We start from the raw sequence: 108,239 nt of genomic DNA, 5'->3' as shown, positions 1-108,239 counted from the left end.
CCTGAGGAACTGCCATATATTTTCCGTAGAACCTTTGTAGTTCTAAGTCACCAAGACTTGGGGTTGTTTGCTCCCTCAGGATAACCTAGCCTGTCCCTGCTGATACCGCCCCTCACCCCAGATGATTTAGGATCAACTCACTCCCTTCAGGGGGGCTCATCCTGAAGAGGCCCTCGGCCAGGATGGACCTGGCGCCCCGAGCTTGTCCCTGTTGCGCGGCGGCCTCCACTTGGCCGCCCCACCTGGCGGGGGTGGAGGGCGGGGTGGGAGTTGGGGCGCGGAAGGGCCGGCGCTGCTGTCCCCAGCCCCAGTGCTGAGGCAGGCAGAGTGCAGTGGGCTCTGGTGGAGGTCGGGAGAACTGTAGGGCATCGGCCGCCGGGGTCTCCTCGGGCTGAGGGGAGGCACTTGACACCGGTCAGGGGAGAGGAGGGGCCGCTGTCCCTGCGGCCAGTGCTGGACACGGGGACCCAGCGCGGAGGCAGCGCCAGGTAGCAGAGCGCCCCGCGGGGGAAGGGCCGCAGAGGCTGGGAAGTGGGACCGTGGGCGCTAGGACCAGCCGCGCACACAGGCCGCTCCCTCCACGACGCCCCGGGGCCCCCGGGTCTGCGCTGCCTCCTGGGCCGGCTCCGAAGCGCCAGAGCCCGGGCCGGCGCGGCCGCGGGGGACGAGTAGCAGGGGAAGGCCTGGGCCCGCGGGCGGCCGGAGGGAGGGAAGGAGGAAGGCGGAGAGAAGGGGTGGGAAGGGGGGGGGACCCGGCAGAGGAGGCGGAGAGAGAGAGAGCGAGACAGCCAGAGGAGGGAGGGAGGGAGTGAGCGAGGCAGGCAGGCGGGCTGGGAAGGAGAGAGGGCGCGCGGGCGGCGGCGGCGTCGAGACCAGAGGACCATCCGGGACGCGGCGCCGCGGCACCAGGGCGCGCAGACGGGCCGGCCCGACCCCACCGGCCACACGGTAATGAGCGCCGCTCCTGGCGGCCTGGGCGGCCGGCCCGGAGGTGGGCGAGGAGGAGGTAGGGCCGGGCGGGGGGCACGGCGGCGGGCAGTGCCCGGCTCGGGGCAGGCTCCCGAACCCCTGCAACTCGGCGCCGGGAGCCTGCGGGGCCAGGGCTGCGGGAGGGGTCGGCGGGCTGGGCTGGCCGGAGTGGCGCGGGGCATTTGTGGGTTTGTTTATGTCCCATCGGGCTCCGCAGGCGCCCCCTCCCGTCCCGCCCGCTCCGGGCTCGGAGCCCCCTCCCCGCCCCCGCCCCGCTCCGGGCTCAAGTTCAAGTCTATACAATGCGGCGCCCCTCCGCTGCTGGCCTCAGCCGCGGTGCCCGGCTCGGCGCTGCCGCAGGGGCTCCGGACTCGCCACCCCCGCCTTCCGGCCCTGCCTCCACCCCGAGCCCCGCCTGGGGCCTGCGGGCGGAGAGCTGGAGGGCGCAGACCCGGACCCCGAATAATCGGCTCCCGCCGCGGCCCGCAGGGAGCGGAGGAAGGGGCGCGGGCCCAGCTCAGGCTCCGCGGCGGCGACAGAAAATGGCAGCCTGGCACGACCCGGCCCCCCGCCCCTCCCCCCGGCTCCCGGCCCTCCATGGCCAGGCGGACACGGGAGGCCCCGGGGGGCGGTCCGAGGGGTGATCGGCGGGCCGGGCCGGGGAACACTGCGCAGCGATCCTCCTTCGGCCACCTGTGGCTGGGGGTGCGGGTGCCAGTGGATCTGGGAGGGGCGGCGAGGGCGGGGAGAGTGCCACTTGGGGGGCACACCTCCCCGCGGACGGCCGGGGGTGGGGTGGACTTCGTGCCTGGCTCCTCCCTGCCCGCGCCGTGGGCAGTGGGAGCCGGGGCGGTGGCGCCGCAGTGTAGGGGCGAGGCGGGGGCGGGCGAGTATCCCGTCCGCGGCCGCGGGGCCGGAAAACGCAGGGGTGGGAGTAGCGGGGCAGAACGGGAGCCGCGCGGGTGAGGGCGTCGGGGGTCGCCCAGGCAGCAGAAACACCCCCTCCGCAACACTCAACACGCACGCGGACACACACGCACACGCACCCCCGCTGGGCCGGTGCAGACGTGTCCTTGAAAGATTTCCATCTGCACAGTGAAGGACGAGGCCTGGCGGAGGCTGCAGATTAGGGTCAACTAGCCCGAGTCCCCGCGTCTCCGGAGTCCTGGAGCTTCGGCGCCGCAGGCGGCCCTGGTCCGTGTCCCGCCCTCACCCCAGCTCCCCTCCCCCAGGCCGCCCTGCCCTCCCTCCCCCTCCGAGCGGACAGAGCTGGCGTGGGTCCAGGGCCCGCCCCCGGCCTCCCCCAGCCCCCCGTCGCTGGGGCCCGCCGCCCTCCGGCAGCCAAACTTCGTTTAGCTTTCCCGGAGCCTCCCTTCTTGGGAGAACCCACTCCCTCCCCACCCAACCTCTGTTTTCCCCCCTTTCTCGTCATCCCCTCGGTCCTTCCGCCTGCTCTCTCCACGGCAAAGCCAGTTGAGTAGGTGTTGGCGCCGCGGGAGGGGAGCAGGGGCTCATCAGTTCTCGGGGGCTCCCTTCCCAGCTGGCGAGGGGCGCCCCCTGCGGCTGCACCTTGACCCAAGATGGCGCCCTGCACCCAGCGGGGCGGCCGGGGCCTGCGGCAGGCCGCGGGGGAGGCTCAGGGCCCGGGCGCCGCACGGCGCGCCCCCTCCCAGACCAGCAGTGACAGGAGCCTGCGCGGGAAGCGCCCTCCGCCCTGTGACCCGGCGTGCCCCTCTCCGCTGTGCCCAGAGACGGCCACCAGCATCCCTGGGGGACTGTTCGGTCTTCGTGTTTCACCCTGGGCCGCCCGCGGCTGAACCGGCCTCCTGGGCTGCGGCTGCGAAGGGATACTGGGATCAGGTGCTGGGCCGCTGGGCCTCCTCCCTCCCGGGCAGATGTGACAGCTGCAGCCAGGGAAGCTTTTCTCCTTAAGCGTTGCTGGAGTGTGAGGGCTGGTCTATGGGATTTGGGGAGCCCAGCTGTCAGGCGGACCCTCTTTGGGTTGTCTGTCCCCTCTGTTGGCAGAGGCCATCTCCTGGCGGTTTGCGGGAGCTGCCTGGGCTTGGAAGCTTTGGTCGTCAGAGTTCCCGCTAGGTTTCTGGGGCAAGGTGGTCCCCCTCTGCCTCCCAGGCACACCGAGCCCCCGTTGAGCCGTTTGACAAGCAACTCTGCAAGTGTGAGTCTGTGTGCGTGTGTGCGCATGTGCCGCACCCAGTCAGGGTCTCCAGGCGAACTTGCACAGCGGGCCTGGCGCCTGCCGGCCTCCCTTCCTGGCCCCACTAATTTGGGCCCTGGCTCCCTCCCTGGTCTCTTGTCCAGCTCCTGGGTCACTGTCTTCAGCCACTCGTGAAAGGCAGAGTTGCAGGCTCTGGCTGACTGAGGCTGTCCTCGCTCTCCTTCCCAGGCATGTGGGCCTGCAATAGGCGGCCAGCCTCAGAAGAGGTGAATTCCTTCTGGACTCAAGAACTGAGTCCACAGTGCTGGGACTGCTCCCCAAGCACCGGAGCACCGTGGCCATCAGTCAGCGTGTCTGTGGACAGGATTCCTCCGTGGGGTGGGGGTTGGACTGGAGCTTGAAGGTCCATTCCAACTTTTAAATTCTGTGCCTCTGATTCTCCTGGTGGCATTTCAGACCCAGGAGTGGGGGCAGAGTGGTCTCTTTTTCCACCATGTAGCAGTAATCGGGAAAGGCTCCCAAGGAACGGAGGTCTGCGGGAGAGCAGCTCCCCTCCTTGAGTGGGTGGACCTTTGAAGGCAGAGGTGGCCTGAGGCCTGGAGACCCTGCAGGAGACAGGCTTGTCGTGTGTGACTCCACAGAGGGTGTAAAAGTACAGCTTCCGGTGAAGCCTTCACACGTGTGTGTTCTTCTGTAGGTTTAAATGTAATTCTGTGTGTGTGCATAATTTCTGAGGTTTCTTCCCAAATCCAGGTAAGCACTTGAGTGCCTTACGGATATTTTACTATCTCGGTCCCACATCAGTGCAGTTGGTCTTCTGTAAAAGCCTACAAGGAAGACAGGACAAGCTTGAAAATACTTGCCCAGGGCGACCTGGCGGGGAGGAAGGGGGCCAGGCCTGCCCTCTGGCGAACCTCGACTGTCTCTCGCTCAGCTCTCCTGGGCTGCTGCTCTGCTTGGTTTCCTCTCCTTCCAGTTTGTAGTTTCCATGGGACAGGGGCCTTGCCCGGCTGCCTCTGGGGCCCCCCCCACTAGACGTTTCAGGGGCCCACCATGGTCATCTGCTGAATGGTGGGGAAGCTTGCTGCACACCTGTGTTTTCAGTCCCTGTCCTCTCTCCAAGTGGCAGAGGGTTTGGTGGCCCTGCTCCCTTCCCCTTGCTGCTGCTCTGCCTTCCCCAAATAGCCACCACCTCCTTTTCTGCCAGATCCTTAGGCTCAGGCTTCCCCCAAAGACCCCAGGTCTTCCCCAACAAGAGCCCAGGCTCCCCAAAGGCTCTTTTTTTGGGGGGGGGAACCAAATAGAAAGGGGACTCTGAGAACCAGTCCTGCTGGTTCTCTAATGGGGGTAAAAAAAACAGACCCAGGCTCTCTGCATCCTTGAGCCTGAAATGTTATCATTAGAATCCAAGCCTTAGACTTTAGGGCTGAAAGAGAATACTAAGCCCTGAGAATACTTAGGGTGGGGTGGAGGGCTGTTTGCGTGGGGCCAGGCCTCTTTTCCTTCGGGGGCAGGAGTACTGGCCTGAGCCCGAGGCCACACGGCCAGCTGTGTGCCTGTCACATGCTCCTCTGCCTCTGCACTTCCTGATGCCTTCTGCTTGTGTCGGCTTGGGTTCCTCAGCGTGGTGGCCATGTCCCCTTTCCCCAACCCATGCCCCACTAATAGTAAGCGTGTCTCCAGCCTCTAGCTTGGGAACAGGCAACAGCCAGGGCCATCCCTTGGCCTGTGGGCGGCTGTTTACTTCCATTTTGGTATCTAATAGACAGTGGGGCCTGTCGGGAGCCTGCGTGCCCTGTGAGGCTGGGCATCTCCATGAGCCTGTGGCTTTGCTGCTGCTCCCAAGCGGGATTTTAACAGTAAACGAAAGGGTCCAGATCCCTCTCCGCTCGAACCTTGAGGGCTTGTTTTCAGTCATTTCTCTCTTTGACTGCGATTTTACTGGAAAAACTGTAAAAGCTGAGATCCATGTGGAGTCAGGGATGCGTGTGTGTCCAAGCTGCCTCCGTGTGGGCAGGACAGGGTGTGGTGCAGGTGCACCTCTGCGCGCACGTCTGTGCACACCTGTGTGTGCACGGTGTGCAGCTGCATGGGGACGGATCCAGCTTGCTTACCCATAAGCCTGTTTCAGGGCAGCTGAAGTGGGAGCCATGGAGTCAGAAGGAGCTGCATTCTGACACTAACTTCCCAGCTGCGGGATCCAGGGCCCCCGACTTCATCCCTCAGTTTCCTCACCTGTAACGGGGCAGTCAGCCGGGCTGTACTCAGAGGTCACTGTGAGGACCAAACAAGGTCATGTGCTGAGTGCAAGCGCTCAGTGTTAGCTGGGCTGTGATTGTTTCTGGCGTTTGGGCGGCTTACATGGATCGGCACTGCAGGAAGTGCCCGGAGAAGTCTAGTCCACCTTCCTGCCTGTTTTGCAAAACCTCGGACTGATGACGAAAGTGCTGCTTCTGATTGAAAAATCTCCGGAGGGCCAGGCTCCTCGGCGCCACTTAGCAGTCTGTTCCAGAGCTGAACTAGTCGCGTCGTCAGCTGGTCGTCTTGGTAGTCACCTTAAGTCCCTCACGCGGCAGTGTCAGCTCCTGTCCCAGGTGCAGTGTATTCACTTCCAGAGACTTACTGAGCATTTCCCGTGGGCAAGGCCATGTGCTGGACTTTTAGGGAAAACAGAGTGAGTTGAGGGTGTGCCCAGCCAAGGTCGCAGGACAGGGAGACAGAAAGTGCACGAAGGCCAGGTCACAACCAGCTGAGAGGCTCTGGGAGGGTGTCTTGGAGGAGATGGCATGTGAGACAGGCTTCAAAGCACAGAGGCAGGGCCTCCAGGCGGAGAGGAGGAAGCCCTGCCATTGGGGATGAGACAGGGAGCTGCTGAGTGGCAGAGCCAGGCCTCTGGTGTGCTGGGGGCCAGGCTGGGACCCGTACCGATTTGGGGAGAGCCGGCTGCTGCGCTCTGTGACTCCTGCATGGCCCAGGGAGAGTCACTCTGAACTGATCTGCTTGTGGTGGCTTTGGGGGGTAAGATGGGGACGAGAGAGAGGGAGGAAAGGGAGAGGGGAAGGGGCTGACGGAGCTCAGGTGGTGTAGGATCCTGACGGTTCTTTTATCGTCTGTAGACCAGAGATTAGGAACTCAGGCTTGGAGCGAAACAGAGCAGGGTTTAAGTTACACCAACCCCAGGGGTGTGTGGCAGTCCAGGGGAACACCGGACAGGGTCAGGTCTGTGTGCCAGTGATGGTGTTCATGGTGTGGATGGGGAGGGGCCTTACCTGGTCTCCCCGAGGTCTGTGTCTCCCTTTCTATCCCCTCCCTCAAGCCCAGGGTCCTCTGCAGGAGGCTGTGAATAGGGGTGCAGAACCTGGCTCTCCCCTACTTTTCTCTTTCCTCCATACACAGCAGAACCAAGCCCCCGGTTCAGCAGGGATGTGCCCCCGCCGGGCACATAGCTTCCGAGTGTGGCTGCAGGTGCCTGGCCACCCGGAATGAGGACAGTCAGTGGTCAGGGCCCGCCAGCCCACATCTCCCTTGCTGATCACATCACAGGGCTGTCTGGAGGACAGCGACGGGGGAGGAGGTGTGGGGCCTGGGGCCCTCCTAGGCTCATCCCAGTGGGGAGTGGAATTTTCCTGACTGTAACTGAGCATCGCCTGCTCCCATCCTGTTGTGGTCCCCTCTGACCCCTAAGGCTTCCCAGCCTTATTTACATCTATAACCAGGTTCCTATTTTCTCTTCTGCGGTCCTGGCCCTGCTCATTGTCATCCCTATTGATCTTGCCTTTCTGTTTGTGTTTCAAATGTCAAGGTCATTTTCAATTCTGAGCCAGTTGTTTGCTGCCCTGTCTGGGTGCTCAGAGGGGACAGAGGACCATCTCAAACAGCTGGTAACTGGAGGGCTGGAACTGGGGTGTCCTGACCCCTAGTCTGGTGCTCTTCCCACGTGTCATGTGTAGGTGGATCTGGGGGGCGGTGCGGGTGTTCTAGACCTGATAGACCAGCCAGAATCCAGGGTTCCAGTGGTCCTTATGTGGAAGGGTTTAAAGATGCTTATCGGGGACATTATGGGATGCTGGGGTCAGGTCTGAGGGCTGGATGTGGGCGGAGTCACAGTGGATCCGAATGCCCAGGCTGGGAAGCCGGGGAACCTGGGAACGAACTTCCCCTCACAGGGGCCTCCAGTGACTCAGGGTGGAGCAGGCCAGGATGCCCCGGCCAGTGCAGGGGATGGGGCCCTCCAGTGTCCCTGTGAGCAGAACCTGCTGGGAAGGGGCCTCCTGAAGGAATGATTCTGTATGATTAGTATTATAGATTCTGAAAGGATTAATAAAGCTACGAGTAGAGGGAGATCTGTTTGGATTCCCCAAAGCCTTTGAAATGGGGTAGTAAGCATGTCTGACGTGTGGAAGTCCACGATATGAGATTGGGTTACCGCTCCCCCCCCCAAAAAAAAGCTGTGTAATCTCATTTTTGTAAAATTTCTTTAAAGTATATCCACTCATAGGCCGTACCTGCAGAGAAAAAGCCGTCTGGAAGGGGACACAGCAAACCCACCCACAAAGACCGCCGTTTTACGTTATGTGATTTATGCACTTTGTAACCTTTGAACAAATGTAAATGCCCATGTGTTACTTTGTTAATAACAAAAATAAAACCACACTTTTTAAAGCTTCTGAGTAAGAACTTGAAAACATATTGAGTTACAATTAGGGCTGGAATGTCGGACTGTTTTCGTGATAGAGGAAAAGCGGGTTGGAGACAGACAGCAAAGGGCAGGGCTGCTCAGGGGCTCGCCTTCGTGGGAAGGCTGCGGGGGCCTCCGGCGAGGGCTGGGCTTGGGGGGACTGGGTGACAGTGGCTGCACCCAGCTACCCACCAGGGGCCAGTGGACCGAGGTAGCTTCGTAGGGTGGTGACTTGAAACTCTCAGTTCCGACCCAGAATGGGAAACGAACCATTGAGGGTCTTCCCCAAAGGCCCCCATCTGTGGTTCCCTGGGAACTGGAGGTATGACCAGGGCCTGGCCGGGTGTGACTCGTAGTAGGGTGCTGCGCGGAGGACCAAGGTGGGCTTTAGGAGGCCCTGCCAGGGAGTGGAAGTGGTGCCTGGGGACCTCGGTCTGGCATGTGGGCTCAAGCTGTGCCCAACTCTGTGCTCTGGAGGCCATGAGCAGGAAGCAGTGACCCAGGTGATAGAGTGGAGAGGTGAGGAGGGGCAGATAGTCATTCCTCTGCTGTTGCTTGGCAACAGCGTCCACCTCCCCTGCCCCAGCCCCAGCCCCAACCCATGGGTACTCTCTTGGAGCTGGCTTTCCCCTCTGAGGCTGCCCCTGTTGCATATGAGGTGAGCAAGGCCAGAGACGTGTACTTCCTTGGCCCTGCCCTGCCCTGGAAGAAAGCAGCAAGAGAAGTGAAAGAGCAGTAACGTGGAAGCGAGCCCGAGCTCGGAGTGGGCTCCCCGTGGGCCTCTTCTCTACCCCTGGCTGGTACGGGGCAGCCTTTCAGGGCAACGGAGACCCTGGGGGCAGGCAGGCCTCAATTAATGTCTCAGCCCCACTACTACAAAGTGACTTTGAGAACTAAACGTCTTTGAGCTTCAGGTTTTCCATCAGAGATAAGAAGAATATCCACATCTTACCTGAATCAAATGAAATATGTTATGAAAACAGCCAGCGCTGCCCCGACCGGTGTGGCTCAGTGGGTGGAACGTCATCCCACGAACCAAAAGGTCGCCCGTTTGATGCCCATTCAGGGCACATGCCTGGGTTTCAGGCCAGGCCCCTGGTTGGGGGAGAGCAAGAGGCAAATGATGGATGTATCTCTCCCTCTTTCTCCCTCCCTTTCCCTCTCTCAACAAATAAATAAATAAATAAAATCTTTATTAAAAAAAGAAGACCCTCAGCATTTTGCCTGGCACATAGTAGGTATGCAGGAGGTATAAGTTCCCTTTCTTTAAGGGGGGTCTTGACAGGGCTGCTGAGGGTGGTGTTGGGACTGTGCGTGACGACTCCCAGAAAGGCCCCGGTGCACTCTAAGACCCCACAAATGTTGCTTGTCATTTTTCTCATTCCTGAAGGGTCTTGGGGCCCCTCTTCCGGCCCCTGTGAAGCCAGGATTTGGCTGGTGGATCCCTGAGGTCCCCAGCTCCCGCCATGTGATCTCTGGGTCTCTTCATTGGTCCCTTTAGAGCCTGTGCTCACTGGGGACTGAGCAGGTCATGCAAGCCCTGAGCCCTCTCCCTTCCTGCCCTCTGGCCTCTTTGGGCCGAGAGCCAGCAGTGGCCTGTCCTCTGGGTTCTGGGCCTGCTGGCAGGGCTGGCTCTGCCCCCTGGCCTAGAGGCATGGGAGGGTCCGGAGTACAGCCAGGCCTGGCAGCTGGTGCCCAGCACTGGTTCCTAATGGTTTTATTACCAGCAACAATGTGGCGCTTGTTGCCACCCTCTCACAGACCGGTGGTTCCCGGCCCCGCTGGTGGCAGCCGAGGGCCTGCCCAAGACTGGAGGCCCCGCTGGGAAGCGCAGTGGGGCCGGGCCGCTGTCCGTGCCTTTCCTTCTGGCAACACCCTCCACACAGCCTGGACTCTGAGAACTGGGGTTCGGCCTGGGGAGAGGCCAGGGCCCCGAGCTGCTAGGCCTGGCAGCTCTCAAGTTTTCTCTTCGGAGGTCCCTTGCTTCGGATCTGCAAATAAGGTTCATCTATTTATTTATTGAAGACCTACTATGTGCCAGGCACCGGCTACAGAGATGAAGGGGACTAGCTGGTCCCCATCCAGGAGCCCACAGCAGAGACGAGAGTCTGGGGAGGGCGACAATTATATCCTAGGCTGGGGGGGCAGCTCCGGCAGCATGTGCCTGGGGCGTTGCAGGGGCTCAGAGAAGGGCCATCTCATCCCAGGGGAGGGAATATCAGGAAAGGCTCTTGAAAGGCTTGAGCTGAGCCTCGAAGGGTGGGGAGCAGTTGGCCAGGTGGTCTAGGGCATTTTCCAACCTGATGTGGCCGGAGGCGGAAGGGTGGGTGTTAGGCTGGGGGCCTGGGCCAGAGCGGGGCCGTGGAAGGCTGGGATGTTATCCATTGGTAGGTGACGGACTTGGAGTAACATGCCCATATTTGTATCTGAGAAGGGTCATCCTGGGGCATCAAGGACGAGAAATTGGACAGGTGAGGGTGGGGGCAGGGAGCTGAGACAGAAGGCTAGTGCAGAAATCCAAGGAGTGGCGGGTGGGCATGGAGCCGGGTGCTTTTCAAGGCATTTAGGAAGCAGAGCTGGTAGGAACGGGTGGAGGGGTGAGGGAAGCCAGGGGGGCCTCTTTGGCTTCTGGCTCAGCCAGCTGTGTGGGTGGAGATGCTATCTACCCATGGTGAGGGTCCGGGTCTGGGGGAGTCTCCAGAAACCTGGGAGTGCTTCACGTGGGAGGCAGGAGTGCAGAGGGCCCTTAGCATTTGCCCAGCTGGACCCAGGGGTGGGCCAGGCTGGACAGATGGAGAGAGCCTGTGCCACCAAGCCTGGAGGTGGGGGCCCCGGAAGGGCAGGGTCCAGCGTGAGGGATTAGAAAGGTGGGCACGTTTTGTTCCGTAACTGGTAGCACCCCCTGGAGAATTCTGAGGAGGGAAGTGACTTACGCAGGTGTTCGTACCACGTGCATTGGGGATGCTGACATGTAGGGCCCTGAGCTGGGACTCAGGAGCCCCCCAAATGACAGGCCGCAAGGCCTAGACTCCCAGCCACACAACCCCAACTGGGGGTGTGACCCGTCACCCTGTGAGAACGGTGCGGGAGTGGCCAAATTGAAACCCACCCTCCACTGAGAGACAGGTCTGCTGAGGTAGGGAGCCATAAGCTGAGGGCCAAAGTTTGGGTAAGCAAACAAGAGAAATAAAACTGCTTCTCTAAAAGCGAAATGAGTTGTTCGAATGTCACAGGAAGGACAGTTTTTGGAGAATTTTTAGAAAAATACTCTGAGCCAGGTCAGTATTACTGAGGCAAGAGGCTGCATTGCACATCAGCCAGGCCCCCTCCACCTGTGTGCTTGGGCAGATCTCGGGACTAACCTCTCTTAGCCTCGGTTTTGCCATCTGCAAAGTGGAGATAACCTCACAGGCTCGTGTGTGTTTGTTAGCTTGCTCCAGGCACTGCTCCCTGCACCGAACCTTGGCACTTGATGTCACTCACGTGAAGAATCCTCTTGCAGTTGGCCTCCCAGGTGTCTGAGGATTCCAGCTCAGCCGGGAGTGGTCCCTGCCTGGCACCTAGGAGGCGCATACGCGCACGCCCCTCGCTGCCCTCTCGCACTCGCCGAGTGGCTTCTTACTCACTGCCTCCTGGGAGGCCTGGCCCACTGTGCCCACAGTCAGTGAGATTCTCGTTCCTGGGAAGGTCCGTTTGTCGCGTCCCACAGAGTCTCTTGCCCGTGAAACCTGGATAATGCCTGTGTGTTTGAAGAGCATCTGCTGAGATAAATGGGAATTGGAGAGGTTTTCTTTTTTAAATAAAGGGAAGGGGCGGTCTGTGCAGACCTGCCATCCATGGCTGTGTGGAGAGCCGAAGGGAGAGGGAGGAAGGGGCTCTGAATCCTCCAGGGCCTGGGTGGACCACAGTGGGGACCTTGCCCGGTAGCTGGCCCAGCGTGCTGAGGAAAAAGGGTGCAGGGCCCTAGAATGGTCTGGGAAATGGGCTTGGGGTGACCTCGGCCTGGCAGGTGCGGCCAGCTTCCTCTGTGAGTGGGGCACACGTGGCTGAATGTTGGACCCTGCGAGGTGCAGGCACGCCCCGCCCCTGGGGGGGATCTTTGAAGTTTCTCTGCCTTCCGGAGGAGGCTGGCGGAGGAGGCTGGCGGGGTGGGGCGGAGGGGGAAGGTGGCTTTTCAGTGGGGCCCCTGTGGCGGTGCTGTTGGCAAGAAGGCTAGGGCCACAGTCAGGCTGTCTCTGGTCGGGTGTGGGCTGGGAAGGGGACCACTGGCCATTTGAGTGTGGACTCCAACATCCCTCTGGTTTGCAGACCTGCACACCCGCCCCTGTCGCAGGGCCAGCCCCCCTGGGGCTCTTCTTCCTCCCCGACCCCTTCCACAGATGGTTTGGTGTTGGTTGGGGCCCAGGGTAAAAAGAAAGCCAACCAGAGGCCAGTGGGTAATTCTGATAGCAACAGGCTCTTCCTGCATTCGTGGGGAGGGGCTGAGCTCCATCGGCAGCTCCCAGGTCCTGGAGACCCTTTGGGGAACCTCTTAGTTCTGGCCTGGGAGCTGGCCGGCTGGGTGTCATTTGGTCAGGGAAGAGGGTGAAAAAGCGCAGGTGGGGGACACATGTGCGTGGTTGGTGTGGGAGAGAGTGGTCATAGTTGAGCCAGGGCCTCAGCTTCTAAGGGCCTGGAGGGATGGGAGGCCAGCCGCCTCCCTTGCTTCCTGTGGTCACTGGCACTCTGACCTAGGACTCTCCTGACCCCTCCCTTCTGGGGCACCTGGGGACTGGTGGGGCCTGCACACCCCACAGCAGGTGTATATCCTGGCCTAGGAAAGGTGATGCGAGAGCCTAGGAGCTCCGCTGAGGGTCCTTCCACCGGCCCAGTGCCGGGGGCTCCGCCAAGCGGCCCCTAGAATAGGGGCTGTGGCTGTCACTCTGGGCACCGCAGCACTGTGCTGGGGGTGTTGCAGCTGCCTGCGGGTGGCTGCACACAGTCCTCTCTGCCTCAGGGTCCCCGGGAAAGGGGTAGGGCAGGAGGGGAAGAAGCACTGAGCTTTGGGGGGCCATCAAGGTGCAAGATATGCGCTCTGCCCTCATCTGTGTGGGGAAATGGGCACATCTATGTACAAATGAAAAGCCAATGGCCACCCAGCAGAAATGGGCTAAAGACCCTGGGTGTGTGGTTGAGGCAAAGCAATGGAGGGGGTGGGGTGTTGCTGAGGGATGGGGGGAAGGGGGCGGGTAAACACGCAGGGGGAGAGAATGGTGTGAGGTGGACACAAGTGTGGGAATGAGGGATGTGAGCTGGGGTGCAGGGATCCGCCGGGAGAGAGGCGGGCCGCTGGGTCTGAGCCCCCGCCGAGGCCGCCAGCGTGGGACCAGACTGGAATTTAGGCTTTACCATGTTTGAAAATCATTGGCATCATAGGCTGCTTTCCTTTTTAAAAAAAAAACAACAGCTCATTGAAGTATAATTCACAAACCATGAAATTTACCCATTTAAAGCATGCGCTTTGATGGTCTTCAGTCCCTTCGTGGAGCTGTGTAACTAGTGCTGCAGTCAGTCTTAGCACATTTTCATCATGTATCATAGGTTCTGACTGAGGAAGCCGAGTGTGAGGAATCTTTGCCGAGAGGCTGGGATGCAGGCAGAGACACCGGAGGCGGGGAGACCCGTTATCGAGTCACTGCCAAGGCCTAGACCTGTGGTGTGAAGGGCCTGGAGGGAATGGGGGGAGTAGAAGCCGGAGGACCAGGTGTCCAGTGGAGTGTGGGGACTGGGAGGAAGGCGGGACCCTAGTTCTCTCTGGGGTTTGGGGCTTGGGCAGTGGAGGGGAGGGTGGTGCCAGAGGACACATGAGACATCTGGGTCTGGAAGAGCAGGACTTTAGGGGACAACAAGTCACCCGGATGGTGGCGTCCAGAAAATGAAGGTGGAGGTGTTGCAGAAGGAGTCTGCTTTAATTTAAGTCCATCTACCTCAGCCGAGTAGGGCTTAGAGTGCAGCTGAAGGCAGAGCGTGGCCCGTGCGTGGGGGGTCATAGGCTGCCCATGGGGCAGCTGGAGGGGTGAGATGCGGCCAGCCTGAGAGGCAGAGCAGAGGAGCCCGAGAGGTGGGTGAGAACTGAGGGTGTGAAGCCAAGTGCAGTTGAGGACGGGACAGAGAGGCAGAGACTCCGCTTGCTCGTGAACTTCCAGAAGCAGGGGTCTCTTTTTACCCCACTGCCCAGCCAGGCAATGGTGCTCAACGAATGAGTGAGTGCTTGGAGCAGCTAGCGATTGGCTGGCGAGGATGCTGAATTGAGCTCAAGGACCCAGAGGATGGATGGAGGCAGTTGGAAGCTGTGGGTGACTGTGTTGGTCAGAGCCCATTCAGGAGGCAGAAACCACACAGCGATTTGGACAGGAAACGTCTAATAAGAAGGCTTATTGACTGTACCAGGTGATTGGTGTAAGGAGAGACTGGCTAGTAAAAAGGTAAAAGAACTGCAGAAAATGTAGAAATGGCACGTATGAGACCGCCCCCAGGGTGGCCGTGGAGGGCCCAGGGAAGAGGCCCCGGGGATGAGATCCTGACCTTAGTGGAGAGGGCGTGGTCGTGGCAGGGAGGTTGCTGTGGTGCCATGCTGGTAGAACTTGCTGGAAACCTGTCCCCTGGAGCCCACTAGAAATCCACCCTTGTGGGGCCCAAGAAAAGTTGTTCATGAGGACGTATTTTGCTGGAGCTCACTGATGCTAAACTACCCGAGCGGAGTGTGGGCGACTCGGCTGGCTGCTGCCGATGTCATACACTGCCGGAGCCTGGCGCTGGAGGAGCGCCCTCACTGCAGGGGCCGGGCGCTGGGGAGCCGCGTGCTGCAGGGTGCTGGGGGAGCTGTGACCGGGTGGGAGAGGCAGGATCTGGCCCCTGGAGAGGCTGTACACAGGGATGGACCCCTCGGAGAGAGCACGCTGGGTCTAGGGAAAAGAGACATCCTTCAGTGCCTCCGTAGCGCCCCCTAGGGCCAGTGTCCCATGCCAGCGGGCGAAGGAGGAATCTGGAAAGGGCCTCTCTCAGTGTTCGCAGAGCGAGCGGTGAGAGGTGGTGATGAACTTACCGGCACTCTCTCCTGCTCTGGCTACCCAGCTTCCACTGCGGCCTTTCACACACATTGGAGCCCCCCTGTAACAACAAAATAGCCCTACGTCTACCTATCAAAACACCCTTCTTACTGAAGGACACTTTACCTTACTCTCCCCAGGTGAGGGGTCACTCTATGCCAGTCACTGTCTGCACGACTGACTTCTCATGTTCAGTCACAGTCCCATCAAATACTCTGTTACCTAAAGACTCAGGGATAGAGTTACCTTCCGATAGTGGGTATATAAAATAGTGGGAAGAAGGAGGAAAAAGAAAAGAGGTACCGGGCACAAATAACCATTCCCATCTACGTCAGGTAAGCAGAAAACAACGCATCACTTCTCCTTTTAATTTGCTCAAGGCCACACTTGGCATCGGCTTCCTTCGTCCATCACCTGCCCTGTATTTTCTCTGTGCTCAGCTGGGACCTGGACAGGTCAGACAGGAGTGACCCAAACCTTCGTTCTCGAAGGATCTGAACCCCTCAGTTGTCCTCTCCCCACCCTGGCCTGCTTTTTTCGGCTTCTGTAGTTTTCCACTGACCCTTACTTTGGGGCACAGAGGCTCTAAGAGGGACAGGAGAGAGTCCCAGGGTCCCAGATAGTCTTCCTCGCCTCTAGTGTGTGTGCCAGGGCTCCAGCTTCTCCTTGGGAGCCAGGGTTGGTTGCTCCAGCCAGTGGAGTGACCTCTTTTCATGTCTGTTGAGTCAGTGGCCAAAGGGGTCCAGAAAAGCCAGGTGGGTGACTTATCTTCTAGAAGAGCCAGTATGGTGTCCTCTCTGGGGATCACAACATTCAGTGTCCCTAGAGGGTTCAGAGATGGACGGTGGGATGGGGAGGTGGGGACCAGATGCAGGGGCCAAGGGCGCATAAAGCGGCTCTGTAGCTGGAGGGTGTGGACTCTGTTTAGAGAACATTGGGGAAGCAGAGAAACACGTGGGTGTGGGCCATGGGCCACCTCCAGGGGAGGAGAGGATCAGACCCATGCCCGCGGTGGCCCCAGACCGCCAGCCCATCAGGGTCCCGCTGGCTGACTCTTGCGTGGGCTTTCAGCTGGGCCGCCCCGTGCCCCTGACCCACCTGACGCCACAGCACACACCACGGGGCCTCTCCTGACCCGCCGCCCCCGGACACGCGTGCTCCCTTATGGAAGTCTCCACCGGCTCATGTCGGCTCTCAAGAACAACTTCCACTTCTTACCAGCGTCTATTTTGGGTATAAACCTTTTTTCCCCCTCTCTGCTTTTGGGGCTGTGTCATGGTAACCATTAGTAAGAGCAGAGGAGTCTGATTCAACTCATCTCTGCCCCCGTGGCCACCGCCACCCTTGTGGTGGCGGGTTTGGTGTGATCACAGATCCTCACGTTGGCGGCACCTTGGCCTCTCAGGGGTGGGGAGGGGGAGCCACCAGTCATCTGGCTGTGCCTCCAGACCCAGGCAGATGGGCTTCGAAGTGGGGTACAGAATGGCAGGATTGGTGGCCCGTCACCAGTGGCCTACGGTGTTCTATGGGCAGCCGGCGGTTTGGGTGGGAGGGACATTTCTGAAAGTCAGAGTATGGTATGACGAGGGGCCCCTCCCTGGGGCTGGGAGAGAATGAGCTGTCGGAACGTGGTCCTCGGACCTCTTCCTCCTCCTTGCGCAGCTCCGGTCTTGTGACGGGGAGGCTGTGGCAGGTAGTCATCTCTGTCTGGGAGGCCCTCGTGTCTGCCGCCCCCGGCTTACCAGGCCTGGAGCTTGTCACCATGCTGGCAGATGACTGGGTGACGTGGGCACAAGACACTCCTCTGCCTTCTGTCACCCACAGGACTCAGGCGTACGTCCTCCCCAGCTCAAATAGGAAAGTCGTGAGGCTGTTACCTGTGGGCTGGCGTCACACCAGGGTCACAGGCAGGAGATCTGGGGTCTGTGCTTAGCACACTTACCTGTGACTGAGTGCCACCAAACGCGTAAAGACTCCAGAGTTGGATGCACCTGGATCCGCCACCCTGCCCTGGACTCCACTGGGGCCACCTTGGAGAGGTAATAAACCTCCTTAAGCCTCAGTTTCTCTTAAGAGATAATAATAGAACCTACTTCATACACTTTGCAGGATGGTTATGGGAATAATATAGGACAATGTACACCCCCAGCACAATGCCTGGCGCATAGTAGGTGCTCAGTAAGTAGCTGAATAAATAAAGGAATGAATGATTCCCACCTTGGCCGGGGCACTGATTATGAGGTTGAGTGCCCATCACCATCCCTGCTCCTGCCCCCAGGGCAGACAGACCTAACCAGGAGAGGGAAACTAACTGGACATTTTTCTCTGGCCAATCCGTGCCCAAAGGTAACGGGGCTGCAACAGTCACATGCTGACTGTAAGAGATCACCACGGAGTGGAAGACTGAACTTCGGGGTGGGGCAGACCTGGTTTTGTATCTGATTCTACCACGTCCTGACGGGACGCCCTTACACAGCTTCATCAACCTCTCTATACCTCGGTTTTCTCAACCGGAAAATGGGGGTAAAAGCAGTGCTCACTTCAGAGGGTGGGAGCAAGGGGTGAGGGCCACGGAGATGTTGAACTTGTAAAGCTCTGTTCACAGGACCCAGCATGCCATAGGAGCGCGATAAGCCCGTACTCCGCCGGAGCAATGCGCCCTCGGCACTCCAGGGATTTCAAGAAAGAAGAGAAAGCTGTGGGCTGGATGAGTCAGGAGCGACTAATTGTTAAAATTTATGGAGTATGTTTGTGTGTGTGTGTGTGTGTGTGTGTGTGTGTGTGCGTGGCTCTCTTGTAAGCATTTTTAATGCCTATCATTTTAATTCTCACAACAGCCCTGGGCAGTGGCTACTATTATTCTCCCCGTTTTACAGCTGAGAAAACTGAGGCACAGTTTTGCCTCAGGTCACACAGATGATAAGTAATCACTACCTGGCAGCCAGGACGGGAACCCGGGCAGTGGGCCTCCTGGGAAGGTCGGGCAGGAGGTTGAGATCAGCCCGTGAGTCAGGACTGTCAGCCGCAAGGCACAGAGTCACTCACATTCAGGGCGGGTGACAGATGCCTCCCCTCCAGGTACAGCTAGATCCGGGGACCCAGACAATGACTTGAGTGTTCCATGCCTCTATCTCTATCCCTTTGTTCTCAGGCGAGCAGCCAGCAGCTCCTGATTCACATCCTACCATATTAGCATCTTTCCATGGCACCAAAATCATCCTGGGAGGCCTCTGATTGGCTCTGCTTGGTCACGTGCTCACTCTGCCGAAGGTGAGGGGTTGGGTTAGCACAAACCACCAACACGCCCCTGGGAAGGAGGGGAAGGTCATTACAAACACTCAAGCAAAGTCCACTGTGAGAAAAGTAGACCAGGTAGAGGGAAGAGGGAGCTGCTACAGAGATGGTCAGTATTTTTCAGCAATTCAGGTAGAGGCCTTGAGATGGAGGGGGAGGCGCCCTTATGGTGAGAACATTAGGACTGCCTCTGGTGGAGCAAGGATTCAGGTTTGTGGGCACTTACGGTTTTGTTTCTGGGGGAAGGTAGTTCTCTGCAGGCTCCTGCTGAGGCCAGGCCGTGGGGTGACAGTCTGGTCGCTGCTGGTTGGGTTATACTCGGAGGTGAGATCGAGGCGACCAGCTCGGGGGCGCTAATGGGCCTGAGGTCGGTGAGGAAGGTAGGAATGGCAGGAGGGACAGTGCAGTGTTGAGGCTGGGAGCTGACACGGCAGGGGCCGAGCAGAGGGTGGCATCGCGGGCCTTTGGTCTAAGGAGGGCTCATGAGCGAACCAGGGTGGTGGCTGGAGCCGTGGGCAGCAATGGCGGGCCCAGGTACAGTTTGGGGGGGATGTGCGTGGGGGGAGCGCCGCATGGCGCCTGACAGGGCTGGGTGGAAATGACGTCTTGCAAGAATGAAACGTTCTGTGAGGGGCGTGTGTTGGGGCAGAGGGGGAGGTACCGCTTTATAGCTGGTGACGGAACTCTGTGTGGGTGTGAGGAGCTGATAATGGTTGTTCTGTGGGATGTGATGGTTTCATAGAGCAAGAGGTGGCGGCGGGGCCGCACTGGCAGAGGGGGCGGAGGCCACGCCCAAACGCGGTCGCCGTGGGGTGCGGGCGCTCCTGCCCATCCCCATCCTCTCCTTTTAAGTGTTGTTTTTTTTTTTTATTTCCTCACAGTAGTACATGCATATAACTTCAGAAGTCGAATAATACTAACACCTCTTCACCAAATGCGGGTGTTCCTGGCCCGCTCCCACCCCCGTCCCCTTCTCAGAGGCAGCCACTTTTGGCCATTTCTTCTAGCAGTTGTACACTTAATATCTGAGTAATATGCATATTTTTGACTCCCCTGTTTTAGACATTTTTCATTGCTTTCTTACTTAGTGAAGAAGAATTTAGTTCTCGCCCTGACTGGTGTGGCTCAGTTGGTTGGGCATTGTCCTGCAAAGCGAAAGGTTGCTGGTTTGATTCCCAGTCAGGGCACGTGCAACTGATCGATGTTTCTCTCCCTCTCTTTCTCCTTCCCTTCCCCTCTCTCTACAAATAAATAAATAAATAATCCAAAAAATAGTTTAGACATACATTAATATATAAGTATGCACATAGTAGGCAGGAGAATGTCACCCCCTCCCCCCACCGAAAGGGCCACATCCTAATTCCCTGGGCCTGTGGCTCTGTTACCTTTTATGGCAAACGAGACTGCAGATGTGATAAGGTGAAGGGTCTTGAGATGGGAGATTATCCTGGGTTATCTGGGCGGGACCCAAGTAATCACCCGGGTCCTTGGAAGGGAAAGCAGGGCAGGGGGGTCAGAGAAAGAGATGGGAGGGCGGCGGGGGCAGAGGAGTGCCCCCGGGGGGGAGACTGGCCATTCCTGGCTGTGACAGTGGAAGGCGGCCGTGAGCCAAGGAATGTGCACAGCCTCTAGAAGTTGAAAGAGTCAAGAAAATGGATTTTCCCTCGAGCCTCCAGAGAAGAATGCAGCCCTGCTGATACCTTGATTTTAGCCCGGTGAGGAGAACCATTTTGGACTTCTGAGTTCCAGAACTGCAACACAACAAATTTGGGTTGTTTTCAGCCATTCATTCTGTGCTCATTTGTAACAGCAGCAAATAGGAAGTTATTAAGTAGTATCATTCACATACATACATAAATATGTGTGTGTACATGTGTGACATCAACATGCACAGCCATTATTTGCATTAAATCAGCTGGTGTAGCTGAGTCTCCTAGTGTTCTACCACGGTTCACTTTCTTCTTGTTTCCCCTGAAATTAATGATTAGCCTGCTTTTTGACCTGCCTTATTTTCTTTCTTTTTTTTTTTAATTAAAAAAAGTAAAAATTTACTTATTTTCAGAGAGATGGGGAGGAAAGGTTAGGTTCCCTCTTGCAGGGACCCTGACCGGGGATCCAACCAGCGATGCTTTGCTTTGTAGAACCTCGCTCAACCCACTGAGCCACAGCAGTTAGGGGTATTTCCTGGGAACCTTTTGCTAATTTCGACTATACCTCTAGTAACAAACTACACCTGGTAGTAACTTTATTATTGCTTTCCACAAGGGCAGTCAAGTATTATGTTTCGGTTCCACTTTTGGTTGTCCATTCTCTTGCTCTCCGAGACTCTGCCACTTCCTGCCGTGGTCAGCCCTCGCCTCCCCTCACCTTCCTCCTCGCTGGAGTGTTTTCTGGATCGCGTGTCTTCCTCTTGCTCGGTTTACTGGTCCCTTTGGAGCACGACATCCAGTACAGACACCCGTCGACACGCAGGCTTGAGTTCAGTTCCTGAGTTCAGGTGGCCTAGAGCAAACAGCGGGTGACACCGGTGGTTTTGTCATGTCGAAAAGGTGGCTCCAGGGGAGACAGCCCTGCATCTGCCCGACTCTGGAGTCACCCAGCTGAGCTCTGAACAGTGGCCTTCCATGGCTTCCTCCGGCCTCTTCCTCCCTTCTCTGTTCTCCTGTGTCTTAGAGGACGACTTTCCATGCTTCCTGAGAAAGGAGTGTCTGAAAATATCTTTATTCTACGCTCACACTTAAGTGATAATTAGGCTGGGTAAAGAGTTCTAATTAGAGAATTATTTTAAGAATTTCAAGCGTATCAGTCCTTTGTTTTCTTGCTTTTAATATTAATGTTGAGCAGTCTGAAGCCATTCTGATTCCTGAACCTTTATAGGTCATTTTCTTCTCCCTTTCTGGAAATGCACAGGATCTCCTCTGTGTCCCAGTGATCCGAAATGGCACGGTGATGTGCCGTGGTGTGGGTCTGTTTTCATCCATCGTGCGGGACATTCAGGGGCCTTTCAATCAGGCGACTTGTACCTGTCAGTCTTGGGAAAATCTCTCAAGTTACCTCATCGGTAAATCCTCCCCCCGACCTTTTCTTTCTTTTGTAACTCCTCCACTTTTCAGATGTAGAAACCTCTGGGCCGATTTTCTAATTCTCTTTTCCATCCTCTCCTGTTTTCTACTTTTCTTTTTAACATTCCCCTTCCGTCGAGTTTTATATTTCTGCTAGCACAGTGTTTTCTTTCTGAGTCCTTCTATGTTCCTGGAATGTTCTGTTTTAACGGCATCACATTCTTTTTTTCGTGCATGGAGCCATCGTCCCTGTGCAGCGAGCGTGTTTCCTCCAAGTTGCGTTTGGTTTGTTTGGGTTTTGGTTTATTTGCTCCGGTCTCTGTCTTCCCAGTGAGAGGCTCCCCCGCGCTGTCTCCTTGGTTGTCTTTTCAAGGTTGAGAACAGGGGACTCGTGGACTTTCTGATCCACTGGTTGGGCTAAACAAGGCCATCAGACACCGTTTGGGTTCTGGGGTCAGTATCTGCACCCTAGGCCTTCCGAAAAGAAGGTTAGGGCTCAGCTGCCAGTGTTCCAGGACCCCAGTGGGGAGGTAGCCGGTAGGACACAGCGTCACACTTCCAACAACCTGCATCTCCTTGGTTTTGGAATATTACCTTCGCTCTCAACGGGCGAGGCTGCCCTTCACGCAGAAGCCCTCTGCTTTCTTCTCTCCCGGGAACAGCCCTCAGACTTCTGGGCCAGGTGGACCGAGGGGGCTTGCTTCTTTGATTCCATCCTCCTTGTTTTCATACACACATCCTCTTCACCCCCGCTCCTGGGAGGCCCCTGCTGCTATTATGTCAAATGTCTCTTAAGGACTTTGTTATAAGTCCATTTTCATGCACCGTCTGAAATTGGGAGTCCGCTTCCTAGACCCCAAAATTTCACTGGTGGTGTCTCCCCTCTCTCTTCAGCCCCCTCTGACTCAACATCTGACTTGAAAAAATCTTCCCACTCAGTTGGATTTAGAAGGTAGCGAGCTTTGGTGTGGATATTCAAAATCCTAATTCTTTTTCCGCAGAGTTTTGTCATTGCAGTAGTGATGGCGACCATGTCAGTGGTGATACCAAGACATTTTCAGGATGGGCTTCCTTAAAAAAATTCTTAAGTGGTTGTTGTAAACACTTTTCGTGGCCACTGTGGACATTAGAAGTTCACAGAAGGACACAAATGCTGCCTTTCACGGAGGCAGGGGCTGGGCAAGGATTTTCCTTTGATGGTGGTGGTCGTGGTGCAGCCTGTGGCGTGGGTGTGGAGGGGGCCCTAGTGCCAGGGTCGTGCTTGGCAGAGGACTGTCATGGCGGACACACGCCGCTGTGTTGGGTCTGTGGACCAGGAGCAGGTCACTCCCCTTGGCAGGGGTACCCGAGAGAGAAAGGGAAGCTTCTCGGGCCAGGCGGGAAGCACTTGGCCCCCTCACCGCGGCCCCCGGAGCTGTGCCCATGCGCGGCCTGCCCTGCCGGGTGCTGGATGGTTTCGGATGATGCCGGGCAATGATGAGGGACACTTACTGACAGGTCCATCCCAGTGAGTAACACCGGGGAACCTCGAGGGGGACCCAGGTCAGCGGCATGTGCTGTGAGGACAGTGTGCAGCTCAGACGTCCGTGGGCATCTGGAGGAAGGGGAGGAAAGAGCGTTTCCTTTCCTTTCCGGGGCGTCGGGGTCAAGGCCTCACCATGTTCTGCTTTCCTGCTGCTTCCTTCCTCTTCCCACCAGCAGCCAGAGGTTCACTGAAAGTGTTTTTTTCTCGCTGAAGCCCTCTGGATGTGCCTAGGCCGTAAGGCAGCATTATTTGCCCCTTTCTTTGCGCCTGGGGCTCCTTGCATTCCATCCTGGGGCTCCTGGGGTTGCCTTTTGCCCTTGGGACCTCCAGCAGCTGGGTGGGGCTGAGGCAGAGGACATCTTGTAGATCACCTAGTCCAACTCTCCAGCTTTCTGGACAAGGGAAGAGGGCCAGAGAAACCCGAGCTGGGACTAGAACCCACGTCTGGGACGGCGGCTTCAAGATCCTGTCTCACCAGACTCTGCCTTTTAGCTTCCAAATCCTTTTGAAGATTTCGTTGTGAGGGTGACTGGGGATATTTGTGTTGATGAATGGAGTGGGTTCAGGGGGAACGCCTGACAGAGTCCTTGCGGAGTTCTGGTCCGGGCCAGCTCCCTAGGGGGCTCTCAGGAGTTGTCTCCGTGGGGAGGTGCAGGCTGAGGGGTGGAGCTTCCTAGCGACCCCCACAGAGCTTAAGAGGGATGTGGATTCAAGGCTCTGCTTTGACACTGAACATGGACAAGTTCTAACCTTTCTTTTTAAAATCCATACCTGAGGATATGTTTATTGGTTTTAGAGGAAGGGGGTGAGAGAAACAGTGGTGTGAGAGAGATATCGATCGATCGGTTGTCTCCCATTTGTGCCCTGACTACGGATCAAACCCATAACCTAGGTATGAGCCCTGATCAGGAATCGAACCTGCAACCTTTTGGGGTACGGATGATGCTCCAACCGACTGAGCCGCCCGACCAGGGCAAGTCCTCACCTTTTTGGGCCTAGATTCAACCGTCAACTAGGAATAGTAATGATCCTGGTAGCTGCCCGGAGGGAGACTGCCTGTCACGTGCTTAGCACGCGCCTGACACCTGGAGCCGCTCTCACCCCCGCCATCCACTCCCTCTCGTGCTGGAGGAGCAGATGCCCGTGGGGCGCAGCGCCCTGCCCAGCCTGGAGTGTCCATTCACCCCGGGGTTCCCTGGGGGGACCAGGGCTCACCTGTCGGGGGGGGGGCAGCACTTGCAGTCTGTCTAGGTCTGACATGCAGGGCCCCTTCTGTCCCGGCCTGAAGGAGCCTCCCAGACCCTCCCCAGCTTCAGCTTCCCCCTCCTCACCCTGGGCGGAGCCAGGGCCGGGGCACCCACCTCCCAGCCAGGCACCCATCCCCGGCACGGTGCTGCGCCCCTGGGAGACCCAAGCCTGTGCTTTCTCCACTTCCTGGTTTTCCAGGGAGCCTAGCAGGAGGGGGATGGGAGGAGAAGCCCTAGAAGGAGGGGGAGCCCAGGGAAGCAGAACAGGAACTCAGAGGGGAAGGGTGTGGGTGGGCCCAGATCCAGGCTGCCTCCCACTTTCCTTCTCCTGCCAGTCCCCTCCCTGGCCCTGGCTGGCGCTCTGGAGGCAGGGGCTCGGCCCACATCTCCTGGGGGGGCGGGGAGCGGAGCTCTGTCTCTTGTGTGTGTGTGAAGGGAGTTGACGCCGCAGCACCCCATGCCCCAGCTGGGGCCCTCGGCTTTGTTATTTCACTGGCTGGAGGCCCACACCTGAGGCCGGGGGCAGGAAAATCCCCTACAATTCAGTTGTGTGTGTTCAGAGGGCCCCCCTTAAGCCCACCAGTTTCTGAGGCAAATGGGGTGGCGGAGAAAGGGAACTCGCACCCTCCCCTGCGTGGCTGTGGCCTTGGTCTCTCCCCACCACGGTGACCTTGCCCCATAGCACTACCAGCCTAGGCCTTCAGCCTGGCCGTGTTCAGCCTCAGCTTTCTCTGGGCCCAAGCGCCGGTCCTAACGTGCAGTCACATTCGCTTCAGTACATCCTGTGACTACCGCTCACTTCCGCCACGTGGGGTAGAAGCAGTGTGGGGGTGGCACAAGCGGAGGACAGATTGGAAGGAAAATGTAGCTGGGCTGGGGACCTCTGGGATTTCCCAGGGGGTGGTTGGGGTGGGAGGGGTGCGGGAAGCTTTCAAAGGAAAGAACAGACCTGGCTCCCACTGGCAGCGTGGCAGCGTGGCAGCGTGGACTGTTGCCGCCTCAGAGGCAGGTGGCCCTGAAGGAAACCAGGCGGTGCTGTGCCTCCGTCCCCTCCACTCTCTGGCGGCCTGGGCTGGCCTGAGCTGCCGGTGAGCCCACCGGGGGAAGAGCGGTTCGGGCAGGGGGAGGACCAGGCCTTGAAGGCCAGCAGGGCTCTGGGGCTGAGGGCCTGGCCTTGAGGCGGAGTTGGGGGTCAGGCGGGGCCTGGGTTGGGGGTTTGCTGCCCTGCTTACCCCTCTTCTCTCCCCCAACAGGTGGAGCCACCAGAACCCCACACCCAGAGGCAGCCTGAGGCAGAGTTTCACCGGACTTTTTCACTCAGCACCAGGATCTATGTCTGACTTTTAACTGCTTACAAAAGCTACAATAATTCCTTCCCCCAAGCCAAGCGGCCCCCGAGCCCGGTGCAATCCCAGCCTGCCTCCCACCGCCCAGCTGCCCGCGATGCCCTCCAGCGGCCCCGGGGACACCAGCAGCTCCGCCCTGGAGCGGGAGGAGGACCGAAAGGTGAGCTGCTGGCTCTGCCGAAGACCTTCTAGCCAGAGCCCAGGTTGGGGGAGGGTCCGTCCCCGAGTCGCTGCGGCAGCTTGGATGCGCTGAGCGCTGGACCATGCAGCTCAGCTTTCACGCAGGCGCAGGGAGGACTGACAGCCCTGTTTTGGCGATGAGGAAACAGGCTTGGAGGGAGAGGTCAGATTCTGGTGGCAGAGGGGCAGTTTGTGCCGGTGGTCAGGTTCCAGGTCCTGAGCGCCCCTCCCCTGCCCTGCCGTCCCCGTGGTGTTTGAGCAGAGGTTCAAGTCCTAGGTCTGTGTGGCTGTCAGATCAGCCTTGCAGGGTCCCCAGACATGGCTTCCTTTTGGGTTGGCCTTTTACTAGCTGTGTTCTCAGGTGAGACTCTTACTTTACCTGTTTCCCCAGGGTGTCCCCTAGCTTCTGGAAGGCCAAAGACAAGTTCAGGGGGACTTGGGAGGCGTGAGGCCGCGTTAGGGTTCCCTGCCTGGCATGGGCACAGGGCTGCAGTGTGCCAGCTGCTCAGGGTGACATCAGTCATCGCAGAGATGGTGACTTCCTATCCCTCACCCCCTCCCCACGCTCTGAGCAAGTGTCACTTCTGCCTATGGAGCTAGTGACTTCCTCGTTTTCAGAGCTCTGTGAGGGGTGACCTCATCACCATTCTGTCTGGGTGGGCCTCGGTCGGGTAGCGGGAGTCACAGCAAGCCGGCGGGAGTCCCTGCTGGGTCCCGACAGGCTGTGTCCACCTACAGGCAAAGCCCCCCATCAGTGGAAGAGTAAACTCCGCCATCTCCCTCCTGGGGAAGCTGTGCCAGCCACGGTCCTTCCCAGGGTGTCTTATCTGTCGTGCCCTGGTCCCCGCAGTTCCCTCCTCCTGCTCCTCTTTCCCTGAGGGGCAGTGGTTCTTGATGACATCAGGGAATAGCAGGGCATCTTCGTGGGGCACAGTTTGTCTTGCTGGAATCAGGGTGGACACCTGCTACCAGATGTGGGGCCCTGAGCGCTCTGAGGGAGTCAGCTCTGCTGGCTCTCCGTCAGGGGCAGCCTTGAGACCTGCTCCCTGTTCACCTCCTTCCTGGGCTTGCCCTTTTTTAGAGCGAGTTTCGGTTTTCTGGGTGGTTTCCATTTATTTAGTCCTTTCGGGACGACGCTTGTAACAAGTGGGGCAAGGACAAATGGCCCTAGTTGACAGATGAGGAAGCTGACCCAGCTACTTAGTGGTGGGTCCAGATGGGAGCCTGATCTGTGGGGAAGACAGAGCCCCGCCTGTGTGGGTCCTGGAAGGGACACACACACACACACACACACACACACACACACACTCGCACGCGCACACACACACATATTCACAGGAGCGTGAAATCCAGACACCTGCCTTCCCAGCCTGGAAACCTACTGCGGGCCTTGGAAGGGTTCCTACCCACCAAGCTGGGGGGAAAATGCATGGTGCAGCCGGCAGGACTTCTAGGGGATACACACATGTCATTTCCATCTTTTCAACCCCACAGAAAAAGAAGAGGTGGTCAAGGTTACCCCACGGGACTTCTGGGCTAGTCCCACCCCGGCTCGGGCAATGGCAGACCCAGCCCCCGCCGCCGCAGGGTCGGGGCCATCTGTGGCCACCTGTGCTCCTGTGTGGCAGCTGTGGCTGTGGATAATTCCCTGCCTTCCTTGAACCTGGCTTTGCTCCTCTGTTGGATTAGGTGACCCTGACCCTCCTCCCTTGGTCCGATGTTCTGGCTGGTACTGACACAGCTTTGTGACGATATACTTGCAGTGGGTGTTCAGCTGGCCCCCACAGGTGGGGAAGGAGGGGACAGAGAAGCCAAATTCCTCCTGGGACTGGCCTGTGCTGCCCTGGGCAGCGGAGCCCTGGCCTCTCCCGTGGAGCACAGCAGATGGGCGCCGCGTTACGTCAGTTCAGAATAGAGAAGGAGCGCTGGATGAAGAGTCAGCAGTCCCACGTCCCAGACACTTACTGGCGATGTGACTTCGGGCTGTCGGGGCTCGAGTTTGCTCAGCTGTGTAATGGGGATAGTAACTCTAGCTGCGCCTGTTCTGCAGGGTGGTTGTGGAAGTCAGATGAGGTCATGGGCATAGAAGTGCCCTGCAGACAGCAAAGTCTGGTCCAATTATGAGGGATTACGATTGCTATTATTATCCAGCCATAGTAACTGCGCAGGCTCCAGCGGCAACAAACACACACCGGGCCCAGATCCTGGTGCAGATAGAACGAGCTGGTAGACAGGGGCTGGGGCACGCCCACGGCACGCATGCCGGATCACCTGGCACACGTCCCTGGCACCTCTGGGCTGGCTCCCGAAGCTCCGGGGAGTCGCCCTGGGAGGGTGGGTGAGGACACTGACAGCTGCCACAGCAGCCTGTGAGAGCCGGGCAGGGCTGCCTTGTTGCCGAGGAGGGGGAAGATGGGCTGGGGCTGGAGCTCAAGGAGCCTGGCAGAGTCGCCAGGGGTGCCTGGCACAAAGCAACTGCTTGGGAGCCAGAGGGAAGGGGTGTGGCCACCCACTGGCCCCACGTGCCCTTCCAGCCGCCCTCTGGGCCCCGCCTCTGTTCACCTTTCACTCCAGTACTTCCTGGAGCTGCCGGGCCTTTGTCTCTGCTGTTTCCTCTGCCTGCTGTGCCCTTTCCCTAACTTTCTCTCCTCGCCTCCCATCAAAGCCCGTGCTTCGGGCTGCCTTGAATTACCCATTTGTTGTGGACCAGTGGTCCCCAGGATGCCATTCCTGTCCATTCACCCATAGGTGGACACCTAGGCTGCTTCTTGGCTACTGTACGTAATGCTGCAGTGAACCTCAGGGTGCACGAGGGGATAACATTAAGTGAAATAAGTCAGAAAGGAAAAGACAGAACCATATGATTTCACTCAGATGTGGATTCTTTTAAAAAAAAAATACTGAACTGACAAAGCAAAACAAAAACAAACTCCGAGAACAGATTGCTGGTTTCCAGAGGGTAGAGCGGTTGGGGGGTGGGTGGGTGAAAGGGGGAAGGGCAATAATCGTGTGGTGATGAGCACTAGCTAGACTTTTTGGGATGTATACAGATGTAGAACTATAATGTCATACGTACACTTGAAACTTATGTAATCATTTTTTAAAGATTTTATTTACTTTTGGAGAGGGGAAGGGAGGGAGAAAGAGAAGGAGAGAAACATCAGTGTGTGGTTGTTTCTTGCATGTTCCCCACTGGGGACCTGGCCCACAACCCAGGCATGTGCCCCGACCGGGAATCGAGCTGGTGACCCTTCGGTGCACAGGCCGGTGCTCAATCCACTGAGGCACGCCAGCCAGGGCTGATGTAATCGTTTAAGAAATGTGATGCCTAGACCTGCAGCACCAGGAAAGGTTAGAAATGCAAGTGTTTGGCCCTGGCCCAGACCTGCAACCCAGACACTGTGGGGACAGGCCACCCCGGCACCTGGGGAAGCACTGGTGTGGGTAATACCCAGCCCCACAGCTGCCCCTGGAGGGCAGGGCCCCAGGGCCCGACTAGCACAGAGTAGGTGCTCAGGAAATGTTTTGTGGCTAAGATGGAAAAGAAAGCAAGAGGGGACAAGACCCCTTCACAAGACAGCAGTCCCGAGCCCAGGCTGAGGCAGGCAGGGCACAGGGCTGTGGGTGACGGGCTGAGGTGGCCGTGCTGTGGCGGGGCCCTGGGGTCACCCTGGCAGCTGCCCAGCATCCCTTCTCCCTGTGGTCCCCCAACCACAGTGCGGCTTCCTGGGGAAGCCAGGAGGGGCAGGCTTTGGGGGTCTGAGCTCCTGTGCTCTGGCCGCAGTGGGTCGGCTGGGTAAATGTGGGTCACAGCAGAGGGAAGGGGAGCTGGTCCTATGGGAGATGGGAGGCAGGGAGGCCAGGAGTCTTGGTCCTGGCTTGGAGGGGATTGCGGAGGCAGGGTGCCGGGCCCTGTGTGGCAGGGAAAGGGGGGGGCAGAAGGAACAGGAAAGGGGACCAAGAGCATTCCAAGCCTCGGGGCTGGAAGGACCTCCTCAGATACACGAATATGAATCAGTGACCGGCCAGGAGTCCAGGCCCCTGGCCGGGTCCCATTCGAGCTGCTTCCCAATTTCTTTCAGCCTCAGAAACGTAACAGCCAAGATGCGTTTAGTGCTGATTACCTGCCAGGTGCTCTCTTAAACTCTGTATTTGCATTCTTATTTCATTCTTACAATTTGCTCTATAAAGTAGGTTCTATCATCTTCATTACTTAGTCTTGTTAAAAGACTAAACCGTTGCTCCGAGAGGTAGGTCACTTGCCCAAGGTCACAGAGCTAGTAAGTGGCGGTGCTGGGATTGGAACCCAGGCAGCCTGTGCTGTTGGCTTCTCTGCTCTTCAGGCTCCCTTCCGCCTGAAGGAGGGCAGGGCGATGGTGTTGCCCAGCTGTGATGCTTCACAGGCCCACCCACGTTTCTTCTGCTGCAGGTTCAAGTACATTCGCTTAGACTGAAAGTCAGGGCGGTCAGAGAATGCTTTTCTCTGTGTGACAGTGCTCTGCCCGGGGGGTAGACGTTGGGGGCCCTTCATCTCCAGCAGAAACTCACACACACAGGCTAGTGTGCGTGACTGTGGGCTTACGTGTATGTGTGCACATAGCTTCTTCCCCGTTCCTTCCTCCCTCCCTTCCTGCCTCTCTGTACACGTTGCTTCTCTTCCTCCCAACCCCTCTCTTTTTTCCTTCCAGCTCAGGTACCTTTCCAGGTACCTAGCCCATAACAGGGCTTCACATGTCTGTTGTACAAACTGAATCAGCATTGCTGGAGGACCTAGTCAAGGAAAGAGCATAGGAAGATACTTGCCCGCTGGGTGATGGAAACTGCAGAGAGTAGGAGCCTGTCTGTGCCGAGGGAGCACAGCCAGGGTGCGTGCGTGTGCACAGGCTCAAGCAGGGCCAGCGCTGTGGCCAGGGCTCCTCCCTCCTCACCTAAGCCCAACCCAGAGGCCCCGGAGTGTTGATTCCCCTTGGGCACCGACCACTTCCTGTGCCCTGGAAGGGAAGCGCAGGGCATCTTCGGGTGGGATCGCCCCAGTTCCACTCTCAGTTGTTCCCGCAGACCCCCAGGCCTGCTGCCCGCCCCGGGCTCCCTCTGCATTTATTGTACTCAGATGCCCACACACCCCACTTAAGCCAGGCTCTTTGCTTTGTAATAGTCACTGTAGGGGTCGTTTAAATAGCATTCCTCTTAGTACATTTAAACAGTTGCAGAAAAGGCAGCTTTACTTTTACCTCTTCGGGAACAGCTAATAATACTCGCACATCCATTTTTAGCTCCGGGAGGTCAATGAGATGCTTGGGCACGTAGAGCAGATGTGTGATATCAACAATGCCCCTCCCCCCGCTAACCGGGCCCCACATGTTAGGCTCTCTAACGTTCTCTGAGTTAGCTATTGTTACATGTCTGGGTTAGCTAACCTTGCCATCAATAGTCTTGAGTGAAAGTCAGTTGGACTCTGGAGACAGACCTGTGTTTGAACTTGGACTCTCTGTGTGACTCAGCCTGTGACCTCTGAGCAGGGAAAGGGGGGGCTTACAAGAGATGATGTGTGAGTGCTTAACACAGGGACCTAGCACGTATTAAGTTAGTCTTGTAACTTACTTTGGATATCTGTCTGCCTACCTGCCTGCCTGCATGCATATTTGTGGTCACAGTCTACTGTTTCAATACAACCCCAAGGATGGCCAGGGCCTGGGAGAAGAATGCAGAAAATGCAGATGGGAGTATGAATGGTGTGGGTTTATTTTGTTTTAATTTTTTAAAGATTTCATTTATTTGTTTTTAGAGAGAGGGGAAGGGAGGGAGAAAGAGAGGAAAAGACACATCAATGCGAGAGAGCAACGTTGATTGGTTGTTGCCTCTCATATGCACCCCAGCTGGGGACTGAATGGGAAACCCAGGCATGTGCCCTCACCAGGAATGGAACCAGCGACCTTTTGCTTTGTGTGACAACACCCAACCAACTGAGCCACCAGTCAGGGCTAAATGGTGTGGGTTTAAAGTCTGCCGAGAACCCAGCACATGGAAGAAAGGTTATTTCTCTCTGGGTCCTTTGGGCACAGCCAAGCCTGAGGTTCCTTTTCTCTTCATCCATTGAACAGAAGCAAAACTGAGGCAAGTGTCAGGAGACCTAACCCTTGATGGCCCAGGAAGTGGCTACCTTCAGGGGCCCTCCTGCCCATCCCTGCCAAGAAGTAGGTCACAGGGGGCCAGGGGCCGGGAAAGCTGAACTCAGCTCTGCCGACGGGAAGAGGGCAGGCAGGGAAGTGAGCAGCAGTGGGTGTCCCGGACGATTGGGAAAAGGGGGGATGCCCTCCTTTCCTGGCACCTGCACTGGGCACAGGGCCTGGTCCTGCCCTGCAGCTGCCTCTGTGGAGAGCCACAAGGCAATTAGGGACGTTGCTTATAATCCTCCCACTTGGCGTTTGCACGGTGTGGAAAGGCCTATGAAGGAATTTCTTTTGCCCAGCATCAACTCACGTGATCCTCACAGTAATTTAGGCGGGGCCTGCTGTCATCACCCCATTTTACAGATGAGGAGTCGGGGCTGGAAGAGGTTGGGAGACTTGGCGAAGGCCACGTGGCTGTGAAGTGGTTTTGCCTGGATCCTTCACCTCCATAAAGCACGTGCCTAGCGGGGCGGAGAGGAGCTGGTGGGCTGTGCAGAGCCCGGGTGGGCTGCCGAAGGAGTAAACCTGAGTGTGTGGGCTGGGTGTGCACAGAGGTGGCTGCTGGCAGGGAGTGGGCACGCTCCACTCTGACGCTCAGCGCCATGCCGGGTGCTTCTTTGCTTACACGTTGCCCTTCCTCTAAATTGAGTTCCCCACTTGCTTGTCTTTATATGCAGTATGCAGTAGGCACACAATAACTGTTTTCGAGCACATCCATGGTCCTGGCCTCATGGTGGCCCCGGAACCACAGAGGTGAGCACTCAGGACTGCAGTCTGCTGGGCGTGTGCTCCCTGGGTTCTCCCGCCCAAGGCAGTGGGGTCCCAGCATGGCACACAGGCTGTGGCGGGGGGGGGGGGGCCTGGGGAAACCGACAGGTATGACTGTTTTTGGCCACTTAGCATTTATGAAGCACCTGCTGTGTGCAGGACTGGGTACTTGGAAGGGAAAACAGGATGCGGCTGCTGCCCTCCGGGGACCTGGTGTTTTGGGAGGGATGGGTGATTTTCACCAATGATAATTATGAGGCCCACCTGGCCGTCAATGACTATTTGTTGACTCTTGTTGAATAATTGAAATAAAGGGCTGATGAACTTTGGAGGTGACTGGGATCAGAAAAAGCAAGGCTTTGGAGGGCTGTGTGGCAGTGTGGGCATCTACAGTGATTCCAGAGCCACTGTGTGTGATGTGGCGGTTCACACCATCACCCTCTGTCTCTCCCTTACCCGTCCATCCACACACGTTGCTGCTCACCCATCGCGGCCCGACCTCGGCAGGCCGGGCCTACGAGCGTGAGTGTGTGCGTGCGCGCGCACGCACGTGCTCGTGCATAGTGTGCTGTGCCTGGGGGGAGGAGGGAGGGGCGGGGGAGGGGTCCCCTGACTGTAGCTCTGTGGACAGGGTCGTCAGATGCCCAGAACGGGGCTCTGCTGGCCGGGGAAGCCAATTCATGTCACTGAGTTTCACAATCACGGATGGGCCCTGGGAGGCCAGCCAGCCAGCTGGCAAAGGCTGGACGTGCTTCTTGTCCCAGGGGGCCGGGGCAAGTGGCTGGCTAGATCCGGCAGGTTCATCCCCTCCGCTCAAGCACCGACTTGAGACATCTGCTCAGCGGATGCTGGGTCGGTAGCATCCGGTGCATGTTCCGCAGGGAGCACGTACGTCTGGCCGGCGATGTCTGGGCAGGGCCTCGTTGGATGCCTCTCTCGGAGAGAGGGGTACGGTGTCCAGCGAGGTGTGAGGCCCCTGGGACAGCTGTGTGTGGACTGGGTGTAGAAATGCAATGTGCGCCTTTACCTTGGTTTGCCTGCATGTTTATGGTTTCACTGGTGCGTGTGCACACTTGTGCACACTTGTCAGTAGCACACTGCACAGTAGGGTACAGTGGTATGTTGCAGTGCAAAGACCTAAGGGCTGGGCATCAAAATATTTGAATTTTGATTCGAAAGGGCCTGGCTTCCTGGCTCTCTGATCTCAGCAGGTTAGATAACCTCTCTGAGCTTCATATTTCCCGCCCGTCTAATGGAAAGGAAAAAAAGAAAGACTACCAGCTCCACTTTCTGTGTAAGAATAAAAACGAAATGATGTATGTGAAAATGCCTTGTTAATTACCGCGTACTGTAAAAATGTGAGAGATTATTATCATCACAGCCCAGCGCATCAGAATGAGCAGTTGTGTGTGGCTTAAAATAATCCACCCAGTGAGCTGAGTCAAAATGTAGGTCAAAGCGTAGCCTCAGAAGTTGAGAGGGGCTGATGGTAGCTACCTAATCCAACAGGCCACCAAATGTGAAGGTGCCTCGAAAGCTGTGAAGAGTTACATAAATGTAAAGTGACATGATTACGCTGGAGCCTAGAAAGTGCATCTCAGTCTCCCTGTTTCCTGATTTGGAGTCATACCACCCAGAGCGGCCCCAGAGCCTCATGCGTGGCTGTACTTGGGTAGATTTGTGGATTTGTATGTGCACCTCTCTGTGTGCATGGACTCATTTATTGAGCACCTACTGTGTGACAGTCACACATCAAGTATTTTCGAGTGCCTTCCCTGTTTCAGGTGCATGGGTCTAGGCTCTGGGGCTGCCAAGGTGAAGAAGACACAGTCCCTTACCTCAAGGGGCTAATGGCCTGGCCAGGACAGTAGCTGGCAATGGGAGTGCTGGTCAGTGGGCGCTACAGGAGAAGGACCCATGAACTTGTTCAGGGTGGGGGAGAGGAGGAGGCAATCCGGGGAAAGGGAATCCAGGAAGTTAGCTGGAAAGTTAAGGGTTTACTGGTCCACCTGAGAGAGAGGAAGCTGGGACAGCAGGAAGGAAAGGTCTGTGCCAAGGTGCTGGGGAGGAAAGCAGCCCGCTTTTGCACCTGATGCGGTCTGTGTGCCAACAGGTGGGAGGAAGGCAGTGGAGAGAGGAGTCCACGGCTGCCAGACCCCCTGAGGGGGCCTTCCTTCACACAGGCGAAGGAGCTTGAGTCTGGCTTGATCCTGCAGGCTCTGGAGAGCCCCTCAGCACGAGCTTATGCTCTGTGGGGTGACATAATCAGCTTTGCATTTGGGGAAAATCATGGAGCCCCAGTGCGCCTGAGTATCTCACTGCAGCAGCACCAGCCAGATGTTGGGGCGTGCCTGTGGCAGTGAGTGACAGCTGCTCACGGGGGGCCGTGAGCTGGGGTGCGAGTGGGGGCTGGAGGCGGGGGAGGTGGGAGGGATGCGCTCTTTCTGAATAGCTCTGGTCAGGGTGTGCTGTGGGAGCAGAGGAGGATAGCAATTCTTGAGTATCACATGTCAACTTCCCATATATTACCTTATTTAATTTAACATCTCTGTGAGGTGGCTATTATTAATATTATTTTATTGATTGATTTTAGAGAGAGAGGGGAGAGGAGAGAGAGAGACATCAGTTTGTTATTTCACCTGTTTGCGCATTCATGGGTTGATTCTTCTATGTGGTCTGACCTGGGATCAAACCCCCAACCTCGGTGCATCAGGGTGATACTCCGACCAACTAAGCTACCCAAGCCAGGGCTGCGGTAGATATTCGTATCCCAGTTTTGTCAGTGAGGAGTGCAAGACCCAGAGAGGTTAAATATTCTTGAGGTTATTTGTGAGTAAAGAGTAGAACACAAAGTCCAGCCTGCCTCTGCCCTCCCGTAGCCCACCCGAGTAGAAGTTCAGGCCCCTCCTGCCACTTCCCAGTGGAAGGATTGACTAATTAGTTCCCTTACTTGACAGATGAGGAAACCAACCTGGGCTCAGATCTGTTCCTGCTAAATTTCATACTGTTTTCCAGCTGCTCCAAGTCACTGTGGATCAGATTCTTCCCTTTCAGAGTATTAGCAACGCTTCCTAATTCAGTGCTACTTGCAGATTTGATAAGCATATTTTAAATTCCTTTGCTCAGCCTATCAGCAAAGATATTGAATGAAACGGGTCCCGTGACAGATGGGAGACTGAGCCCCTTGCTGTGGCTCCGAGCCACCTGCTCCCCCTTCTCAGTGTGTTGCCCCCAACTGTTTGTGTGAACACAGTTGGCCCGGATTGGAAGGGGCTTTCTCCCTTGTTGCCCTGTGGCTTGTGACTACATCGAGGAAGAACGATATGCTGGCCAAGAACAGCATGCTTTTCACAAAGCCGTGCTTCAGGGTCTGACTGGGTGCAAGTCCTAACGTAGGCTCTCGTGGAGACTTGGTTTCCTCCAGCACAACCCAGGGGTGCCCAAGGCTCGAATGCTGGGCTGGGTGTGAACGCCGTGCCCCGCAATAGGCTCAGTACACGGCAGCCTGCCTCAGGGATCCCTGTCTGCACTCTCGGCAGGTCAGGACCTGGGCGTCAGGGCATTGCACCCCTTTCTCCTGGGGCGTGTTGCACTGAATTGAATTCAACAGGGGAAACGAACGTGCTGAGCACGTGTGACGTAAGGTGAGGGACACCGCAGCGAAGCTGCTGGTGGCACAGGGGTTGCCCGTGCGGGGCACCCAAAGGCCTTCTCCACCTGCTGACCCCGATGTGTAAGTGCCTTTGTTTTGGAGTGATTTCTGTGTGGTATTCGTGGTTCACTTTTTGCTGATCAGAGGCTTTCACATCTCTGGTGAGTTCAGAATAAAAGTGAGAAAATCAACCCTGGCTGGTGTGGCTCAGTGGACTGAGTGCCAGTCTGTGAATCGAAAGGCCGCCTGTTCAATTCCCTGTCAAGGCACATGCCTGGGTTGTGGGCCAGGTCCCCAGTTGGGGGCGAGCAAGAGGCAACCTCTCGATGTTTCTCTCACACATCGGTGTGTGTGTCTCTCTCTCTTTCTCCATCCCTTCTCCTCTCTCTGAAAATAAATAATTAAAAAATATTTTTTTAAAGGTAAGAAAATGAAGCCTCTGTAAGTTGTTAAACAGTGTCAGGAGGAGGTTTGCTCAGCCTCTTGACTGGCCAGGCCGATCCTGGCCCACTTTGGCACCCCACCTCATCTGCTGCCCTGTGCCGGCCAGTCCCAGGGGCCTGGTCACTAGGAATGGCCAGAGGCTCTGTCGGGTCTGGCCTAGTGCTCTCTGGGCAGGTACAGAGGTGGGCCTCTGGGAGGATATAAGCCCTCTCACCCGGGGGGCAGGACCTGCTAAGTGCTGGGCCTGGTGTAGGCTCTGGGGGTCTAGTAGTACACAGAACAGACGAGGGCAAACCATTCGTTCATCTGCCCTCTTAAACCTCTGTGAAGCAGGTGGGATGGAAACCCATTTCATGGGTGAGGAAACTGAGGCTCGGAGAGAATGGTGCAGTAACTACCAAACAGGCAAGGTGGGCTCTGTGCACCTCGGTTTGCTGTAGGCCCTGTGCCTTCCGTGACTTCCCATTGCCTCTGTTTGCTCTGTAAGCGCTGAGTTACCCGGACAGAAGGATCAAGACCGTGCCCACTCGGCAGCGGTGGAATCGGACCAAGAACCACCTGAGCTTGCATTGACTATGGTTATGTAGATCCAATTGAAAACTGTGCAGATATTCAGTTGTGTTGATGATATTTCCTCTGAGATCCAAGCAGTCTTTTCTTCAGTTGGAGGTATCTGTCTATGGGGTCTCGGAAGACGGCTCGGACCATCAGAGCCAGCCTGCCTTGGGCATGTGCCCTTGGGCCACCCTCAGCCCCAGCCCCCTAGAGCTCTCAAGGACACCCAGAGCTCACGCCTCAGCCCGGTGCCCTCCCTTCTCCACCCACAGACAAGTACCAGGCCCCCTGGCTTCTCTTTCAGACCATTCTCGGCTGGCCTCCTTACATTGTCTCTTCAGTCCCTCTGCAGCCCCTCGGTCCTCACTGCACAGTGTAGGGACAGTGCTCCCTGAAAGATCGGCCATCAGCACCCCTACCTTGGTCCTTGACTTCCTCGAATCTGATGACTTCGGGCTCTTGGGCTGGCAGCTCTCTCCTTCCTTGTGTCCATAGTACCCTGGAGTCCTCTCCCTGCTCCTCCGAATGCTCTTCCTCTCCTCTGGGTGTCCTGCCCTCCCTCTAACCTGGCGGCAGCCTCCGCTCTTCCCCCAGAACTCAGCTGTGATGCCCTGAAGTCTCCCTCCCGGGAGCATCTGTCCCACAGACGTGCCTCGAATTCGCGGACCGTCCAGTGTCTGCTGGTCACAGTAGGTTCTGTGTGCATGTCCCACTGTCACCTGAAAATTAATGTGGCAAACCACAAGATATTTTGAAATCACAGAAAATGAAAGTTGAGTGGTATGTCGAGGACTGTCTTGACGAAATCCTCAGGGAACCTGTGCGCCTGCCCTTCTTCTCGGGGCCCCGGCACTGCTCTGAGTTGGCACCTGCCCTCCCCCAGGGAGGCCGAGAAGCCATCTTTGCCCCGGCAGTCACGGAGGGCATGCGGAGCATGTGGTCCCCGTGCCGAGTCGGGGTCCCCCTCTCCGGTGCCCTTCCCCATCATTGTTTCTGCGCGTGATGAGTCATGCTGGAGCCGGCTGAGTCAGAAGTGATGTGTGGGTGGTTTGTGGCCAGGCTGGGGCAGTGAGGTAGGACTTTCTAGGTTTAGTCAAAAACCCCCTGTGCCCCGGCCAGCGTGGCCCAGGCCCGGCAGGTGGGTAACAACACCAAACTCCTGGTCCAGCAGTTTGGTGAATCGAGGGGGGGGATGAAGGCGAACGAAGACCTCATCCCTGAGCTTCTCCTGGGAGGGGGCAGGCGTGGGCGATGCGGGCGCCACGCTCAGAGCCTTCGGGATGTAGTTCGTATTTATGGGGGCCGGAGAAGCTCTCCACTGCCTTTGGGGGTCCTCATTCCCAGCACTGCGTATGCTTCCAACATGCATTAAAGATTTTATTTATTTGTTTTTAGAGAGGGGGAAGGGAGGGAGGAAGAGAGGGAGAGAGACATCAACTGGTTGCCTCTCGCACGCCCCCTACTGGGGTCCTGGGCCCACAACCCTGGAACATGCCCTGACAGGGAATTGAACCAGTGACCTTTCACTTTGCCAGAGGACACCCAACCAACGGAGCCACACTGGTCAGGGCTGCATTAGTAAATGTAATATTTCTTCTCGTGATTTTTTAAAATAAAAGTGATCTCTTAAATATATATCTAATTTACTTTTTATGCTGTGTAAGAAATGTTTTTCCATATAAATAAACTCGTTTCCAGAAACAAATTCTTTGTTGCTTGTGTTGTGATTCTGCCGTTCAGAAATGTGGCGACCAGGAGGGACAGCTGCGGCTCCTAAGTCCCCAAAGGGTGTATTTCAATGAGGCTCTAAGGGTGGCTCAGGCTTCTCCAGGCACGAGGGGGTGACGTTCATCCCTGCCTTGAAGGACCACCATGGCACAGGCCGGGGAGCGTGGCTGTGCGGGGCGGCGGGGCGGAGGCCTGTTGTGTCCAGCCCGGCTTCACAGGCTGTGTCTGTGCCCACAGGAGGGAGAGGAGCAGGAGGAGGCGCGTGGCAAGGAGGAGCGGCAAGAGCCCAGCACAACTGCACGGAAGGTGGGGCGGCCCGGGAGAAAGCGCAAGCACCCCCTGGTGAGTGTCGCAGCAAACCCCCAGCACGCACACACGCACGCATGCGCGCAGTGATGCGTGCCCCTCCCAGGGGCATCTCAGGTGTCTCTCAGGGATACGGAAGACCCTCCCACGGGGTGTGGCTCCTTTTCCTTCTTTGAGCCCCTCGCCTACCCTCAGGCCTTTCTTTTTCTACATCAAACGGGAGGCCCCTAGAGACCCGGGGACTTGCACTATGGGTTCAAGCAGAACAGGGACTTGAGCCAGGCCCCCAACTCCCGGCTTCCTTCTGAAAGGGCAGCTAGAGAGGCTGGCACATCCCCACCGGGACTCGACAGGGCAGAACCTGCCCTTGCCTAGCCTGCCTGCACAGGCCCCTCCCTCCCCGTGCACACACCCACCCTGGGCCTCAGCCCCACCTGGAGAACCTGGAGGAAGGGAACTCAGGGATGGGAATCTGAGCACAATGAGCAGTAAAGAGATGCGGGCTGATGAGTCCCTTTCTTTGTACGGGAGGACAGCTGGGCCCTGCTGAGTCCCGTACAAGTGGTACAAATGTAGCCCGCAGAAGTGCATTGCAGGCTGCAGCCCCAGGCTCCTGGGTGCCACTGCTCTGGGTGGGGGGCGGGGAAGCTCTGGGGTTGCCCAAGCGGAGGAGTGCTCTGGAGAGCAAGGCCTGCGGCTGTGGGAGCCGGCCTGCTGCCTTAAACTCCGAGGCGGAGTAATAATGATTTGCCAGCACGAAAGACAGCTGGTTCCTTTCTTTTAGCCCCTTCCAGCTGAGAATGGGAAACTTGAAGCATGAAGGTAAGAAGGAGCCAGGAGCTCGGATTTGTAACTCTGCCCTTCAAGGAAATGTTCTCAGCAAGGCAGGATTTTCTCCCTCGGGTGGAGGCAGGGGCCAGGGTGGCAGAAGTGAAAGGAAGGAGGGAGGGCTGCAACAGCTGGGCCCGAGGGGGTGTTCTCAGCGCTGCAGCGGGGTACTACAGGGCCCCACTCCCGACCCTGCTGGAAGATTTGGAGGGGAAGGGAGTGGGGGTGGGGCAGAAGTGAAGTCATGTAACTGGTAATTTTAGACATTTTAATATTAAACCAAACATGGATATTTTATGGCCTGGAATGAAAAATTCACATGAAGTTGAAAGATAAAAGAGGGGACTTTAAAGGAATGTCTAGCTTGCAACAGACTCCAGGCTGCACCCCCAGATTCCCAAGGTGTCCCTCTACCGTCCTTCCCCATAGGGAACCTAGTGGGAGATGGTGGGGGCCCAGGCTGGGGTGGGTGGGGAAGCCAGGCTGAGTCAGAGAACACCGACAGTTCCTCCTCCGCACGTGTGCCCGTGACCCACCACCCGCTCTGGGTGCTGGGGGCGAGTCCCCACTTACAGCAGAGAAAGGCTTGCAGCCCTTTGGATCCAGGGGAAGGCACGTCACTGAGAGTTGGGGTGAAGCCCCTGGAGCAGAGGGTGCACAGAGATCAGGGTGGGTGTGTGGAAATGCGCCCAGAGGTGTGCAGGCGAGGGGAGGGGGGCACGAGAGAGTGGGTGAGCCTGCGACGGGGCCCAGTGTGGGAGGAAAAGCTTTGTCTTTGGAGCCCTGCAGACCTGGGTTTCGATCCGGGCTCCACCACTGACCACCTGTTTCACCTTGAACCTTGGGTCCCCCTTTAAAAACTAGAGATGATAAGGATGCATTCCTCCTAGACCCCTGGGAGAATTGAGTGGGCTCCATCACCAAAGAGCTAGCACCTGCCCCGGCCCCGGCCAAACTTCTCCTCCTGACTGCTCCTCTTTAGGAGGCCACAGCAACCTCAGTTGGACAGGAGGCACAGTATACTGAGTTCATTGCTTCAAAGCTGTGTGATCTTCAGCAAGTCACTCACCCTTTCTGAACTTCCACATATTGGTAGCACCTGCCCTGTGTCCTCCAGTGGTGCTGTGCAGACAGCAAAGTGGAGTCCAAACGTTCAGAGCTGGCTGCAGTATACCTGCCCTGCTGCAGGGGCCGGCGGGGCCAGGGCTGTGAGGCCTTTTGGGCGGGAACCTAGCTCGGGCTTCTCACTAGCCCTAGTGGGAGGCTGTGCACAGTCACAGTCTGGATGTGGTCCAGGCCATGTCCTAGGCCCCAGGATGGGAGAGAGAGCATGGGGAAGGCAGGGCTGGGGGGAGACAGGGGACTGTGGCAGCTGTTGTGAAAGGACCCCCTGCACACTGGGGGAACAGAGAAAGACTGACCCCAGAGAAAATGGCCAGCAGAGCCCTTCCTGGGCAGCAGGCCCTAGGGGTGGGGATTTGGGGAGGGGAGGAAATGTTTGCTGTGGCTAGAGGTCAGTCAACCCATGGTCCCCTGGCCCATAGACCATCTGGTTCACTTGTGCGGCAGGTGCTTGCCCCAGCACTGCCCCGCCCCCCAGCAGAGGAGCACAGGAGGGAGGGTTTCTTGGGGACCTGGTGCAGCTGTGGCCCTGAGAACGATCGGCCAGGGAGCTTTCAAGCAGCTGAGTGTGTGTCATCCAGCTAAGCCTGCTAAGGGGCGGGAGCTTGGCTCATTTCCCAACAGGTGGAAGGAGGGGGCCGTGCTGGGAAGGGAGAGAGGAAAACCTGGCTGTGGGCTGGGCCTTCACTTGTGCAAAGGCTGCAGGAGATCCTCGCACTAGCGTCCTCGCCATCGCCCCAGCCCCAGGGTTAGGGAACTTTTAGTCCGCTCCTCCTTTTGCCCCCAAGGCCTATCTGTCTCCAGGTGCCTTCCATTCATTCCTGCTCCTGACATCTGGCTGCACCCTCACCCAAACCTCACCCAGACCCCACCCGCCAGCCCTTTCTCCCTCAGGGACATACTTTATCCCTACTGAGCACCTACCAGGATGGGGCAGGCCACACGGATCAATAAGGCTTAGCTTTCAACCCAGTGAGGGTGAAAGGAGACCACACAGAACCATACTGAATACAGTCGTTTGCGGCACGTCTCTGCCCAAGAATCACTCTCCAGAGACTCTGTTCCTGTGGAACAGGCTCTGGAACACTCCCTCCGGTTCCTCACCATCCTCACCACGGGGTCTCTGCAGCCCCCGTGCTGCCCGCTGCCCAGTGTCCACCTCTGGCCACAGAAACATAGAAACCCCGTCCCCTTGCTGCTCCCTGAACACACCCAGCTCAGCCTTCGTGACCCACACCGCTGTCCTTTTGGAACTGTTTGTAAAATTAATCCAAACAAACACTAAGAAAGAAAGGACAAGCGATAAGGCCCCGACCGCTGGCTTGGGCGGCAGCGGCCCTCAGACACAGGCCCGCAGACTGTGGCCGGGCTGCAGAGAGTTCGAGCGAGAGTCAGTGCTTAGAAACTTTGACGTATTTTACTGTTGCTGCGTCCAGGTGAGTGATTTTGTATTTCACAAAAGGATCATTTTTTCCATGGATGGGTCATTAACAAAAACAAAAGCAAACACCTGGCCTTTCACCCTAGAGAGCTGGAAAAGCAGGCGGAGAGAACCTGTCTCTTCCATGAGATTTTTGTTTTAAAGGTTTTATTTATTTATTTTAGAGAGAGGGGAAGGGAGGGAGAGAAACATCAATGTGTGGCTGCCTCTCACGTGGCTCCCACTGGGGACCTGGCCCGCAACCCAGGCATGCGCCCTGACTGGGACTCGAACCGGCGACCCTTTGGTTTACTGCCTGTGTTCAATCCACTGAGCCACAGCAGCCAGGGCTCTTCCACGAGATTTGATGTTTAGTGCCACCCCAACACTGCGGTTGCGGAGCTGAGCCACAGTGCGCTGTGTACCCGCCTCACAGCAGACAGGGCCCGTGAATAAACGCTCAGGGCTGTGCAGCCTGCAGAGGCCTTCACAGCATGACTTCTTGGGATGCTGACAACAAACCTGTGGGAGGCGGGGGCGGGGGCGCTGTTACTGCCCTGCTCCCTCTCAGTTGAAGAGACCAAGGTGCCCAGAGGGTGACTCCACCCCTCCCCTCGGCAGAGCCCACAGTACTCATCTCTCCTGGGTACCCAGATTTTCACTGTTAACATAAAAACACAGGGCTGTTTGAGAAAGTGCATAAGCTGGTCAAAAAGGGTACAGAGAAAATGTAACTGAGGAGGGTGATTGACCCAAATACCAGAGAACCCGTGGGGGAAGTGGGTGAGACTGTGGCGGCCTGAGGGGTGAGAGGTGGGCCCGTTAAAACCGGGCAGTGGCTTGGTCTGCAGCACTGGTCTCAGAGCCAAGATGCTTGAGATCAGAACCGGCAACAGGAAACAGGAAGCCACTGCAGGGCTGGGCGGGGCTTAGGAAGGGAGCTGGCACCTGGACTCTGGGCCTGCGGGCTGGCCAGTGCCTGGGGTAGGAGGAGGGGACAGCGGCGTGCCAGGCTGGTCTCTGTCGCCCGCGCGCGAGCCTGCGTGTGGGCGTGAGTGTCGGGGGCGAAGAGTCATCCTGCCGCTCACCAGCTCTGCAGGAAGTTGCTGAGTTAGAAGTGAGGGTGTCCAAACCCGGTTCCTGCCTGGTCACAAGCCCAGACAAGCCCCGCGAGTGCCTTTGTCCTTCATGCTGGTTACGGCTGGGGTCCTAGGAGGGACAGTTTCTGCCCTTGCCCACCAAATCCCAGGGGGCGACTGGCCCTTTGAGGCTTCATGTCCTATTTACTAGCTGTAAGTATTTATTCATTGAAGATTTATACCCACCAACTTCCTCCAGGGTTAATTTTGCTCAGTGGGAGCACTCTGAGGTCACCTCTTGCTAAGAATAACCCAGAAAGGGAGGGAGGGGAAGGAGGGGGCTGGGAGCAGGCGCCGAGCTCAGCCAGCCCGGCCCAAAGCCAGTAGTTGCTCCACGTTGAAGCAGAACCTCCAACGCAACGCCTGAGTGAGTGAGTTCCAGAGGGCAAAACTGCCCCGCTTCAGAGCCAAAGACTGGGGTACACACTGTGGGAGGTTAGGGAACCACTCCTCTGCGGCCGAAGCCAGCTGGGCACCGTTTAACTCAGCTGTTGGGGAGGCTGCAGCCCTGGCTCATTCTCCACCCTGGTATGACCTTTCGGGTAGTCTCCTAGTGACGGCAGATCTCAGCTCCCCTCTGGGTGTCCAGGCCAGAGCCGTCCCGTTGCTCACCCCTGGAACCTGCCTCGGTGACTTGTGCCCTCTTGTTCTGATGCACAAAACTTCCTGAATAAGGGCACTGGCTTCGGCAGCACATGTAGACGGATAAACATGGACCGGTACACAGGAGATTAGTGTGGCCCTGGTGCCAGGGTGACACACAGACTCGCAAGGTGTCTCATACTTTGCGCAGTGCCCAGTGGGCGTCCTCACGCCCTTTGATTATCTCAGAAGAAACATGAGTCAAAGCCCAATGCGTGGCACTCGGTAGCAAAATCGTGACTTTTCACTGTAAAGATGTTTGTGGAGGGCAGTCTGTGAAACGAAAAAGAAGCTGAGTTATACCGGAGTATTTGTGCTAATATGTTAACTTGCATTTCCTCTGTAAAAAAAAAAAAAAAAAAGAGGGAGAGGAAAAAAAACTTCCTGAAAGAGCATCCCCCGTTCCTGGGCCCCAGCCCTTGGCCTCCCTATAAGCCTGCGTCCGCAAGCCGCCGCCTGCTCCCCCAGTTCACCGTGTTTGGGACGGTGCAGAGAAAGCGGGGCCGCCAAGGGCAGAGACTTTTCCTGTGACGGCCCTGCAGACCCACCTGCCCCTTCCCCGAACTGGTCCGTCAGACCAACACCACTAACAGCATCCAGTACGGAAGAGCCGGGCCACGGGCTGGGTGTCAAGCGTGTAGGTGTGTTGGGGGTGGAGCTGGGCTTGGGCCTAGGCAGGGAGGCAACATTTGGAAGTCAAGGGGGAAAGTGGGAGGCTCTCCTATTTCAGGACTTTTCCTGAGTGGAGAGGACATGGAGGGGGGATTAGCACATGGGCAGGGCAGGTCCTGGGGAGGCCCAAAGGCTGCGTGGAAGGACTGGGGTTTCACAGGAGAACAACGGTTTCCGTCTTGGTCGGAGAGGTGGTTTTCAGGCAGCTTGTGTGGGTTACGCGTGATCCTCTCAAAAACGTGTTTCTCTGGAAGGTTTCTGAGGGACTGGCAGGCGTGGAGTGACAGGAGTCATGTCTGGGAAGCCAGCTCTGGCGTCCCGGAGCCTGACGGGCCAGGCCGAGCACAAAAGAATGCAGGGAGCTAGGAGACCGCTGTGGCCGCCCCAGAGGAGGGAGAGGAAGGGGCGAGAACAGATGTTTCCAGACCTCAGGCGTAGCGTCAGCGCTATTGTCAGAGACCGAGACTTCTGGAAGAGAGCAGATTCGTCAGGGCCCTTTCATAGGCCCCTCCAGTCTTACTGGGGGGGAGCATCTCAGTTTTGTTTTTCCGCAAGTCCCTCCCTGGCCCCTTCCCCGGAGTCACACATTCCAGGGCTGCCTCCAGCAAAAATCCAGCAACCCCTCAGGTCCCAGCCGCCTCGGCTGCGGGAGCCACAGCTGCACCTGTGCCCCTCCTGTGGCGGCAGGTCCTCGCTGGCACATGCATCGGGGCAGGGTTGTTGACACTGGTTCCCTTTCATCATCCTCACCTAGGGAATTTTGTGTTTCAGTTCTGCCACCTCCAGAAAGATACAACCACGCAGGAAAAGCTCCAGAGAAGGGCAGCTGAGTTGATCAAGGGGCATCCAGGCTGCCAAGTGAGGACAGGCTGAGGAGATGATGCCTGCCAAGCCTGGGGAGACAAAGGCCGAGAGGGGATGTGCTGAAGGCTGGAAGTCCTGTCGCAGGGTGGGGCAGGATGAGCACGCCCCGGGCTTGAGGTGGGGGTGGGGAGGTGCCCATTAGAAACTTCAGGAAGGTGCATGCAGCACAGAAAAGAAAGCTCCATTTACCACGGTGCGTTCTCTTCTTCCCAAACATGTCCCCCTAGGCGTGAATGGTAGGGGTTGAAAATAGAGAACTTCAAAAGAGATTTGCCTAAATACGTGGATCTCCTATACATAATGGCTTTTGCAAGGAAGCCTTCAAGCTCCCTCCAAAACGCTTTGAGGTTGACTTCAAAGAGCAGAGCCAGGCCCTCTTCCAGGCGGACAGGTGTCCCTGCTGGAAGCAGAGCCCGGAGCGGGCCTGCCACGTACTAGGTGTGTTTGTTCTTGCATCCGTTTGCCATGACCAGCGGGGGCACAGACTGAGTGACCTCTAGGGCTTTGTTGAGGCTTGAAGTTCTCAACTTGACACACACACACACACACACACACACACGCACGCGCATGTGAAGAGATCCTTGGTGGAGGGTGGGTTCCCAGGCTGGGGCCAAACTTCCAGGGTTGGCCCTCTGTGGTCTCCAGTCCTGCTGTCCATTGACCCCATTGTTGACCCTTTTGGCCGTCTCACTGGGAGAAGGAAAATGGAGGGGTCGGGCTCCTAGTTCCAAAGTGGTGGAGCCTGGCTCCAGTCACCCCAGGGAGGCTGAGTAGGGAGGCATTTGGGACCTCTCTTGGGAGTAAGTGTGGGGTGGACCTCTCTGGCTCTCCCTGTCTCGGGGCCACTTCCAGCCAATCAGATCGGAGGGCTGCCAGGGAAGGGGCTGCAGGAAGGCCTGGGGCGGAGGAGAGGGGGAGCTAGGGCCTAGTGCCAACACTCGGGGGGGCAGGGCTGCCCTGCTCAATCGGACCGTGCGGCTGTTTCCTGAAACTGGAGTCAACCTGGGAGAACCAGGGGCTTTTTGAGGGGGCGATGGGCCTGCAGGAGCCGAGGCAGTGGGACGAGCCACGGGTGTGAGTGGCTGGCGACCGCCCTGTGGTTGTGTGGCATCGCTCTGTGGCATCTCAGTCTTGCAGAGCAGGCAGGCATCTGTGGGCAGTGGTGCACAGCCTTGCGTGTATGTCTGTGTGTGTCTGTGTGTCTTTAATCAAGAGGCCGATGCTGGCCTGATGCCAGGGTCCCGGCTGGCACAGAGCTGAGCTCTGCTGAGGGCCTTAAAGGCACAATGGCACTAATGTGGGGAAAGCCAGGGAGGGTAAGCTGAGGCCAAGGATGGGCCAGTGATGGGTCAGCCCTGCATCTGCTGGCCTGTGGGCCTCCCTCCCCCAGAGCTTCTGGGGGTCCGGGGTGGGGGGAAAGCCCTTCTCAGCCACAGCCCCCAGCACCAGAGTGGAGGGTGAGTCAGGCACCCAGAGCCAACCCTCGGCTTCTATATCCAGGGGCTCCAGGCCTCCTCTTCCACACCTGGGCCCAGGTGAGCCTCACGGCGCCCTGTGAATGGGCTCCTGTGCCCACAGATGCCAGGGACTGTTTCCCTTCTTATTTGCCAGGCTTTAGTTTTTTTCTTATGTATAAGTATAACTATAGTAAAAGGCCTCTCAAAAATTACTTTCCTATTCGGAGCCTTTGAACTCTACCCACCTTGGGAGACAAGGCCTTACCCGTGAGGGAGGGGCGGGAGTACTGGGGTCCAGACCAGACTCCCAGCAGAGGCGGGGGTGGGGGGGCTGGAGAACTGGCTCTGGCCTGGATGGGTCCGCTGCAGAAGGCCCCTGCGTGCTCTGCCTTGCTTTGCCGCTGGCTTTTCCTCGCAGTTGGCTGCTGCCAGGGAAACAGCTGCAGCCTCTCCTGGCCCTGCTTAGGCCCATCAAAGCCTCCTTTCCTCTGTGGGACCCTTGGGATTTGAGGTCGGGCTTTTCCAGAGACTCAACCTGGAGCAGGAGGCGGCTTTCAAATGCCTCTTCTGTGCCTGGGTCACTCTGGCAGCTTTACCACTTAGAAGGTGTGTGACCTGAGGTGAGCCTTGGGGCCTCTGTTCCCAGCAAAGTGAGGGTGATACTACCCATCAGATTAATTGTGATAATTAACTGTCTCCATCCATACGCATATTGATGCTGGGGCCTGTGCTTGGTGCTGGGAGCCGTGGGTAGAGGGCTGGAAGGGAGAGAAATGAAAAGATAAATGAGACAGAGCTCGCAGTGGAGGAGAGATGCAGTAAACAGATAATTAGGTACAGTGTGAGGGGTGCCGTAATGAGGTGGGGTGTGCGAATGCTCTGCAAACAAACGAGGTGGCCAGGGCCCTCGGTGGGCTGGCCCGGGGTCAGTGGGAGCATGGAGTGGACTTTGACCTGGCTCCTAGGGCCAAGCTGGGGCTTTGGGAGCTGGGCACGGGGGCGAGGTGGTGGCCTCGGAAGACCAGGGCCTGGCCCAGAGTCCTCCCAGACTGGTGTGTGTGTGAGAGACAAGACAGCAGGCGACGTCAAAATGTTCCTTAGAAAAGGGGTCCCCAACCCCCCAGGCGGCGGATGGAGCTCCTGTCCCCACCCTCGGCCCGGCCCCATCCCTACATTCTCTGAAAAACCTGTGCCTGGTGCCAGAAAGGTTGGGGACCAGTGCCTTGGAAGACAGTAAGTCCAGTGGCGGTTGCCAGGGACTGGAGGCAGGGCCGTGGGGAGTTAATAGGCACAAACTGTCTGTTTGGGAAGATGGAAAAGTCCTGGAGCTGGACAGTGGTGACGGCAGACCCACAACGTGAGAGTACTTAACGCCACTGCGCTGGACGTGGGAAAATGGTTAAAACGCTAGATTTTACTTATGTGTGTTTTATCACAATACTTTTAAAAAGTTCTCTAAAAAGTTGGTCCTTCGACAAAAGGCAGTCCTTGGCCAGTGCCCTGCCCTCCGCCAGGGTTTCTCTGTGGGCCGTTCTGATGCCGCCCTGTCGGGTCGTGTTCACATTTGTTCGCTGAGGGTGCTGTCCTGCGTCTTGCAGGGCACTGAGTGTGTGTCTGAGAGGTCTGTGGTGCTCTCCACCGTCTTCGCCCGCTTGGCATAAGCTGCTCACAGGAGAAGCCCAGGGAGTGCGTAGGAGGCAACCGCGAGGCCTGTCTCTGCCCGTAGGAGGCGATTGTCCTAGGGTGGAGGGGTCTTGCTTGGAAGGAGGGTAAAAACTGACAAATTCCGAGAGCCCCCAGGAAGTGGTGAGCAGGGTTTGAAGGTCCAGAGTGAGGCGCAGTGGGCACGGGTAGGTGGCAGTGGGTGACACGGTGGAGCTTTACTCAGCTGTTGCACCCACCAGGGGAGAAGGGAGGGTGCTCCTGGCTGCCATTCCCATTCTGCTGCTGCCCTGCCCCTCCCCTTCCCCCCAGCCCCACAGGGGAGAAGCAGAGGAAGATGAAGTTGCCGCCTTCTGCTGCTGATGGCGCCTTCTAAAAGGGCCAGGGGCTCCGCCCCATGGGAAAAAACTAGTGTGTCGGGGTGTGCTGGGTCTTCTTTCAAGGTGACAACAAAAAGAAAAGCAAACAAAACCGAAATCTCTAGCAGCTCCATCTGATGTGCAACAAAGGTGAGACTCTAAAGTGTGTATGAGTAGGCTGCTCTCTTAACCTAGTCCTCAGCAGCCAGGAAGCAATCCTGAGTCCTGAACATGGGCCAGGTGCCCAGCTCTAGCGAAAGACCAACCAGATGAAGTTCCTGCCTCCCAGAGGCACAAGCTCATGGCCACAGGGGAGAGGGGAGGAGAGCAGGCCTGGCCTGGCCAGGATAGCCTCTCCCATTGACTTCCCCACCTGGGTTATTGACGTGAAATGCCCCTTTTGGAGAGTGCCCAGCTTCTCCCCAGAGATTTGATGAGTCGCCTTTAGTCGACTTGCCTGTGGACCTCCTCTGTCTCAGTGGCCTGCCCAGTTACCTTGGCACCCAAAGAGGGCCAGCAAGGGGCACGGGGTATGGGTTCTGGGTGGGTGAGGTAGAGCAAGGGGTCCATGGCAAGAGTCAGTAGCTCCCCCTAATTCCAGAGCTTTGGTTGGTGCAGGCTCACCAGGGTGGGAGAGGACAGGATGGCAAGGGAGTGTGGAAGGAAAGGAGGGTGGGGAGCTGCCCCTGGGGCTGGAGCTGGGCAGAGTACTCCCCTGCCTCCCCATCTGCCCACCTCACAGAGGGTGGTGCCTCAGATGGAGGTCCTGCAGGGCTGTCTGGGAGAGGAGCTTGACCTGTGTGGGCCAGGACCTGGGGTTTGCTGGGCGCCTGAGCAGGCCCTCCTGGCTGTCTCTGCTCTGGAGCCGGCAGTCAACAGGAAGCGAGTCCTGGGTGAGAAGAGGCTGTGTGGTCCTTGGCAGGAAGTGAATGACAGCATAGTTGTCTTGAGCAGCTCTGTGGGGCCCAGAGCCTGCCCCAGCTTGAGGTGTCGGTGGGGCAGCAGGTGGCTTGAGGACGGAATGCCACCATGACAAGGAACGAGCTCAGCTCGAGTGGGCCAGTGGGAACCCCACCCCTGCCTACCCCCGGGTGCTGTGTCTGGGCTCTGGGGTGGCTGTGGGGCCGGGCGTGCGGTACTCCGCAGGCTGCCTAGGCCAGCGGACTTTCTCACACAGAAGACAAAGTCTTGCAGATGAGGGGGTTTACACCAGGGAGGGGCCCTCTGGGCCAGGGAGCCCTGTGGGTTGAGCAGGGCAGTGGGAAAGACAGTGCATCCTGGGTGGGGGGCGTGGGTCCCGCCAAGAGGGGACGGCAGCCGAGGAGAGAGACGGGGCCTTCTTGCTGCACTCGCATTCCCGAGTTTGACCTTCTGGCTCTGCTGGCTTCGGCCCTCAGTGCCCGCGTCTCGTGGAGGAATTCTCTCTCTCGCTTCCATCGGAGGCCTCCCCTTTCTCTTGCTGCAGCCACCCCCGTACCCCACTTTTGCAGCTTTCCACGGGGGGCTCTCTTCCTGGAAGCAGGCCTGCCCCAGGCTGCCCCCCACAGCCGGGAGGACGGCTTGGCCGGGGTCCTGGAGATCCCTCTGCCCACACTCACGCTGCTCCGTGTGTCCGCAGCCTTGTCCAAGGAGGACTCCGGATTAGTTCTGGTTTTTATTTTTACTTTTCCCCCAAGGTGCTTGTCCTGTTTGCCACCTCTGGGGCCTTATCACCAGATAGTAGCAGGCTCAGAGTTGAGGTCGTAGACCCCTAGAGCAGAAGCCGCCTTTTGGGGTGCACTTGGGTAGTACCACTGTCTCAAGGGAATTTGGCCATGTCTATTCGCCCTTAGGCGGGCAGGCCCTCACCCCCAGCCACCGCACTTCTGGGACTCCGGCCTACAGGAACCCGCAGGCGCACAGAGCTCTAAGAGCGCTCCTCCACTGCAGCAAAAAAGCGAATCAGCCCAAAGGCCTGCCATGGGGACCTGGATGACTAATCTGTGGGGCGTCCGCGCCATGGAGGGTTGGGCAGCTGTGGCAGGGAGCGACCCAGACCCGTGTGCACAGGGTAATGGGTGAGAGGAACTTTGCTCTCTGAACAGCGACACAAAGAACTGTTACGATTACTTTGGATGTGATTCTTGTAGCAAGTTCAGTTCTTAGACTCCTGGGGATAAAGCAGTGCATGTCCTTTTGGAGGGGAACCTGGGACCACGTGCTAGGGAGGGTGTGCTGTACAGACTGCAGCTGGGGCCTCGGCTGTCCCGGGGTCTGAGCACCCGGGGGAACCAATGGGGGCCAGAACTGAGGGAAAGACTGGTACTGGGCTTTGGGGCGCAGAAGAACACTTTTTTGTTGTTGTTGCGGGGGTGCCCTTTGACCCTCCTACTCCGGCATCTCTGCCAGCTCTTCACTGAGTTTAGGCCTTGAGAGACCGAGAGGAAAGCTGGGCGGCTCTGGCCCAGAAGGCAGATCGGAACCTTTTGAGGAGGGGTCCTGATTAGAAGTAGGGATATTGTGGGGAGCATTTGTTTTTAAGGGGGGCTGTAGAAGGCTGGAGAGCACTATGTCAGCTCGTTGAGTGTAGGTGTGGGGGTGCAGCTTGGACCATGGAGCCAGGCTGGCAAATCTGGCTGTATTCTTCCCCTGTTTAAGCAGGGGTCTATGGGCCCCTTGTCTTCAGGGGTCCTGGCCCATGGACCCCTTGGAACTGGGCGAAATTGTGCGTATATGAACATCATGCAAAGTCCCATGGGCATATTTATGTGAGCGGAATTGTCTGGACAGAGTGTGCAGCTTTCCCCAGAATTTCAGAGGTCCGTGATCCAAACGCGGCTGGGACACTGGCCTGACCCTCTCCCGTGTTGTTTCTCCTTCCTTCCAGGTGGAGAGCAGTGACACGCCGAAGGACCCTGCAGTGACCTCCAAGTCCCCGTCCATGGCCCAAGACTCGGGCCCCTCAGAGCTGTTACCCAATGGGGACTTGGAGAAGCGGGGTGAGCCCCAGCCAGAGGAGGGCAGCCCCGCTGGGGGTCAGAAGGGCGGGGCCCCAGCAGAGGGAGAGGGCGCAGCCGAGACCCCGTCCGAAGCCTCCAGAGCCGCGGAGAATGGCTGCTGCACCCCCAAGGATGGCCGTGGAGCCTCCACGGATGAGGGTGAGTCTCTGGCTCCAAGGGGCAGTCTCTGCGGGGGTGGCCCCCCTGAGGGTTGGAGACTTGGCGTCTCACTGGCCCCTGGAGGTGTGGGCTGGGCCCCAGGAGCTGAGGTGCTGTCCTCACCCAGGCTGTGCCCAGGAGGCTACCAGCTGAGTGCAGCCTGCACACAGGTTTTCGGGGGCTCATGTAGTATTTTAAACATTTAAACATATTAATTGTCTATTTAAAAATCAAGACATTGCTCATAAAAATCTGGAGCTTTTGCTTCTCGTGGAGGGGGAAGCTAGATCTGGCAGCAGGGTGGGCCTGCAGAATGCCGACGGTTGCTGGACTGGGGTGAGCTGTCCCCATGTCCCCACACCCTCCCCAGGCTGGTTGTGCAGATGTTTCCCGCAGCCCCTCCCTGGCCTGCTCACTCTCCCATAAGACCTGTGGCTTTCAGGAATTGCTGTGTTTGTAGCCCCTGGCCTGGGTGACCAGGGGCAGCAGGTGCCCTTGTGGGCATTAAAAGCCCAGTGGCCTCCCCCAGCCCGGTTGTCCCGAGCCCACCGCAGTTTACATGACTGGACTAAACTCCAGCTGGGACAGACTGGGGTGGGGGAGGGGCGGTGGCCAGTGCATTGCCCAGCCTCAGCCTCTTCTTCCTCCATTCCTCCAGGGACTTCTTGGCCTAGCCCCGGAGTCCTGGAAAGTTGCCCACGATTCCCTTTCAGGTTAAGCCAGCGATTTCAGGGCCAACCGAACTGTAAACATGCTAGTAATGAGCACAACTAGCATTTGTACAGGGCTTCACAGTTTACGCGGCGCCTGCTCACACATTATCACATGTGCTGCTCCCGGGGCCCTGCCAGGTTGTTTTGCATATGTGCACTTTAATTCCAGAAAGTCTTCCTTCCAAGTGCGTGTGGTGGAATGAGTGCATTGATTAATTGGCAGAAATCATTTTGTATGGATCCAAACCTAACATTCGTGCAGGATTGAGAGCATCTCCGAAAAAGAGATTTCTAAATTAATGAAAAAAATGTCTCATTTATTATTCATCTCATATTTACGATGCTCCCGCTGTGTGCAAAGAGCTTTCTGAGGTGTTCCGTGTTCATTGTTTTACTCCTTTGAACAATCTTCTTCCAGAGGAATTATCCCCATTTTAAGGTGGAAAAAAATTGAGGTTTAGCAAGATCAAGTGACTTGCTCTGAGACCCCAAGCCCATAAAGCGGCAGGGCCAGGTTTCAGTCTGTCCTGGTCTCTGACTTCAGAGTCAGTGTGTCCTTCCACTCTCCCCTTTATTCTGCAGTGGGGTTTGGGAGGGCCGGCCCTGGGCCCCTAGCCTCACCAGAGCCAGTGCCTCCGGGATGCGTCCTGACATTTGGTGGGAGTGTTCAGGGGCCTGAATGGAGGGAAAGGAGGAGGAAGGGGAGTGGCTACCATCCTCCAGTTTAAAAGGCCAGGTGTGCAATAGCAGAACCTGCCTGCCGTGCTGGTTCCAGGACATCTTGGTTGACTCCCAGCTTCCTGGGAGCCCCCCCCCCCCACTGGCACCCAGCTCCGGCCCAGGGCCCAGGTGGTCCTTTCTGGCTGACAGGAGGAACCACAGCTCCAAGGCTGCGTTTCACCTGGAGGGTCTGCTTTCAGTTTGGGATTTCCCAGTTTCCGGTTCCGTGTGTTCTCAGGAGCTCCTTTTTCCATCAGTCGACAGGTATTTATCGAACACCCTTTGGTCTGTGCCAGGATCTGGAGAAATCCTCAAGAACAAAAACTCGGTTCTTGCCCTCAAGGACTGCCCAGTCCGCTGGAGAGGCAGACACTAATGAGAAATCTGCACTGAAAAGGGCATGATTATACCCAGAGATAAGCTGTCGAAGGGAAAATAAACATGATCCTATGAGGAACTCGAACAGAGGAGCCTAGCTGGCCTGGGCCGTTACCCCTAAAAGCTGAAGGAGGAGCTAGGCGGCCCCAGGTGAGGGGTGGTACAGGGAGGGAGTGAGGCCAGGGCCGAGGGCTTCCAGGTGGGAAGGAGCGAGGCACTTAGGGACCCCACAGGAACCCACAAGGCTGGAGTGGAGAGAGCAAGGGAGACAGACAGGCCCAGGGTGGCCTTTGAGGCCGCCCTCCCAGGGCCGACTTGGTGTGCTGTACGCTTTGGGAAGATCAGTTTGCCGTCTGCATCCTGGAATGGCGTGAAGGAAGGGGCGGGAGGCAGAGCGAGTGTTCGGGAGCTGGTGCCAGGGACAGAGACAAAGAGGGTGGCTCAGATGAGCAAGGTGGACACAGAGGTGGACAGATGGCCAGGGACATGAGGGGGAAAGGGGGAGATGGTTCAAGGGTGACTTCCGCATCGGGCGGATCTTCCTCAGAATCTTAGTGCTGAGCACAGTGGGCAGAAACACTCCGAGTTTCCTGGAGCACTGAGTCGGGCCTCAGCACTCCTGCACGGCTGCCGCAGTCCAGGCAAAGGAGAGGCTGGCAGGGGTCAGAGCCGCTGGGATCCCTGAAGGCCACTGTGAACTGCCGGATGCTGACACTGGCGAGGTGTTACCTAGAGAGCAGGCAGTGGCCTACTGGAGGCTTGGCCACCATTCCAGTGTCAGCCACAGAAAGTGCCTGTTTGGCTGCTTGGTTCTGGGGAGGAAGGAAATGAGGGACCCAAGGAGGAAGGACCTGGGTTCTGGTCTCCCTTCAGTTCCACTCATTCTAGGCTTCTGTTCAGGGGCTTCCTCCTGTCTCTCCTGGAAGCCCTCTCACTAGGTCCCATGCAGGGAAAACCGAGGGCTGTAAGGTGGATTTCCTGTGGGTGGAGGACAGCCAGGAGAAAGGAGGAGGGACTGGGGAGATGATGAGTAATCGGGACCAGAGCCACCTGGACAGGCAGGTGGTGGCCTTAAGGCGGCTCCCTTGCCCTTAGCACTAATGCCATCACTATGCTGACAGTAACGATGGTAGGGCGGCTTTCCTTTCTCGAATGTATTGAGCATTCTGCATCCTCTACTCCGAGTGGTCCACCTGGCATCACCCGAGAAGTGAGGAACGCAGACTCTCGGCCCCACCCTAGACCTAGGGAATTGGAATCTGCATGCTAGAGAGATCCTCGTGATTTCAATGCACGTTCTAGCAGGAAGCCCTGCTCTGCATGTGTTCTTTAATCTCGTGATCCTGCAAGAAGGACTCTTTCACCCCCATTTTTCCAATGGGGAAATTGAGGGTTCAGAGAGTTACCCACCCAAGACAATACAACTACTAAAGGACCAGATCAGGGTCGGCAGAGGATGAGCTCCTCTTTCCTCACCCTGAGCGCCCAGCATTGGGCCGGTGACTGCCCTCTGGGCAAGCCTGGCCCCAGTCCTGTCTTTGAGATTTAGGTTCATTTTAAAGGGAAACTGGGGTGGCCCCCTGCTGAGTATAGTCCCAGACCAACAGGTAAGGGTTAGAAGCACCCTGGCCTCCACTGCCTCTAGGACCACGCATGCCAGGGCCACGCAGAGCAGGGCCCACCTGGGAGGCGCACAGCCCCCCGGCCCTGCCCCGACCCTGGGTCTAGGCCAGGAGCAGATGGGCTGACTGCAGGGGAGGTGTTGAGAAAGCAGCTGACCCTCCTTGACTCGGGACAAGTGCCGCATTCTGAGGCAGTCCAGTTTGTTGTTTTGCTCGCTCGTGTGTGTGTGTGTGTGTGTGTGTGTGTGTGTGCGCGCGCGTGAGAGAGAGAGAGATCACTCATCTGGGCATGCGCAAAGGCTAGTCCGTCCAGGAGAAAATTCCAGAGAGAAGACAGTTAGAAACCACATAAGGAAAAGTAATTCCGTTTGGGAGAACACAGGGCCAGGCATTAAGAAAGGGGAGCATCGAGTTGGTGCCGTATGAAGTGAACTGTCTTTCCAGGTCACGCCACTCCCCGTGCCTCAGTTTCCGCATCTGCAAAATCCAGGGCCATTAGAGTACTCCCTCATCCTTACCATTTCTTTCAGCGAGCGGCTGATTTGTGTTCATTCGCATGAATAAATGACTTCCCCTAGATCAAATGTCACAGAGGGCCCGGGGAGGAAACGTGGGAGGTCCTGGGGGTGCCATCAGGTCCGAGGGCAGGCGCCCCCTTCTGGCAGCGCGGAGCCCTGCCGGACAGAACGTGCTGGTTTAAGTGGCGCAAAGCACTTGGGGGGTGGGGGTGGGGTGGGGGTTCCGGCCGGCGGGGTGGCGAGCCCCGCTCTTGGGGCCCGAAGAACTGCTGGGGAGCATGTGGTGGAGAGAGGACAGGGCCTAAAGGAAACACGTTGGAAGAGACGGAGAAAGTCTCGGCGAAACCTTGAAAGGCCTGTCCTGTAAAAAGCGTCAGCGAGTACCGCGTGCGCCCGCGAGGACTTACGCGCTTCCTCCCCCCGCCCCCCAGCCAGCTTGGCCCTGTGGGCACGCCGCGCCCCACATGTAGTCCCGGGAGTGTGGGCGTGCAGGGCGCCCGGATGCTGGTCCTGACGCCTGGCTCCCCCGGGACTCTGGGTCCCAGGTAACCCAGAACTGCCCTGGCCCCTTGTCTGGTGAAAGCGAAGAAACATCCTCTGGGGGCTGAGGATTCAGAAGCCTTCAGTGCTGTGGCGAGTTTCCGCTTCTGAGCCAGGAGGTGAAGTAGGGGCTGTTTTTTCCGTTTTTGCCTCTTCGTGTCCCCCTCCGCCTCTGCCCTCCCCGCTCCTCCCCCCACCCAGCTACCATGAGCCAGCCTTAGTGACCTTCCTGCCTGTGGGCCCACACTCAGAACTCGTAGCTTTAGAGAGGGAGTTCTGGGGCTCAGGTAGGAGGAGGGCTCACTCCCCTGACCGCCCGTAGGAGGCCCAGGAGTGCGTAATTAACCCTGCCCGCCCGCCAACGCCCACTGCGGGTAGTGCTGGGCCTGGGACCTGGCCTCTGGGAGGAGAGGACACGTGCAGGACCAGGGTAGGAGGGCAGGGATATTGGGAAGGAATGTCACCGCCCTCCTGCCTGGAATCAGGAGCAGGACAAGGAGTGAAGAATGTTCTCCTAAAAACAGCTGCTACTGGGGCTTCTGCCTACAGGGGAACCCTCCCTCCAGGAACTGGAGGCAGGATCCAGGTGAGGAATTTCAGGGAAGAGGCGCAGGGAACTGCTGCCTTAGGGAAGGGAAGCGAAACTAACTTGCATTGAGTACTTACTACCCCGAGCGCCACTCTAGGCATTTAATGTTCCCAGTAATGCAAAGATTTTAGAAGGTTTGTGTACCTTAATTCCGTGAGGACACAGGCCAGGAGAAGTTGCAGCGATCTCATGGAGGCAGTCACAATCCAAGTCTTCTAGAATGAAGGCTGAGCTCAGGAACCTGAGAATGGAGTGGGGCAGAGGGTCCAGAGGCAGATACCAATAACAGCCATAGTTTGGGAACCACAGGAGGGACTTAGAAATGATCTCCAGCATCTTTATTTTCCACATGAGAAACCCGAGTCTCCTAGAAATGAAGTCGCTTCACCAGAGTCTCGTTCCAGTGGCCCTATACCCCACCTCTCTCCCCACTGCAGGCCCCCCCCCCGCCCCCAGAAGGGGATGTTCCAGTCTGGGGCCAGGGGAGGCCGTGCAGGCTGGCCCCTTCTCTGGGAAGGGGGCTCTGGTGACTGGGAGGAACGGCGTGGGGCTACTTCTGCAATAGATCACCCCCCCTCTGGGCCTAGGACAGAGTTCGTGGGCCTGAAACCACAGCCCTGGCTTTTGTTGCCCAGATTTCTGGGCCTTCCGCCCTGCCCCAGTCCCTCCTCTGCTCTGGCTGTGCTCTGAGTCCCCGGGGCCAGCATGGTGCCTGGTACCTTGTGGGCTGTCACGTGTGACGCACGAACAACTAAGTGGTCAGAGGACCCCTGTCCCCACGGCAGGCACCAGGTGGGGCCTCTGAGCTACTCCCATAACTCTGCCGACAGTCCCTTTGTTCTTCCCTCTCCACAGGCAAAGAGCAGAAGGAGACCAACATCGAAACCATGAAAATGGAGGCAAGTGTTTTCCTCAACCCCAGGGGCTCTGTGGATCCCGATTCTAGGAGAAGAAAGCCACTGCTCTGACCGACCGTGGCGAGTGTGTGGCAGGGGAGCCCGAGGTGGCCCCTGTCCTTTTCTTTACACATCCCTCTGTGAGGAGGAGAGGAAGTGGGTATGGAGGTTGGACGTCCCCCAAGGTGGCCATCTAGTCCCCCTCCAAGACCAAGCACCCGCCCTCTCGGTGTATGCCCAGTGTGCCCTCCCTCTGCCCCCAGCTGCTCAGTCTCCAGCCCAGATGGGCCGCGCCCGGCACTTACAGGGTTGGCACCTCTGGCTGGGAGTCAGAGCTCCTGGGTTCTTTCTGTTCGAGGTGAGTGCCGCCTCGGTTCCCCCTCCGCGAGGAACGGACTCTGCGGTGGGGCTGTCCGTGCCCACCTTAATGGCAGTCTGTCTCTGTGTTGTCTCTCTGTCCTAGGGCTCCCGGGGCCGGCTTCGGGGTGGCTTGGGCTGGGAGTCCAGCCTCCGCCAGCGGCCCATGCCGCGGCTCACCTTCCAAGCGGGGGATCCCTACTACATCAGCAAGCGCAAGCGGGACGAGTGGCTGGCACGCTGGAAAAGGGAGGTGAGGTGCCTTCTGGCCTGGGCCCCAGCTGGTGCCACTGTGTTGGAGAACCAGAAGCTAGCTTCTGCCGCCCCCTGGGGCTGCGGCCAGTTTCCTTCGGGCTGACCTCTCGTACTTCAGGGGACTGCTCAATCCTAGGCAGGGAGTGGTTCCTTTCTTCTTTCAACAAATGTTTATTGAACACTTACTGAGTATCAGGCAGTGTCCTCACATGTGACTCCTGTGCTCGTGGAGTGGAGTTGGTGTTCTGACGGGGGAGACAGGCAGAAAACAAGTAAATGGGCTGAAATGGAGGATGACAGAGGCCTGCTCTGGGTGGGACAGTCAGGAGAGCCTTCTTGGAGGAAGTGACATTTCAGTTGAGACCCACAGGAAACGGAGAGCTGGCTGTGTAGGAGCAGGGTAGGAGAGAATATTCCAGGCAGAGGAAGCAGCACAAGCAAGACCCTGACTTGTTTGGCCGAATGAAAGACCAGTATGCGCGGAGTGAAATGAGCAAGGGAGAAAGTGGAGCCAGACCGGGCTGGGAGGCAGCCGGGGTCTGGTCGTACAAGGCCTTGTGGGTGCCAACTGAAAGGTGGTTTAATTCTAAGTGCACTGGGATGCCATCGACGGGCTCTGTGCGGAGGAACGATGGGAAGTGGGTGGGAGGGGCAGTGGTGGAGACACAGGACAAACCCAGGGTGGATGTTGGAGATAGGATCAGTAGGGTGTGCTGATGAGTGGGAGGCATGCAGGGGAGGGAACAGAGGGCTCGAGGATGGCCCCTAGGGGTCTGGCCTGAACGCTGATGACAGTTGTGTCACGTCATCGGATGGGGAAGACTGGGAGGAACAGGTTTTGGAATGTAGATTTCAAGGTGAGATGCTGAGGTGCTCGGTGCCTGGGCAGGAGAAGGAGCGGGTGGGCCGGCTGGCTGTAGACACAAAGGTGGGGAAGGAGTCAAGAGCAGAACCTGGTCTTTAAGTCCATGGAAACTGATGAGCTCACAGCGGGCAGTGCGGGGAGGGTGTTGTGGTGGCAGTGGCGGCAGAAGCAGGCAGAAACCAAGTTCCAGGATTGCATTTATAGAGATCCCTACGTTTATGGACCTCATAGAGAGCTGGGGTGGCAGGCAGTGGAGCAGAGCAGAGAGGTCTGGAAGGAAGCCAGGGGAAGAGAGTGGGGTCTCAGAGAGAAATTTCCCCAGGGATAGTGGCCACCCAGCCCTGTGGAAGCTGAGTCCATTGAGACATGCCTGTTGCCTCTGACAAACTGGAGGTAGCCGGTGGCTTTTCTAAGAGAAGCTTTGGTGGGGGTGGTGAGGAGGGTGGGAGCCAGCCCCTGGAGGGCTTCAGCAGCGAGAGGAGCGGAGGTGGTGAAGGAAAGGCCAGTGGAAGACCAGACCACTAAGAACAGGGCTGCTGTCCTGCATGTTTGACTTAAGAGAAGAGGTGTTGAGCCTTGGCTGGTGTAGCTCAGTGGATTGTGCACAGGCCTGTGAACCAAACAACCATGGTTCGATTCCCAGTCAGGGCACGTGCCTGGGTTGCAGGCCAGTTCCCAGCAGGGGACACACGAGAGGCAACCATACATTGATATTTCTCTCCCTCTCTCCTTCCCTTCCCCTCTAAAGATAAATAAAATCGTTAAAAAGAGAGAGAGAGAGAGATGTGTTGACTTACCAACACAGGGAAGGAAGCGGAAATGGGAAATGCCGGGAACTGCCACCACCTGGGGCACGTGAGAGTCACTGACACTCTCACCTGTCTTTGCCCCAGGCCCGAAAAGGAAGGCGTTATCCTCAGTACATTGTTTGGGGATTTGCTCCAGTGAAAGTTCAAAATAGGGTGGGGATTTGGAGGCCTGATTGTTTTCTAGATCTGGGAAGGCAGACATTGCTTCCCTGCTGGAGCCTAGAAAGCAGCAGCCAGTCCAAGTCCAGGAGCAGAGAGGGACCGGACCGGAGCAGTAAGAGTGATCTTACTGCTAGAAAGTAAGATAGAAATGGATAGAAATGGGGAACTGGGACCATGTTCCCCCTCTGGTGAGTTGCCCCTCTCTTGACCCCCTGGAGCCAGGGAGGGGCTTTGCTCTTTAAGCCCTTCTTATGCAGGGTGTTGTTTAGCCCTTCCTTAGCCTTGGGGCCAGAAGCCCAGACCTAAGGACTTTTAGACCTACAGAAGCTTCTAGAAATTCTGTAGTCCTCAAACTGCTCCCTTGAAGAAGCAGTACGGAGGCTTGCCCTTAGTTATGATTAAAAAGGAAACCTGCCCTGGCTGGCGTGGTTCAGTGGATTGAGCGTCAGACTGTGCACAGAACCGAAAGGTCACCAGTTTGATTCTCGACAGGGCACATGCCAGGGTTGCCGGCCAGGTCCCGGGTTGAGGGCGTGCGAGAAGCAGCTGATTGATGTTTCTTTCCCCTTTCTCTCTCTCTTCCCCTCTCTCTAAAAAGTAAATAAAATCTTTAAAAATAAATAAATAAGGGAATCTTTTCTCAACTTGCTGGAAAAATTAAGATAATAGCTACATTTTCCCAGTTTTAAGTTTCCTACTAAAATTTAAGAAGACTTGTTTACCGTGAACCTTTTCTGACACCCACGGAAGTAGCGAGAGTGGAGTAACGAACCCCATGTGCCTGTCATCCAGCGTCAACAACCATCAAAAGCTTTTCTAGAAAATCTTAAACCTTTGGCCTCTGCTTCTTCCCCAGCCCCAACTCCAAAAAGAGAGCCCCTGCCGACCCCCCAGCTGTTTCCCAGGCAGTGTCACCTGAAGGTCCAGCCAGCAGCTTCAGAATGAGACACCTGGTCTTTGGAAGTTCCTGCAGGGCACTGTCACGGAGCTGCCACCCAGAGCCTGCGGCTTCTGAGTGCAGAGTGGGATCCTGGGGTTACCAGAGGCCAAGAGGACTCTCACTTGTCCCGTGACAGGCTGAGTGTTCAGGCACCTCAGGAAGGGCGTCACCTGGAGGGACTCAGACACGTTCTTCTTTTTTTTTAAGATTTTACTTAATTTTTTTTAGAGAGAGAGGAAGGGAGAGAGGGGGGAAAAAGTGGAACATTGATGTGCGAGACATACATCAGTTGGTTGCCTCTCACACACCCCCAGCTGAGTACCTGGCCTGCAACCCAGGCATGTGCTCTGACTGGGAATCGAACCAGTGACCTTTTGGTTTGCAGGCCAGCACTCAACCCACTGAGCCACACCAGACCAGCCAGGGCAAGACTTAGACTCATTCTGCAGGGGATCATCTGTAGGTCAGCAAGAAGTGGCTTTTGGCTTTTAAGGGACGAATTGGAATTTAGGGAAGAGGTGTACAGTGTGTGCAGAGGTTCGGAGGCCGGCAGAGCCTGGCCTGTTCGGGAGTGGGGAGGGGTTGTGGTGGCGGAACACGGAACAGGGCGCTGAGAGCTGCAGGAAGGTGGCTGGGGCCAGGGTGGTGGGGCGCGTGTGCCCTGCGCTGGGGCTCCCGCTGGACTCCAGTCTGCAGCTGCCCCTTCCCTGCGGGACTTTCTTCCCCCAAAACATCCTCCTCTGCGTTAGTTCCTTTTCCAATGACCACCTTTGTCAGGCAGGCCACAGTTACTAAGTGAGGGCTACTCCTTACTTTTCTGTCTGTGTGAGATGGCAGATCTCCTCAGACTTTCCTGCCCTCCCCCCCCACCACAAAAAAAAAAAAATTAAGACGTAGAATATCACAAAATGAATGAAATTTGAAGCAAGCGGATGAGAAACACAGGGCATTTCTTCTTTCCTTGAGGCTGAAGCGGGAATTCCTGCTGGGGCGGGGAAGCCATCATCTTCTGTCTGTTCCAGCTCCTATTCTCTGCACCTCTCTACTGATTCTTTTAAGGATCAGACTACCTTAACCAGGACCAGGCCCTCCTATAGAATGGAGAGTGGGTCCCTGTTGTCTCCCTGTCACATCAGAGATCCTCTGGCTGTTTCTTGAGGCTTCAACACTCACTGTCACCCACCCCACTTCACTACCATTCTCCAATACGAGGGGCCAGCCTCCCCTTCATACTTGCCATGCTCCTTCCCTCATCTTAGCCTTTTTTCGTGCTGTGCTTTTCCCCTCTCCATTCTTCAGAGTTGAGTTCAAGAGCTGCTACTTTCTCCAGGAAGCTCTCCAGGATTTCTCCAGTCTACATTGACTTCTTCCCTTCTCTGCACTCTGCAGCCCTTACTGATAATATTGTCGGATTTAGCACCTGGTTTCTTGGAGTATTTTTTCACTATTTAGTGTGTTAGTCATGTATTCTCGCATTGCACCCAACCTGGCGCTGGGTAGGGAGAGTACGCTCCGTGAACACCTGTTGGTTACTCAGCCATTGGGAAGTTGATGAATGGGGGACCCCTTGTCAGGGAGCTCGGCCCTTGGGTTTCCACCCCAGAGCCCAAGCCCTTGGTTTCCAGGGGTGCTGACAGGTGTACCTGGAAATAGCATGGGGTCCGAGGACCTGGGTGGGCAGACCCCCACAGGTAAGGTAGTGCCTCGACTCTTCTTCACGCTGTGCTTCGCTCCTGCTGTTCCCACTGGGCCATTGCTGTATTTGAGCTCAGGAGAGCCTTCCATGGCCTGGGAGAACGGCCCAGGCTCGGGTGGTGGGAAGGGCAGAGGTGAGGTAATCCCTTCTCTCAAAGGAAGGCAAGTCCTGGGACCCTCTTTCTACTAATTATCAGAGAAGAAGGACCCAAGGGAGGGCTTAGGTTTAGGAAGAGCTTCTCACAGGTATTGTTTCCCTGGTTCCTAACACTGGGAGGCGGCGGGGAGCAGAGGCCCAGCCAAGCAGCTGGAACAGCCTAGCAGCTGGAACAGCCGTCCAGCCAGAGGGAGGGCCTGCGGACTCTGATAGTGTGCTTCTGCACAGCCGGTGATGACGTGAGGGCTCTCTGTAATCTCTTCACTCCAATCTGATTTTAAATTGCCTCAAGGCAAGGATACCACGCCCTGCTGATCTAGAATCTAGTCTCTTTCAGACTCCCAGCCTGATGGGGGGGGGGGGAAACTCATGCATTCTTACACTTATTAGAGGCTAAGTACATGTTAAATTGGCGATGATAACACAGCCCTAGCCAGGAGGGTCAACTGTTTGGAGCATCGTCCAGGAGGGCCAGGGTTGCAGTTCTGTATCATGTTAAGGCACATGCTCAACCAATGGGTGCACGGATGGGCAGAGCAGCAAATTGATGTTTCTCTCTCCCCCCTCCCCCTCCTTCCCTTTCTCTCTCAAATCAATCAATAAAAAAAATATGTTTAAAAAATATAACAAATAATTTTCAGTCCCAATATCATAGTCTCCCCTCCCTGCCCCTCCCCTCCTCTCCCCTCCTCTCCCTTCCTCCCCCCTCCTCCCCCCCTCCTCCCCCCTCCTCCCTCAACACTCAGACCCAACCTCCCCTGCCCTGCCCTCAGGCTGCCCAGCAGGTAGCAATGCTTCCCTTTGGAGGTGAGTTCCAATGGTGACTTAATCTCTTCCCAGGTGTGGGACCTCAGGCATCCTTAAACCTTACCAAACCGAGGTCCTTCCACTGTGGCGGCAGGGGCAGCACTCTCCTCTCCCGGGTGTGTCGGCACTCACCAGTTCCTTTTCTGCTTGGGCCCTTCCCGAGCTTGTTCTGTGATGGTGCTCCGACCCCCTCTGCCCCCAGGGCTGTCATTCAGAGGGATAGGTGAAGATTTGCTGAACGAATAAATCTAATCCCAGAGTTGTCTGGGTTAATAAGGTAATACGTAGTATTTAACGCTTCTAGCACAGTGCTAGCATATAATATTAGCTGGATCATTTTTTAAAATAAATTCAAATTATATAAGTTCAACACCGATACATTCTTATTGTAAAACCCCCTCCCCACCCGCATTTTAATTCCTCCACCAGAGGTACCTGACAGGGCTTTTCTTTCCATTTCTGTGTGCATGTAAATATATAATTTTGCTTCACAGTTCCTTTTTCTTTTCCTTTCTTATTCAAGTGGAACCACACCGTAGTTTCATTTGACAGCTTGGTTTTTCACGTACAATAAGTCTGGGCAGGCGAGCTCCGTGATTGGTCGCTGCTGTGTTCTACCATGGGCATCACCGTGATTGTATTTAACCATTTTCTTCTTGGGCACTTGTGATTGGTGTTTACTGTGATCTGCCGCATAAGCACCGAAACAGTAAACACCCTTGGTTAGGACTCTTTGTACATCTGGGTTTCTCTAGAAAGAGAATGCTGGATCGAAGGGAACGTGTATTTTGCATTTTATAAAATCTGCCAAATTGTCCTCCTTAAAAAGGCCAGCACCAATTTATGCCCCTAACAGGGTACGAGAAGACTCTCACCTTTGCCAACATCAGTATTTTGCTAATCTAATGGTTGGGGAGAATGGTATCTTGTTATGATTTTAATTGGCATTTCCCAGATAATAAGTGAGGTTTGACATCTTTTCATATGTTTATTGGCCATTTGCGCTGCTGCTTCTGTGAGCTGAGCAAATGTTGCTTCCTCTTGCTTTATAACCCTGCAGTCTCAACAGACTGCTTCCTGTCTGCCCTGGGAAGAGCAGCCTGTGAATGTCCACAGGGTCATCTCCTGCTGCGCTCTATTCCATTGAATAAGCCATCACCGCGCACCCACTAAGCAGGGGGCATTGTGCTGGGGGCTTTGGGAATAGGTGGATCGTGGATCGATTTGATCTCCTGGGCTTTGGTATAGCAGACTGGAGAAATGTCAACACATGAAGGTCGAAAACCAGAGTATTAGTAAAATATGTTAAGTGGCAGCTTCAGGGTATTCTGACCGGCAAACATTCCGCGCTTACTCACCATGTATAGACTAATGAAAACCTAAACTTTTGCAGAGTGGCCTCAAAAATAACATAAGCCTTCAGAGAGAGGATGCCATTTGGAGCAGGCATGACAGCATGCTCCACCGAAAGGCTGAACGTGTTTTAAAGGCATTCCCGGGACAGCCTGTGAGCAGTCGTGACTTCCAGGGCTGCTGGCCTTTTGGCTAGGCTGGGACATTGTCACAGAGGTTCCCCATTGGCTCTTAAGTGGATGGGCTGTTTGCACACTAGAGAGATCGTTTCATCTAAGAGAGGAAAGCTCTTTGAACAACCCCCATTTCTTTTGGTGGTAAGAAAGCAAGGGGTGGGGCAGGTGGTCGTCACTCACCTGGGATCCTGCAGCTGGCTGCAGCGAAGCCTGAACTAGGCCTGAGGGGAAGGACTTAACTGAGCACCTACTGCACGCCAGGCACTGCCGAGAGCACTGCTTTCCCCGTCATCCTAAACTAGGATGACGTTAATTCGTATTTCAGGGCCCATGAAATGGAGGCCACCCCAGTGACGCCGGCCTACGTCACACATCTCAACCCGAGTCAGCTGCACTTACGGGGAAACACCTGTCAGGGAAACGTACACCAATCACAGTGCTCCGGCTCAGCTTTAGCTAGTTGACCTTCCTCTAGGAAATAAGACCTGCTGGCCTTATAAGGAAATCCCGGACTTCCTGGCCAATCTGCTGCTGTTTCTGCATTGCCTCTTCTAATGCTCGGGGAGAACGGTCCACTGCTTGTGAGGTACTATGTTCGTTCCACCGATCCGTGGATTGTTCTCCCTTGAATAAAGGCCACCAAATGCACTGTTAAGGTGTATAATTCTCGTTTGTCAGATATATGATCCAGAATCCCTGTAAGAACTATTCGTATCCAATTTTTACTGTTAGGACACTAGGTAGCAGCCACGTGGGTGACCCTATGGAGCAGTCAGGTGGGCAGAACTGGACTCCAGCTCCCGTGCTGGGTTCGTCTGCACCCACATAGCTCAAATGGAACCGAGTCTCCCCGGTTTGCAGTCTTGGCTCCTCCTGAAACCGAAGTAGGTGTGAGGAGAGCGGTGTGGGCCCGGCCGGCCCTCCGCCTGGCTGCCTCCCCTCCCCACCTCTCCAGCTGCTGGGGTGGAGGCCGCTCCACCAGCGCCCTCAGGGCCTGTCCCCTGCTCCACTCACTGGGCCCCAGGCCCTTCCCCTTGCATTGCTGTTTCTCGTGATCCGTGTTGGGCATTGTGAGATGGCGTTGAGAGGGTTGGAGTGAGATTCAGGAGGCCTGGGTTCTGGTCTCAGCTTCTGTCCCCGAGCAAATCCCAGGGGGTCTGTCCCCGCTGCGCTCTTCAGTTTTCTTGTGAGTAATGTGGCAGATACAGACTGGAAGACCCCCCAGAGAGTCTAGAATTTCATAATTCAGAGGGGAGGAGGACAGAGATCAGGATCCACAGCTCCCCTTGTCTCCTTTACTGGCTTGTCTGTAAATTCTGAATTAAATATTTGAGTGCATCCTCAGGCTCACATAAATGCCTCTTTTAGAAGTACACACATAAAGCATCCTTGTAAGGATTCTTTAGGAAAGAAAACTTTAATGAAATTCACGTTTGGTGCTAGAGTCTAGTGTCCCCCTCTGCTACTGTCCTCATTTCCTCCTCTGTCATTTTATGTCAGGAATGGAAAGGGGGGGCGTGGTGCACATCTTCAGACACTAGGTCCAGGGATGAGGGAGGGGCTTGACCTCATCACTGAGAAGGTGGTGTTGCGGAGCGTGCCCACCCTCTGGCACACACAGCCTCCCGCGGTATTTCCTTAGCCCGGGAATTCACAGCCCTGCTTCTCGGTTTGGTAGTCAGAGATCTGCCTAGATCTGCAATCTGCTCCTCACTGCTAGTTTTCATTAATCATACAGTCATTGGTTCATTATTTCAAAGAGTTCTTGAGCCCTGACTGAGCAAATACTGTGTGCTTGGGCTTTGAGATAACACCGGATGTGTCTGGGTATCTCCTGTGTTCCAACATGTTCTAGACGCCGAGGAAACAAATCCAAAGGGAAATCAGAATCCTGCTCTGGGATGCCCCCTCCCCTGGGAGAGGCAGGCAGGTGAGCAAATAAATCGTGCTGCTGAAATCCAGGAGGGTTACTGCAGAAATACGAGGAATGGGGCTCTAGGAGTAACTGACTGGCCCTGCCCAGGACCTTGGGGGGGCTCGCCGAAGAAGGGACATCATGCAGGCCCTCCACTGGAACAGGAGTTTGCCCGACAGGGCCCGTGAGGAAAGGCACTGAGGGGGTCCTAAGGTAGGTGGTCCAAGAACTTGTCTAGGAGTTCGGAGTCCAGAGTGCCTCAGGATGTCTTGCATACTCAGTTCAACTTTACAGGTGTTCTCATAGCATTTTCTAGGAGGCAGACAATGGAAAAGATACAGTGGTGATGCTTTTTCTGCTCTGCTTGAAAAACCAGACCATTTGTCAAGGCGGTCCCTGGGGTGCTCAGGCATTGGGTGGCAGGCTGGGCCCTGTGACTCCGTGAAGGAGCCAGCACACTACGTGCAGGAGTTCACAGCCGTGAACTGATGCCTCACTGAATATACATAGCACCGTGCCGGCACTGGGGAGGCGGACGGGCAGTGCGCTCGAGGTACACGCCGCCCCAGGAGGCGTACGCCACCCCACGAGGTGCACGCCGCCCCGCGAGGTGTACGCCACCCCACGAGGCGTACGCCACCCCAGGAGGCGTGGGGGTGCACAGACCGTTCACCGTGAGCCTCACTGTCAGTGGAGCATGGGGCTCATTCTGTGCTTCTGGCCCCAAGTTTGATGAGCAAAGAAAGGTTGGAAAGCTTCCCAGAGGCAGTGTCCTTTGAGAATTCCAATAGGGATACACAAGGAAGGCATTTTAGGGAAAGGAACCACTGAGGACAATGAGAAGGAGGCGTGAAGCTTCTGAGTTGTTTAGGGAACAGCAAGAGATCGGTCACTGGGGTCTGGGAGTCGGAGAGAGTGCAAGAAGAGATAAAATGGCAAAGGAGGGTGGTCAGGCTGTCCACGGTCTGCTTGTTGTAGTGAGGAACTCAGGCTTCCTTGTGCAGTGGGGGCTGGCACGTAAGAGCACTGGGTGTGTGTGTTAGGAAGAGGACCCTGGCAGCATCGTAAGGGGCCCAGACAGTGGGCGTTTAGAAGCGGGACCAGTTAGGAGGTGTTACATTTGGCTTTGAGGGTCAGGGTAATGGGGATCGGGCTTGATAGAATGGACGGAACGTGTCTCTGGTTGGAGGGCAGGGAGAAACCTGCTTGGTGTTTGGGGCGTAGGGAGTGGGGTGGGGTGGCTGCCATCACCTGCACTAGAGGATCCTGCAGGGAAAGCTGGTTTGGGGCAGGAAGGTGGTGTGGACTTTTCATTGTCTTAAGAAAGTGTGTATTTTGATGAGCTGGAACTTTTTGGTTTAATGAAGTTCAATTTCTCCATCTTCATTGGTCAGTATGTGTGTATCTCTAAGAATTCTCTGCCTACCTCAAGGTCGCAGAGATTTTTTTTTTAAGAAGGGGTAGGCTTTTGAGTTGGGTTTCAGACAAGCTGCTTTTGAGAAGCCCGCTGGGTGGCCATCCACAGGGAGCGGGTTAGCAGGCAGCTTCCACGGCATCACTGTCACTGGCAGACGTGGAGGGCAAGTGCAGGCTGGAGGGCAGGGAGGGCAGAGCTGAGGCGTGGAGGGCAGCCGTGCATTGGAAGGAGCAGGACAAGGGGGGACAGAGACTTGCGGTGTCTGGGAGCAGCTAGCAACCAGGACCAACTTGTAAAGGAGTTCTGGAACTGAATGGAGGCCCACGAAGCCCCCCTTTTCACCCATCTGGAGCTCTTTCTAACCCTGTCAGGTCTCTGTGGGCACCTGTCCCTCACCTCTCAGTTCACACTCTCCTTGCCAACAGATTGTGTGTGTGTGTATTTGGGGGGGATTTTACCATTTTTCTGACCTGACTTTGTCATAACCCTTCCCAGGTGCTGTCTTCCTCTTTAGCCAGTGGGTTGTGGACAGTATACATGTATTCAGATCTCACTTCCATTCAGGTGGTTAAACACAAATAGGGATAAAACAGTTTAGTCTCTTGTATGTTTGAATCTAGGTGCAGTTTGAAAGGTAACTTTGTGGGGCAAAAAACCAAACCAACCCCAGAAAAAAAAACCCCGAAATTGAGTTGGACATTCTTTCTACATCCCAAAGGTGCTGTCAGAGCCCGGTGTTTCTTAAAGGGTATGTCTTCCTCCCTCACAGTCACCCGGGCACTAGAAAGGCACGTCCCCAGCCCCCATTCTGAACCAGTGGGGACAGAATCTGTGGCTCGGTTCCTGAGAAATCCGTTTTTCTAGCCAGGTACCTAGATGATTCTGGGGCATGGGAAAGTTTGAGAACACTCAAGCTATTAATGAGAGAAAGTGAACAAAATCTGGCCTTGGAGAGATTCCCCCGAAGGTGCATTTACTATATTTTGGACCACCTATCACCCTCATCAGGGGTCTCCCTGCAGTTGGAATCACCTTCGAGTTTTGTTGTAATTGCCCCTGCTGGGGCCCCTGCTTTGGGGTCCATAGTGAAGGGCGTGGCCCAGGTGCTTCTCCAGGCGATTGGTTCCAAGGTTCATTACCAAGTGGGGGGAGAAGGGCAGGCTCTAAAGCTGGCAGAGCTAGGGGGCCACTTCCGAACAAGGGCGGGGGGGGGAGGCTGGAAGAGACTTGGTACAGGAATTCAAGTTTTTTCTTTGAGTTGGAGATGGTGGGCGCTTTAGCTGCTTTCAGCCTAGTTTAGCCCAGTGCTCTAGGCTGAACTCCTCTGGAATCTTCCCTTTGGACCCTGAAACTTGAGAGGGTCTGCATTCTGAATGGTGGCCCTGAGGCCCCACCCTTTGGCCCCTGGAGCCCAGCGATAGCGGGGAAGGAAGAGCAGCCCAGGCCTTTGGGGTTTACGGGGTGCCTTTGACCCACATCCCTCCTCAAGTATGAAATTAGCACTTCTCTCCAGGGTCAGGTTTCTAAAGCAAAGTGGCAGTATCGATGCGTCCTCAAGCAAACTTGACATAAGGTTCTTTCCACCTCTCACATGTTCCACCCTCCTGACTTCCTTCGATCTTATCTGTAATATTCAGCAGAGGGTTGTGGTTCCATTAGACTGATCCAGAGAGGCTAGGCATTTTTAGCCGGTCTTGTCCTCAGTGTGATCCCCTGTCGGTCCCAGACGTTGCAGCCTCTCCAGTTGATTTCCTGGTCAGGAGCTAGTGAGGTCTGGGGCCCTGCAGCATCCCCACCCCCACCCCCTGCTCCTGCCCCGCCTGCACCTTCCTCCCTCCCTGGAGGCCTGGGCACACCCCGAAGCTCCTGGGTGTGCTGGGGGATGAAAGTGACTGTGAGAGAGAGTGGGTTTGTGGAGAAACCTTCCCTGACAGCGCAGGCCCGAGCTGCAGGGAAAGCGAGAGCAGATGGGTGCAAGGAGGCAGGAGGTAGCAACTGGAGTTCCGGAAGCCTAGGGCAGGTCCGGCAAGTTCCGGCTTCCAAGCACACAACACCATTAGGACGTGTAGCAGTGACAGGGAGAGAAAGGGGGACCTGTGGAGGGGTGAGGTCTGCTTGGGGTAGAGGTGGGGGAGGTGAAGTAAGGGGTCAGTCTGGATCAGAACTTACGACAGCAGATCCCAGAACAGGCGCCAGGCTGCTCCCGGTCCGAACAGATAGGCAGACAGCTGCGCCTGCGCTCCTCGCCCTCCCTTCATCTGGCAGGAAGCAGATGCCATTGCAGACTCCCCCAGAGACCTGGCCATTCCTGTCTGAGAAACCTGGGGGGCCGCACCGTTCCCAGCTCTCCGTCTCTCTCCCTGGAGTCTTACTGCCTTTGCTGATCCTGGCCTCCCTGACTTTCCTTCCTTGTGAGGAGGAAGCCTCAGCCACGTCACTTACTGTCTGATTGCACGCTGTCCTGAATGAGGGCCGTGCTTCCATGTGTGAGGGGTCTTGGGCACACGATTAGGCTGCGAGTCACAGAAAGGTGGAGGCCCATCTCCTCCACCGGACCCTCCACCCCCACAGTGTCCTCCCCCACCCCGGCTCAGTCAGGTGCTCGGGAGGCCTAGGGCTCCTGGATCCTAGTGTTTGGGTGTGGTCCAGGCGGGGTCAGAGGTGTGCTGCCAGGTAGAACACAGCCTCTTCAGGTTCTAAGACTCTGCTGGCAAGGTGGTTGCCCCTTGGTGTTTGCAGAAATGCTGCACCTCTCCTGGGCCCACGTTTGGGGTGGTGGCACGGAGCCCACGCATCCTAAGCCGGCACACGGCAGGTTGCCATGGTGACCCTTTGGCTTTTCCTCCAAAAGAGGATGGATTTCTCTTTCAGCCCAGATCCTCTGCCTGGGCTGCCACCGTTCTAGGAACTGGACTGCCCAACCCCATTACCTCACACTCTCTGCCGTGGTGGCAGCTTGTGGATGGCTCGGTTTGAATCAGGACCCAGGACCAGAGGACAGCATGTTCTGGCTTGAAGGGGGCCTGAAAGGAAAGGCCTAGGAGATGGGGCTTCGCCTCAGGCATGTGCACTGAGCCGGTCTCATCTCCCTCTGCCTGCACCTCCTCATCCCAGACCACTTCCTCTCCAATTAAAGGCTCCGAGCCTTCTGGTGGCCTCCATCCCTCTAGGCCTCAGTCCCCTCATTGTAACAGAAACAGCCAAGGCATTTAGTGGTGTCCATACCTGGTCAGTAGCTGAATTACCTAGGGAGGTTTTAATAGGTTCCTGGGCCCTACCCCAAGCCTGCTGCTCTCTGTAGGAGAGAGAGCCAAGGAATCCGTATGGTTTTAAACCTCCTTGGGTGATCGTGATACATGTAAACCTGAGGGAGTTTGGGATTCTTCTGGCAAGATGATGTGTGAGGCCCTTATGGGAAGAAAAGCAGCTCTGCCCTGTGCTGAGAACGGACCGGGTTCCCAGGAGCTTCTGAAGATCCCCTTGCAGGTTACTCTTGTCAGAAAGCCGATGTTTCCTGGTCATGCTGGCCAAGCCCAGACCAGGCCCCCACCTTTCCGCCACAGGAGAAGCCAGGAGAGAGAGAATGACCGAAAAGGGGGAATGTTGCCATAACAACCAGCTCCAGGCAGAGGCCTTCCTTCCAGGGGCTGGTACTTCACCCCAGTCATGGTGGTTTCCATGGAGATGGGTTACTGAGGGACAGGGGAAACATTTGCCCCACTTAAAGCATTAGTCAGGAGCTGCCAGCAGGCAGAACATCTCTAGGTGGGAGCCTTGGACCCCTGTCAACTTCAAGTCGCCCCCACCATGGCCTCTGCTCTCCCTGAGCAGGTCTGACACTTCTCCCTGCTTAGTTGCTCTCTCTGTGACTGGTCTCCCTAGCAACAAGTCTTGCCAACTCCTTGCTGTTGGCTTGTCGCTATTTTTAGCTTCACTGCCAGCAGCCTAGTCCTGGTCATTTGCTTGCAACTTCCATGTGGACCGTGGGGAAATGGGAAAACAAAGGTTCTCACCTCTTTGGGGTATCCTAGACCTGGCCCTCTTAGCACCCTCAGAACTTTGCTATGGAAAGTATCTGTCCCCCACTGGGAACTTGGGCAGTGGCTTCCGGGTGAGGCTTCTGCGACGACATTGGTTTCAGTTCAGCAAACACTGTTTTAATTCTCTACGATGTGCAGGGAGTTCTGGTGCACACTGCTTCCATGTAAAGCTGAGCAAGACCCAGTTCCTACCCTCCAGATTTTAACCTTGTGAAGGAGAAAGCTGAGTACACCTTAGCATGGGCCCAGGTTGGCAGGTGCCGCCAGAGGGCTCCGAAGTGCTGCGGGAACATGGAGGGGGAGGGGCAGGATGACCTTTCCATGGGGGAAGGCGAGGGTGAGAACACGGAGCAGCATTGTCAGGTAGAGCCTTCTGCAGTGACAGAGATGTTCTAAACTCTCTGCCACCCGGTACAGGAGCCCCTATCCCCAGGTGGCTTATGGGCACTTGGGATGTGGTTGGTGCAACTGAAGAACAGAATTCTTTTTAATTGTTTTTTTTTTTTAGATTTTATTTATTTACTTTGAGAGAAGGGAAGGCAAGGAGAAAGAGAGAGAAATGTCAGTGTGTGGCTGCCTCTCGTGTGCCCCTACTGGGGACCTGGCCCGAAACCCAGGCATGTGCTCTGACTGGGAATCGAACTAGCGACTTTTCACTTTGCACTCTGGCGCTCAATGCACTGGGCCACACCAGCCAGGGCTATTTGTGTTTAATTTAAATAGCACATGCAGCCAGGGGCTACCTTCTTGGACAGTTCAAGTCTACAGAAACTTTCATGGCGGACATAATTGGTGAACTGGGCCAGAAGGATGGGGAGGTAGGATTTGGGCTGGTGGGAGGGGAAGGGGAAGGGCAAGGAAAGCATGAGCAAAGGCACCAACCCCCCACACACATTTGGGGACTAGCAAGTAGGCAGACAGAGTGTGGGGTGCATGACGTAAGTGCTGCCTGCGGATTGTGGGGGCCTGGAGTGCCACGCAGTATTGATGTCATTAGCAGGCAGTCAGAGGGCATGAGTGTAGCCCTGAGGCTGTTGAGCTGTAGGTGGGAGGACCGGATCCGAATAGACGTCCATATTCACCTCGTGCTCTTTTGTCTGGATGAGGCCTCCTGGCCTGGAGGTCAGCGGGAGCGTTGGTGTGGCGGAACAGAGTGTCTTCCCAACGTGCGACTTGGCAGATGGCTTCCTGGGGATTGTGGCTTCTCTGATTTTGAGGAAAGGGTCTCAGGTGGTAAATGTCCTGTTTGATGGAAACAAGATAACCTCCCTTCGTCCTGTAGGCCCTGGATTTTGACAGAGCATGAGCTGAATGCTGAACTTGGAGTTGAAACCAGCCAGGCTGGCATGGCATTCCCACCTGGACCTGTCTGTGCAAGTGACCGCCCTTCGGTGTGGGGTGGGAGGCAGGGAATCTCGGCCTTGGGTCTCATCTTAACTCTGTGAGTTGGAGAGTCATGATTAACAGCACATCATGATCACACTCTTGGGAAACACGGAGAGTGACGTGTACCAGAATGGTAAATTTCCCAACTCATCACAGGGCACATTCTTGCCACACAGGTCCTCGTACTTGTCCTGCTGTGTTCTGGCAGTTGACTGGTATCTGAGTCACTGGAAAATGTAATTAAAATCAGAAGTTTGCTTGATGGATACAGGCTCGGGGCTGAGCGCACCAGGTGCCCTTGAGCAGCATTCTCATCAGGCCTAGCGGGTCACCACCGCCTTCGGCCTGCCTCTCCTTCGGCCGTGCTGGCTGGACCCTCCCCCTCCAACACTTCTTTCAGGCTCTCGACACACACCGGATCTTCTTTTCGTCCAGGAGTCCTCCTTTCCACGCCCCTCTCCTAACATGTCCGAGAACCTGACTGTTTCAGGAGACTCTGCTTTTTCAGGTTGACTGAATCTTTATCTCAGTCACGAGACCTGTCCTGGTGATCATGCTGGGTGGGTCACTCTGGAAGGCAGGGGACATATGGGACCTGAGGATCCTTGAAGACTCTCCTGGTTTGTTCCCTGATCTTCTGCTAAAGGCACTCTCGCCCTAGGTTGTGGCGTCTTTTCTGCTTTGGGGTTTGCCTCTGCCCACAGAGCACAAAGGCAGGCATCCCTGAGAGGCTAGAAAAGGGCGGCCTCTCCTGTCTGGCAGCTACAAGAGAGGGGTCGCACCCTAGGATGGCGAGGGGATAGCTCTGAGTTCGGGCTTTTTTTTTTTTTTGCTTAAGATGGGAGCTGAGTGAGAGAGGCTACTGTAAGTTGGCCGAGAAAGTGAAGCTGATGGCTGTGGCCCGATCTGACACTTTGAGTCCTGGCTGAAGAAGTTCCAAGACCAGCAGAGTGTAGAGGTGAAGGTGTTTAGCCATCTAGTCTAATGGAAAAGGAGGGGCGTGAGATGGAGTGTCAGTTACTTACTAGAAAGCCAGGCGAGCCAGATCAGGTTTGAGAGGAGGCCTGTGGTGAGGCCTGTGAAGCGGCCTTGTTGACGGGGCCCAGGTGCCGGGGAGGCATCGGGGAGAGAGGCAGCCTAGGAAGTCTACTGTGTCGTATAAAGGGTGGGAGCAGGCAAGAGGCATAAACTTGGGGTTCTCAGGGACTCTCCTGAAAAACTGTACCAAACAGATCCTGTGACTGGGTGGAGAGAGGGGCTGGGAGAGAGAAGGGCCTGTGTTTTTCTCGAATGGCTCCTTCATGCTGTGTGGATTCTGGGTCTCACTTGGAGTTGTGAAAGGGTGGTCCGTATTCCCCAAGAATTATTTGGAGAAGGTGTTCTGATTTGGAGTCCTCCTTCCTCTTTCTTGGTGTTTGCTGGCTCGGAAGGGTGCTGAGCCCCAGGAGAGATGGTGGGTTGTCCTTCACAGCACATCTCTCGACTGCGCCCCGTCAGCACCGGTTCGGGCCAACGTGTTCCTGCTGACGGTGGCAGGAGGCCAGGCACCTAGGGCGTTAGGTGGTCCTTAAGTGGTGCTGGGTTTCCAGGGCCTGGCAGGGCAGGTGCCATTGCTCCTGTATTGCAAATGAGAAAGCAGACTTCTTGGGGTTAAGTGGCTTGTTCGGGGTCATGACACTGGAAGCAGAACCCATGTCCAGGTCTTCTAACCAGTGCCACTGGCCTACCAGCCTTCCCCTTAGGAGTGTTTGCCTTTGGTTCCGCTGCTCTTTCTAATTCATCTTGCAAACTGAAACCAGGCTCATCTTTCCAAACCACCCGTTCATCTCCTCTTGTCAGGAAACCTGCAATTAGTCTTCACTGCTATAGCATCTCGCTATCGGCACCTTCCTCTGCACCATTTAGCTTTATTTGTGTTGGGGGTGGGAGGTGAGCCATGAGTTACCCCCTCCCCAAACTAACATCTCTTATTCCTCACCCACCCTACGTCATTCCAAACCTAATCCCTTCTCCAGGCCCAGTCTGGGCTCCGCACTGACCTCTCTAACCTCATTTATCATCATCTATCCATGGTTTGTTGGCTTCCAGGCCATCCAGATCCCTCGGGCTTGGTGATACAGCTGTCTTTGCAGGCTTTCGCTTTTCAATGGCTTTTTCCTATCTTTCAAAGTCTAGTTGAATCTGCCCATTCCTTTTGTGACTATTCTCCTTGGGGCCCCTGCGGAGAAGGAGGGAGCTTGCAGTGGTGGAAGCTGTACCTACCTCTAGGCTCCCCCTGGAGGCGCCTGGAGACGAGGAATGGGGGTCGCGCTGCATATATGTGATTGGGAATGAAGGGACTGTTACCCAGTAGTTCTTGTCTGCAGTTTGGCTTTCCGCATTTCAGTTACCCGAGGACAACCACAGTCTGGAATTAATGAATTTCCCCAACCATCTGCATCCTAATAGCTTGATGGTCCAGGGTCACCCAACACAGATGACCGACCCTCCTTCTGACAGGTGGTCAGAAGGGCCAAAGTAGCCTAACAGTAGTTGGCAGTGCTTGGTCACACACCTCACTTCACCTCACTGTGTTGGCATTTCATCAGCTCACATTGCCACAAGGAAAGTAGGTGAGTGCAGTGGTATTACAGTATATTGCTATAATTAGTCTATTTTATTAGTTGCTAATCCCTTACTGTGCCTAATTAATGAACTTCATCATAGGTGTGTACGTATAGTAAAAAGCATATATAGCGTTGGGGACTACCCGCAGTTTCAGGCACCTACTGGGAGGGGGTCTTGGACCCAGTTCTACCCCTCCCCCCAGTAAGTAGAGGCTATCCTACTTTTGAACGAGTGCCCCCCCCCCCCCAAATCTTGCAGAAGAAAAGCCGGAAAATCAAGGCCGACCCAAAGTGACCTGTGGAACCCAGAGACTTGGCTAGGAAGAGGTTTTGAAAGACTGAACTCCGCAGCTAGCTTTTCACCGCACCTCTCTCCATCCGCCTGTAGAGGGAAGGGAGTGCCCCCCCACCCCCCACCCACTTCTTGTTCTGGAGTGTTCCCAGTTCTGTGTGGCATCTTCGGTCTGTCTCTGTGAGCTTAGAGTTTTCCTGCAGCTTCTTGGGCTTCTTCACTCATCCGTAACCTTTTCCTTTCTCTTTCTTTTTATTTGGGTATGCTTCTGAGACTCAACTTTTAACAACTTTTCTGACTGTCCGGAAGCTCATTTCTCCTTTAGCTACGCTCGCGGCTTACCTCTGTACCTGGATAGAGAGCGGTCCGGGCCCGAACGCCCTCCTTCCGGCGGTGCCCCTGGGGGCTCCCCGCTCGCTCCGGACAGCGCAGAGCTCCTGCCGAGTTGGGGAAGAGGGGGCGGGCACCGCCTGCGGCCCGGCCCTGCCCGGCCCTGGGAACCCGCAGGGCCCCACCGCGCCCCCGGCCCCCACGCCCCCCGGCCCGAAGGAGAGGGGCTGGCCCACTGCCAGCGTCGGAGGGCCGGCCCCCTCCCCCGGCCCGCTCGCAGCCAACCAGGCAGTCCAGCGGGGCCCACGTGACCTGGAGTTCTAGACAAAGAAAATGTTCAAGCCCTCCCCCCCACCTCCCCCCTCCCCCTCTCTCTGGCCCCCTCCGCCCCCAGCCCCATCACCCCCTTCCCCTCCCCCCAGACGGGCAGCTACTTACAGAGCTCCAGGGCCGGGGCTCACACCTGAGCCGGACCTCGGAGGGGCTGCACCTGGCCTTATGGGTAGGTTCCTGGACAGAGCCCTGGGGGGCTGGGGGCGGGAAGGCGGCAGGGCCGACAGGGGGACCTCTGAGCCGCTGCAGCCCTCCTGGCTGAGAAGAGTCAAGTACGCCTCCCTGGCCCGAGTTCTGGAGATGCTGAGTAACTCCTGTCCTATCCCACTGTCTCCTAAGGAGCCCCAAGTCCCACTCCTCCCTGTGCTCAGGTGGGACCTGGCTGGTCAGGGGCCAGGGAGAGCAGCCCTGCCCAGAGCTCAGGGCAGTGGTCAGTGAGGGCTGGGGAGCAGGCCCTGGGCAGGGGTGCTGGGAGCCCAGGAGTCGGGCTGGAAACAGCACTTTGCTGAGCTGGCCGGCAGCTGGGGTGTCGGCGTTTCCGCGTTGACCTGTGCTCTGGCTGGTGGACCATGCTGTCCTCAGGCTGTGCCAACCTTGTGGCCTCTTGGGAGGAGTAGTCTCCTCTCCTGCGTGTCCGTGGAAGCCACCGGGCGGGCTACCAGGAAGAAGTGGTGCTGGGGATGGAGGGAGCCGTGCAGTCCTGACAGGGGCCGTGGCTCGTCAGCAGGAGCCTTGGAGAGGGGGACAGCCTGTGATGGGAGAGGCGCCTGGGTCAGCCCAGGATCCATTGCACCAGTGGGGAGTCCGCGTGGGTGTCTGGACCTCTGACCTTTGGAACAGGAAGCGGCCTGAGTGCAGAGGGAGGTGGAAGTGGGACTGGACTGGGAGGCCCGGCCTCTACCAGAGCGGCGTTACCAGTGGCTTTCCAGGCTGGACAAACTCCGGGCAAAGTGGCTTCCCTGAGCTGCAGTGGTGGGGGGCGTAGTGTAGTGTCTCCCTGATTTTGGCCAATCTCTTGGCCACCCTGGAGTGTTGTCTTCTGGTCTGAGGTTAGGAGCCTTTAGCCCAAATGCCAAGGCTGAGTTAACCCTTCTGTCTGCTATTGTTTGCTCGGGAGGAGGGTGAGAGTGAACGCACCGGCATTCCCTCACTGCCCTGGGCAGGCTCCTGCGATGAGGAGGCCCCTCCCCCACCCAGCCACCGTCCTTGCCCCTTCCTCCCCTTTCTCTTGCCTCCTGCTGCTAACCCACCTCGTCTTCCTCCCCCCACCCCCGCTGGTTTTGTCACGATGGAGGCCCCCTTCCTTCACCTCCGTCTGCCAAAAACTGTTTCGTCTGCCAGTGACTGTTTTGGGTGCGTGCTCTCCTGCACCTAGTGGGTTGGCTGTACTTAATAGCCGTCAGCAGCAGCATCTGACAAGCAGGAGGAAGTTGTGGGGGAAGAATAATGTTCAGGAACTGGCTGTGGAGGGTGGAGGGGAGAGACAAAGGGCTGTGAGGGAGGACGGAGGGTAGTGTCAGGCACGACTGGATTCTAGGTCTGGGGCGTCCACCGCCCACCCACCCACTGCTGTTTGATGTGGACCTGACTGAAGCTCCTTCCCACAGGAGGCCCTTCTTTTTCTCCTGCCCTCTGCTAACTGCACGTCTGGTTCTGGCCGGAGGGGCCTTGTCACTTCCGATGGGGTCTTTGGGTCACTCGAGACAGCACCCTGGTCCAGGTCGGTCATCAAACCTGATGTTGGAAGTGGCAGGGTGGAGGGAAGGGAGCAGAAATAGCTAGGCAGGGCATTGATCTGCCCCAGTCTGGTGCACTCGGTTAGGGCTGCCCCAGCTGAGGATTCCAGAAGGGCATCTTCCTCCTCCCTGGGGTTCCGTGCCTACCTCCCTAGGCCGCCTACCTCCTTGTGGGGGAGGAGGTGGTGGGTAATTGATAGTAGGAGGGGAGGGCAAAGTCCTGGCAGGTATGAGTGGGGCTCGGTTGGGAGGAGTAGTTACTACGCATTCTTCCACCTCATCCTCCCAGCTGTTTGTGGGCTGGGGGCAGGGGATGAATTATCCCATTTTAGAACTGGCTGAGTCAGAGAAAGAACTAGGACTTCCATCCTTAGTGTTTTAGGGATTGCTACAGGAAACCGATTGGTCCCGGAACAAAGACTTAAAGAATGAATGAAATGAATTTACAAGAGAGTAGACTATTGAGTTTAAAACCAAGGTTCTTTAACTTGGCACTCTGGGATCTGGAGGTCCGTTGACGGGCTTCGGATCACCCGTGGAAGTCTCGAAACACACAGGCATCAGATTCTTTTACTTTGGAAACGGTTAACAGAAATCCTTCGTTCAAATGCCGTTTTAGGCTGGAGCAGCTCAGCAGAGGAGGGGCTGCTCCAGAGTCAGCTGCTCATGAGTCGCAGAGCTAAGACAGGGAGGTAGATGCTTGGGCTTCCACCATGGAGCTCTCGTGCTCCAGGTTGCTTTCTGGTGCTCTGTTTTCATCTGCAGGATGGGTTTACACCCTTAGCTCTAAGCTCTGGGGGAAAGCTTCATGTTGAGAGGCGTGTCAAGGGTGGGATTTTTTTCTCTCTGAGTCTGGGGTGGTGGAAACGGGTGTAAGGCCTTGAAGTTTGAGGGCCACACGTTCTAGATTCAGTAGCGGGGATAAGGTGGGGTGGAACAGCCTTCAGAGCTAAGCACCAAGGATTTCGCTGTCCTCTGTGGGGGGATGGGAATCCTGGAGCAGGGTGTGAGGCAGAGGAGGCTGAAACGGGAGGCGGGAGGGAGGTGCTGTCCCGCTGCCACAGTGCTGGGGCCCAGGCGAGTTTGTCATGGGGTGGCCGAGAGGATGTCTGTGCTCAGTGAGCAGTTGTTGCAAGAATAACGTATGTGCGGATGGGTCTGAGAGGTTCACAGGTTCACCCCTTCTGTTCTGTGTGCCTTTCTGCACGGCGCGGGCAGGCAAGCTCCTCCAGGCTTCTCTGCGCTGTTTAGGCAGATGGGGAAGGAGGCACGCTGTAAACACAGCGGTGATTTTCATCACCAGTAAACATCACGACAAAGCTGGAGCGGTGGTCGGTCTGGAAGCCACGTGGATGTTTCCGATTGCCCAGGAAATTCATGGGAAACAGATGAGAGGGTCTGGTTCTTGATTGGGAAACAGGAGAGGAGAGGATGGAGCCAAGGACGTGCCTGAGTGAAGGTGCACGATTTGTGTCTGACTCGAGTTAACCTTTCTGTGTCAGGGGGTGGGCAAGCGCTAGCGGCAACAGATCGGGAAAAATGAGATGAGGGAGCAAGGTGTCCCTGCAGGGCGGGAGAGGCGGCCAGAAGTGAGCCAGGGGATCGGAGTTCACCTCTCACCTTTAAGTCTTTCTGTTTTCATGGCAGGCCAGTTGCGTTGATGAGGGAAGAACTCTCTCCGGCCCTTTACCTCCCGTCACTGTCTCCAGACCACACAGAGATTGTGAAGAGCACCCTAAGTTTGAGGTGGCCTTGCTGAGTCCCGGAGAGGTCAAGGTAACTTCTGTTCCTTGTTCCCCCAGGCTGAGAAGAAAGCCAAGGTGATTGCAGTGATGAACGCCGTGGAAGAGAACCAGGGGTCCGGCGACTCTCAGAAGGTAGAGGAAGCCAGCCCTCCCTCAGTACAGCAGCCCACCGACCCTGCGTCGCCCACTGTGGCCACCACGCCTGAGCCTGTGGGGGCTGATACTGGGGACAAGAATGCCACCAAATCAGCGGATGATGAACCAGAGTACGAGGTGAGCGGCTTGCTTCCTCATCTGCCTCGACCAGCTCTGTCTTGGGTCCGTCCGCTGCCAGCCCCCGGTAGCCTGCTCTCCTCTCTCCACTGGATCCCGGGCGTCTTCCTCTCCCTGGTGTTACTCTGTTTTGATCCATTCGGATGGAGCTCCCCTTTGGCTGTCCTGACCCTCAGATGCCCAGGGCTGGGTTGCTGTGGGGGGGATCCGGGTGGCAGGGCCTCGTGACCGCTGTGTAATGACTTGTGCTCCTTGGGGCTCTAGGACGGCCGGGGCTTTGGCATTGGGGAGCTGGTGTGGGGGAAACTGCGGGGCTTCTCCTGGTGGCCAGGCCGCATCGTGTCTTGGTGGATGACGGGCCGGAGTCGCGCCGCCGAAGGCACCCGCTGGGTCATGTGGTTCGGAGACGGCAAGTTCTCAGTGGTGAGTCTCGGGGTTTGGCGGTAGCCTGGCGGGGGGAGGGGTCTTGGTCCCAGGGCCTGCAGTTTTGGCTGGTGGCACAGTCTGGCACGGGGGTGGCAGTGGTGGGTTCTGCTTGCCCCCCGCCCTGTGTGTGTGAATGAAAGAAGCCCCAGAGATAAGTAGGTTGTGCTGGTGGCTCAGAGAGCTAGGATACCTGCCGAGTTGTGGCCTTTGGGAACCCCTTCCCCAGAATTCCTTGCCTTCAGTGCATCCTCACTTGCATGCAGGTCCTTTGTGTCGTGTAATTATTTATTGATGCATCGGGTTCTCTCAAGGACAGGGGCCGGGTCTTGATGCCCCCAACCCCTGCCAGTAGCCAGGCACCCGGCGGGTGCTTGATGAGCATGGAGGGAGGAAAACAAGGGTGGTGGCTGTCCCTCCAGGTGTGTGTTGAAAAGCTGATGCCGCTGAGCTCCTTCTGCAGCGCTTTCCACCAGGCCACCTACAATAAGCAGCCCATGTACCGCAAGGCCATCTACGAAGTCCTGCAGGTGGGTGCCCTCTGCGGGCCTCAGACCGCCCGCTGGCCTAGAGGCCCGAGCGTCCATGTTAGTTCTGGGCACAGGCGTCCTGGGCACCAGGACCTGTGGACTCCTTTTGTCCCCTCCTTACTTGCCCCCTCTCTGCACATTCCCCCTCGGTCTGGCCCTTCCCTGTCCCTTCTCTGCTGGGAGTCTGTCCTCCAGCCCGACGTCCGCCCCCACACCCGTGGTCCTCCAGGTGGCTAGCAGCCGGGCCGGGAAGCTGTTTCCCGTGTGCCATGACAACGACGAGAGCGACACTGCCAAGGCTGTGGAGGTGCAGAACAAGCAGATGATCGAGTGGGCCCTCGGGGGGTTCCAGCCCTCTGGCCCCAAGGGCCTGGAGCCACCAGAAGGTAAACGCAGGGGCCCGGGAGAGCCATGCCTGGGGAGAGCTGCCATGGCCTCCACTGAGGGGCCATAGGCTCCCCCCTCTGGGGTCAAGGTAGGGGCAGTGCTGCTCTGTGACTCGGAATAGCCTGCTCCCCATCGTCCTGGGGGCACCAGGGAGGTGGGAGCAAGGAAAAGGTGGGGCACCAGGCTCCACCCATTGTAGGTAGATTGGGGGAGGAGAGCAAACTGGGATTCCTCGTCAGCTGGTAATGACCATGACCTCATTGCATGCTTCTCCCGTCCAGAGGAGAAGAACCCCTACAAAGAAGTTTACACAGACATGTGGGTTGAACCTGAGGCAGCTGCCTATGCACCACCCCCGCCAGCCAAAAAGCCCCGAAAGAGCACAACTGAGAAACCCAAGGTCAAGGAGATTATTGACGAACGCACAAGAGGTAGTTGGCCTGGCTCTGGAGAGAGTGGCATGGCGAGGCCCGCACTCAGAGGAGTGGGCGAGGCCTTCCTGGCCGCCTCTGATGCTGGGCTTCCCTCCCCTCCGCAGAGCGGCTGGTGTATGAGGTGCGGCAGAAGTGCCGGAACATCGAGGGTGAGTTCTGCCAGGACAGCCGGCCAGTCAGAAGCCTCTGTCCCTGGGGGAGGCAGGTGGGCTGCCTGGTGCAGAGGCACAGCTGCTTAGGAAAGTGTGAATGACATGGGACTTCAGTAGTCAGGGACAGGGTCTGTTCTATTCTCTGCATCCCACCACCATCAGCCTATTTCACTCACACTCACACACACACACACACACACACACACACACACACACCCCTGTCTTCTGGTGCCATAATCTGGCTTTCCTGTCCATGTCATCGGCTGCTCATTAGGGTTTGGGACACTCCAGTGGGTCACAGAGGGTGGCCTGTCCTGGATTTCATTGAATTTGCCTGAACTCGACCTTTTGGCCTTTCCCCTCTCATCCCCTTCTTTCCTTCAGCTCTCATTTATTAGCATCCCATATCTGCCTCCCTTGGCTTAGTTATGGCGTGTCCAGGTTGGGGACCCTCAGGCCTGGGAAGGTTGGGGGTGGGGGCCCAAGGACTATCTCCAGAGTCACCCTGGGGCAGGACCCTGTTCTCGTTGGCGGGTTTCTGCCCTGTCTGACACCGTTGTGGCTGGCGGCAGTGATGCTCTGAGGTGACTGGCTTCTGAGATGGCCCCAGCACCTCCCTGTTCCGTGGAATGCCTCCCAGACTCCTCTCTGCCTTACTTTCTGGCTGCCACTCCGGCATGCCCCTTTTTGTAGCTTTTCTGGAGCTGGCTTTGGTCCTCGGTGAGGGCAGCCCTGTGGGGACACTCACTCTGCTTTCTTTGTTCCCTAGACATTTGCATCTCTTGTGGAAGCCTCAACGTCACCCTCGAACACCCTCTCTTTATTGGAGGAATGTGCCAAAACTGCAAGGTAGGGTGGGTGGAGGGCGCCCCTTGCTCGGCCCCTGGATGAGCTCACAGAACAGATGTTTGGGCTTCAGGCGTTTGAGCTGCCATTTGTTTCCCTCCTGAGAGATTCTTCCCCCTCCAACACCCGTGCTAGTCCCCAGGTGGTCATCAGTCACCAGTGCGAAGTGGGGGCAGGTCAGGCTGACCGATGGGTGGGTTTCTGTGCCCTTGGGGCCAGGAGAAAACCCAGGGCTGCCTCAAGGGGCAAAGAGCCCAGCTCTTTGGCCATCTCTGAGGCCTCCTCAGTGCTGTCCACCACTGTCCCCTCACCTGATCTGTGGTTCAGGTCGGACCCTGGTTGGATGGGTGGCTGGGTCAAGGTCCCAAGGTGAGAGCCCCCAGCTGGCTACAGCCTGCCTTGGCCCGCTGCCCGGGTCCCGCCCAGGGCCTGACGCTCCCGCTCCCCTGCCCCCTAGAACTGCTTCCTGGAGTGCGCGTACCAGTACGACGACGATGGCTACCAGTCCTACTGCACCATCTGCTGTGGGGGGCGCGAGGTGCTCATGTGCGGGAACAACAACTGCTGCAGGTGAGCGTCCCCACCCGGCCCCCCCCCCACCGGTGCTGGGCGCTTGCTGCCCACCCTGCCCAGCCAAGTGCCATCCAGGACTGGCCCGGGGCTGGGAGTCCCGCCGCTACCCTGAGCTTCCTTCCAGGTGCTTTTGCGTGGAGTGTGTGGATCTCCTGGTGGGGCCAGGGGCTGCCCAGGCGGCCATTAAGGAAGACCCTTGGAACTGCTACATGTGCGGGCACAAGGGCACCTACGGGCTGCTGCGGCGGCGGGAAGACTGGCCCTCTCGGCTGCAGATGTTCTTCGCCAACAACCACGACCAGGAATTTGTGAGTGCTGGGCCTGGGGCCTGCTCTGGAGCTCTGTGCCGCGGAGGGCAGGCTCAGCTGAAGCGATGGTGCTTCCGTGGGTCCCGGGGACGCGCCATGAGTGGAGGTGCCTGAGCCACACTCCGGCCGGGCAGGGCTAGGAGCCGCCGCGCTCCCAGGGAGCTGGGCGGGCAGCCCTGCATGCGGAGCCGGAGTGCAGGCCTGGGCGCTCACCGGCCCGGTGGTGGTGTGCTCCCTGCTAGGACCCTCCGAAGGTCTACCCACCTGTCCCAGCCGAGAAGAGGAAGCCCATCCGGGTGCTGTCTCTGTTTGACGGGATTGCTACAGGTGAGGGTGGCCCCGGTGTCCTCATGCCGGGTGGGTCGTGCAACTATGTGTGTTTCCACTTGGGCAACACGGAACAGTAGTGAGGGTTGCAACTGTTAAAGCATTGTCACCCTAGAGGAGGAACTTAGTGTTCGATGAAAAGTAACGTAAGTGGTGAACCAGCGTGTCCAGTGGGCGCTTTTCTTGGTGGCGGAGGCTTCCCAGCAGAGGAGGGAGCGCCTGCTAGTCAGAGAGGATACTGACGGTTTTCACAAACCTCAAAGGAGGGATGGGCAACCAAAACAAAAACAAGAGAGCAAAGAACATTGAGATTGAGATTGCCCATAATCCTGTAATCAGTGTTTTGGTGTATGTCGTTGTAGATTTTTTTGGTGTGCGCTTATATACGTCTGTTTATGTAATCATACAGAGATGAAACAAAAGGGTAGTAAAACGGGTAGTGTTTGAACTTGGCCTTCTATTTATGATCCTGCGGCTCTCTCTCATGTCAATCAGCGTAGAACTACATGCTTTATTTGTCAACGCTGCTCGGGATTCCACCGAGCCAAAGTACCGTAATTTATTTAATCCTCCGCTGGGTCCTGCGCTGTTTTTTCCACTGTCGAGAGCGGTGCTCTGACAAGCCTCCCTGCACGCACGTTGTCACAGGCCGAAGAAGCTGTCATCTTTCAGAAGATGCTGGGTCACCATGCCCGTGCTGTTTTCCTCCTGTGCCGAAAGCCCTCGCAAAAAGTGGTGCGGCATTATCTGCCCCTCTGGCCCGCTCCCAGGCTGAGGGCGTCTCACTTCCTGAGAAAGGAGCAGCCCTGCTCAGAACTTGCCTTCTCATGACCAAAAGGAGAGGGACCATCTAAGCCCAGGGACCTGGGCCAAAGAGCCAGTGTGGGCATGGCACCCCAGGCCGGATGGTGGTCGTCTGCAGCTCAGCGCTGATGCTCGCTCGGAGCAGCTGTGCTTTCCAGGCCAGGGCCTGGGGCCTCCTTAAGCCACGTGGCACTTCAGTGGTCTGCAGGCGCTCCCGGGCTGGGGGCTGTGGGGAATGCGGGGAGTGGTCCGACAGAGGCCTCTGCCTCCTGGCGCAGTCGGGCCTGTTCTAGTTGTTTCCTCAATCGGCAGGTTTTTGTGGAGGGATGATGGTGAGGAAGTGGGTATAGTCAGCTCAGGAGGAAACCCACGGATGAGGCTCCATGCCCTGTCTGGGAGACCATGTGTTGGCCAAGAGAAAAGCCGAGTTGGGAATCGTGCTGCCCTGAGGGGTAGAGAGGGTGCGAAGTGCTGGGGGCTCCTTGAGGAGACGGCGGTTCCGGGCGTCGGCAAGGGTGAGCATCTTCAGAGCAGGCGGCGTCTGCGTTGAGTCTGGCAGGTGGGTGGGACGGCAGCAGGACACGCTGTTCTGGGGAGAGGAGCGGCGAGGACAGACCCGGGTGTGTGACATGGAGAAACAGGAAGCTGGAGGCCACCTGAAAACCAGCTGTTGTTCTTCCTGGGACCCCACACTGGACCCTGAAACCACATGCCGTCTGGTCAGCCCGCTGTGGCCTCTGCTGCCTTCAAACTAGACTAGACGAGACAGGAAGCAGCCTTGATGTCCTCATCATTGATATTCCAGTTGGTCCAGGAAGATGTAAAGCAGCTTACTGGGCAGGGTGGGACTCGGGCCTGTGGCTGACCCATGTGTCCAGTTGGCCAGAGGACTCCCTGGAAAGACCAGGGTGCCGGAGGCGACCCGGTGACCGGGTTTTTTGCCGGCAGGGCTCCTGGTGCTGAAGGACTTGGGCATTCAGGTGGACCGCTACATCGCCTCGGAGGTGTGCGAGGACTCCATCACGGTGGGCATGGTGCGGCACCAGGGGAAGATCATGTACGTCGGCGACGTCCGCAGCGTCACACAGAAGCATGTATGTCCGTGCCGCGGGCCGTCCCGCTGCTTCTGCTCCTCTTGCGCTCAGCCCTTGGGGGCAGCGCCGGCCCCCTTTCGTTCTGTTCACATGTTCTTTTCCTTTCCCTGTTCGCCCCCCAGCCTCTCCTCCTCCTCTTCCACTGTCCTCCTCGTCTTGAGGGTGATGGGCAGAGTGCAGTGGGAATTGGGGAGCTGACCTTTTGGGGTTCCGGCAGCCCTCTGGCTAGTTTCAGGGCCCTTGTTATGTGAGTGCTTAGGATGGCAGCGCGGGGGCTGCCCGTCCGCCTCACACTTCGGGGACGGCTTTACCAGCCTCCGTTTCCCAGGGTTTCAGGTGGGGTCTTCGCCCTTCGGGTCGCCTGTGTCTACCCCTGAAACTGTAGGCCCCAGGGAGGGGCATTTGGTGGGCGTTCAGATCCCAAAGGGTGCAGAGGGCCGAGTGCCTTCGGCTCAGCTGTGTGGCCAGGGCCGCCTTCTCCCGAGTGGCTGCTTTTCCTGCCGGGCACACGCCGGCTTCCCTGCCGGCCTCAGATCACCCAGCCGGTCCCTTCGCCTTGTCATTTGGGAAACTGAGCCCAGAGGCCTCAGTGACTGGCCTGTGGCTGCACAGCATGTGTGTGTGCGTGTACATCGTATGTGTGTTTGTGAATGCGTGTGTGTGGTGAGTGTGTAAAGCATCCAGGTCTCCTCTCCCCACGTCCAAGTACTTTTTTTTGGGCCACGTTCATGGATGATTTCTGTCCTCCTCTCTGCCTCTGTCCCCGGACATCAGGCCATCACATTACCTTTATCCCCCAGATCCAGGAGTGGGGCCCGTTCGATCTGGTGATTGGGGGCAGCCCGTGCAATGACCTCTCCATCGTCAACCCTGCCCGCAAGGGACTCTACGGTAGGTGCTGGGGCGGCCCCTCCCAGCACCCCTGCCCGCCCCCCACCCCCACCCCTCCACCCCCGTGCCCAAGCCCTCCCGCTGTCTCGGCAGACAGCCCCGCTGACGGCTTTCTCCTTTGCCTCTCAGAGGGCACTGGCCGGCTCTTCTTTGAGTTCTACCGCCTCCTGCACGATGCGCGGCCCAAGGAGGGAGATGACCGCCCCTTCTTCTGGCTCTTTGAGAATGTGGTGGCCATGGGCGTTAGTGACAAGAGGGACATCTCTCGATTTCTCGAGGTATAGCTGGCACCTGGTTCGGCCAGTTCACTGATGGCTTGTGCCTTGGACTGTCACTTTATCCCCGTCTCATCTGCACTGTGGAGCTGGGGGTGGGGTGGGCTTCTGCTTTGCAAGGAGCTTGTTTGGGAAGCTTGGGGCTTCCCAGTTAGCCAGGGAGGGCAGCAGCTTTAGAGGCCCACCCTGGAAGAACTCATGGTCTCCCTCTAAGAGGGGTATGTGGCTGCGGGCCCCAGGACTTGAGGACTTGACTGTGAAAGAGGGGTGCTCTCTCCTGGGGCTGGGCAGCCTAGTGTTTCACTGGGGGACCTCAGAGAGGCCAAATCGACGGCTGTCCTCACTCCTTGGCAATCGTGACAGGTGCTCTATGTCACCTGGGAAGAAATGGTTCATCTCATAACGTGGGTCCCAGCCCAGCTCTGAGCCAGGTTTGAGCCCTGCACAGAGGGTTTCTGTGGCCAGAGGCATTTTCGGGGCAGATGGTCCGGGAGCTCAGCCTACGCACCTGAGTCTTGGGATCAGTAGCCCTGCCGGCAGCTGTCTGGCCAGCTCATGACCTGGGTGCGCACACATGGGGGCTGGCTCTCTCAAAGCCCCATGGCGAGACAGAGCTGTGGGGTCTGGTACCATGGCCCGCGGTGGTATTTATATAAGCGTTAGTTTCCTCAGTCACACTAGTCCTGTTTCGGGGACTCATAGCCACCGGGTGCTGATGCGGTCGTGGCAGCCGTAGTGAACGGTGCAGACACAGAGCGATTCCATCCTCGTAGCATGTTCGCTTGGTCGGTGCTGGTCCGGAAAGTTCTAGTAAGAGCCTGTGCAGTGAGGCGAGGTTACCTTCTGGCTCTTCCCGGAGGCGTCAGGCTGCCCGGTCCGTGGCCTCCGCGGAGAAGTCGGAGCCTTTGAGGCTGTAACTAGGAAAACTTCCTGGCATGAGTGGACGTTCCCCTCTCGCTCACCGTCGACCTCTCCTGTTTTACAGTCCAACCCTGTGATGATTGATGCCAAAGAAGTGTCAGCTGCACACAGGGCCCGCTACTTCTGGGGGAACCTTCCTGGTATGAACAGGTGGGTCATAGCACCCGGGCCTGGGGTGGCTGCGGGGCGTGGGCGGTGTCTGCTGGCAGGACGGCCCGGCTGAGGGGGTCCCTGAGTGGCCTTCTCGGGCCAGCTGACCGCTGACCAGCTTGCCACGCGGCTGTGTTCTTTGTTTCCTTCTTGAGGAAGGAGGGGAGTCAGGGTATAGGATATACTTGCCAGAGAAGCCAGCAACTGGCGGTCGAGAGCAGGCCCTTTAGAAGTGCACTGTCCGCACAAAAGAAGAATCGACATGCTGCTGAGTTAGAGAGTCGGTTCTCCTGCGCTGACGATGTTTGTGGAGTCAGCGGTCTTAGTCTGCCAAGGCCGTCACGGAGGATGGGGTTGGGCATGGGGGAGAGGTGCCCGCGGCTCAGCCGCACGCTGGTCCAGGACAGGGAGTCTTGAAGCAGCTACTTGTAGGGCAGGGGTTCCGACCTCGTTCGTCCACGCTCAGTTGGCTGCAGGTCTTTGGAAGGATGTGCTTCATTTAGGTAACACAGGTAGAGATTCGAACATTGAGGAATGAAGAACGTTTCATTTCTTCAGTGCAATAGTTGCATTATGAAAAAGGCCTGTGAGGACAGAAATTCTGGTTGAAAGGGAGCAGCTAAAGAGCAGAGTGAGGTCTGCCGCCTCTAGGTCTCTATTGTGGAGGAAGGTATCTTCCAGAATGTTCTGAGCATGGAGTTGACACCCCCTGGGCAGTACTGCCTGGAAAGGGCAAACATCCTTCCACCTGGCCTCAGTTATCTCCTCTCCCTCTTTGCCGTCAATGCCAAGTTGCAGGAACTTCCCCAGACTTGTGCCCCTTTGGCAAGGCTGCTGTCTTTGGTGAGGCTTGCTGACGGGAAGGAGGGGGGGTCAGTGGGGCAGCCGACCTGCGGACTCGCCGTGCGCCCCTGAGGTTCCCGAGATGGACGTGTGCGTTGGAGAAATGGGCTGGCTTCTGTGGTCTGGCGCTGTCCTGAAGCCACTGACTCGGGGTGTCCCTCCAGGCCTTGGTCCCAGGGGACTATTCCCACTTGCTTCTTCCAACTCTAAAGTTCTAGAACTCTGAGATTCCAGGAGGAGCTGGCGGGGGTACCAGGTGGGACCAGGCAGAGTTGTATTTGTGTACATGTGTGTGCACACATAGGCGGAGAGGAGCCTGGAGGTGCAGCCGGAGCACAGGTCCCGGGGCCCCCAGGCGGAGGTGGCAGGTCACCGTGAATCCTCCATTGGGTGTTTCTACATTGCTGGGAAAGCCCCCTCCGAAGGGGGTCTGGCCTGCCCCCTGGAGAGTGACACACTTAGTGTCAGAGAATTTCAGTCTGCAGGGCCCGCAGAGTGTCTCTCTCTGCCTGTCCATTTAAGGGGGACAGTTCACTGCATTTTATCCAGTGTACACACCCATGTAACTGTCGCCGTAACCGAGATACACAGCACTCTGTCACCCCCAAAGTTTGCTCGGGGGTGATGATGGATACTTTCAAAACTTTTCAATCTGATTGGAAGCATTTAGGTTTTCTCCCTTCCGGGCAGGCGTTGTCTGTGTGTCTGTAGTTTGAGACCCTGTGTGAACTTCCCTCCAAGGGTCGCTGCTTGCTGGGTCTGGGCCCAGGGGTGGCTGCCGCGTGTGTGCATGTGTTCGGGGTTGTTGGAAGGGCTCACGACATGCGTGGGGGACAGGACCCCTCTGGTTACCTGTGTGAGTCAGGCAGCAGGCCCAGCACTGCCGGGTGTGCCCCCGCCCTCCTCCCGGGTTCTGTCGTCACCCTCTCTTTTCTACCTCCCAGGCCGTTGGCGTCCACTGTGAACGATAAGCTGGAGCTGCAGGAGTGCCTGGAGCACGGCAGAATAGCCAAGGTCAGCCCGGCCCCAGAGCCCTGTGTGGGGCGGGGGTGGGGGAGGGGGCGGGGGGGCAGGGCCGCCACCAGGGCTGTGCGCTGCCCGCCCCCTCGGGCTCTGGGCGTGCCCGGCACCGGGAATGCTATTGAGGAGGCCGTGTGGGCCATTCACACGGTTGGGCGCAGGAGAGGATCCAGAGAAAGGAAGGTCGGGAGGGTAGGGACAGTCATTGCTGCCAGTCACTATTTTCCACCACAAGGAAAGACTTGCCACACTTGGCTGGTGTGGCTCAGTGGACTGAGAGCTGGCCTGTGAACCAAAGGGTTGCCGGTTTGATTCCCAGTCAGGGCACATGCCTGGGTTGCAGGCCAGGTTTCCCAGTCAGGGGAGAGTACGAAGCAACTGATTGATGTATTTCTCATACACTGATGTTTCTCTCCCTCTGTGTCTCCCTTCCTTCCCCTCTCTCTAAAAATAAATAAATATAATCTTAAACAAACAAACCAAGAAGTCATTGCTGGCCTCAGCCTTCCTTGCTAAGTAAGCATTGCCTGCTGTCCTGCGGGAGGCAGATGCTGAGAAACCTTTGCCCAGGTCCCTAGAGCTGGACCGATTTTGGCCGGGACCCTTGGCTTGAGCCTCCACATCAGAGATTCCCCTGTGACGTGGAAGCTCTGCCTCTCCGAGAATCCCCCCGAGTGGGTGCACCAGGCACCGGGCTCTGTGAGGGCAAGGGCGCCTTGGAGCCTGAGTGGTTGGGCATCTTTCTGCCTGTGAGCCAGTAGGGAGAGCAGCAGCTCTTAGAAGGCCTGGGAAGGACCTTGCTTGCTGTACCCCAGGCCCTTGGCCAGCAGGAGTGGATGAAGGGTGGCTGGGTAACCTCAGACTAAGAAGGAGGAGCAAGGCGGCAGGGTCCGCAGAGGCTCATGACCGGGGCCCATCCCTGGCGCCCTGGGTGGGCTGGGCCTCGGCAGGGTTGGACTCACCAGCCCCTGGCGAGCGCCTGGTGCATGTGGTACAGACGTGACCGGTGAGTGAGTGCTCATCCCTCTTTCCTCATCTTCTAGTTCAGCAAAGTGAGGACCATTACTACTAGGTCGAACTCCATAAAGCAGGGCAAAGACCAGCATTTCCCCGTCTTCATGAACGAGAAAGAGGACATCTTATGGTGCACTGAAATGGAAAGGTACCCGAGGCCATGGGCTGGAGTCACGGGGCTGTGTGGTGTGTTCTCGCCGCTCTCCCCACGGGGGGGGGGCCTTGTCTCCACTGGCCGAGCCGGTGTCTTCCGCAGACGCCCCGGGAGCAGCGGGTTTCCCAGGCGGTTCCCAGCATGGCGCCTAGGAACCAATCCATCCGTCCCCGAGGCCTGGCCTCCCGGAGGCCCTGCTGCCTGCCAGGAAAACACGGCGGCTTCAGGAGCTCCCTGACCTGGTGCTGTTCCTTTTGAGGATCTGCTGAGCACAACAGCACAGGACTAGCGGGGCCCTCCAGCCCGAGCACCCGGATTTGGTGCCAACTGGACTCACAGGCAGATGCCTTCCTCTATGTACCTGTGACTCAGCCAGACCGGGACTGTGTACAAGCAGCCAGAGCCAAGGGGGCCTCCTGTGCTCGGGCAGGAGTTCGGCCCCTTTGGAGGTTTTCCCTGTCGTGAGGACAAGGTGTTAGGATTAGGAGGGGAGGATTAGGATTAGGATTAGGAGTTTCCCACTGCGGACCTGAACCTCGGGTGGGGCCTGCCCCGCACGTGCCCTTCCCCAGTACAACTCTGCTTCTGCTGTGTGGCAACTCCCTAGGACGCGGTTACCTTACCTGCCTCGACTCGGCAGAAAGCACTGGGGTGCCCGAGTCTCGACCCGGTCACAGGGGCCCGAAGGCCCCTGGGAGTCCCGCGCGGCAGCCACTCACCCGTGCCCCTCTCTGCCTTTCCTCCCCAGGGTGTTTGGCTTCCCCGTCCACTACACCGACGTCTCCAACATGAGCCGCTTGGCGAGGCAGAGACTGCTGGGCCGGTCGTGGAGCGTGCCGGTCATCCGCCACCTCTTCGCTCCGCTGAAGGAATATTTTGCTTGTGTGTAAGGGACACGAGGGCAAACTCAGATAGTGACAGAGTCAAACAAACAAAAAAATCACAAAACACAACAAAACACCAAGAACGTGAGGATGGAGAGAAGTATCAGCACCCAGAAGAGACAAAGTTAACAGCCACAGAGGCGGAAATACCGGAGGGCTTTGCCTTGTGGAAAGGGTTGGACATCATCTCCTGGTTTTTCAATGTTAACCTTTAGTCCTATTTAAAAACAAAACCGAGTTCTCTCCCCGCCCGGCCCACCTTTTTTTTTTTTTTTTTTTTTTTTTTTGGTCAAACCTTTTATTTTCTACTCTTTTTCAGAGGGGTTTTCTGTTAGTTTGGGTTTTTGTTTCTTGCTGTGACTGAAACAAGAGGGATTTTATTGCAGCAAAAATTAATAACAAAAAAAATAGTAACAATACCTTGCAGAGGAAAGATAAGAAAGATGGGGGGAGGAAATTTTATAGAAATCTATATATTGGTATTGGATTTTTTTCTTTACTCTCTATCTTTTCTGTTGTTGTCTCTAGCCTGATCAGATAGGAGCACAAGCAGGGGACAGAACACAGAGGGACACTGAGGAGGCAGAGCCCCCCCCAGCCACTGAGCTGTCTTGCCAGCACCATTCCTGGTCATGCAAAACAGAGCCCAGCCAGCAGCAGGGAGACGAGAACACCACACAAGACCCTTTTATACAGTATTTCAGGTGCCTACCACACAGGAAATCTTGAAGAAAATCAGTTTCTAGAAGCCGCTGTTACCTCTTGTTTACAGTTTATATATATATGATAGATATGAGCTATATATATAAAAGGTACTGTTAACTACTGTACAACCTGACTTCATAATGGTGCTTTCAAACAGCGAGATGAGTAAAAACATCAGCTTCCACGTTGCCTTATGTGCAAAGGGTTTTAACCAAGGATGGAGAGAGGGAGGTAGCGCGAAGGTGAAAACTTCATCGAGGGTGGGCGCTTCCCCCTTGGTGTCAAGCGAGGTGGAGGCGAATTGGGGAGCAGCGCTTTCCCGAGTCTCCCAGCCAAAAAGGGGGGTGAGGTAGTCGGGACCGTGGACAGCTGAGAGTGGGGTTCATCCAGGATCACGCAATAACCTTTCATTTCTGCTTTCCAAAAGGAGACCCCCTCAGCAAGGTGGCAGGATGAGGGGTCTTCATTCCGAGTTTCTCACATTAGCCGATTCGAGGGCTCCTCGTGGTGGGATCAGAAGTAATCCAGAGTGAGGGCGGTGACAGTTCAAACCCCACCTGGAGCAAATAAAAAAACATACAAAACGTACTGGTGCTTTCCTGTCTAAAGTCGCCTTTTGTGTGTTCTTTTATGAGGCCCCACCATCCGCCCTCTGTGCACAAGGCGGCTTCCGGCCCTGGAATGTGATGTTTTTGGTCATCTCCAAAGGCTGCAGTTTTATACTGGGAGGCTGATGACACCTTTTGTTATAATTATTCTTATGGTTCTGGTTATAGTTATGTTTGTTTTCAGATTTTTCGTTAAGAACACAGAAACCCAACCCCCCTTTAGGTTTCAAACCAAGGTGCGGGGAGCAGGGTGCTTCTACGTGAGTGGTGGCCCTGGTGCCCCCGCTCCCCACCCCTCGGGCCAGGTGGGCCACCAGGCGCAGCTGGCAGCTGGGCAGCCGGGGAGTCCCCAAGGCCGGCCCTTCCGGTGCGTCCCTCTTCTCTTCTACTTCCCCTCCTCTGGAATCACGTGTGTCAGGGCTGGAGGGAGGACCGGCCGTCTCTCTCCTCGTGTGTGTGTGTGATTGGAGTGGTGTGTATTTCTTTTCTAGTGCTTGGTCTGGTGATAGCTGTGCTCTTACCTCGAGTCAGCAGCACCTGGAGCCCCAAGTGTGCGACACTTGGTTCCACTTCCTACCGAGGCAAGCAGCCTGGCGTTGGTGGTAGGCGGGGACGGCACTGGCGGCTCCAGGGTGAGGGCCCAATGGGCAGATGCTTGCCTGGATAGGTGGGGTGTAGATATGTGGCATATAGAGATATATATTTTATAATGGGAGGGGGGATGGCACCTCCTGGGACCGGCAGGGCTGGGAGGTGTGCTGTCAAGCACATGGTCCCAAGTTCGCATCCCTAGAAACCCAGGGCCTATGGTAATAGGCGCTATATAAATACATAGATAGGGTCACGTATAAGAAATATTCTGTCGTGGGGAGCGGCGGGGGCGGGGCTCAGGGTGCTGAGCCTTGGGCCCCGCTGCAGCCAGAAGCCCCACCCCAATCAGTCCCACACGCATACACAGGATCATTTCTATCCCGAAGCATAAGGAGCGCACTCGCGCGCAGCCGGGGCGCCCGGCGGCTCTCCCCAGGATTCAGGACTTTGTGGAGTCGGCCCTGCAGCTCTTTACCTCTGTTGCCCTGATTGCAGGTAGACTGTCAATCCCAGAAGTTGCTAGGTGCTGAAGGCAGGAAGAGGAGGAGGTTTTATTTTAGCAGGTGCTCTCCTCTAGCAGGTAGCGTTCTCTCTTTTGCCCCTGGTGATGTCAAAAGATTCTTCTGTTAGCAACTGTGATACTGACCTGCAACTCGAGGCACCAGTAAAGTCAGCCCTCAACTCCCCCTACCTATTCTCCCCCCAGCAAAACAAAATTGACATCCAGGCCTGTCTTGGCCAAGGGGCTTCCATTCAAAAGAAAAAAAAGAAAAAAAAATGGGACACTGAACTTCACGTTTGGAATAAAGCAAATTAGTAATTGGTGACGAAATTAAACCGAGGCTTTGAATCCCTTGCTCAATTGCTCAGGAGTAAGCTCCCAGCTGGTAGCCAGTCTTCTGGTCCTTTTAGGGGTGCTAAGTTCTGGACCCCTGTCTCATTTCCTTGTCAGATTGGCTTTGAGGATCACACCCGGCTGCTTCCTGCCAGCTCTGTGAGGTGGTGGCTGGCGGTGATGGTGGCCCCCCAGGGGGCTGGAGCGGCTAGGAAGGGGGGATGCTTTTGCCCCTCCCCCTCTGGAGTCCCTGCGCATAACTGGTGCTCACCCCGTCCCCTGGTGCTCCAGCCAGCTCCATCTCCCTGGCCCGGAGACCACCAGCACCGCTGTAGGAGGGCTGGGGGGAGGAGGGCTGTTGCAGGCAGTCCAAGGTGCTCCCTCCCCTGCTGGCCAGCACTCAGGTCTTCCCAGCCCCCGGTGCCAGGACAGTGTGGGCCTTCCTCCGCAAACACTTCCAGCATCTCGGGCTCTCCTAGGCCTTCGGCCACTGCTTATGTGAAGGAGTTCGCTTTTCCCAGTGGCCCAAGCTCCACCCGAGGGGTGGTATGGGAGGAAGCTTGGTAGCCAAGGATGTGGCAAGCCCGAGGCTTAGTGTGGGCCAGCCGGCTTGCTTAGAGGAGGTGCGCCGTGGCTGATCCTTGAGCGTACTAGCTCTCCTGGCCTAGCAAGCTGACCAGGTCCCAGCATGGGCCAGGTGCCCCTCACAGGGATGAGTGTGAACAATCACCAGCTTTTCTTCCAGCCAACCTGTGGGGTCAGTCCCCCAACAGACCTTGGTGGGTACAGGGGTCCTTGGTACAGCGCCTTCTCGGCCATGAGGGGATGCTTCTAATCCACTTTCGACCCCGGGGGTGTTCTGGGGGCAGGGACTGGGCTGCCTTCTAAAGGGGCGCTGCACCCCAACAGGCAGGACGCTCAAGGGTTAAGGTGGGACTCCTCACTGTCTCCGTGGATGCGGCTATGGGAGGAGGCAGTGGAGCAGGAAAAACCAGAGAGGCCCCGGGGAGAACTGTGGAGTGTGTCCCCAGTGGGGTTCTCTTTCTTGAGAAGAGCCACTTACCCCTGAAAACAAGGGCTTCTAAGAGACTGAGGGCGACGCCTCCCTGCTCACTGCAGGTGCCAAGTGCAGTGTGGTGCCAAAGAGGTCTGGGAGGCAGCAGGGGCTCCGGCCAGGGCTGCAGAGCCCTCGGTCGCCTGCCTGAGGAGGAAGCTGGACTCCAGCAGGCAGCTGCTGAGCCCTGTGGGCCTCCAGCAGGTCGGTGCTGACCCTTTTCCCTGTGGAACGGACTGGAAAACAGTAAGCTGGGGGGCTGCCAGGGAGGATTTGCAGTTGGCAGGTGGTCTCATTTTTGTCTCCAGACCCCAGAACCTTCTTGCTGTTGGACATCCCGTTAGTTAGCACACTTTGCAGAAGAGTATCCAGGGCTTCTTAGCTTCCGGGACATGCCAGGGAGTGGCTGGCTGGTGGAGATGCCCGTGTGAGTTTTGGTGGGCCACTAAGGTGCAGATTGGGTCAGGCGGACCCAGTGTGGAGGAAGACGGTTGGACGCTGAACTAGTCTGACAGGCCTGGCTCCCCACGCTCCCCGCTCAGCCGGCCCTTCTAGGGAAGCCTGGATGGGAGCAAGGGGGGAATCATTCAGTGGAGCCGTCGGGAAATATGCTACAGGAAGACTAGCCAGCAGTCTTCATATTTTGATTATATAAGTAAATGTGAAGTGACCCTGGAAGTGGTTTTGAATTCCTGTCGCTGACTTGCACAGTGCAGAGCCGCTGCGGCACTGGTATCTTTCAGAGGTGTCATTTTCAGGAAGCTTCCAGGAGCCTCCGAGCTGCGGGCCAGGGCCGTGGGGCCCAACTAGCCCGAGGTCTGCAGAGGGCAGACTGTTTCCTTTGTCAGGGGGACAGCTGAGTCGAGGGTCTCCTGGTGAGATCTGAGCTTCCGGCCCGGCCCTTTTCCCTCGGAGAAGTGAGGGCTCTGAATCTGTCATCGGGCATTGTCTAGTCTGGTTGCTCCCTGGCCCTGTGATTAGATGCGACCCTGGAGTTGCCCTGCCCTCTGGCAGGAAGCAGCTGAAGCCTCTCTGCCTCACCACAGGCTGGGCAGGGTGCAGTGGAGGGCCGGCCTGGAGAGCCTGGGGTGGCCCTCCGGCCTTTCACTGCCAAGGCAGCAATTGGCTACAAGGGTTTGGAGGATTTGGGAAGAAAGATTAGGTAGGGATGGACCCCACTGTGCCTGCAGAAGCTCTTGATGCTTTACGTTTTGGTAAAGGTTGGCTGGGGTCTTTGGGAAGCAGGGGCAGCCCACCCCGCACCTGTGTGTCACAGAGACCCAGCTGAGGGGGCCTTTGGTTGGGGACCTCTTGCTCATTGCTGACTCTAGGCAGTGGGGTTAGGGGGAGGGACACGGAGCAGGTTGGGAAGCAGTGAAGTCAGGGTAGAAGGTCCCTTTTCCACGGGCGACTGGCTACATTGCCCAAACAGAGGCCCACGGACTCCGGTAACTGGAAAACTCCCCCACGTGCCCCCCTGCGGGCCGTGGGAGGGCGGCTTTCTCAAACCCCAGCCTGGCGGCCTCCAGCCCCGAGCCTGAGCAGATGAGCAGGGGATCGAAAGCCTCACCTTAGTCCCATTTCACTTCCCACACCGATTTGGTCGCCCAGCCCTAGAATTCAACAAACAAACGACCACAAAAATGCCGAAATTCCTTAGAATACGCAGAGGGAGGAGGTGACTCAACAAGGTGCTAAAACATTTTATTAAAAATATATATTGTTAAATTAAGTCTGCTGTCTGGACAATGACTGTTTGTTTTGTTTTCTTGTAGTGGAGTTTAAAAGAGACTATTATTTTACTCTGATATATTATTATTAAAAAGGCATTTTAACTTTGTACTTGAAAACTAAATGAGCGATTTCATGTGTTTTAGCTGAGGCATTGAAGTAGCGGGTGCTTACTTATTTGTGGGAAATCATGTATCCATACTGAAGAATAAACTCCGTAGCCAATTCGGTAATACCTGTTACTGTTACAGCCGACTGCGCTTTGACCCCACTGGCAGAGCACTTCACTCCACATTCCACGCAGCTAAACGCAGGACTTCCTCCCGGACCGACCCTCCCCGGCCCTCTTCCCTGTCTCTTCAGTTCCTCTTTCTTCCTTTTATTATTATTTTTTCCCCTGGTTCCAGCATCCTTTCACCACTGTATTTTTTTTTTTTTAGGGTTGCTTCTCTATTTATTGACAATAATAATGTACATTTCACAGTCTGGTTCTGGGACATCCGGGGAGGGGCGCGTGCGGGAGGGGGTCCCCGAGCGGGTCCCCGCCCAGGCCCCCCGACCCCTGCCCCCCCCCCCGGTGTTCTGTTGTATCTCTGTGTAAGTGATGCTCGTGACATAGCTGTTTATGAAATAATTAAAGAGGTCCATGCGTGCAGCCGATGTAGAAAGTCTGTCAGTTCCGCCTTCATTCACATTTTTTTGTGCCCAGAAGAATATAATAAAGCTCCTTTCTAATGTACTTGTGCTGGAGAACACTTGAATAAATGGACTGTTTTTGTGCAAAAAGAAAAATGGAAAAAGCACCGTCATAATGTCCTTTTGTCTTGCGTCTCCTCCCCCCCCCCCCCGCGACAGGGCTGCTTGCTCGCAGCTTCTCCGGAGGGTTAAATTGTTAAATTCGAGCGCTGGATCCAGACTGCAGTCCCTCCCTTCCGAACATCACCTGCCTGAGCATTAAATAAGGACTCTAAACCGCGTGAAAAAGAGAACAGTGTAGGTCCATCAGAAGCGCAAAGATGAGTTACGGTGAGACAGTTTGCTAGACAAGCGCATTCTGTCCAGGCGGAGCGATACCCGTTCTCAGACGCGGGCCAGGCGAGGAGAGGGCCTTGTCCCGCACCTCGGTTTCTCCAGCGCACCGGGTGGCCTTCTGGGCCGTGCCGGGACGTTGGGGCGGAGCGAGGCATTTGGCCTATGGGAAGAGTCGCGGGATGTTTGCAGACACTTCACTGGGCAAGCCCGAGGGCCCGGGATTATTCTGAGCAGATGCACAGGGCGAGCCAGGCAGCCGAGGTCGGCCTGCTCCAGCCCTGCTTTAGGAAGGGTTTTTTGCAACCGCGGCCGACCGTGCGAGGGGCTGCGCAGAGTGCGATGAAGGCCCGCTCAGCTACGAGGTGCTGGACAGCCATTTGGGGACACTGCTGGCCCCTGCGAGGCCCCGGGCTGCGCTCCTCTCCCTGTCAGGCCCTCCCCCGGACTATCCTGCAAGTGTGCGGTGCCTTGTGGCTTCAGGAGCCCGTTCACGCACCGTGTCCCCTTCGTCCTCCTGGTTCTCTGCCTGACAGTCATAGTTCCCTGTCCCCGCCATCTAAGTGACCGAATCCAAACACATAGACACTGTGGTAACTCTCCCCACCCCACCCAACCCCATCTCTAAGATCCCTGGCGTTCAGTACAGTGTCATATTCTGTCTCCCCAGTACCAAGCAGGTCCCGTCCATGGTGTGGCCCTTCGGCCCTTCGCGGAGGGTTACTGGAGACTGGTTCCCTCCGTGAGGCTCGGGGGAGGTTCAGGAGTGCGCTCTTTGCTGGCAGCTTTGAAAGATGTATGGAGAAGTTTTGAGAAAAAGTAACAGCTTTTTTTCATGGGCACTTTTCTTTACAAAATTGTAAATGTACATTTAACTTTTATCCGACTTTTTTTTTCTGCAATATTTTTCAGTGTTGATGTAGAATTCTTTTTTTTTTTTTTTGACCACTGGCCGGGTAGCACTTTCTCATTGGACGTTTGTTCTCACTATATGCATTTTATTTCAGCTATAAATAGAGTTGCAATAAATATCTTTGTGTTGGCATTTCCCCCTACATTTGGTATTTTTTCCTAAAGATACATTCCCAGAAATGAGACATACCGGGGCAAAGTAGATGAACATTTTGGTTGGTTCCTGACACATTTGCCTGACTTTCTCCGAAGGGTCAAGACAGATCATTTATCATCAGCTCTAAGACTCTCAGTTCAGAAGAAACCAGATGTAGCCTTTAGTTTGGTCCCAGTGGGGAAGTGAAAACTCAAGACTCCGGGGTGGGGGGGCGGCGGGTGTTGGGGTGGGAGTGGGGTGGTGCTGCTGGTGAGCAAGAAGTGGAGGCCACGTAATCTGGCCACTAAACTTTGAGACTTAACTCACCTGGCACGCCTGCCCCGGGGAAGCCTGGTAGGAGATGGCGTTCCGAAGGAAGCTTAGAGGCTCTAGCTTAAGGTGCAGCAGAAATGGGCGCCCTGGAGCGCTCTGAAACTGGGAGGCCTCGGAGCTGGGAGTGGGAGCTCTGGTCAGAGCTGAGGACACAGAGGTTCAGGGGCCATTTTGTTAATAAAACCCACCCTGGGAACTTCCCGGATGTAAACAAGGCACCCTTTGGGGGTGGAGCGGAAGGGAGAGACAGGGCAGGGTCTCACGGGGCATGTGTCAAGGGCAGCTGCGAAGTGACAGGGCCCACAGCCCCATGAAGCTGCCCGGGTGGGCTATCCCAGCCCCACAGAAGGCCCGGGTGAGGAAGAGACGCCGCGTACCACTGGGACCACCCTGTGGGTTCAAGAGCAACATCCTTGGGTTTATCAAGGACAACGCGGTGGGTGTGGAGTGGAATGGAGGAGAGAGGGAGGCGAATGCCGATCGGGGGCTGGTGGGTGGGGAGGCCAATGGCATACACGGCAGGGCCAGAGGTAGCCGGCAGGGGCAGCAGGTGGCCGGCATGGGCAGTGGGTGTTGGATGAGGGGCTGCAGGGAGGGGAAGAAAGTGTATGGGGGCACAAAGAAGTCACATCCCAGGGGGTTGGGGCTCCCCTGGGCTGGTCAGGCTTCACCCCAGAGAGCCTTCCTCCTCCTTCCATCACGCTCTGAAAGGCCCCTCTTCCTCCTCTCTGCTGGGATCCTGCGGGTGCAGCTGAGTTGAAAGGAAAGTCCCTGAAGGTGGGGGGCGGGTGTGGGTTGAGACCAGGAGTTTTCAGAGCAGGGTGCGAGTCTCAGTCAGTCCCTCGTTTTCAGCCTAGAAGCCCCAGGTGTCCGAACTGTGTCAGAAGAAAGACCACAGCATCTGGAACCCGCAGACCCGAATCCCACGTGACCTTGGGCAGGCTTGAGCTACCAGGGCCGAGCCTCTGTCCTCTCATTTGGAAACCTGGGTTTTGTTTTCCTGACATGCATGTGACCTCTGGTGCTCTGTCCCCCACCCCGCGTGTGTGGGTGTAGTGACTGGGCCTGGGGGTGGGGGGGGAGGAGCGCTTCCTGTGGGGACACCACCCCATGGCCCTTGCTGAGCTCAGGGCTTTGGCCGAAGTCAGCGCACTTGGTGTGGAGGAGGGAACTTCAGGGTCTCCGGGAAGGCCATGCCCTGCTGTGCAAGGCTGCCACGCAGCTGGGGGAAAAGGAAAGCCCCCAGCTTTCACTGCGGGAAAAGGACAGCCCTCAGACTGTCACTGCGTGCTCATCCCTTGCCGGCCTTGACTTGACCCGTGTAACAGCAACCTGAGCCTTGTTGATCACCTAGGTGCTGGTGGCCCAGCGTGAGGACTTCCATTACTCTCTGTGCTTCCTCCCTGTATTTTTGACAGTTCTGCTTTCTCACTTTCGGTTCAACTCCATCCTCCTGGCGGGGCCCTCCCCTACCACCCCACATGGTCACTCAGGAGCTGGGACTCAGGTGACTTCCCTCCTCCTGACCCTGCCTCTGCCCGGGCCCCTGGCATCATACCCCGTGTCTTCCTGCCCCATGAGTCCTTTCTTCTGCCTGTTCTCTACATGTTGGGGGGCTCCTGGGCTCACAGCCCCACCTTCTGGGGGCCCAGGTTCATGTATCAACCTGCAGTTGCCAACAGCTTTTGCTCTTTTGAACTGTTCCTTTAGGATTGATTCCCAAGGAGTGGGGCTACTGGGCATAGGTTGGAGCCCTGTGGCTGTCGTAGGTACTACTAATTTAATACCATGATATCTGTGTTTATTTGTTTTTATTAAGTTTCTTGGGTGACACTGTTTAAGAAGATTATGTAGGTTTCAAGGGTACATTTCCATGGCACGTGATCTGTGTATTGCATTGTGTGCCCACCACCCAAAGTCAAGTCATCTTCTGTATCGGTGTGTTTGACCCCCTTTGCCCTTTACTGTCCCCCCACCTTCTCTCCAGTAACCCCCATACTGTGCTCTGTGTCTAAGTGTCAGTTTTATGTCCCACCTATGAGAGTGAAATCATATGGTTCTTGGCTTTTCCTGACTGACTTCCTTCACTTAGCGTGATATTCTCCAGCTCCATCCATGTCGTCCCAAACGGCAGAGTTTCATCTTTTCTTACAGCTGAGTAGTGCGCCATGGTACATAGGTACCACTTCTTTATTTGATCACCTATCACAGAACACTTTGGTTGTGTCCATGTTTGGCCACTGTGAGTAATGCTACAATGAACATAGGGGTGCATATATCTTTGTGAATAAATGTGTTCAATTTTGTGGGGCATAGATACTGAGAAGAGGGGTTGCTGGGTCAGGTGGGAACTCGACCCTTCATTTTTTGAGGCACCTCCACAGTGTTTCCTGTAGTGGCTGTACTGTTTTTGCATTCCCACCAGCAGTGAACGAGGGTTCCTTTTCCCCCACAACCTCTCTAACACTTGTTATTACCTGTCTTGTTCATAACTGACATTCCAGCTGGTGCGAGGTGGTATCTCATTGTAGTTTTCGTTTGCATTTCCTTCATGGGTGGTGAAGTTGAGCATCTTCTCATTGGCATTCCCACAGCAATGTGTTCGCTGGCCATCTGTATGTCTGCCTGGGAGAAGTGTCTGTTCAGGTCCTCTGCCCATTTTTAATCGGATTGTTTGGTGTTGGGTTGTATGAGTCATTTTATATAGTTTGGGGATTAACCCCTTGTCGGAGCTGTTGTTTGCAAATATCTTCTCCCGTTCGGTCGGTTGTCTTTTTGTGTTGTTGGCAGTTTCTTTTGCTCTGCAGAAGCTTGTTAGTTGGCAGTAATCCCCATTACTTATTTTTGCCTTTACGTCCCTTGCCTTTGGGGTCATAGTCATAAAATCTTTTGAAGACCGAGGTCTGTAAGTTTAATACCTATGTTTTCTTCTATGTAATTTATTGTTTCAGATCTTATATTTAGGTCTTTGATCCACTTTAAATTCATTTTTTAAAAATATTTTATTTATTTATTTTTAGAGAAAGGGGAAAGGAGAAAGAAAGAGAGGGAGAGAAACCTCAATGTGTGGTTGCCTTTCATGTGTCCTGTACTGGGGACCTGGCCTGCAACCCAGGCATGGGCCCTGACTAGGAACTGAACCAGCGACCCTTTGCTTCACAGGCCCGTGCTCAATCCACTGAGCTATACCAGCCAGGGCTTAAATTAATTTTTGTACATGGGGACAAACTAGCCTCGTTTCATTCTTTTTTTGCATGTGTCTTTCCAATTTTCCCAGCCCCATTTAATGAAGAGGCTTTCTTTTCTCCAGTGTATGTTTTTGGCTCCTTTATCAAAAATTATTTGCCTATAAACATGTGGTTTTCTTTCTGGTCTCTCAATTCTCTTCCATTGGTATGTGTGTCTGTTTTTCTGCTAATACAATGCTCTTTTGATTATCGTTCCTTTGTAATATAATTTGAGGTCAGGGAGTGTGATACCTCTGGTACATTCTTTTTTCCTGAGGATTGCTTTGACTGTTCAGGGTATGTTGTGGTTCCATGAAAATCTGATGATTTTTTTTTTTTTTGGTTCTATTTCCTTTAAAAATGTCATTGGAATTTTTATGGGGATTGCATGAAATCTGTCTATGGCTTTGGGTAGGAGGACCATTTTAGCGATATTGATTCTTCCAGTCCATGAATATGGAATATCTTTTCATTTCATGGTGTCTTTTTCAGTCTTTTTAAATAATGCTTCATAGTTTTCAGACCCCTTCACACCCCTTGTTAACTTTATTCCTGGATATTTTACATTTTTTTATTACCATTGCAAAAGAAAAATTTTTTTCATTTCTTTTTCTGAAATTTCACTGTTAGTACATTGGAAGGCAGTGGATTTTTGTGCATTGATTTTGAATCCTGAAACGTTACTGTGTTCATTGTTTATAATATTTTTTTTTGGTGAGATCTTTAGGGTTTTCTGCATACAGAATCATGTCACCTGCAGAAAGTGACACTTTTACTTTTTCATCCTCAATTTAGATGCCTTTCATTTGTTTCTCTTGCCTGAGTGCTCTGGCCAGGACTCCCAGTTCTAAGCTAAGAGCAGTGAGGGTGGGCGTCCTTGTCTTATTCTCCATACTAGAGGGAAAACTCAGTTTTTCCCCACAGAGTATGAGATGTGGCCTTATTATGTTGAGATACTTTCCTTCTATACCCTTGTTACTGAGTGTTTTAATCATAAATGGATACCACATCTTATCAAATGCTTTTCCTGCAGCTATTGATAAGATCGTGTATTTTTATATTTTGTTACTGCAGTGTATTTCATGGAACATTTTGTGAATATTGGCCCATCCTTGTGTCCCTGGAGTGAACCCCACTTGACTGGGATGTATTATTATTCTCTTTTCAATGTATTGTTGTATTCGATTCACTAGCATCTTCCTTAGGGTTTTGCATCTGTAATCATCAGCGATATTGGTCAGTAGCTTTCTTTTTTGTGTGTTCTCCTTGCCTGGTTTCGGAATGACACCTTTATTACCCCCTTTTCTGACATACAAACCCGGCTTTGTCCCTAAAGAGCAAATGTTCTGTGCTGTGCCTTCCTGCGTGCAGATTTCTGGGAAAAAACCAAGGTAACCCCCACCCGTTTCTACCTACACGATGTCACCCAGGATTTGAATGGCAGGAGGCAGGGGCAGCAAAGTTCAGGTACAGGAGCTGTCACCTGCGTCACCCTCCCACAGGCCTTGGCGGCATCCTGGCACCTCGCTGACGAAGGCGGTGCTCACGACCCACTTCTCCCCAGCACCACGGAGCAGCGGAGGTGGGGGGAAGTAGGCGGGGGTGGGGGTGGGGGGTGCGACTTTCCTGAAAACAGCTCACTTTTCGGGGCTGCTTTCCGAGCAGCAGAATGTCGTTTCCGGAACGCACTAGATCTGTTCGAATGCGGTGGGCAACCCCCTGCAGTCCTTCGGGGCGCCTGGGGGTCGGGGGTGGCACTGGGGGGCGGGCTCCCATTTCTCAGTGATCGGCCTCTGGGAGGCACCGTCCGGAGATCCTGTCCCTGGGCGTCCGCTCCTCCTGAGCTTTCTGAGGGCCGCTGCGTCACTCTCCTGGAGGAGTCGCCAGCCTGAGCCGCAGCGGCGGCGGGGAGGCTGCAGAGAAGGGCGTGGAGCGCAGGGCCCGGCGGCCTCGGAGGCGCCACCGCCATCCTGCGGGCCTGCGAAGCGGCCGCGGCTGGTGCAGGCCTTTGCCCGCTGGTGGTGTGGTTTTTATTTATGTTTAATATTTTATTTGTACAAGCATTTCATTTTTCATATTTTATTGAATATTATTCTAAATTATATCGTATTTTTACTTATTTTTATTTTGCTTTGTTTTTATATTTTTAATTTAATTTAATTTTTAAATTAACATTGCTAGATGAAATACCAGATACCCACGTAAACTTGAATTTTAGAGAGGCAACAGATAATTTTTTAGCTAAATGTGCCTTATATAGTAGGTACTATTTGGTATAGGGACGTCCCAAATTTTCCGTCCTGTGTTTTTATCTAAACCTGGCACCCCTATGGACCACAGAACTCTTTTGTAGGGAATCTGAGAACCCTAACTCCTAACAGAGGAAGCGAGGCACTTCGTGTCAAACGGGACTGGGGCAGGAGATGAAAGCGCCCATGCCCCCCGGTTCCCCCACCCCAGGTGGGTCTGGGGAGCCCCACGGACCCAACCTCGCCTTTGGGGGCAGGGCTTCCCCAGGGCCAGGCAGCAGGAGTCTGGGCAGCAGGCGGCCTCGGCCCTTGTCCCCGATGGTAGGAGGGAGCCCACTGGCACCAGCAGAGGCAGCCGTGGCCTCTACACGTTGGATCTTTTCCCATCCACAACTGGCTCTCATCCTTTGAAAATGTCCCTCATGCTCATGGCCTGTGAGCAATAGGCTCTGAGGGTGGGGCCCACGTTGGCCTCGGTGGGCTCTGGGCAGGCCCCTGACACCTGGTTCTCCATCTGTGAAGGGGTGGGGCTGTTGCCAGGGTTACACAGATGACTGACGATGTAAAAGTGCTGGTGAACTGCAGCAAAGTGCAGACATTCCGGGTGCACCGGTAGGTCCTCCTATCCGCTGTCCTGCGGTGTCATTCACAAACAGTAGCATTCACCCATTTCGGATAAAAGTT

General features: G+C 56.3%; 1 protein-coding gene and 1 long non-coding RNA gene across 16 annotated transcripts; one reads left to right on the top strand and one right to left on the bottom strand.

Annotated features, from left to right (window-relative positions):
- Positions 1-810: 810 nt before the first annotated feature.
- Positions 811-95,438, top strand: DNMT3A (DNA methyltransferase 3 alpha). 14 transcript variants are annotated; one of them, XM_053666822.1, is made up of 26 exons: positions 811-948; positions 16,736-16,950; positions 17,517-17,654; positions 18,063-18,181; positions 25,293-25,545; positions 39,120-39,224; positions 52,220-52,490; positions 58,426-58,469; positions 58,930-59,076; positions 81,900-82,115; positions 82,380-82,538; positions 82,961-83,068; positions 83,298-83,454; positions 83,737-83,886; positions 83,994-84,038; positions 84,811-84,890; positions 85,345-85,457; positions 85,585-85,768; positions 86,011-86,095; positions 87,848-87,993; positions 88,794-88,884; positions 89,014-89,162; positions 90,145-90,230; positions 92,018-92,087; positions 93,137-93,255; positions 94,010-95,438. In XM_053666822.1, the coding sequence occupies exons 5-26, from the start codon at positions 25,483-25,485 to the stop codon at positions 94,149-94,151; spliced, it is 2,730 nt and encodes a 909-aa protein (XP_053522797.1). In that variant the 5' UTR covers positions 811-948; positions 16,736-16,950; positions 17,517-17,654; positions 18,063-18,181; positions 25,293-25,482; the 3' UTR covers positions 94,152-95,438. The 14 variants fall into 14 exon arrangements, with proteins under 14 accessions (XP_053522797.1, XP_053522795.1, XP_053522796.1 ...); XM_053666820.1 differs by lacking the exon at positions 17,517-17,654; XM_053666823.1 differs by lacking the exons at positions 811-948; positions 17,517-17,654 and adding an exon at positions 15,798-16,144.
- Positions 73,922-79,161, bottom strand: LOC119050412 (uncharacterized). Of its 2 annotated transcripts, none has more exons than XR_005082742.2 (3): positions 78,467-79,161; positions 78,041-78,135; positions 73,922-76,416 (listed from the first exon to the last, which is right to left on the bottom strand). It is a non-coding gene; the product is annotated as an uncharacterized LOC119050412 (long non-coding RNA). The 2 variants fall into 2 exon arrangements; XR_008391939.1 differs by lacking the exon at positions 78,467-79,161 and adding an exon at positions 76,849-77,018 and having other exon boundaries at positions 78,041-78,330.
- Positions 95,439-108,239: the final 12,801 nt, after the last annotated feature.

This window comes from Artibeus jamaicensis, unplaced genomic scaffold, assembly GCF_021234435.1.
Source record: "Artibeus jamaicensis isolate MK-2021 breed Jamaican fruit bat unplaced genomic scaffold, CSHL_Jam_final contig_465, whole genome shotgun sequence".
Lineage (NCBI taxonomy): Eukaryota > Metazoa > Chordata > Mammalia > Chiroptera > Phyllostomidae > Artibeus > Artibeus jamaicensis.
Note: the sequence above shows the minus strand (reverse complement) of the source record. Positions and strands in the feature narration are given on the sequence as shown.

Coding starts and splice junctions, on each gene's coding strand:
- DNMT3A (XM_037146759.2), top strand. CDS start 25,483: ATGCCCTCCAGCGGCCCCGGGGACACCAGCAGCTCCGCCCTGGAGCGG. Junction 82,539..82,960: donor GAGACGGCAAGTTCTCAGTG/GTGAGTCTCGGG, acceptor CTGTCCCTCCAG/GTGTGTGTTGAAAAGCTGAT. Junction 83,455..83,736: donor GGGCCTGGAGCCACCAGAAG/GTAAACGCAGGG, acceptor TCTCCCGTCCAG/AGGAGAAGAACCCCTACAAA.